The sequence below is a fragment of the Zalophus californianus genome, chromosome 5 (genome assembly GCF_009762305.2).
Source record: "Zalophus californianus isolate mZalCal1 chromosome 5, mZalCal1.pri.v2, whole genome shotgun sequence".
Taxonomy (NCBI): domain Eukaryota; kingdom Metazoa; phylum Chordata; class Mammalia; order Carnivora; family Otariidae; genus Zalophus; species Zalophus californianus.
Window position 1 is genome coordinate 365,337 of NC_045599.1, and position 105,849 is coordinate 471,185.

The following is a 105,849-nucleotide window of genomic DNA, read 5'->3' on the forward strand; positions in this document are numbered from 1 at the left end:
CTCCCTCCTCCTGCCCTGGAGCCCCTCCCTCTTCTACCACCTCCAGGGACCGGCCGGGCACCCCTCCTCTCGGCAGCCAGCAGGCATGTGGCCACACGGGACCCCAGCTGGGCCCCAGGCTCATACAGAGGGTGCACCCACACCCTGACGCAAACCCCACACACACAGCCACCCCCACCAGGACAGCAGTGCCTGAGGGCAGGGCCAGGGAAGCCTCCTCTGCAAGTCCCCAGAACCCCTGACCAGGCCCCTAGACCAGACCCCAGCAAACAGATGGTCACCTGCACCACACAGTCATGCCGGGGGCCAAGCAGTAGCCTGTGAAGGCCCACGCGAGTAGCCTCTGCACGCACGCGTGAGAGACAGTCTGCGGCTCACGGTTCAGCTTGTCCTCTGTCCAAGAACAGATCCACACATATAAAGAGCTCTTACAAATCAACAACAAAGACCCACAACCCAGCCAAGGGCTGGGCAGCGAAACTGAGTAGAGATTTCTCCAAAGACGACGTACAGATGAGTAAGATCCCCACGAAGGAGGCCCAACATCGCTAGTAACCAGGGAAGTGCAAATCAAACCAGGATGAGATACCAACCCACACCCCCTAGGAAGGCTAGACTAAAAAGCAGAACAAAACAAAAAGCCAGAAACAATTAGAACTAGCGACTATGTGGAGGTGCGTGGCCGGTGGGAGCGTTCTTCCAAAGCAGAAACAGAGTTACCACGGGATCCAGAGATTCCACCTCCAGGGATTACCCAGCAGAACGGAAAACACAGAGAAGCTTGTACACCAGTGCTCACTGCAGCATGACAAGAGCCAAACGGCGGAACCCACCCAGGTGTCCGCCAGCAGATGCACGGAAGAAAAACTAGTCCGTGTCCGCACAATCGAATATCATTCGGTCACAGAGGGAAAGGCGCATGGATTCACGCTACAGCGTGGATGAATCTTGAAAATGTTATCCTTGCTGAAATAAGCCAGGCACAAAGGCCCCATGCTGTATGATTCCACTTACGTAAAATGTCCAGAACAGGCAAATCCACAGAGACAGAAATTGGATTAGCGGTTGCCAGGGGCTGGGGGGGAGGGGGAGACAGGATGTGAGGTTTCTGGGGTGATGGAACACTCTGGAATTAGATAGTGGTGCTGGCCACACCGCCTTGTAGATGTACCAAATCCCACTGCACTGCATGCTCTACCAGGGTGAGTTTACGGGATGGGAGTTATATTTCCATCACAGAAAGAACGTGGGCCCTAACCAGCCCCATTCGCAGTGGCCCAGAGCACCTTAGCTGCCTTTCACGCCGCTCGGAGCGCCTCCTGCACTGACGTGTGGCCTGGCGGAGGGAGCCCTCTGGTACCACACCCACCACAGCCAGACCGGCTTCCCCAAGCCAGCCTGCAAAGGTTTCCCGTAGAATGTGGGGTGCTGGGACCAATCCCAAGAAAGGGCCTCAGGGCCCACGATAGCCTGCCCTAGTTCTCGGAAGAGGGCCTACGTTGGAAGCCTGAGGCCTCTGCTCCCCTGGCAGCCCCTGGAGGCAAGTCTAGTAGCCGCCCTGGGAGCCTCCGCTGGGGTCAGCTTGACACACGTGGGGAGGAAAAGGGCACTGAGGTACCCACTCTGCTGGACCCAGCCCCTGGCTCCATGCTCAGGGGGGCAGCAGGGCCCCTCACCCTGGGTTTAGGGGCAGCCCTTCCTGAACAGATTTTCAGCATACACAGAACACCCCTCAGCTCCCTCTTCTCCCCTCTAAGGCCCGAGGCAGGGCCGGACGCAGGCAAACTTTCAGCCCACCCAGGTGCACGGGGCATGGGGAGGTGGGGGTCTGAGTCTGTTTCCCAAACTCGCCCGGAGACCTCGAGTCGGCCCCTTTCTGCTGGGAGCCAGGCACCCCCTCCTTCCAGGAGGGCATCAGGCCAAGCTGTCTAGGCCCCTGGAGAACCAGATGGAAACGCCACCTGCTAATCACACTGCCAAGAAGCAGGGCCAGGCCACAGAGGAAGAGGGAAGAGCCCCTTCCCCACGGCCAGGCGGCGGCCTGGAGGGTCTTGCCTAGTGGCCATAGACAGAGAGGGCAACCGGAGCAGGGCGGGTTGGGTTGCAGCCCAGGGGAGGGGGGCAGGGAGGGCTCTGCCGACCACGTGACACGCCCCCCCCACCCAGGCCAGCCTCTCTGGGTTTCTGGGCTGTAACTGGAGCTACCCTGCCTGCCTGTGAGCCTCCGTGCCAGGCAGAGCTTTTGGAGAGGGGGGAAGGGAGAAGGCGGGCCTCAATCCCCGCTCCGTCCTCCTACTCCTTTGGCACTGCAGGTTGGGTTGGGAGGGAAGCCCCCGGTCTCAGCCCTGCCCTGCCCACCTTGGGCCATCTCCTCCCTCCAGCCCTCCAGCTTCTGCCACTTTGCTGGGCCGGGAGAAAGGGCCCCAGAGCAGAAGGGCTGGGCCTCCACACACAGACCACCAGCTCAGAGCACATCTTGCCCCCTCCGCTCCTTCTGCATCTGGCTCCACCTTGGGAATCACCTCCCCGAGGAGCTTGCTGGGTAAGGACCCCTCCAGCGCCGGGTCCCTACCCTCCCCTGCCCGTCCAGCTGGCACCAGGCCTGCCCCCGCCCCAGGACCTCTGTCCATCATGCAGAACCCAGCTCTCCTGCCCGGTGCCGGAGGTGGCAGGGGCCCCAGCGGAGCCAGCTATCCCTAGGGCAGCACGTCTGCCCCCTATGCTCCCCACAGGACAGCCTTTGGGGCCAAAGTGCTGGGCAAGAGAGTTGGCCAGAGGGGTGACAGGGGCACCAAGGCCTCCCTGCATCCCACCCACTCGCCCACTGGCTAAATGGCAGAGCTCAGAGACTCCCCCAGGGGTGCAAAGTGCCCGATGCTGCCGGGGGTAGGGGTGGGGGGTGGGAGCCAGGAGCCAGGACCCCCACCTCCCCTCTGTGGGCCGGCAGCAGGGAGACTCGCAGAGCAGACAAGCCTAGGGTGTGTCTGAAGCCTGGTGAGCAGACGGAGCGGGAAGGCACAGCTGGCTGACTCACCGAGGACCTGCGGCCAGACGGCCATCCTCTGACCCTCCCTCTGCGCGCGAGGGCGAGGCGAGGCTGCACAGATGGCGCGCAGGGGCGTGCGAGGCTCTGCACAGCCCAGGCCCCAGGCAGGGCCGGGCCCACAGCCGGAGCCAGGAGAGCCTGCCGGGTGGGGTCTCCAGGGGAAGGAGACACGGAGCTGACCCTGGAAGACGACCCAGGAGAGAGGAACAGAAGGAGAAAGGGGGGAAAGAAAAACACAAAGGGAAAGTTTCCCATGAAAATATTTTATTTTCTTTGAGAACAGGATACACCTGCAGGGCTCCTCGCCCAGTGGCCTCTCCCCGCCCTGGCCGTGGCACATTTCTGGACCAACGGGGCCCTCTGCCGGCCAGCTGCCGCGCGACTGCGCCCGGGCCCAGGGCGAGGGAACAGGTGACGGGCAGAGGGCGGCGGCCAGGAGCGGCGCCGGGCGCCCAGCGCAGGGGCCAGGGCGCGAGGGTGGGCCGCGGCTCCAGGGGCGGTGCCTGGGCGGCAGGAGCTGACGCTGAGGGGCCCAGAGGGCTGTTCGCGCCGTGCCACCCCGGACCTCAGGGTCCCGTCTGCGTGGCACAGCGACGGAGGGTCCCCAAAGGTCTCTGGGCTGGACATCCCAGATCTGGGAGACAGGGACGAGGAAGGGCAGGAATGAACGACGGAGAGCGACGCGCCGAAACCACGCAGACTGCTACTACGGAGAAGCGCGCGGGGGCAGCGACCCCTGAGACAGCAGCGGGGGGCCGCGTTCACGCCCGGGTCGGGCCCTGTGCAGCCGGCCGGGTCCCACAGAAGCGCTCCTGCCGGGGCCCGAGCGGGCGTAAGAAGCAAAGCGCAAGAAAAATAAATTCCTCCAGCTTGGAGTTATTTTTTTTTTCCCTTTGGGGCTCAGTGCAGGGAACATCTGGATTTTGTACGTATTTTTTTGTTGTTGTTAAATTAACTTCTCGAGGAGAGAAAGGAGGGGGAAGCAGCAAGGGGGGTGGGTGGGTAGGGGCCAGGAGAGGCTCCAGCCGTTCCGCCAGAACTCGGCGGCCTAACAGAGCGCCAGGACCAGACTTGGTCCCCGAGCTCCAGGGAGCCCCGCGCACGGGCGCGTGTCAGCGACGACGACTTCGGGGTCACCGAGGACCACTGCCCCGTGCCAGCCCGTCGGGTATGCCGGCCCCTCTCCCCACGCAGCGCCGCGAGGACACTGACCCGCTGACGGAGCGACGCGCACGCCGCAAACAGTGCCCGGCAACCCGTTGGCCCGCGCCAGCGGGCCCGGGCCCGCGCACCTGGGCCGCCCGCCCCGCGCCCCGTCCCCGCGCCGCCCGCCCGCCCGCCTGCCGGCCGGGCCGCCGAGGCACCTACCCGAAGTAGGCGGCCGAGGGGCGCAGCGCGGCGAGCAGCAGCGTCAGCGCGAAGGCCGCGGCCAGCCAGCGCGCCAGCAGGGGCCCATCCAGCATCTTGCCGCGCCTCGGCGGCTGACCATCGCGCTCCCGGCCCCGTGCAGGGCGCCCCGCGGCCGCTGCCCTCTTATAGCGCCCGGAGCTCCGGGCCGGGGGCGGGGCGCCGGCCAGCTGGGCCCGGCCCGCCCGCGCCCAAGGAGGGGTCACGCCGGCGCCGGGGGCGGGCCGAAACCCGAGCCGAGCGCGCGGCCCCGCCGCGCCGCCGCCCGGCCCCTCGGGTGTCGGGGCGCGCCCCGCGCGTGGAGGCGGGGCGCGTGGGGGGCGGGAGGAGTGGGGAGCAGGTGGGGGGGCCAGGGGCGGGGCTGGAGCGGAGCGTTGGCATTGAGCCGGGGCGGCCGGGGTGGGAGGGACGCGGGGCGGACGCGGGGGCGGGGCTGGGGGCGGGCTGGGGGCGCGCGGAGGGCTGGGGCGGGGCCGGGGCGGAGCGTTGGCTCTGAGCGGCCAGCCCGGTTGGGGGGACTCGGGGCGGTCGCGGGGGCGGGCCAGGGGCGCGTGGGGCCCGGGGGCGGAGTCGGGGCGGAGCTCGAGGCCGAGACGCGCGGGGAAGGGCCCTGGAGGACCCAGGGTTAGCCCGGAGCTGAAGCGCTCGCGCCCGCTCCCCTGAAAGTTGGCGTGGAAAGGGAGGCCGGTGCAACAGGTGATGCCCCCGCTCTTTGAGAAGCCAGATCGCTCGGGACGCGAGGCCGGAGGGGCGCTGCTCCCTGGGAATGAGGCGACCTGGCCAGAGGAGGGCAAAGGCTGAGTCGCTTAACCTTTTGGGACCTCTGTCTCCCCATCCGTATTAAATCGAGGGAGGTGAGCCGATGCTCGGGCGACCCCCCCGTTCTCAGGGCCTCTTTACAGCGGGGGCTGGGGGAGGGGAGCTCGGGGGACCAAAGGCGGCTCTCGCGGCCGGAGGCCAGAGGAGCCGCAGGGGACGCGGATGAGAGCAGGCATGGAGCCACTGCTGAGACAAGGTGGTGTCGGAGAACCCAAAATCGAATTAAGCAGACACAAGACCGGGTTCGAGGAGAAGCGGCTAGAAGGCCCCTGGGTCAGCAGGCACATACACCCGCACAGCTCCAGGGCCGAGGCTGCGGTGTAGGTTCCCGCGAAGTGCCTGTCTCCAGATAGTATCAAAGACCCCTGGGACTAGCCAGGCCCTGTTGCCAGGGGCCACTAGCCTTGGGCCTGCAAGGGAGAGCCCAGCTCCCTACCAGTTTGTCTGGACTTGGAGGAGCTGCTTCTGGGCACAATGAGCCTGGATTGGGGGTTCTGGGCACCTCCAAAGGCTGGGCCGGTGGGCTCCGAGAATCTACCACTCAGTGACCCGTCTTGGAACGGTGCTCAGAGGCAAAGCAGGGGGCAGAAAAGGCACTGCAGAGTGGCCCTTTGGAGCAGGACAGCTTCGGGGCTCCTGCATGTCTGGGAAGGCCACCCAGGCGAGCATGCCGCGTCTTGCCTGGGGAGCTCCTGGTGCATGACCGAGTGAGGTGGGGTGCAGATGGGGCAGGGACAAACCACTTCCTCTCAGGGACTCAGTTTCCCCATCTGAGATCCATCTAACTCCAGGTCGCTGTGGCTTTTTCTACGTTGTGATGTCATGTTGTAGAAACCCCCACGCATGGTTAGCCCTCTCTGCGAGTGCGACTGGCCTCACGTCATTCCCCTCTTCCGGAACCCCTGCTGCGGGTGGGGGCTCTCCGTTGCCCTCATCTGCTCACACCCTGCTTGACCAGCTCAGCAGAGGAGCTGGCTCCGCAAAAGAAGGCTGACCAGAGGCAGCCCCAGCCCACCCAGGCTGCGGGGTCCGGGGAGGGGGGGGCACCCTGCTCCGCCCCCCATGACCACGGCTTTGTGCAGCCTGCCTCCCACACCCGGGAAGTGCTGGGGGTGGGGGGGAGACACAGAGTGATGACATGTTTAAAGGCACGGAGATTGCGTCCAAGAAAAATGAAGTGTGAGATTGTAAACGTGTGTCTGGAAGGCGCTGCAGGCATTACAGACCTCTCTTCCGCGGGGAGTGGAGGGTTCTCATGTCGGCCGCCCAGTGAGTCCTGAGGAAGGAGGCGGCCGTGGAGGTCCCAGCCCAGGACCTGGTGGGGCCACAGCTGCAAGGGGGAGTTGGAAAGGATGAGCGCCATCTGTGGGCTCTGAAAGGGGAAGACCATCTGGCGGCGGATGGTGCCCAGGCCAGTCCTGAGCCCACCCGCCACACCCCGCCTGAAGTCGTCACTAAGCCACCCCAGATATCAGCAAGGATGGGGTTCCGAGAGACCCCTCCAGTCTGAGGAGTGCGAACCAGGGCCCGTGGGACCCCAGGCTTTGCCAGCCACGAAGTGGGAGGGCCCAGCGCCTGGTGCAGTATGAGCATACCTAAGGGTCTGGGCTGTGCCAGCCCCCATTCCCTGCACCTTGGGGAGACACCCCCACCCCAGCTAGACCCTGGAGTCAGGCTCCCTCTCCCCAGCCTCAGACTGCACCCTGCCTCTGCCTACATGCCCACCTCCCCAGTGAGTGATGGGCCTTCACAAACCTTGCTCCCAGGCCCTCGGAGCTCTGCAGAGAGGCCTGCCTCCACCCACGCTCAGCCCCAGCCCACCCCGGCAGCCCCCTGTCCACCTGGAACACCTACCCTGGCTTGTCCCCAGTAAGCCAGCCGCGCTGCCAACAGACTGGCTCATTTGACCCCGATGGTAAACCGAGGCCCAGAGAACCACAGTGAAGGCTAGGGATATGCATGCCTGGTCCTGGCCTCCCAGCAGATCATCTCACGTGTCTTGGCGTGAGGAGGGGATGCTGTCCAGGGAGGGCAGACGTTTCTCATCAGCATTCTTGGGCGTGGCCAGTGGCGTCTGGCCAATTGCAAAGGGACCCCCTGTCTCTGTTGAAGAAGTCTGGGCTTGGGGCTTCCCTGGCTGGAAGCACTTTGTCCCCCACCAGGGCCGACCTCGGACTGCCTGGGCACAGGTCAGCTTGCCGGGGCAGGATATCCAGAGCCAGCGGCAGGACAAGCTTCCACCGCTGGTCCAGGGGCTGCAGCTGCCCTGTGTGGCTTGAGGGAGACCGAAGAATGGTCCAGACCAGGCTGGATAGTCTCTGCCCTGCACACATCCCTAACACAGGTCGGGATTGGGAAACGCGGCGGTGCCGTCTATGGGGCTAGGGGTCCAGGCCCAAGAGGGCTATGTCAGGGCCCCAGAGGGGCTTGTGCTCTGAAAAGAAGCCTACTTGGGAAGGGAAGATCCAAGGCGATGGGCCTCGGTGCTCACTGGATCCTGATGCTTTCGCAAATGTCTAGCTTCGTGGGGAGCCCAGCTCCGTGAACTGCTGTAATCCCACACAGCCATGGACCCCGAGTGGGTCCCCAGCCATGCGGAGAGGGCTGCCCAGGACTCAGCAGAACAGCAGACTCCTGCAAAGTCAGGGTGTCACCAAGACCCCCGGCTGGGCGAGGGCAGGCCCGCTCAGCGTCTCCAAGGCCCCGTCTGGATGCGGTGGCAGAGTCTCAACTGTCTATCAATGACAACCTCCGTCCCCTCCTCTCTTGGAGGAGATCAGAGACAGAGACCGAGAGATAGCAGGAGGAAGCCTGCCTTCCCCACTGGCACCCACCCAGTCTTTACGCCCTCTGTGAGCCTCAGTTTCCCAGTAAACAGCCACGAGGGTGGAGTTCTGGGAGATTCTGGGAGGGCCAGCCTGGGGAGGTATCGCCAGCCACTGCCAGGATGGGGAGGGGGTGTAGTTCTCCGGGTGGTCTGGAAGGAGCGGACAAGCAGCCGCTTATCAGGAAACATTGCCTAATTGGGAAGGTTTATGGGGCCAAGCAGGGGGTCTCCCTGGGGGAGACGGTGAAAGCCACTCATGAGTCATTTGAAACTGAGCTGGACAAAGAGCTCAAGGAGAAATGATCCCACCCAGCCTGCCAGCCGTGGGCAGAATGAGCTCATGGGCTGTGGGGCACGTGTATGTGTGCTCATGTTCGTGTGTGTGTGTGTGTGTGTGTGTGTGTGTGTGTACGCTCATGAGGGAGAGAAGAAGGAAGAGAAGACTGGTGCTCTTGCAGCTGGGACTGGGAAGCTGAGCCCAGTGGAGCCTCCACCATAGCCCATCCCTACGTGGCCAGGCTGCCCCCTGCAGGTCAGCTTTCCCAATATCCCAGCCAGCACCCAGTCCAGCATCCCGGTCAGCATCCAGTTCAGCATCCCAGCCAGCGCCCAGTTCAGCATCCCAGCCAGTGCCCAGTTCAGCATCCTGGCCAAGCATCCTGGTCCAGCACCCCAGCCAGCATCCGGTTCAGCATCCCAGCCAGCGCCCAGTTCAGCGTCCCAACTAGCATCCTGGTCCAGCATCCTGGTCCAGCATCCGAGGCAGCATCTCGGCCAGTGCACACACCCTCTGGGCAGTACCCAGTACAGGACCTGTCCTGAGAAAGATGCCAATGGACATGGCGCTTTTTCCTCATAGTAGGACACCATCTGTTCACACCACCTTGCCCTCTGTGAGATGTGTGTTGGGGAACTTGGGAGCATAATAAACATTTCTTACCATGTTTCAAAGTTTTTAAAATTTGTTGTTTTGAGAAAACTGTAGATTCACATATAATTGCAAGAAATAATAAAGGTGGCCTTGTACCCTTCACCTGGCTTCCCCTGGTGGAAAAACGGTTGCAAAACTCCAGGACAACATGACTCCAAGGAAACTGCCATCGACCCTAGTGCATGCACACATCGTGTGCTGTGTTCAGTCCATGCAATGTCATCACACATGCAGGTTGATGTGTCCACCACCACAGTCGGGTACTGAGCATCTCCATCACCATGAGGTCCCCCCCTGCTTCCCTTTTATGGCCACACCCACCCTACCCCCTACCCCCGGCATCCACTAACCTGTTCTCCATCCATCACTTTGTCAGTGCAGGAATGCTACACACTTAGAATCATACAGTCTGTGACCTCTGGGGACTGGCTTTTGCACTGAGCCTCATTCCCTGGAGACCATCCAGGTCATACATTCCTTTCCTTTTTATGCTGCATAGGATTCCACTCTACAGATGGACCATGGTCTGTTAGGCACTCACCCATTGAAGGACACCTGGGCTGCATCCACTTTCTGGCTATTATGAGTAAAAACTGCTGTAAACATTCATGTAAAGGTTTTGTGTGAACAAAAGTTTTATTTCTCTGGGGTGCCATGACTAGGTCATATGGTGGTTGCATATTTAGTTTTGTGAGAAACTGCCAAACTGTTTTCCAGCGTGCTGCACCATTGAGCACTCCCACCAGCAGCACACAAGAGATCCAGTTTCTCCACATCGCTGCCAGTATTTGGGATTGTCACTGTGTTTTTATTCTAGATGTTTTTATAGGCATGTGGTTGTGTCTCATTGTGGTTTCAATTTGCATTTCCCTAATGGCTAATGATGTTGAACATTAAAGATTTGTATTTGCATCTGTATTTCCTCTTTGGTGAAAGATCTGTTCATCTTTTGCCCATTTTCTAACTGGGGAGGCTTTTTTGCTGTTGAGTTTTGAAAGCTCGTGATATATTGTAGGTATGACCGTTTTGTCAGATGCCTGGTTTGCAGATGTTTCGTCCCAGGGTCTGCAGGGTGCCTCCGCAGATACCACACCATCTTCATTTCTGAAGCTATATAGCAAGCGTTAACTTTGAGAAGACTGGTTCTTCCACTTCATTCTTCTTTTTCAAGATTTTTGAGGTAGTTCAGGATCTGTGCCTTTCCGTATAAATTTTAGAATAAGCTTGTCTGTGCCTGGGGGGGGGAGGGAGCTTGCTGAGATTTTATAGAGATTACATTAAACCTATAGATCAATTTGGGGAGAACTGGAATCTTTGCTATGTTGAGTCTTCCAACTCATGAACATGGACATTTCTTTATTGAGGTTTTCTTTGAATTCTTTTATCATTGTTTTGTAATTTCAGCACATACATCCAGTATGTGTTCTGTTAAGTTTATCAATGAGCATCTCCTTTCTTGGAGGAAATTGTATTTCTTTTTTTTTTTTTTTTTAGATTTTATTTACTTATTTGACAGAGAGCAGAAGAGAGAGCAAGAGCAGTAGAAAGAGGCAGAGGGAGAGGGAGAAGCAGACTCCCCACTGAGGAGGGAGCCTGATGCGGGACTCGATCCCAGGACCCCAGGATCATGATCTGAGCTGAAGGCAGACGCTTAACCACTGAGCCACCCAGGCGCCCCTAAAACTGTATTTCAGTTTCCACATGTTCGTTGTAAGTATACAGATGTAAGATCGATTTTGTGTGTTGATCTTGTATCCTGCAAACTCACAGAACTCATTCAGTTCTAGGTTTTATGAGTTGTTGTTGTTGTTTTTAAGATTCATTGGGATGTCCTATGTAGATAATCATGTCATCTGCCAATATTGTTTTTCCTGTCTTACTACACTGACTAGAACTTCCAATTCTATGTTGAATAAGAGACCAGATATCCTTGCCATGTACTCCTTCTCAGGGGGAAAACTTATTTTTCACCATTAAGTATATTACCTACAGGGTTTGGTTTATGTTTTTTTTTTTTAATGGTCTATATCAGTAAAAGAAGTTCTCCTAAATTCCTAGTTTTCTGAGACTTTTTGTCATGAATGAGTGTTGGAATTTTTCAAATGTTTTTTCTTCAGCAATCAATACAATCATATAATTCTTCTCCTTTGGCCTGTGTATGTGGTTTGCAGTGGTTGGTTTTCAAATGTGGACCCAGACTTGCACATCTGAAGTGAATCCCACTTGGTATGGTATATAATTCTTTTTACACATTGCTAAATTCAATTTGCTAATATTCTGATGAGATTTTTTCTTCTAAGGTCATAAGGAATATTAGTCTGTCACTTTCTCTCTCTCTCTCTCTCTCTCTCTCTCTCTCTCTCTGTCTGTACTGTCTTTGCCTGGGTTGGGCGTCAGGAGGGTAATGCTAGCTTCCTAACATGAGTTGGAGTCTATTTCCATCTCTTCTATTTCCTAGAAAAAATTGTATAAAGTTGGTGTTATTTTTTCCTTAAATGTTTGATAGAAGTCTTCAGTGAAACCACCGGGCTTGGAAATTTCTTTTTTTTTTTTTTTTTTTTGGAGCTTTTTATATACACAAAATTTTTAAATGGTTGTAGGACTACCCAGGTGGTTTCTTTCATCTTGGTTGAATTTCAGTAATCTATAGTTTGAAAGGAATTGGTCTGTTTCTTCTAACTTGTTGAATTTTTGAGCATAAAGTTGTTCATAGCATTACCTCATGATCCTAGTGGTGTCCCGGGATCTGTACTGATGCCTCCTATTTCATACTGATCTTGGCGGCTTGTGTCTTCTCCCATTTTAATTTCTTCAGACTCGCTGGAGATTTATAAACATGATTGAGTTTTTTGAAGAGCCAGCTTTTATTTAATTGATTTCTCTATTTTCTGCTTCTAATTTCATCCATTTCTGCTTTTAACTTTATTTCCTTCCTTCCTCTTGCTTTGGTTTTATTTTGCTCTTCCTTTTCTAGTTTCTTAAAGCAAGAACTGAGAATATTGCCTCCTTTCTAATGTAAGTACCCAGTGCTATAAATCCACCCCACCTGTGTCCCTCCCACGCGCAGTCTCGCAGTCAGCCAGTTGGAGGAGGAGAGGACCCACAAACGCCCAGCAGGGCAGTGCCGAATGAAACCCAATTAAAAGGGAATGAATGAACTATTTGACAATGAGAAAGAAAGTTGCAGCCCTAGTTCTGCCATAAACAATGTTCATAGGGTGTCAGAAACTTAAACAAAATGAGAATGAAATACAGAACTTTCTGTTGGTTTCAGGATGAGAAAGCCTTCCTTAAGAAGGAAATGTAGGTGGTGGCAGGGCAAAATGCTGCACATTTTTTGTAGGGCATCTGGCAATGTACCTCAGAAGTTTCAGCCTTGTCAAAGCACTGGCCCGGTTTCTAGACATATATGCTAGAAAAATAACAGAGATGCACAAACATTCTGGACAGGGATCGTGACCAAAGCATCATTTGTAATAGTACAAAATTACAAGCATTATAAATGTCCCCCAGAGGAAATCTGTTTTCAAATAATGTTTCCAGGAAAATTTAACTGTTTGAAGATGCAATAAAACTTCTGGTTGAAATGGCTGTGGAGCTCACACACTGACTTCTTCCTCTTCCCCAGGCCTCACGAAAATGGTCATAAATGAATGAGAAGATATAAGGCCCACAGGACAGAGTGATCAGAACAAGCTGGACAGAGATTATAGCAGACTTTTGGAAGAGAGAAAACAGATGGGTGAGCTGGGGGTTCCAGAGAGTAGTGCAGGGCAGGGCTCAGCAGACCCCCAGCTGAGGAGACAGCTGGAGTCCACAGAGGTGTTTGTGAGCTCCCAAAATCCATAGCCTGCAGGACCTCAGACTGTGATCGTGTTTGGAGACACAGCCGAGAAAGAGGTGATTTGGGTAAACTGAAGCCACTGGAGGGCCCTGATCCAAGGGAGGAAGGAGGCACGGCCCAGGCCACGCACTCTGCTGCATCTATCAAGCCTCGAGGCCTCAACTGCCCACCCGCAAGGCGTGAAGCCCAGGCGTCTGAGCTGACATTCCGTGGTTCTCTATTCCATAGCATGCCCAGGAGGGTAAGACCCTGCCAAGATGTAGCATTGGCATCTGTGTTCCCTGCCATGCCCCAGCAGCATCGACAGTGGGTGGATGTCAGAAATGTCCTCGAGCCCAGGGTCCTGCCGAGCATCTCTCTGCTATGTGCTGTGCACCTCAACCAGACTCGTGAGGCCCACAGCCTGAGCACAGGTGAGCTCCCTGCGGTGGCGTTCTCATCTGACCGAAGCCAGCTGAGGGTGCCTGTGCTTGGATCAGGGACCTGGGGCCTCAGACCTCAGGGAGAGACATCCCAGGGCAGGGCACACTTCCCAGAAGAAGAGCTGGACCTGGCAGAGGCTCGACAACCCCACACATGGCAGCTCCTTGTGCCCCCATCACAAACCACACACGGGTCCCAGCAAGCTGACATGTGCTTTTGTGCCCGGCACCCACAAAGCTGGGGGTTTCTCTCAGGCATGTATGGGAGAACACAGTAGACAAAGGGCCCCCCTGCGGGACTGGGGAGCAGCCTTGGCAGCCCGTGGGTAGGTTCCTTCCAGGACTGAATCTCAAGGGGTTACTGCAAACAAAGCACTGGCCGACTCCTTCATGGTGGGACAGTGGACCTTCAGCAGATGCTGCTGGCATGCCAGGCCCCTGCCAAGCACCGTAGAGCTACAGCCGCCTGCTGCATGTGGCTACTTAAATGTAAGTTAAAATTCATTAAAATTGGCTAAAGCTAAACGCTGAGGTCCTCAGCAGCACTGGCCACATGCTGGGTGCCTGGAAGCGACTGTGGCCGGCAGCTTCCGGAGTGAGCAGCCCAGGTTCAGAGTATGCAGCAGGGGGTCCTGCTGGTCAGTGCTCCTTTGCGTGCATTTGCTCACTCGATTAACAAGTATTTATCATATGCGAAGGGCTGCAGCCTGTGGCAGGAACTGGTGATCCAGCAGGGAACAGGCAAGCCAAATATTGCCCTCTTCTGCTCTACTGTGGGGAGACAGTAAGTCAGATGGATAGAGAGACAGGAGTTCGGTAGATTGATTGATAGATGATAGGTCATGATAGATGATACATGGTACATGATAGATAATAAATAGATTGATAGATCAGTGGTAGGTAGAGAGGCCCATAGATGATTAGATAGATAATATAGATTGATGGATGAATAGATAAATCGATAGATGGATGACAGGCAGCTACGTAGATGACAGGGAGAACCCACGTGGTGCCACTCGGCACAGGGAGCTTAGACCCGGGAAGAGCTGTCGGGGGTCAGAGAGAGCTTCCCTGGGACAGCAACCCCTGCTCCAGCCCAGAAGGCAGTGAGGGACGAGCTCTGAGCAGCTTTGGGGTGCGGCACGTGGGGTGCTGGAGGTCAGCAGGGTGGTGAGCGAGGCCCGGGCGAGGGGTCCGTCAGACACTAGGGAAGCAGAGGACACACACGCGTCGGGGGGCCCACAGCGGGGTCACTCAGGCTCAGCACTAAGATCAGACTGCAGAGCGAGCACGGAAGCAGGAAGCCAGAGAGGCTCCCGCCCGCCCTGCAGGTATTGCAGGCAGGCCTTCTGACACTCATGGGCATGCGAGGCTGGGAGCCAGGTGACCTCAAGGCTGGGCTGCCTTTGCTTGGCTCAGACAGGAGCACCAGCAACGTGACACGTGAGGTGTTGCATTGGTCATCAATATCAAGGTTGGAGTGGAGGAAAGACAGCCATCAGCATGGCAAATCAAAACAAGGTGCAGCCTCCATCTCACAAAGTCAGCCCTGGATTCCAGAGACTAAGGACACCTACAACAAGACAGACAGTGCACCACACCACAGCCACAGAACCCAGCTAGCACCCAAGATGCCTGGACACAGCAGCCCCAAGGTGCAAGGAGAGGCCACGTGAGCCTGTGGCCTTGCATGTCCATCTGCAGAAGCACCTGCTCTGAGAAGCCTTGCCCCCAAACTCTTAGAACCAGGGACCTTGTTGTCAGAAACCACCCCAGTGAAAATGCACAACCCACTCTTGCCTGGAAGATCCAAGCTCCGTGCATTACTCTGACATAGACAAGCAGCATCGGTTTCCAAGGCCAGCGTGGTGAGCAGTGTTCCAGGGTGTCCCCAAGGTTCCCAATCCCAGGTGTGCACACCTTAGAGAGGCCTCAATCCTTGAGTGGAGGTGAACCTGTGAGTGTAATGGGGCCAGGTTACTGACCAGGTGACTTTGAAAAGAGCTGAGTGTCCAAGTAGGTCTCGCTTCATCAGGTGATCCTGTAGCTGGGACCAGTCCTCCTAGAGGTCACAGAGAGTGGAAATGTGTGAGTGGCCAGGACAGGAGGATAGTTCTTAGCTGCTGAGAGCACTGAGACAACAGGGACCTCAGCCGTAGAACCACAAGGACACCGGTTCTGCCAGTGTTGCAGGGGGATTCGGGGCAGCTCCTTCTGCAGCCCAGCCCCCAGATGAGGACACAGCCTGCCTGCCCCCTTGGTTTTGCCTGGTGGGACCCAGGGCAGGGGACCCAGCCACACTGTGCCCAGACTCCATCTACAGACTGGTGTAATGCATGAGTTTTGTTGTGCTGATTTGTTACATGTCAACAGAACACTGACACACCTGTGCTGAGCTTTGGTCAAGGGGCTCCACACCTGACTTTCCATGTTGATTTTCACTTAGGGTTCCAGCAAGCAGAGGCGATGGGAGCGGCATTTCTCCCCAGGCTGCACTGACCACTCCCTCCCTCCAGCCCCCACTCTGCCCCACCTCCACAAAGACGGCCAGGGCCCCAGTTACTGACGGCACATGACCCAGACCTGACCCCTATCTCGCAGGTGCTCTCAGGATCACCCCGCACAGCACCAGGCCTCCCTGTTCCCTTGGGTGCCCTGCAGCAGTGACCTCAAGGAGGTTTTGCTATGAGGGTGCCCTTGGCAGTCTTCTCCACTTCACCATCAGGTAGGAATACCTGCAGTGTCTCACCTCTGCTTTTTCCATTGTCTACATCTGCCCCTTGAGCACAGACACCGGTGTGGATCTTGACCCCTGCGTCTCGTGTACCTAGATGGACTAATCCCAGGGCCGTCTGAGGGCTCTGGGTGGGGTGGATACAAACAGGTGTGGGCCACCTGGGGCCCTCTGCAGGTGGAGACATTGGTCTTGTGTTTCCCTGAGTGTCAGTTTCTACCACACCAGAGTGTGGAGAGAGAGTGGGCACTGTGACTGCCTTGGGCCTGTTGCTCTGGAGCTCAACCTGGGCCATCCTCTTAGACTCACGGATTGACCCAGACCAGGGCTGGCTCTGGCCTTCACAGCTCACACTACCTGACGGGGGGCTGGAGCCCTCAGACCTGAAATGCCAGCCATCTCTGACCAGAGGCCCCTGGACACCATCGCCATCTGATGCAGAAGGAGCATGACACACTGCTTAAGGAGGTGATATGGAACATGAACAAGAGAGCAGTGCCCAGAGGTTATGAGCCCCCACCTCATCCTTTTGGCACAGGCAGAGGCCATGTGGGGAGCAGGGGGGTGTGGTGAGGAGCCACATCTCCCCCCTGGCCGCAGTGAGCAGCGCCTCCCTGTTCCTACTGGCTGGTGTCACAATGGGCCAACAGACTTGAACGTAGCACACTACACTCAGGCTGCCAAGAACCAGGAAATCCTCAACCTGAATGGCAATCAGGAGATGCCAAAATGAACTTACCTGACAAGGAATTTAACAAAGCCATCAGAAAAGTGCTTCAAAGCAATTACAAATGTACTAGAAATAAATGGGGGGAAATTTGTCAGCCAAGAAATAGGAGATATAAACAAGAACCAAACAGAAATTGTAGAACTGAAAAAAAAATGCTACTAAATAAAAATCTCAAAGCATGGGCTTGACAGCTGAACAGAGAGAGGACAGAAAAAAGAATCAGGGAATGTGAAGACAGAACAATGGAAAGCATCCAATCTGAACAGCAGAAAGAAAACAGACAGAAAAAAGCAGAGCCCCCAAGGGACCCGTGGACAACAGAAGGTCTCCTGTGTCACTGGGATTCTGCAAAGACAGGAGAAAGAGGGCCAGGCTGAGAAAGTTGGCAAAAGACATAAACCTACAGATTTGAGAAGCTGAGCAAATCCTGACCAGATCAGTGGGAAGAATGCCCACCAGGACCCATCAAAGTCAAACTTGGAAAGCTAAAGGCAAAGAAAAAATCTTTAAAGCATCAAGAGGAAAGAGACACCTTACCAACCAGGGAAAACCATTCAAATTGTGGTGTATTTCTCATTAGAAACCACAGAAGCCAAAGGAAGTGGCATATTTTTCAAGCACTAAGAGAAAAGAATTGTCAACCTAGAATTCTATAGTCAGCCAAAAAAATCCTTCTGTAATGAAGAGGAAATGAAGGTATTGCTAGGGAAGGAAAATGAAAAGAATGGGTCCCCAGTTGACCCACTCGGAAAAGATGGTTAAAAGAAGGTCATGGAACACAAAGGAAATGATGGACGGAATCAAGGAATATTATGAAAGAAGAATGAGTAAAAATTTGGTAAATACAATAGGATTTCCTCCCCCTCTTGAGTTTTCTAAATTGTGTTTGATGGTTTGAGCAAAAGTTAAAAGATTGTGTGGTACGGTTCTCAAAGTTTGAAGAGGAAACAATTAAGACAATTATATCATAAATGAGGGATGGCAAAAGGATGTTCTTGAACCAGTACAATGTTTGGGAAAGGAAAAGGAATGTAAATTTTCTACACTGTACTCAAATTGGCAAGATGTCTACTCCAGCAGACTGTGATGTTATATATACAAAATGAGATACCTAGACCAACCAGTAAAAAAGCTTTACAAAGTCAAGCACTAAAAAGCACAGTAGATAAACTAAAATGGAATTTTAAAAAGCGTTCAAGTAACCCACAGCAATGTATGAAGAAGAAAACAGAAACAGAGGGAACAAACAGAAAAGAAAATAATGTGGCAAACATAAGCCAAAACATATCAACAATTACATTAAAAGTAAATGGCCTACTTTATCTGTTATAACTAAAACAACACAAACAACCAAAATATCCCTAAGTAAGTGAATGGTTAATCCAACTCTAGTATACCCATTCAATGTAGTACTTACCAATATAAAAAAATAACTATTGATTCACACGACAGCTTAAATGGATCTCAAGAACATTATGCTGAGTGCAAAAGCCGATCTGAACTAGCCATATGCTGTATGATTCCATGCATACAACCTTTGTGAAATGATGAAATTATAGAGATGAAAAACAGATTTGTGGTGCCAGGGTAGGGATTTGAGGGGAGGGGCGGGTGGGTCTATAAATGAGGAATCCGAAGGGGAGCTGTGTGGTGATGGAAGAGGTCCATATCTTGGCTGTGGTGGTGGTGATGAAATGCAGGTGAAATGAGAAAAGCTAACAGACATCATACCAATGCCAATTCCCTGATTTTGACACTGTACTATAATTACATAAAATGTAGCCACGGAGGGAAAGTAAATGAAGGGCACCTGGAAACTTTATGTACTATTTTTTGTGGATCTATGGTCATTTTATTTATTTACTTTTAAAAAGGTGTTTATATATTTGAGAGAGAGAGAGAGAATGTGTGTGTGTGTGTGTGTGTGTGTGTGTGTGTGTGTGTGTGTGTGTGTATGACGGGGGAAGGGGCAGAGGGAGAGGGAGAGCAGAAGCCAACTCCCCACCGAGTGCGGAGCCTGATGCTGGGCTAGATCCCAAGACCCTGAGATCAGGACCTGAGCTGAAACCAAGTGTTGAAATTTTAACTGAGTGAGCCACCCAGGTACCCCAGAAACTATGGTTATTTTTAAATAAAAAGTGTTTTTTAGTGCGTAAGAGATTTGAAAAGATGCATCACCAAGCAGGATACCCAGAAGGCAGATTGGTCCATGCAGAGATGCTCACCAGCAGTAGCCATTGGGAAATGTACGTGAAGACCACAACAAGCAATGAGTACACACCTCTTGAAACAATGAAGATAAAACCAAAAACCCTGACAATAAAATGCAAAGTGTTACCAAGAATGTGGAGCAACTGGAACTTGTCTGTGCTGGTGGGAATGCAAAATGGTGCGGCCACTCTGGAAAACAGATTGGCAGAGTCTCGTATAAAGTTAAATACACACTTACCATGTGACCCATCAATCCCACTGCTAGGTATTTATTCCTGGAGAAATAGAGCTTTTGTTCACACAAAAAACATGTACACTAAAGTTTGTAGCAGCTCTATTCATGGTTGCCAAACACTGGCAAAAACCCAAATGTCCTTCAATGGGCAAATAAACATGGTGTCTCCATATAGTGGAATACTCCCCAGCAACAAAAAGGAATGAAGGATTCATAAATACAATAATGCGAATGAAGATCAAAGGCCTTATGCTGTGGGAAAGAAGGCAGCCTCAAAGGGTCACATGCGGTATCATGACATTCTTAAAAGGACAGTACTGAGAATGGAGAACACATCGGTGGTAGAGCCACAGAGGGAGGTTTTCGAGGTGATGGAGTAGTTTCATAAGATTGCAGTGGTGGTTCTACACACGTGGTAAAATTTCATGAAACCACACACACACACACACACACACACACACACACACACACAAAGGACTTGCATCCAGGATGTATGAAGAATTCCTACAAATAAAAAATAGACAAAAATCTCAAAAAAAACAATATGTAAAACATTCAAACAGATTCTTCAAAGTAAGAAAATACACAAATGTCATTACAAAAAAATGCAAATGGGGGCACCTGGGTGGCTCAGTCGTTAAGCATCTGCCTTCGGCTCAGGTCATGATCCCGGGGTCCCGGGATCGAGCCCCGCATTGGTCTCCCTGCTCAGCAGGAAGCCTGCTTCTCCCTCTCCCACTCCCCCTGCTTGTGTTCCCTCTCTCGCTGTGTCTCTCTCTGTCAAATAAATAAATAAAATCTTTTAAAAAAAGAAAAAATGAAAATGAAAACCACGATGAGCTACCACTTCACATCCACTAGCAGAACTAAAATCAATGCTTCCATCCGAGGCAGAGTAATAGGGAATGGATTTACCTTCTTATATCAAAAAACAACAAAGAAATAAAACTAATGGGGAAAATATATGAAACCACAGAAAGTGAGTGTCAAACAATGCAGGACAGTGATCCCTAAAAGAGGTAAGCCTTACAATTGCCAGGCCAACCGGGGACAGTGCCCGCTGCAACAGGGAGGAGGACCCAGTGGGAGCTGCAGCCTTCCTGGAGCTAAGGAGACCAAGCTGGGAGCCCAGGAATCCAGGCTGGCTGGAGCTCACAAGACTGAGCACCGGAGAAGACAGAACTGCATGGACAGCGCTCCTGAGATCTGCAGAGTGCTCCCTCAAGTCCTCCCTGGGTGCTGATCAGCACATGTTCTACTAATCATTCAGGAAAAATGTTAACAATTCTCCACAAACTCTTCCAGAACATTAAAGTGGTTGTAATATTCCTAAGTAGTCCATGTGGCCAGAATTATCCTGATGCCTAAATCAGACATATATTACAAGAAAAGAGAATACCAGAACAATATCTCTCATGAATACAGATGCAGAAATTCTTAACTAAGTTTTAGCATATCCAATTGAACAATATATAAAGAGTACAGTAGGGCGCCTGGGTGGCTCAGTTGGTTAAACGTCTGCCTTCGGCTCGGGTCATGATCCTGGAGTCCCGGGATCGAGTCCCGCATCGGGCTCCCTGCTCGGCGGGGAGTCTGCTTCTCCCTCTGACCCTCCCCCCTCTCATGCTCTCTCTCTCTCTCTCTCTCAAATAAATAAATAAAATCTTTAATAAAAAAAAAAAAAGGACAGTGCATCATGACCAAATGGGATTTATCCCCGGAATGCAAGGTTGGTTTGATATTTGAACATCAGTTAATACAAGTAGATATATTAACAGACTAAAAAAATAAAAACCATCAATTGTCTCAATACATGAAGAAAATCAGTGGACAAACTCTGACATTTGGATAAAAACTCAGCTCATTAGGAATACAAGAGAACTTCCGCAACCTGATAAAGGGCATCTATAAAAAACCTGCCACTGACATCATACTAAATGAAACAGTGCATACTTGTGCCTCCAAATCGAGAAGAGAACCAGGTTATTGACCCTCACCACTTTTATTCAGCACTGTCCTGGCATTTCTAGCCAGTGTAATAAGGCAAGAAAAAGAAATGAAAGGTATCCAGAATTGAAAGTGAAACGTACAACTGTCTTTACTCACAGTTGACACCATGTCTGTGTAGAAAATCATACAGAATCTATGAAAAAAGACCACTAGAACTAACAAGTGAGTTTAGGAAGGATACACATTCAATGTACTAAAATCAGTGGTATTTCTACATAGTAGCAACAAGTAATGGAACTGGAAATGAGAAGAAATAATACCATTTAAAGTAGCATCTGGCTTCTAGACTAAGAGGAAGGAGCTCGACTATAGAGCAGGTGGAAGATTCAGAGACAGGGGATGGCTGCTGAGTTGGGACATGGGAACACATGCTTTCCTGAGTCTTCTGGACCAGCTGGAAACACTCTCCTCTTGGGCAGGAGAGAAGCTGATGGGGAAGCTGGGCAGGAGGTGTGGGGAGGTGACACCCCACTTCCTCAGCCTGGGGAGGGGTGGTCGAGGGATGCATACTTCCTCTGCTTTTGCTTATGGGGCCCAGAGGTGGCCCTGGGGTGCACAGAAGGAGTGAGAATCTTGGTGTGGAGGGAGTCGGAGATTGTGGGCAGGTCATGGGCAGCGCAGGAAGAATGCCACCACCCAGGCCATGTCCTACTTGGACGCTCTGAACCGCTACCCCATGAACCTCAATCTTGGCCCCCAGGGGGCCTGAGCTGTGATTCATGCCCTGAGGGTAGTGACACCACCGTCTCGACTCATCTCAGGATCAAGCAGGTTGCCCTCTGCACCTAATGCAGACCGGCCGGGGCTGTGGGCACCACTGTAACCAGGAGGAGAGACATCCACATATGGGGGTCAGGCACGCCGAGGGCTGAGGAGGGGCTGGGCCTGCTCCACCCACAGCTGAGCCCAGACACCTGCAGGTGGGGGACCTAGAAGTGACCCTGGCTCCTGGTCCGCAACACCTCACTCAGCATCTCCACGTGGTGGCGCCGTCGGCCCAGAAGTGCAGCTGCGACAAACAGCCCGTGGGACAAAAAGGCTGCCGTCATTTTGCAGGTGAGCGAGGCCCCAGTGGCTCCCCACGGGAAGCCAAGACTCCAGGACAGCAAACTCACAGTGCCCGCGGCGGTGATGACCGGATGGCAACTCCACTGTGCTGATTTTTACCCCCACATTCTGCTCTTTACGGTTCTAAGACTCTCCATCCGTGGCTTCCTGCATTGGGAATCAGAGGATGCAGAGATCCAATGATCTTCTTCCCAGCTGCTTTGGGTCCCATGACTCTGTGGCTGGGTGACACCAGCTCGCTCCTTCAAGGACAACGCACAGCATGGTTACTAGGGGAGCTAGAACCTGGTGCCCCCTCTGTGACTCTGGGGTTCCACCCTTCTCCCCCAAATTCCCACATCACCAGGCCACTTCCGCCCATCCGACTGACTCAAGAATAATGCAAGCTGCGAGCGGCATGGGGTCTGCCACACCTGCTAGGTGACCATGTCTTAATTGGAGCCAGGGGGCAGGAGGTTGGGGTGCCCAGGCAGTGAGACACATGAGCAAGGGCTGCACACCGCAGAATGCACACAGGAGTCTGGGTCGTGGGGGACATTCCCTCTCCAGATCTTTGATGGCAGCCTCCCACAGGACACCCCAAGGTGCAGGCTGCACGGCTGGTGATCCCCCAGTGGAAAGGCATGGAGGTCCCTGGAGGAGGGGTCCAGATGCTCCTGACTCCCTGTCACCACCCTGCACCCGGTTCCTCTGTGCAGAGGGCTTCAGTCTCGGCCAGAGGTGGGGGGAGCACCCACCGTGGAGGATAACTTGCGGTGGGTAGGTTGGTTCCCTGAAGGACTGCCCCAAACTTGGGCAAACTCCCTCTCTCAGAGAAGCCCAGCACACAGAGGCAAACCACATGACCACGCGTGCTCCCCGTGGGAACACCCCCCACGCACCCCCTCTCTGCCCCACCTCGAGGCCCCGAAGCCCCCCACTCAGATCTGGAGGGACTTACTTTTGTGGCGCATGTAACCCACAGAGACCCCCATCCTGCCTGGAGTCCCCCTGGGGCATGGGGAAAGTTGGCCGTGAGCCGCTCTGAGCTTCCTTGCATGTGGCCCTGGGGCGCTGGGTGGGACCAGGGCTCCAGAGCGCGGGGCATCGTCACTACACCCAACGGGCCTCAGAGACGGCGTCCGAGGGGGTAGCCTAAGTTTACATGGAGAATCTTTCGGAAACCAAGAAGGGATGAAAATTTGATGCAGATCTGGGCTGGAGAGGAGGTGCTTAGAGCACAACACGAGAGGGAAACTGCGAGTCAGTGGTGATGGCAGACCTCAACCTCCCCCAGCCCCCACCACCGTCCTTAGAGCCATGGTTCCCACTGTGTGTGCCACGGCACCCTGGCGTGCCCCAGCAGATCCCCAGGGTGCCGGGGGATATTTCCGGTGCTCAGGACACACAGCAGTAGTGTCACCTGCTGGAGAGACACCGATGGTCCCCGCTGGGCTCCCGGCTGCCGCAGTAACGGGAGAATGAATTCTGAACCCACTTTCTCCAAAGACCTCCCGATGATTGCTCAGTGTTCGGACCGAGTCGCTTGCTAAGCCCAGCAATGAGGCGTTTCTTTGGGCCTGGGTTCTGTGAAGGCTGATGAGGGACAGAAGGTCCAGCTCTGAGTGCAAACGGCTGTCCTTGGGTGACCCCTGGGTGGATCCTGGCCCACCTGCAGGCCCTCTGCGTTCACAGCCTCAGGGCTCCAGGCCTCCAGCCCTCCGGCTGCCCAGACCCTCCCCTGCCAGGAAGCAAGCGTGTAGACAGGGAGGGTCTGACGTCCTGGCTCCCCCTCCCCAGGACAGTAAAGACTGACCCCTGATACCTGACGCAGACAGGGAGCTCACTACCTCACAAAGCAAACTGCCCTCCCATCTGGCCTCCAGGAGCTCCTGGGCCTGTGCCTTCTTCCCCCAGGGGCCTACTCCGGGGCCTTTGGGAGCCCACTGTGGGACCCTTCCACCCAGGTCATCCATAAAGGGGGAGTACTTTGGCAGATCTGTGGCGCAGTCCACCAAGGAAGCGCCCCCTGTGCGACAGCAGGAGGCGCAGCCAAGAGCCAGGGAGCCAGGCCCAGGCCCCGTGGCAGGCACCGACCCGAGCAGCGGCACCCGAGCAGACTTGCCAGACTGCCCTCTACCCTCATGCCAGGCTGCAGAATTTCCGGCTGAAGATCAGGGAGCTGGAAAGAACACCACCCCACCCCCATGCTTCTGGGGTCTTGGGAAACAGACTCCCCGAGCCCCCACTGCCCCTCTATGTGAGCCTCCCAGGATCCCTGGAGGGCTGGTGGTCCCTGCCATCTGGACCCAGGATGCCCCACCAGGCCAGCCTTCCCTCCAAGGTCCTGCTCCCCTCGTCTCTGCATTCAAAGAGAGAGGCCAAGACTCTCACCAAGACCGCGGTGGGGGGAGGAAGGGCCGCCACCGAACACATGCCAAGATGCACATCCTCAGGGAGCTCTTCACTCTCTCCCCTGCACCACAGGGGGCTGCCCAGCTCACTCTCCCCTCCCCATCACCTGCGCAGCAGAGGCAGGGGCACGGGAAGCCCAGAGGGGCCTGGCAGGTGAGGAGACTGTGCCCACCAGCTCCATTCTGCATAGAGCCTGCCCTGGCTGGGTTTCTAACCCCTTTGTGTGCACAGAGCCAGCAGCCTCTGGGAGCTCCCCATAAAGGCTCTAATCCCCTGGCCCCATAGCTGGGGAGGTGAGGGCGGGAGCCTGCTGCCTCAGCTTGGGCCCCCACCCCACTCACACAGCCCAGGTCCCCGGTAATGCGATAATTGGGTGGGATTTTCGCTGAGAGAGAGGGGAAGTCCAGAGGAGGGTGAGCCAGCTCCCCTCCCGCCCACCCCACTTCATTCCAGAATCTTCCCTCCTTCCCGCTGCAGGTGGGGGGCTTGCAGTGACTGGGGGAGGGGGGCGGGTAGAGGGTCCGGGCATGCATAGACTTAACTGGATCCCAAAGGCGGTGTGGAGGAAAGTTTCCTTGAAAGAGAAGGGCTCTCGTTCCCTACCCGGGAAGAGACTCCTGACCGGTCACCCGGGTGACCCTCCCCCGAGGCTAGCCTACCTCGCAGATGCGGAAACCACGGCGGGTGGGGGCAGCATGCCTCTGGTTCTCAGCACCAAACCTGGAGGCTCGCATAGCCACCCCTGCCCAGAGAAGGGGCCACATGCCTACCCCACCACCTCTCCATGGGGCCCCCACACTCAGACCAGGTAGCGAGGCACGGCCTGAGGGCACTCGTGAGAGGAGCGGGTGGTCCACAAGAAAAGACACATCAGGGAAGAGCCGGGAGTTGGGATTTCTAGCTGCAGTTCTGCTCCCCTCACCTCCGAAGCAGGGACAGGAATTCCTGCTGTGTTTACCACACAGCGGATTGAGACGGACTGGTCTCCCACCCGGCAGGGCGCGAAGACCCTCTCCCCTGTTACCATGTGCCCAGAGGAAGCTGCGGAGAGTTCAGGATTTGGTCTTCCGTTCCCCAGGAAAACTCCCCTGGTGTCCCTCTCGCCTACCCCAGAAGGCGCAAGCGGGGCTTCGAGGTGGCGCGCAGGGTGGGTACTGGCTAGCTGCTCCTTGAGACGTTGGATAATTCACCTTCCTTCTCTGGTCTGCCCTTCCGCCACCAACTAAATCATAAGGCTTACCTAAATTGTTAGACACCCCTTCTGGCTGAAGAGACTAGCAGAGCGCTGGGCAGACCCCGAGGGTGGAGGTCCCAGAGTGAGGAAGGCTGGGCTGCACTGCCTCGGCTGGGAAGCGCCAGGGACTGGGCGTCCTCTTTCCTGGTGGGGTGTGGGGGAGAACGCGGAGGCGTCCACACCTGCGCTCCCGACCGCCCGTGTCCCGATCTTGACCCTCTGCTGAGGGGCCGCAGCCCGGCCGCCCACCCAGCCACGGTCCCCACGGCAGGCCGCCTTCGCCGCCGCCGCGGTCCGCAGAGGAGCCGAGCGGGCAGCTCCGTTCCCAGAGCACCAGCGAGGAGCGGCTCGAGGTGCTGGCCTCGGACGAACGGACGCCCCTGGCAAGGGGATGGAAGAAAGGCAGGGCAGCCCCGCCACCTTGAGAGCAAGAGACGGAGCGCACGACAGAGCCGCCGCAGGAGCGAGAGCCGGGCATTGCGTCCCATGGCGAGCGCAGGGCGCGCGGGGCTCCACACCACCGCGCCGCCCAGGAGTTCCGAGCAGGCGCGGCCCCGGAACTCGGAGGGGGCGCCGGAGGACCGCGCTGTCCCGAGCCCCAGGCTGCCGCCCGACCAGCGGCCCACCTGGCCCAGCGCGGCTCTTGGAGCTGGCGCATCCCCGCGCACCCCGCAGCCACGGGAGGGGCCGGCCGCCGCCGCCCCAGCTCCAGGGCCCCGCCCGCCCCCTGCCCGCCCCCTGCCCGCCCCGCCCCGGCCCTGGCCCCGGCCCCGGCGGGCGCCCCCCGCGGCGCTGCCCCGCCCCCGCCGTCCCGCGCCGCCCCGGGCCCCGGCCCGCCGCCCGGCAGCCGGCCCACCTGGCGCAGCGCCGCCCTCGGAGCCCGCGCACCGGCGCACACCCGCGCACCCCGCGCACCTCGCGGCCGCAGGAGGGCCCAGCGCCGCCGCCCGCCAGCTCCCAGGGCCCGGCCCGCCCCGGCGCCCGTGCTCTCGGGGCGGACTCCCGGCCCTCCGCGCTCTCCCGCCCGGCGATGGCCCTGCTCGGATACTTCTTATTCCTCTACGGCCTGAAGCAGGCGCTGGGCAGCTACCCGATCTGGTGGTGAGTCTTCCTCGCGTCCGCCTTGGTCTCCCTCGGAGCGGCCCCGAGCCGCCGTCCCCTCGGGCAGGGCCCCGCGGTGGCCCGGAGCCCGCGCCCTGCCCCTCCGGCTCCGCGGGCGAGGGCGGGTTGTTTTCCTTGGCGGCCACTTTCGACCTGTTCGGGCCGGGGCTGGGACGCGGGTGTCGGAGCTTCCGGGGACATTGGTGTCCCGGGCCTAGAGGGGCCCCCGGCGTCGGAAGGGGCGCAGCGGCTGGGGAGAGGCGGGAACACGGTCCGCACAGATGGCACCAAGAGCCAGGCAGCCTGCGGCCAGGGGAAGCCGGGAGGGCGAGCGGGTGCAGCGCGGGGGAGAGGGAGACGTTCCTTAAGGACCGTGTCTTACACACACGCACACCTTAAAACAAAGTCGATGAGACAAGACCGAACAGCTTGGAGCAGCGCAGTTACGTAAAGACAGCGGGACCCGCCGGGAGTCCCGGCCGCCTCTCGGGCCGGCTCCGAGTGTGTGTGTGTGTGTGTGTGTGTGTGTGTGTGTGTGTGTGTGTGTGTGTGTGTGTGTGTGTGTAGGGGGGTGTCCGACGGCCCTCTCCGTCAGCCCCGGTCTGGAGCAGGAGGGAAAGGGGGCTGCCGTGGGAGAGCGAGAAGGCATCCAGTTTGGAGGCTCTTGAGTGAGGCCCCACGTTTGAGAAGGCTGGGGGTTGCATCCTCCACCCAGAGGAGGAGCATTTCAGGGAGAACCTCAGAAATCTGACGATGGGAATGCAGATAAACCAAAGAAAGGGTCCTGAGGGTCCACCGCACATGTATCGGAGCCTGGGGGGAGTGGGGGGGAGTCAGGGTTACCCTCCCTCTGGGTATCTAATTTGGCAGAGCCCCCACCCGCGAAGGTCACCCAGCTCGGGGGCAGGGGAAGGGGAGGAGGTGGTGTGCGGAGTTGCGCTCTGAGAAGCCCAAGATCTGACCAACATAGTTGGGGGGATGCGGCCAGAAGACCCAGAGTTGGAGAGAAGGCGCCCCACACACATGCTTGTGGCCGCGTGCGCGCGCACACACACGCACATGCACACACAGGAACCTTCTCCGACGGCTTGCCTGGAATTATAATAATTACGCCGAGGGGAAGGGGGGGAACCGAGCGAGCCGAAGTACATCTAATCCGATAATAATTTTTCTCTTCGAGATGGTTCAGTAGCAGGGGCTCTCGGGTGGGGACGCGGGTCCAGGCGCAGCCAGGCGGGGCGGGTGGGAGGGAGGGGAGGCCCCGGGCCGGTTCAACGACCTGGGAGATGTGGCTGGGCCGCAATTCGGGGACCCGGGCAGCCCGCTCCGGCGCGCGCGGCACCTGCAGCGCCCTGTCGCCTTGGAGCGTGGGCTGGGGCCGCAGTGCCTGCGGCTGCGGGGACACTGACGCCTGCCCCGCCGACCGCAGGGAGCGGGGGGGGGGGGGGGAGCACGTTCGAGAGAGCCCCGCGGCCCGCGGCCCCCCGCAGGCTTCTAATTAGAACCCGCCGCCGCCGCAGTCCTGGGCGCAGGAGGAAGCTCCCTTCGCCCCCGCGCTACTCCCGAAAGGAAGGGCCCTGCCCCCAGCCTCCCGGCTGCCCCACACCTTGGGATCTCCGCCCTGTCGGCCCTGAGGCTCCCTGGCCTTGACCTACCCCCCCCCCACAGACACACACAGGTATGCCCCCCCGTTTGCACCTGGGCCACATGTGTTGCGTCTGAATGGACCCGCACATGCTCCAATGCAACCCTGCACTTTCCAGGTCCGTGGGGAGGAGCCCTACAGCTCGGCAATCCAGCCAAGAAGAGTCTAGAGCAGCCCTTTGGCGGCAGAGAGAAGGGGTGCCATGGAACCCCCACTCCGTGATTCTGTTTCCTGAGGAGAAGTGCCTCTGGCAGACACAAGCTCAGGGCCCTCTGGGGACGGCTGGTGTGCCCGCAGCCCAGCTGGACAGGGAAGGGAGCCAGGTGCCCACAGGCGGAGCAGAGAGGAGGGCTCACAGAGAGACTCTGGGCTTCCTAGCCGGGGAGAGCCTTTCCGTGTTCACGCCCCACCTGGCGGGGCCTCCCCGGCGGCCCCTCCTTTCCCTGCCCTCCCTGCCCCCCGTGGGGCTGAGGGACCCTCTCTTTATACCTTCTCCCCTCACGCCCAGCCTCCCTAATTGGTCGTTCTGTTTCACCCTAACCCTCCCCCAGATGAAGCTGCTGCCGCCCCTCTCCCCACCCCGCGCATATAAAAGTGAAAGTAAGGAGTCTTTCTCACCTGTGGGAAGACGGGAACGCGAGGAAACAGCCCAAATCGGCAGTAATCAGGCTTTTGAAGTTGGTGTGGCTCCCGGTGGGAGGGGGGAGGGAGAGGAGAGCGGGCGGCAGCAGGAATTCCAAGGGCCACCCGCTCCCCTGTGCCTGTGGGAACGTCCCTCACCCGGGGCGCCAGGGCAGGTCCCAGCCGAGCCGCAGAGAGACACACACGGTCCCGAGACCCACATGTTGAGAGTGCGCCTTGGGGGCCCCTCCTGTGGCGGCAGGCCCCTCCCCTGTCCCCTGGGGAGGCAAGGACTCTCAGGGAGCTCCAGCAACGCAGGAGGGCCCCTGTGAACACAGGATGGCAGCAGGCTCAAGAAGACACACAGAACCCTGGGACCAGAACCCAGGAGGCTCCGGCGCTCCCTGGCGCGCTCTGGGCCCCCTCCTCCTGTGTGTGAGGCTGGGCTGAGGGCATCTTGTAAGCCCGTAGGCCTCGCCTGGTCCCTGCAGGCCAGCCTGGGTGCTGTCCTGCCCCCTCCAGGAGGAGGCCAGGCCCCTTGCCCCCCCCCCCCCCACCAGGCAGCTCTGCCCCATTCCCAGCTGTTCCTGCCCGTTCTGGGCAGCCTGCCCACAGCCATCCGCCCCACACCCTCACTGCCCTGCAGTTACAGCCCCAGTGGCCGGCAGCTGCCTGGCCCTTCACCAGTGGCCGCCGGACCCGGGCTCCCCAGCCCAGAGGCTGTGCCCTGGCGCAGACGGTACCTGGGCTGGCCCAGGACATACCCCTGCGAGGCCACCCCTGGGTCCGGTGCACAGCCTGGAACCTGCTCCCAGTGTAGTGCTCCCTGGTTCTGGCCCTCCCCAGCCACCGCCCCACACACATCCTCGCTGCCGGGGGACTCCCAGCTAAGAGCCCCTAAGCCCTGCTTGCCCCCATGAAGGCCAGGTCAGCCACAAGTGCCCCCCCCTTCCAGAGCCTCCTCTCTGCATGGCCCTCCCCCGGCTGCCCCTCCGGCCCCCACCTGGGTCCCCCCACGTGGCCACTGCTTGTGGGGTGCAGGTGCACCTCGAGTTCAGAGGGGGTGGCCGGCCAGGAGCATTCCCGGGAGGGGGTGCCCTTGTGGGGTGAGGAGGAGGGGAGAGCTGCAGGGGTTCCGTGTCACATGACTCTGACCTGAGGGCTGAGCTTCTCAGCGAGCAGGGCTCCCGCACAAGACTTCCCTCCTGAGTTGCCCTGCCCCTGGTGAGTCTGCACCCCTGCGCCCCTCCCCAGGGTGGCCCTGCCCCTCACTGCTCCAATCTCCCTGCTGCCTCTGCCTGTCCGTGTCTGTCTGTCTGTCTCTCCGTTTCTCTGCCTCTCTGCCAGAGGCTGGTGAGGACAGTCGCTAGGCCATAGGATCGGAGGAATCCAGACCGCAGGTGGACCCCTCTGGTGTCGTAGGACCTCAGGGTGCTGGAAGCAGGGCCCCCCCCCCAACAGAGCCACCAGTGACCATCCTGGTGTCAAGGACATGGTCAGAGACCTGTTGTATGGAACCACCAGGCAGGCAGCCTTCCTCTCTGTCCCTCCAGAGCACAATGCACCTGCCTCCCCCCACCTCCGCTCCCCCTGCCTGGCTGCCCACACACTCAAGACTGTCTCTCCCAGGCCCCAGGTGTCCCTGCATCTCACTGGGCTCGCTCTTCTGTAAGACGATTTTCTGCGGCATTTGCGTAAACCTGCTAGAATGCTTTGTGGCGGAGGACCAGCTGGGGAGCACAATTAGGGAGGAAATGGTCTCGTCAGGGAAGAGCTGTAAAGCCACACCTCCCGCAGTGGGTCCTCGATCAGATCTCCGGCTGCAGGGCAGGAGGGGCCCTGTCCCCCAGGGGCTCTGCCATCGTCCCAGCATGGGAAAGCAGGGCCTGGAAACCCCACTGGCAATGACAGTACCCATCACACTGGAAGTGGCCCCCAGGCCAGAGCCGTCCTGGCACGGTTGTCCACGAAGAAACAGGAAAGAAGCTGAAGACAGGGGTCGCTTGGGGATGACATGGTGTCATGTACTTTTTTCACGCAGCATCTTTATGTACTTCGTAATAAGGGATTAGAAATGTAAAAAAAACCCCAAGCCCAAGTTGTTAGGTCGGGAAGCACCTTCACGTCGGCTGGCAAGCCTGAGTGGGGGCTCCTCCCCGTGGACCACCGTCCCTCCACGCGCGCCCACCCAGCACTGGCCACATGGAGACTTCGCATCTGCCCCTTCGAAGCCTGGTTGAAGGATCGAGAAGCCTCAGGAAGCGGATGTGGGCTCTGGGTCGGATTCCTGAGGATGGCAGTCATGCCCGTACGATGCCGAGAGGTGGTGAGCTGCCCGTCACGGAGGGCAGGAGAAGAGGCCCAAGAAGGCACAGCCTGCAGAGGCCCCGGCGCCCTGACCGCGCCTTTGCAGAGCTAGCTGCGTCCCCAGCTGTGAAATCCCACGAGGGGTCTGTCCTTCCCCTTCTCCACCCTTCAGCCCTGCAGCTTCTCCGCGAGACCCTGTGGACCCAGGGGATGAATGATGGCGCCTCTCCTGTGAAACACAGAAAGCTACTGGGTGGCTGTGCCCAGGACAGGAGGACATGGCTGAGCGTTCCCGCACCCCTGGCGGAGTTCCCAGCTCTGGGGCCGGGTCCCCGTGACACACTGGGCAGTGCTGCCTCAGTCTCCCTCCCGGCTTCCCCAGATGACACCCGGGAGGTGCCTCGCGCTTTGGTGCTTCCACATTCCTTCCCCGAGAAACGTGCCGCTGCCGCCCAGGGAAGCGGGCAAATGCATGGCCGCGGGCACAGGAGCCTCTGCCCGCCTGCCAGGACTTGCTCAAAGTATGTGTCAGTAATCCCGGCTCAGCTGGCGGGACCGCGGGGGTGCTGGGGGGCTGCAGGCAGGGAGGGGTGGCCCAGCATGACCAGGGTCCTGCAGCTCCCCGCCGACGTGCCCTCCCAGGGCCCAGGGAGCACCAGCTCCGAGAGGGATCTTCTGGGCAGCAGGGGCAGGAGCATGGAGGCACCGGGGCCCCCCCGCACCCCACCCCTCAGAGGGTGGAGAGAGAAACAGCCCCGGGGGGGGACCCAAGCAGGTCAGCACCCTTGGAGCCCTCGGCACTGTGGGGTTCCCACACGGCCAGCTCCGTCCAGAGAGGACAGAGCCCGCCCATCCTCCTGGGCAGCCCTGAGTCCACAGGGCCACCGACCAGCCCCACACTCAGAGCTCTGGTCTGGGGACGGGAACCCCATGTCTCTGTGAGACCTCACACATTGTCCCCAAAAGGACCAGCCTGGGGCCCTTGTCTGCAGAGACACCCAGGGTGAGCGTGGGCCCCAACCTCCCTGCTGCCCCGGGGCCTGCGTGGAGTTCTGTGCCCTCGAAGGACAAGATGGGGGAGCAGCACCTCGCGGCCTAGGAGTAAAAGGCCACGCAAGAAGAGGTGGCAGGCTTCCGTGGGGCCTAGAGAGGGCGGTTAGCGGGGCTGGGGGCACAGAGCCTTTCTTGGAGAAGTGGCCCAGCCGACACCAAGGTGCAGATGGACCCGCCATGCCACGGCCCAGCTCCCCTCAGGGAGAGCCTCGGGTAGAATGTGGCCCACCACCTCCCTGGAGAGCAGGGGAGACTGAGGCCCGGAGGGGAAGCGAGTGACCCACGAGCTGGGGCCCACGTCCTGCCCACAGCGCCCCTCTGTCCTTGAGAACCGCCTGAAGCCACCACTGGCCCCGGGACACTCACGGCCACAGGCAAGGGCACCGCGGTGACCACAGCCCACGGGTGCCCCATGCCTGCTGCGATGTGCTGCCCAAGGAAACCGAACAGGTCCAAAGACACCCAAGAGCTGGCTCCCCTGCTGAGACCTGGGGGGGCCAGCGCATAGGTGTCTCCTCCATCTGGGGCTCTGTGCCCAGAGGGGCTGGGAGGGGCCGCCCCAGCCCCTGGCCCTGGCTGCTGCGCCGTCACGGCAGAACCCCGGCGGGTGACGGCCACCAGCCCAGGCTGGGTCCTGGGCGCCTCCTTCCCCTGCGTGTTCCAGCCAGCACCTCTGCTCCACCCTGAGCAAGACGGCCTGGCAAGGCGCCCGGCCTTCCGACGCGCTGCCCTCCGCGGGAGGGAGAAAACCATTAGCGCTGGCGGGCGGTGGGTGTGGCTCACATGGCCCCAGCCACAGGCTGGGACTGCAGTCGAGGGGCCACTCTCCAGATTGCACGCGTGCGTGCTCCGGGTGGAAGGTGACACCCCCTTCCCGGGAAACAGTAGTGTTCACCGGCACCTGGAAGCCACACCGAGCCCGCCATCTTCCCAGGACTCACATCACCCACACCTTTCCTGGGATGATAGCAGCGCCGTGCAGAGGTGTCAGGTCCTGCTTGCGCTTCGCCTCTCCGCTGCACGTGGTCTGCATGTCGGGGACCTCCTCCCAGGCCCCGGGGAGACCGCTGACACCGGCTCTCAGTCGTCGGCCCCTCTGCTGTGTGGACGGCCCTGCAGAAGGTCTCTTGGGGCTGGACTCCGGGGCTCAGGGTCAGAGGGGGAAGGAGTGCCATGTCTGGGGGGTGGGTGCCTTCAGTGTGGGACGCTCTGGTTTTGAGGGGCCTTCGGGTATCGGGCGAGACGTCCAGCCGGGCAGCCGGGTGTTGGCGGCCGGTGCGGGTGTGGGTGCCTTCCGGGACGGCACCCTGCTCTGCAGGGAAGTGCAGTGAATTCCTCACGGGCTGAATCACAGCACCAGGTGCAGGGTGAAGGAAGTGGGTGCAGCAAGGGTGGGGCAGCCCCTGCCCCCCCCAGACCCGCAGGACCACTGCTCAGGGGACTACCGCACCCCCCCCCCCCGCCTGCTGCCCATGAGAAGGGTTGGGACCTCACCATGACCTAGACAGAGGGACAATGGGCTACAAGCCCCAGTCGCGCGTCACCTGGACACCACCACCCCTCGAGGGAGCGGCCCTAAGTTAGGTGCCTCCCTTCCCTATCTGGAACCATTTGCACACCTGCAAACCCTGTGAGGCTGAGGGGGCAATTGGGGGATTAACCCAAAGCTCAGTGTGGGCTCCTGAGGGTTTGTGAGGCCTGGTCCATGCTGTGAACTGTCCAGTGGCCCCCCTCACAGTACGGGGCAAGAAACCCCGGTTCGCCTCCGCAGGGCCTGGGAGCGGGCAGCATCACCCTTCCGGCCACCTCCTCAGAGACACCTGGGGTGTGAGCGGACGAAACCAGGGCACAGAGTGTTCTATCGCGGCCGGGCGGGGGCAGGCACAGGCCGTCACTCACGCTGACCCTCAATGACCAGTCAGCAGTGGACATGGGGCTACACGGGGCCCGGGAGGCTCGTGGTGCTCAGGGTCGTTAGCACTGGCCACGTGAGTTTTGTTTATAGATATGACACATATCGGACTTGTCACAGTCTGGTGTTTGTTCCCCCAGACTGCGTATGGAGCCCTGACCCCCACAGTGACAGTGTTAGGAGGGGGGCCCCCACAATGGGAGTGGTGTCCCATCAGAAGAACAGGAGACCAGGGGTGACCCCGATACGTGAGGATCTCGAGGAGGCACTGTCTGCAAGCCAGGAAGACTCCCCACTGGACCCCAAATCTGCCGGCACCTCGATCCTGGACGTCCAACATCCAGATCAGGAGAACTAAATGCCGCCCGGCCTGTGGCATTTGCTGAGGCAGCCCACGCTTCTGAGACATCTGCCCTAAGTGCTATTTGGTCTGCAGGGTATGCGGTACATCCTAAGGGCGGCAGAGTATACAGAGAAGGGGGCCCTGGGGAGGCCGTCCTGCCACGTGAACACATGGACATGGGCCAAGATTCCTGGCCCAGGAGGTCCCGGGGCGCCATCCACAAGGTCGTGTGGGTCAGAGGGAGTCAGGTAGCGGGCCATCTGAGCCCGCGGCCACACAGGTGACCCGACGGGGCAGGTGGGGCAGCTGGGAGGCTGCTAGTGGCTAATGGTAGGCAGAGGCAGGAGGGATGCCAGGAGCCTAGATGGGAGAAGTAGCCAGCCTGCACCAGGGATAGGCAGCAGACAGGGGAGGGGTGGCACGGGGGACAGGGGAGGGGTGGTATGGGGGCAGGGGAGGGGCGGTAGGGGGACAGAGGAGGGGCGGCATGGGGGCAGGGGAGGGGTGGTATGAGGGAAGGACGGTAAGGGGGGGCAGGGGAAGGGTGGCACGGCAGGGGACAGGGGAGGAGTGGTACAGGGGCAGGGGAGGGGCGGCACGTGGGAGCAGGGGAGGGGTGGCATGGGGGCAGGGGAGGGGTGGCAGGGGCTGCAGGGGAAGGACGGCAGGGGAGGGGCAGCACGTAGGGGGGGCAGGGGAGGGGCGGCAAGGGCAGCAGGGGAGGGACGGCAGCGGGGGCGGCACGTAGCGGGGGCAGGGGAGGGGAGGCACGGGGGCAGGGGAGGGGTGGTATGGGGGGGACAGGGGAGGGGCGGCGGGGGGGCAGGAGAGGGGCGGCACGGGCCGCAGGAGGAGCTCGGGAGTCAAGCACAAAGGCCAAGGCGGCGGGCGGCGGGGGGCGCCGTGTTCACCGCTGGAGCTGCACAGCGGGGTCGGTCCCGGGTCTAAGCCGCTCGCAGGGCGCGGAGCGGACGGGACGCGGGTCTCCGCGGCGCACCCAGGGGCCACACTGCAGGGCTTCCAGCGGCTCACGCTCACACCCGCAGGCTCGCGCTCTGCAGGTGGCACGTCTGGCTGGCTCATCTGGGGTCCCCACTCGGGTCTCCAAGTGTCAGCCAGCCTGGGGAAGAGCGTGCTCCCGGCCTCACCCACTGTCACCCTTGGCTGCTTGCACTGGGGGGCCTTGTGGCTGCGCGCTCCGGGGCGCGCTCTCTGGTCCGGGGACGCGGCCTCCCCGTCACAGGGCCGGCGGCCGCTCTGGATGCCCCAGGTCTCCGACTTCTGCTCCCAGCAGAGGCTGTGCTTGGAGAGCGCACGGGGGGCTTAGGGAGACCCTGATTCACGTCTGCCACACCGCGAGCAAGCGTGGCCTGTCATCCTGTGCCGGCGGTCGGGTGGGGCCTCCCGCGGCCAGTCGGAGTCTGGGCCTGGCGGGGCTGCCTGCTTCCCCGGGTTCAGAGCCCTGGGTCCCCTCCGGAAAGCTCCCGAGCAGCCTCGGGGCTCCAGGGGTGGGGCGTGCGCCCAGGACCGGGAGATGCCATCGTAGTTTGCCGGTGCGGAGGGACCGAGGGCGGGCGGGCAGCAGAGAGCGCAGAACGGCCGTCTCAGGAGACAGCGGGGACACTGATCAGCCACAGCGTGGCCTCCCGCGTTCGCGCTTTGCTGCAACCCTGCGTCAGCCCTGTGACTTTCTTCCCCGCTTGGTTGGGGAGGGCTTGTCCCTGGTCCCACCTGCACCCACCCCATCACGCTCACATCTTGGGGTGGAGAGACCACCCCGGTGCCTTGCTGTAGGCCATAGGCCGTCTTTCCGCGGATGTCCTTTGTTCCCGGATAAGACTTGGGGGCCCAGCAAGCGCTCGGTGCTGTTGCATGTTACAGGCTCGGGCTCGGAGAACTTGGGGAGACATAACGCACAGGGACAATGGCGCCCCTCTCCTACTCGGTGCCTCCAGTCCCTGGCGAGACCCCTGGACAGGCCAGTGCATCACCATTCCCCAGAGGTGGCCACAGGCCCCTTGCAGCCCCTGATCTTCCGCTTGGAGCCTCTCCCCACCCTCCTGTCCTGCCCCTGGCCTTACCCAGAGCGCCCCCACTTCCTCCCAGAAGGGTGTGAGAGGAGGGAGTTACAGATTGTGGTTTTCCCAGCGCTGATGGATCGGGGTATCTACCTTCTCTTTAGGAATTTGGATCCTGGGTGTGTGGGGGCATAGTGCACGTCCAGTTTGGGTTTTTTCCCTCACTTTATTGAGATATAACTGACACGTATCACGGAGAGAGGTTAAGGTGTACATGGTGATGATTTGATATGTGTATATATTATGAAATGATCACCACGTTAAGAGTAGGGAGCAGCAGTTGAACCTTTAATGTTTTCTTTAATGGCTCCATCTTGCCTTTGAGGCCAATCCAAATCCGGTGACCTCTCCCCGCCCACGACACTGGCCCCCTCGTCTGCAGCTCTCCACCCTCCTCAGGCAGGGTCTGCAGTGCCCAGGCCCCCTTGGCCACCTGGCTCTGGGACACCAGCTCCTCTCTGGAAGAATTCAAGGAGGATCGGGCGTCGGGTCCAGAGTGGGTGGGAGAAGAACCCGGCCAGGGTTGGTGGAGTCTGGAACAGCTGGGGCAGCATCTGGGCTGGCACCCTGGCCTCGCTCCCCGGCTCCAAGAGGTGGCGAGCCGGGGCCTGCCCAGGAGGAGGGCCGGCCAGGTGGAGGTGCTGGGGGTGGGGCGGGCAGGAGCTGACTCAGCACCCCGGAACAGGGCCGCTGCCAGCAGTGGGGAGCTTGGAAGTCCCCGCTCTGCTTCCCCTGGAGGGTGGCTGGGGGCGTGAAGGAGGCCTGATGGCAGGCAGCAGGAGATGCTCTTCCCTGCTCCGACCTGGGAGGTGGGGGGCCCCAGGAGGCAGGCTCTGTGCTCTGTGCTGCAGGTGTGGGGCTCCGGGGTGCACCTTGCCCCCCTCCCAGCCCCCACCCAGAATGAGTCGTGGCTCTGGCATCTGGCCAGGGAGCCAGCACCTCAGGACTGACAAAGTTGGTCTTTTTCCCCACTCCTTCTGAGTCTCCAAGCAAACCAGCACATGCAAGCAAGAGAGAAAGGATCCAGTGCATGGGTTTCCCTCTGGGCAGACTCTCCGCCCCCTCCTGGGCTGGGGCAAGGCCGGGACAACAGAAGAGCAGGCCCCAGGGAAGCATTCTGCCACCACGGAGCCACGACAACCGGAGACCCCCCCAGCGCTCCATCCGAGAGTGTCCTGAGGTCAGACCAGATGTAGGGCCCGGCAGGAGCACCCGTGTGCCCACAGCTCCTCTGCCTGGTTACCCCACAGCTGAGCACCCCCTCCAGCCACCCATCTGTTCATCTCCCAGGCTTATGCCCCTGAGCACTGGGGCCGGCTTGTCAGTGTTACGTGATCCAAGTGCCAGGGAGGCCTCCCGGTTCACGGAGTGGAGGAGCCAGAGTGGCCGGGGCAGCCTCACCTGCAGTGACCAGCTCATCCAGCTTACGGTCCTGCACAAACTGCGACAGTTGGTCCCCAGCCTCGCCCCACCAGCTGGCCTCCAAGGCACCGCTCCTGGGGCTCCTGGATGCTCGGAGGTGCACAGATTGAAAACCATCAGCCTGGTCCCGTGGTCACCTCCCGGGCCTGCTGTGGCCTCCAGGATTGGCTGTAGCAGCCCCTTCTCAGTCGGAGGCAGAAAGGAGCCTGGCGAGGGAGCAGCCAGGCCACCGGGAGGGAGGCAAGGGTGGACTCCTGTATGGGAAGGCCGCAGAGGCTGCAGGAGGATCCTGAACCAGAGTCCACCCACCCCACCCCAGCACCTGCCCTCACAAGGCCACCTGGCCACTTGCTTCTCGGGGACCCTCCCCCCGGGTCCCTCCACTCATGGGCGGGGGTGTGTGCTGACAGTGGGTGAGAGCGGGGAATGCAGAGCGGGGAGGGGGCACGCGGCCTGGGGGCCCGGGACAGCGTGCGCTCCCAGAGCCCTTGGCGAGGAGCCCGCAGAATTGCTTTGTGCTGGGCGGATGTGGGAGGTGGGGTTACCAGGGTTACCACCAGAGATAGCTCACGGTGGAGCAGACACCTGATGTGAGCCTGCTGCGGGCAGGCCGTGCACGGGCTCGGCCGTGGCCCCTGGGGCCATGACAGGGGCAGCTTGGTGGGTGGGGGCATCGGACCTGGCAGCACACAGGTGAGGGTGCTCTGAGGGAGAATGGGGCTGTGGACAGGCTCTGTGTGGGAGCTCCAGCCAGAGCCACAGCGGGTCACACAGAGCAGGTGCGGCCTGTCTCCCCATACCACCCCACTGCCTCCCCCGTCCTCCCTGCCCCCACCCTGTGCTCTGGCCCAGCCAGGCCCATCTTCTCAGGCTGGATGCCTCACTTCCGCCCCCTGGCCCCCGAGGTCAGAGAACCCTGGTGTCGGCCGGCACCTCTCGACCCTTGCGTAGCCCACGTGCCCAGCTCCCCTCCCATCCCGCCACCCACCTGCTCGGCTGCTCCCCTGGGAAGTGCGGGGTTCCCTGCGGTCCTCACTCGGAGCTGTCCCTGCAGGCCAGGGTAGGAGAGCAAGGCCCAGACCACAGCACAATTTCTAGAGAAGCAAGACCACACCAGCCGGTGAGGCAGAGAGCTGGTCTTTCTGGAAATTGCGGGGTTCACGGGACTGTGGGGGCAGTGTGGGGGCAGTGTGGGGAGGGTCAGGTCTGGCCCGTCACTCGGCACTCAGCATGGTCTGCAAGTAGTGAAGGAACCAGCCAGGGAACAAGCCCATCAGGGATGAGCCAGACCCCCCATCCCAGGCCATACTGGGCGGCACACTCAGGAGCCGGGAGGCCTGCGATGTCTGACACGGGGTCATGTCTGGTTTGTGTGGCTCATCAAGGCACTGGAGTCGGGACAGACGGGACCTGTGGGGACTGTGCCAGGGGAGGGGGGGTCAGATATTGGGGCTTGAATGTGGGAGAGACGCACGCTGCCAGGAGCGTCATCTGAAGGTGTGGACGATCAGAGACATGGGCCCACTGCCCACGGGAAGGAGGCTTGACTCAGGCACCCCGCGGCAAGACGCTGTGCTCTCCTGGGGAGAGCCAGGTTTGAACTGTTAGGTGGATGTTCTTGAGCAAGGGAAGGCGAGGACACGGTGGCCGTGAGGGCATGCCCAGGAATGTGGGGGACACACGCCCTCGGGGGGCTTGGCCAGGAGAGCACCGGCAGAGGTGGGAAAACTGCCCACTCCCCAGCTGGCTTCCTAAGTAAGGCAGAGCGGCCGCAGAGGGAAGGCCAGGAGGGTGGCCTGCACGGGAGCAGGGGAGCACGGCACTAGGCCTGGCTGCAGGGACCAGGGGGACACAGCCTGGGTCGGGGGAGGGACCGCCGGAAGTGGACGACCGCGCAGGGCCTGCAGGGCGAGCGGGGAGAGCCCACAGAGCGGACTCCAGCAGGACCGCGGTGAGGCAGCTCCGGGTGCTGACGGGCGTGGGCTTCGAGCCTCAAGGCAAAGCGGCCTTGAAGATTTGGAAGGAGGAGGAGCGAAGGGTCAAAGCATCGCCTGTGTATCTCCCGAGGGCAGGTTTGTTTCTCTGACAGACAGGGCCCCCGCTTGTGGCTCTGACCACATCTGGATGGAAATGGGTTAAAGTCAAGGTAGGACTTAGCTGCGGTCACGGCCATAGGCAGCTGTGTGGGCTGCTAAGGGACCCAGAAGCCTCTGTCCCTCCTTCTGTCTGGGTGCTCAACCTCCCAGGGCACGAGAAGAGCCTCTGGGGTTCAGCTGAGGCTAATGAGGCCGTCATTGACTCGGCTTCTCCCCCAAAGGAGACCCAGGCCCTCCCGCCTGGAGACCCCCAGACCAAGCTACCAAATAAGCAGGGACCTTCCTGCCAGGCTGGGGGGCTTCTCTGCATCTCCGCTCCGGGCCTGGGACGCAGCGCACCCAGCAGCCCAGGGGAAGGAGAGCGATGGGAGAGCGCGTGCGAGACCGACCCCAGGTGGCACTGGGCGGAGGCGTGCAGGGGCGGCGGGATCCGGGGTCACCCGGGGGGGGCGGGCGGGGGTGTGCCGGGGCGGCGGGATCTGGGGTCACCCGGGGGAGCTGGCGGGGGCGTGCACGGGCGGCGGGATCTGGGGTCACCCGGGGGGGCGGGCGGGGGTGTGCACGGGCGGCGGGATCTGGGGTCACCCGGGGGGGCGGGCGGGGGTGTGCAGGGGCGGCGGGATCCGGGGCCACCCGGGGAGCTGGCGGGGGCGTGCAGGGGCGGCGGGATCTGGGGTCACCCGGGGGGCGGGCGGGGGTGTGCAGGGGCGGCGGGATCCGGGGCCACCCGGGGGAGCTGGCGGGTCGTCCACGGGCGGCGGGATCCGGGGTCACCCGGGGGAGCTGGCGGGGCGTGCAGGGGCGGCGGGATCCGGGGTCACCCGGGGGGGCGGGCGGGGGCGTGCAGGGGCGGCGGGATCCGGGGTCACCCGGGGGAGCTGGCGGGTCGTCCACGGGCGGCGGGATCCGGGGCCACCCGGGGGAGCTGGCGGGGGCGTGCAGGGGCGGCGGGATCCGGGGTCACCCGGGGGAGCTGGCGGGGGCGTGCAGGGGCGGCGGGATCTGGGGTCACCTGGGGGGGCGGGCGGGTGCGTGCAGGGGCGGCGGGATCCGGGGTCACCCCGGGGAGCGGGCAGATGTTACAACTTGTCACCCATCTGATTGTAGAAGCTCTTTCCTATATGTCCGCAAAAGGACCTCACACTTTTTCTTTGAAATCAAGGTGTAATTACATACAGTAAAATGGACACAGTGTGGTGGGTCTTGACACACAAACACGTGTGTAACCAACACCCCCATCCATCACAGAGTGCTCCCATCACCCGGCCCGGTGCGGTCCGGTAGAACTTTCCACAGGGACCGGAAGGTCCCATTTCTCACCAACCACCTTGGTAGCCACAGCCACGTTGGTTGGTGGGACTGAGAAACCAAACCTCTCTCTTCGTTTGTGGTTTCACTTAATTTAGGTGTCACAGGTGCGTGCGGTGCGTGGGAGGCGTGAGGGGCAATGTTCCCTCAGGCGCCCTCCACTTGGGCTGGTTCTCCAACCTGAACTCAGGAGGACCCCGCGCCCTGGTTTCTGCCCCCGTCCGCGACTGCGCCAGCCCCCGTCAGCAGCGCACTGCGCTCCGTTTCTGGCCGGGCCCGGGGAGACAGTAGCTGTCCACCCGTGCTTCTGTGGGTGCGGACCTGGCTGGCTCTGGGCTGGTGCCGGTGTTGCGAATGTCCCCGGGGTTTTGGCCGCTGCTGCGCCCCGTCTGGCCGGGCTCACTCCCTCCTCTGAGCACCCTCCCCCCAGCTGACCGGTCTCCTCCTCCCCAGGTCCCTGGCCTTGGGGCCCCAGTACTCACCCCTGGGCACTCAGCCCATCCTGTGCGCCAGCATCCCCGGCCTGGTCCCCAAGCAGCTGCGCTTCTGCCGAAACTACGTGGAGATCATGCCCAGTGTGGCAGAGGGCATCAAGATCAGCGTCCAGGAGTGCCAGCATCAGTTCCGCGGGCGCCGCTGGAACTGTACCACCGTGAACAACAGCCTGGCCATCTTCGGCCCTGTGCTGGACAAAGGTACGTGGGGCGCCCTTCACGGCCTTCGGGTGGAGGCGGCAAGCCAGGCGGCTGGCGCCGCAGGTCCAAGCAGCCCTCTTCATGGGCAGGAGCCGCCCTGTCTTGATCCGCCTCAGTGTCTCCCCTGTGCTCCTCCTGGGAACGGCATCTCCAGCAGGTTGACCTGCTGCGCAGACCTCATTCTCTGCGCATCTCCCATGCTCACCTGTTCCGGGGGTTTCCTGGAGCTTGGAGTGAGGTAGTTTCATGCAGAGGTTCCTCCTGTTTCCCCTTCCCCAAGGAGAAGGCTTCCCACAGGAACCAGGCCTTCAGGGCGGTCTTGGAGAGAAAACACAATCTTTTTTTTTTTTTAATGGGGGTAGGGGGAGGGACAACAGAGGCACACTTCAGGAGTTATCCAGTGTGCCAAGGCCAGGGAGTTATTTTAGGAAGAGGTAAAAGACAAAGGTTGGGTATTGGTTAACTTTTGGTGAAGAGCAAATTTTCACCAAAGATAGTGGTTTGCACAGTAATAACCATGTGATGAGCGTCCCAACATCTGCCAATCAGAGGGCAGCCGGTGCTGCACTCAGCAGGAGCCCCTGAAAGTGGCCTCTGCGATATGGTGGCTGGGGAGGGAGAAAGGCTCCTTTCCCTCAGCATGATGTTTTCAGGATCGGTCCACATGCCCCATGGGTCAGCACTTCCTTCCTTCCCATGGATGAATAGTATTCCCCTGTGTGGATCGCTGCATTTTATTATGCATTCATCGTTGATGGTCATTTGGGTTATTTCCACCTTGTGGCTGTTGTGAACAGAGCTGCTATGGACATTTTTGTACAAGTATCTGTTGGAATACCGGTTTTCAAATCTTTGGGATATATTCCTAGGAGTGGAGTTGTTCTGTATAAGACTTGGAGGAAACACCACGCTGTTTTCCACAGGGGCTGCACCATCTGACGTTCCCATGAGCAGTGCGCGAGGGTTCCAGTTTCTCCCCATCCTCACCACCACGTTATTTCTGCCTCTTTCCTTATCCAGCCCAGTGGGTGCGAAGGGTTATCACATTATGGTTTTTATTTGTGTGTCTCTGATGGCTGATGATGTTGAGCATCTTTTCATGGGCTTGTTGGTCATCTGTATGTCTTCTTTGGAGGAGTGTCTATTCAAATTCTTTGCCCAATTTTTAAAAAGATTTCTTTACTTATTTGAGAGAGAGCACACATGGAGGGGAGAGGCAGAGGGAGAGAAAGAATCTCAAGCGCTGAGCACAGAGCCGAACTTGGGCTTGATCCCACGACCCTGAGATCATGTCCTGAGCCAAAACCAAGAGTCGGATGCCCAGTTTACTGTGCTACCCAGGCGCCCCTGCGCAGTTTTTTAATTGGGGTGCTTGCTTGTCTTTTTGTTGTTGAGTTGTCCGAGCTCTTTATATATTCTAGACACTGAATTTTTATCAGATCCATGATCTGCAAATAAGTTCTCCCATTGTATAGGTGGTCTTTTCATTGTTGTGACAGTGTCCTGGAATGCACAAAAGTTTTAAATTTTGGTGAAGTCCAATTTATATATTGAAATGTCATATCAAAGTAAGCATTGCCTAATCTAAGGTTACAGAGACTTACACTTATGTTTTCTTCTAAGAGTTTTATAGCTTGATCTTTTACATTTAATCTTTGATTTATAGGGAGTAAATTTTTGTGTATGGTGTGAGGTCAGGGTCCAACTTTATTCTTTTGCATGTGGAAATCCAGTTATTCCAGCACCATCTGTTGTTGAAGAGATTATTTTTTCCCCATTGAATGGTCCTGGTCCCATTTTCAAAAATCAATTGGCCATGGATGTATGGATTTATTTCTTGACTCAATTCCATTCCTTTGGTCTATATGACTATAGACCAATTCCATACTATTTTGATGGCTGTAGCTCTGTAGTATGTTTTGAAGTCAGGAAGTGCCAATCAAATCCTCCATTCTGTTTTTCTTTTACAAGATTGTTTTAACAATTTGGGTCCCTTGTAATTCCATATGAATTTAGGATCAACTTCTCCATGCCTGTGAAAAAGGCTTTTGGGATTTTCATGGGCATTACATTCAGTCTGTAGATTATTTAGGGGAGTATTGCCATATTAACAATAATAAGCCTTCTAATCTATGAACATGGGATGACTTTCTGTTTATTTAGGTCCTCCCTGGTTCCCTCTAGCAACGTTTTGTAGTTTTCAGTGTATAAGTCTTGTACCTCCTTCGGTAATGCATTTCTAAGTATTTTTTTTTCCTTTTTGATGTTATTGTAAATGGAATTGTTCTCTTATTTTCCTTTCTGAACTATTCATTGCTACTATATAAAATACAAATAATTTTTGTTTTGATCCTGTATCCTGCAACTTTGCTTAATTTTTTGGTAGCTTTGAGAAGTTTTTTGTAGGTTCCCTAGGATTTTTCTACATGTAGGATCATGTCACCTCTGAATGGTAACATTTTAATTCTTCCTGTCCAATTTGTATACCGTTGATATCTTCTTCTTGCCTAATTGCTCTATGTTGAGTAGCAGTGGTGAGAGTGGGCACCCTTGTCTTTTTCCCGATCTTAAGGAGAAACATTTCAGTCTTTCACCATCAAGTAAGAGGTTTGCTGTGGGTTATCCATAACGGCCTTTTATCCGGTTGAGGAAATTCATTTCTATTCCTCATCTGTTGAATTTTGTATCATGAGAGGATGTTGGATTATATCAAATGCTTTTTCTGCTCCAATTAAGATGCCCACATTGTTTTATTCCTTCATTCTCTTAACGTGATGTGTTATTATTGGTTGATTTTCCTACACTGAAGCATCCTTGCATTCTTGGAATAAATCCCCATTGGTCATGGTCAATAATCCCTTTAACATGCTGGAGGATTTGGTTTGCAAGCATTTTGTTGAGGATTTCTGCATCAATATTTACAAGGGACATTGTTCTGTAGTTCTCTTTCCCTTTAGTGTCTTTGTCTGACTTTGATATCAGGGCAACACTGGCCTCAGAGAATGAGTTAGCAAATGTTTCCTGCTCTTCTGCATTTTGTAAGAGCTTGAGGAGCATCGAAGTTGATTCTTCTTTAATTGTTTGGTAGGATCCACCAGTGAAGCTTTGCTTTCTTGGGAGGTTTTAAATTACTGGTTCAATCTCATTACTTGTTATAGGTCTGTTCAGATGTTCTATTTCTTCTTAAGTCAGTTCTGGTATTTGTGTGTGTCTAGGAATGTATCCATTTCATCTCGGTCAATGTTTCATTTGGAAGGATAGTCTTGCCAAATGTAGAATTCTTAGTTGACAGTGTTTTCCTTCAGTACCTGATATATATCACCACTGCCTTCTGACTCTGGTTTCTGATGAGAAATTGTGTGTTAGTCTCATGCAGAACCCTTTGTACCTGACACGATGCCTCTTGCTGTTTTAAAGATTCTCTTTGGCTCTGTCTTTTGATGGTTAATTAAAATATGTCTCAGTGTGGATCTCTCTATATTTATACAACTTGAAGTTTATTGAGCTGCCTGGAAATATTAATTCAAGTCCTTTATCAAATTTGAAACTTTTGGGCCATTATTTCTTCAAATATTCTTTCTGCCTATTTCTCTCTATCCTCTCCTGCAATGTGGTGTTTGTTGCTACATTTGATGGTGTCCCACAGGTCTGTTCATTTTTCTTCATTCTTTTTTCTTTCTGCTCCTCACTGCATAATTGCAGTTTCACTATCTTCAGGGTCACTGATTCTTTCTTCCGCTGCTCAGCTGTGCTGTTGAAAACCTCTAACAAATATTCTGTTTCAGGTACCATACTTGTCAGCACCACAATTTCTATTTGGTTGCTTTTTGTCATTTCTATTTCTTCACTGATATTCTGTCTTTGTTGAGACTTTGTTCTCTTGGTTTCTTTTATCCCTTTGAGCATATTTAGGACAGTTGATTCAGAGTCTTTGCCTGGTACATCCAATATTTGTGCTTCCTTGGGATACTTTCTGGTAATGTCCATTTTCTGTGAATGGCTTGTACTTCCTTGTGTCTTTGCATGCCTTGTAATTTTTTGTTGGAATCTATGCCTTTTGATCATTATGAGATGGTCACTCAGGAAATCAAATTCTTTCCCCTCCTAAGTCTGGTGTGCTTGCTGTGGTTGTAGTTGCTTGTTTGTTTAATGGCTTGTCTTTAGCTTGTGGTCAGCTAGTGGTTTGGCAAAAATTTCCTTAATGTGTTGGAGGGGAAAAAAAAGAAAAGAAAACCAAGCAAAGAAAGAAGACTTCTCTGGTCTTTGCAGATTTTATGTGTTGTGCAGGCTGTCAACATTAGCTTGTCTGCTCACAGCCCTGCCTTAGCCTTTGCTTCCTGCCTGCACTGAGCCTGAAGATCAGCTGTGGATAGAAGTCCACAATCTCTCCTGAGCATGCTCTCTGCCCTTGGTGTGCACATGGCTTTAACTCTCCTGGTACACACAGCAGCTTTTCAAACCCTTCATTCCCCAAAGCAACTGTCCCCAAACTTTTTCCCCCAGATGGTTACTATGTCTATTGTTGGCCCCAACTATAATTTTTTGCCCCACACGGCAGCACTTGTTCATTTGATTTTCAGTGTTTTCCAGGATTATCCTCTGCTTAGCCACTGTTCTACCCTGAGAGAGCTCTGAGGTAGGCATGTTTTTCAGGTCAAAACACACAAATTCTTGAGGAGCAGCCTCCACTCTGCTCCTTATGGAACCATCCACCCACATGGGAACAATTCACATTACCACATCAAGACTTCACTGTGCCAGGCAGGGTGGTGCTGTGACCAAATAAAAATGCCTCAAAGCTCTTCTAACTTGTCAGAGACACCTTTTCCTTGATTCAGCATTTGCTTGGTTGCTGAAAACCTTGACTCCCTTCCAGGGCTCTGATAGCTTTGGCTCTGACAGTTTCTGCCCCATTCTTTCCATGTTTCTGTGGAGGGATGGGCCCTTGGAGCTCCTCACTCTGCCAGTTTGCTGGTGCCACTCCATACCACCTTTCCCAAACTGGCCTTAGAGGACAGACAGTGCCACGTTCTGTTAGTGGAGGCAGTTACAAAGGCCTACTTGGGTTCTAGGGTAGGGGACCCAGGCCACACCCTTCAGTGGCATATCGAGGTCCCCAAGGGAGACAAGCATGAAGGATGGAACATGCACCGGTGCAGCTACCTCTGGAATGCAGAGGAAGGAAGGACAAGAGATGTCTGGGAGGAAGATACACTGGGCCCTGGGACCGCTGGTGTGCATGGAGGAGAAGACAGCTGAGGAGGGGTCCCGAGAGTGCAACCAAGCATTGCATGGAGGGTTGGTGGTGCCAGATTGCATTTGTTCAAGGGCCTGAGGCTCCCCTACTTCAGCCCCACAGGCCATGTAGGGAAGGGAGGGGGAGCACACCATGTGACCTTGACTGGTGAGTCAGTTGGCTTCCTGGGGTGTCAGCGTCCCTGTCTATAAAATGGGAGATTAATTGCCACTCAGCTGACTTCACAGAGCTGCTGGTAGGGCTAATTACATGGTAGTCCCCACAGGGACAGCTGCTGCCAAGTGTGGGAGGAGTTAGGGTCACAGGTTGCTGTGGTACATCAGCCGTGTGAGGGCCTGTGTGTGTGTGTGTGTATTTGTAAGTGTGTGTGGTGTGGTGTGGTGTGCATGCATGTTGTGTGCATTTGTGTGGTGGGTGAGTGTACACGTATGGTATATGCACATGTGTGCATGAGTGTGTGCATGCATGTGTATGGTATGCATCTGTGAGCACACATGTGTGTGAACGAATGTACACATTCATGTGCATGCAGGTGTGTGCAGATGTGTGCGCACATGTGAACACACCCGTGTGGCATGGTTGCTACCCACACAGGTCCTCCGCTGTACCAGTGGTGTTGTGGCCTGAGGAGGTATATTCAGCTGGCCCCTAGTCACCCCTGAATGCTTCCTACTCCCCCCGGGTGAGAAGAAATGTCAGGGATTTCAGGAAGGAGATGGGAGCCTGACCTACCTGAAGAAGCTGCTAACTGGGTGGTGGAGGAAGGCAATGTCAGGCAGGGTCAGACCCCACCTGGAAGCCAGGAAAGGAAGCATGGGCTTACTTCTGGGCTCTATTCTACCCCATGGTCCACATGTCGGTTCTCTGCCTGTTCTGCAGGACAGTTGGAAATCAGGAAGTGTGAATCCTCCAGCTTTGTTCTGCTTTTTCAAGACTGTCTTCACTATCCAGGACCCCTTGGCATTCTGTATGGATTTTAGGATCAGCTTGTCAGTTTCTGCAAAAACAAAAGCTCACATTTTTAAGGAGTGTGTTGAATCTGCAGATCACCTTGGGGAATATTGCCATCTTGATATTAAGCCACCCAATCCATGAACATGGGATGTCTTTCCATGAATTTAGGCTTTCTTCAGTTTCTTTCAATGACACGGGCACTTTTCAGCATACAAACCTTGCGCTTCATTTGCTAAATCAGTTCCAAAGTATTTCACTCTTCCTGATGCTTTTGTAAGTGGAATTGTTTCCTTAATCTCACTTTTGGATTGTTCATTGCTGGTGCATAGAAAAGCATGATTGGTTTCTAATATCGAGCTCATGCTCTGTAATGTTGCTGAAGGTTTATCAGTTCTGAGAGATGTTTTGTGCGTTCCGTAGGATTTTCATATCATTGGCTAACAGGAACAGTTTTCCTTCTTCCCTCAAATCTGGATACCCTTTCTTTTTCTTGCTCCTTGCCCTGGCTGGAGCCTCTGGGACAATGTTGGGTGGCAGTGAGCAGAATGAGCACCCCTGACTTCCTCCTAATCTCAAAAGTGGCTTTCAGTCTTTTACCACTGAGTATACAGTTCTTAAGTTTTAAAGATCCAGGTGTGAGGATCTTCACTCATATCAATCGACCGGTGACATGAGAGAATTTTGATATAATGTGGCTCTCAATTCTTTGAGTTTTTTTCTGAGTGATATGTGACAAAAATCGCATAATGATCTATTAGCAAAAAGTTTTTAAAATCTGTCAGCTTGTGGCCCAGCTGGGTCCTCCTTTCACTCTGTGGAAAACAAGTTGGATGATGGCCTGATTTGCACGGAGCTCCACGGCCCAAATGTTACCAGCATGGCCCGGAAGCCTGCAAGTCCCCTCCTGGGACAAGTGGGAGATGGTGGTTGTAGGGTGCAGGCAGAGAGGAAGGGAGGGTGCCTTGGAACCACCCATGCTGTCCGAGGATCCTGGCCTATTTCCATGCACCCCGCTGGGACACACAGACCTGCCCTGGAGTCCCCTGGGGTCAGCCATCATTCCCACTGGGATGCGGCATCACCCCGCCCCCCCGCCGGCCGCAAGCTCCATCCTTGCCCCATATGTTCATATATTGGGCTGCATCATCTCAGAGCCAAACCCACAACTCTCCAGTTATGCTCAGACATGCCTGCAAGCTCCTCAGTCGGGGTAGCCTCCGAGGGCCCTTGGCCTCTTCACCCACTCTCTGCCACTCTGCCCTTCTGCATTACCACCCCCCCTCCCCGGGCCCTCTCCCGGGGTCTTATCCACTCCCCACCTGCTTTAGACATCGCTGCTGCGCACAGACTTCCCTGCCCATCCAGAGCGACCTGTCTCTGCACCCTGTCCTCACTGCTCCCCACAGTCTGAAACTGGCTCCATCCCCGCAATCCCCATTCTCTCCAGCTCCATCTCAGCTTTCAGCCCTCTGCCCAGGCCCCCAGAGCTGCCCCACGTTTCCTGACTCCGTCCCCACCACCAGTCTCCCGGGACAAGCACCAGGCCCTGCAGCGTACCCTCAGGTCTGCTGGGGTACCCTGTCACACACAGCAGGTGTTCATGCAGCACAAATGGAAGGCAGCTGCTAGGGGGGTGCCAAGGAGTGCTTGGCACAGAGCTGGTGCTTCAGAAGGAGGTGCTGAGCGGATGGGAGGTGGGCTTCCCAGGGGAGGTGGCACCTGAGCTGGATCTCAAAAGTTTTTCTCTCTCTCTTTAAAACGTATTTACAGTGCTTTCTGGGGGCTGTGCTAAGTGTTTTCACACAGCAGGAACTTGAGTCCTAACCCCATCCAACCAACTGCTGCTAGGGTTGCAAGTGAGGACGCCGAGGAGCGGTGCAGGGGTCGGGCCGGGACTCCTGTGTGGGGGTCTGTGGGGAGCTGGGAATACTTGGCAGGGCTCTGGGAGGAGAGCGGAGCTCTCTGCTGGGACAGCAGGCCCTCCTGGGCCCAGGGGGTGGGCACCCAAGGAGCAGACAAGCCTCTGGCTTCTGGGCTGTGGTCCTAGAGAGCTCCCACCCTCCCCTGCACCCCCTTGTTCCTTGAAAGCCTGTGTCCTGGCCCCTCTCCTGCAAAATGTCCACTTACACCAATGTCCATGTCCCCTCCCAGGACCCCCCCATGTCCACTCCCCTCCCCCAAGTCCAACTCCCCACATCCACCCCCCATGACCCCCAGGTCGCCCCCCCCATGTCCACACTCCTTTCTCTGCCCTCCACTCCCTCTGCCCCCTCTTGTCTGTTCCCTCTCCCCCGACCCTTCTCCCATTTCTGCTGGATGAAAATGGCCTCAGCCCCCAGGCCCTCACCGCTTGGCTTTAATGGAAGGAGAAAGGCCCCTTTCCCCCTTGCCTGCTGCAGGGCTGAGAAATGGCAGAATTCATTGTGGCCAAAGAGCTGAATGGCCCTCGAGGAAGGAGCCGCCAGGTACCCCAGAGAGAAGCCAGCTCTGGGAGGCCATTGTGGAGGCCCCAGCCTGCCCGCCTGGCCGCGCCTGTGGTAATCAATCTGATTGGATTAGGGTCAGGGCAACCCTAATCGTGTCAGAGGTCACCCAGGCTTTGTGGCAGGGTCCACGGGGCGCCTGGCCACCCCTGCTGAGGCGGCCTCTTGAACAGAGCTTAATGCCGCCCAGCCAGCTGAGGAGAGGGGCCCAGCCCTGTGTGGACGTGTGCGAGCGTGTGCATGTGTGTGTGAGCACGTGTGTGGGGGGCTGGCTGTCTAGCCTGGGGCTGGGGGCTGGGTCGTGCAGCCGGACCTCTGGAAGCCGCCGGAGCAGAACGTGGGGTTGGGCGCTAGAAGTGAGCCCAGGCTGGGAAGAACTGCCCTTTGCCCTTGCTCCAGAAGGCAGCAGACCCTGTGTAACTTGCGTTGTGGGGCGGAAAGCATTTGAAGAATTTTGAGTGTGTGGCAGCTATCTGTCCCTCCAGGCAGGCCCCCAGGCACCTGAAGGGCCTGCTTTCCCCGAGAGCTGGCCAACACCTCCTCTTGACCGCCAGGGAGGTGAGGGAGGGGGTGGGGAAGACACAGGGCAGGCAACACTGGTCCCAGGGCTCAGTGCCCCAGCAGACAGGCCCACTGAGGCCCACTGCCAGTCTGGAGGAGGTCCGGCGAGGACGTGCCCCCGAGGGAGCTCAGTGGCCACCGTGGCATAGGTCCAGGCCAGCGGGCTTTTGGGGAGCACATAACTGCAGGAAGAGGGGAACGGGACCCTTGGTGCCTGTCCCCCCAGCACCCCAGCCTGCATTGTCCACTCACTCAGAGTGGCTACCCTGGGGTCTCAGGGCCAGGGGGACGCTGGGCCTGCCCCTCTGCATCAGGGAGCAGGAGTCCCCAGCAGTATCCGGGGAGGGGGCTTCACTGCCCATGCGGAGAGATCAGCTGGCCCTCACCTGGGGGTCTACACCTGGACCTCACCCACTAGGCAGCTGAGATGGGGGCTTAAGGACGATACCAGTCAGTCCTGGTCCATACTGCAGGACTCCGTGAGCCTCTGGGGAGGGGTCCACAGGTGTCAATCACGTTTTCAGCAAGGGTGTGCGCTCCCCCAGATGGTGACCTTCCTTCGCAGCCCCCTGCCGCTGTCCTTGGTCAGTCTCCTTGAGGCCCTGCGCTGGGGAGGAGGTGGTGGGCACATCTCCCCCCGGGGAACTCCCAGAGGAGCCCCTCCCCGCGGTCGAGCTCCAGGGGGTGGTCTGCCGGCCGCCCTGCGTGTCTGGGGCCAGCTCACAGGCTCGGGGCTGGGGCAGGCCGGCCAGGACGGCCCAAGCCTCAAGCCGCAGGGCTCAGGAGGGGCCGGGGAGGAGACGCAGGCCCTGGGGGGAAGCGGCGTCCCGAATCCAGGTTGCGACCCCTGACCCCCATCGGAAAGTGTTTCGGTTCGCGGTGGCTGGGGGGCTCGGCCGGTCTCCACGGCCTCCCCTGTATATCATTAACTCTGCCCAGCGGGGGGGTGTAGAGGGGCCAGGAGAGACCCCGGCGACACCCCGCCGCGCCCGGCTCGGAACACAATGTCCCCACGACGAGGACAAGATTAAGCACAAGGGAAAGTGAAATGCTGGGGGCGATTCACACGCCCTCGGGAGAGCTGCGCTGCGGCGTGTGAATAGCGCGCCCCTCTCGCGCCGACGGCCCCTGGGCCGCGCATACCTCCCGGTTGCTATGACGGGCTTGCTATGGCCTAATCGCCGACGAGGGGGAAATTCATATAAAATATCGCGGGCCATTGTGGGCCTAACGCGGCGTGACAGTGCCTCACAAAGCCAGATTCATTAGCCCCAGCAGGTAATCAGGACGCCGGCCGCGCCGCCGGCCGGGCGGTGTCAGGGGCCGCGGCCGCAGTGGGGCGCGGGCCGCATTCCGCTCTCAGGTGGCTCCTCCTTTGTGCGGGACGCGGCCGGGGGTTAACGAATGCCGCCGCCTCGGCCCCTCCCGGACGCTGCCCGCTGCAGGACCGAGGAAGGTGGGCATCGGCGGAGGGGCCGAACCAGCTGGCCCAGGGCTCTGGCCGTCCTCCTGGCGGTCTGGCCGCTGCGTCTTGGGGCCTCGGTGGGTGGAGGAGGAGCCAACTTACCGCATGTTCTTACTGGCCAGAGGGAGGGAGGTGGGAGCATCTGCTGGCCTCTGCACCTGCCCAGGTGGTGCAGGACCTGCTCGTCTGTGTCCCCCACCCTCCGCCCCTCACCAGCCAGGCGGGCAGTGCCCTGGGAGGCCCCAGAGGGCGATGCCACCTTGTCGTCTGGGTCTGGGGTATGCTGGGGGTGCCAGACGCTGAGAGCTGGTAACGATGCTCCAGGAGCAGTGGCTGGGAGCAGAGAGAAGCCTGGGCGCTTGGCACCTCCAGGAGGGAGCCCAGGCTCCGGGAAGGCCCATCCAGCGGTGAGCACTGCAGCTGCCGAAAGGAGCACGCCGTCTGCTCAGAGCGCCAGGAGGACTTGGCGAGGGTCCAGGCTGACAGGGCTGGCCTGTAGGATGGGGGATGCACCCCCGCACACCTGGTGGAAGGGAAGCCGCATCAGGGCATGCTCAGCGAGCCTCCTTGCAAGGTGCTGGGGTGGTGGGGCAGCTGGGCTGAGACTGAGAACCCCTGCCCTGGCCAGGGCACTGTGGTTGCAGGCAATGCCACGGGGGGCTCCATGAGGCAGGAGAGCATGCCCTCCACCCCCTGCACTCCCTTCTGCAGACCTGTGGACTGCACCAACCTCAGTGCCATGGAGGTCTTGCCCCAAGGTCAGCACTGCCCAGAGGTGAGACAGAGCCTGGGGTCGCAGGGCGCCTCAGCTGAGGGAGAGCCCTTCCTCTGCCACTGGTCAGCCAAGAAAAGGTTCTGATAGGCAGGACCTGCAACTCTCAGGGGAGCTCACCCCCTACCCTGCCCTGGGCCTAAGTCTCTGCCTCCCACTTGCCGACTGGAGACAGGCCCCTAAGTCCCACACGCTGGTGACCAGGGGCCAGCCGTTGTGTAGAGGCCAGACAGAAGGTCTGCAGCCCATTGCAGGAAGGAGGGGATGTCAGAGATCCCCCGAGATAGCCCCCCATGTCCCTCTGATGTGGAGATTTCAGAGCCCCCCATATTAGCCTCTCTGTGTCCTCCTGATGGGGAGAGGAAACTGAGCCCCCATATTAGCTCCTCGGAGTACCTCTGAAGGAAGTGGTGTCAGGGCCCCCCATATTAATCCCCTGATGTCCCTCTGATGGGGGATTTATCAGAGCCCTCCATGCTACCACCCCCATACATCCATCTTAAGGACGTGGTATCGGAGACTCCCTTCCCCCTCCCCATGCTCCCTACTCTCTCCTGCCCAGGTACCATTTGGGGGCTTCCTTCCACAGGCCTGCTGGGTCTGGCCACCATCTGGAGGAGGGGTGGTGGGTCTGTGAGTCATGGTGCCCTGGGCTATAATAGAGCCTGGGGGTTTAGCCCAGGGTTGCATCAGAATCACCTGGGGACCCTTTAAAGAACTAGGTGTCCCTCCAAGAACCATGGCCCCGGGGCCCAATGTGTGTATGTCGTGATACGCTGCCCGGGGAGGCTGTTGCTGGGGCAGCCCTTAGCCCTCCTCCCTGCAGGGCGTCCAGAGGGGTCCACCCAGGCGGGCAGAATGTCCCAGGAACTCCATTTCATTGATCAGGGGTCACATCTGAACCACAGCCCCCTTCCGGGAACCTCTGCTGCCAGAGATCACATGTGTTTCTCAGAAAGGCCCCTCCAGCACCCCCTTAGTCTCATCCCAGGAGCATATGTCCCTCTCCTTCTCATCAGTGTGCGCCCCCACAGTCTTCCCCCAGGAGAGGACAGGTGGGCCCAGCTAGCTCAAGGATGCAGCCACCAAAAATACCTGGTGGAGTCTCTGGACCCCTTGTTGGGAGTGCAGGAGCCTCTCCCCGGGTCCTGTCTGGGCTCAGCATTCGCTGCTGTGGGTGAGTAGTGGGTCAGCCACTGACCTGCCCTGAGCATGCTGGGGCTGAGGGGGCCTGCAGGACCCATGGCAGTTGTAGGCAGAGAGGAGTGGCCCTCTTCCTGTCTGGGCCAGTTCTCTCAACAGTGATACAAGGATCTGCCAGACCCAAGGCAGGATGCCCTGTTGGTCCCTGCTGAAACGGCCTCCTGGGTGACCTCTCTGCAGGAAGGTTAGCTCCAGAACAGAGACTGCAGCCTCCTTGTCCGCTAAGAACACAGTCAGTGCTCAATTAACCGTTGCCAGTTGCCAACTTCATGGTGAAATATGAAAGATGAACTTTCTTCAGCACAAAGTACCCTAGAAACATAACCTTTTTGTGTGTTAAAAGGCTTTTTCCGGAAATTATGATGGTTATTTTTTATGTCTTATTCTCCCACAAAAGAAGTAAAAGTAACACTTGGCGATCCTAATTCGGTCCTCAAATGATCTCTGGTACTTGACAAGCCTGTGAAATTCGAATCTGGAAAGAAGAATTTGTTAAGAGTCCTCTAATTTTAAAGTTCTGAAACCCAAGGGGGCAAAGCTACTGCCGAAGCCCATCTCATGGGTGACAGATAAGGTTCCACTAGCCTGGCTCTGATGGAACACTGTGGGGCTGCTCTCCCTGCCCTATGCCAGACACCCAGCTCTCACCACACAGGACTCCCTCAGCTGCCCCAGACTTTACTCATCCATCCATCTACCACCCATCCACCCATCCATCCATCCACCCATCCATCCATCCACCCATCCATCCGTCCACCCATCCATCCATCCACCCACCCATCCGTCTACCCATCCATCCATCCACCCACCCATCCATCCGTCCATCCGTCCACCCATCCATCCATCCACCCATCCATCCGTCCACCCATCCATCCATCCATCCGTCCACCCATCCGTCCACCCATCCATCCATCCATCCATCCATCCATCCATCCATCATCCATCCATCCATCCATCCATCCATCCATCCACCCATCCATCCGTCTACCCATCCATCCGTCCACCCATCCATCCATCCGTCCATCCATCCATCCACCCACCCATCCATCCGTCCATCCGTCCACCCATCCATCCATCCATCCGTCCACCCATCCATCCACCCATCCATCCATCCATCCGTCCACCCATCCATCCACCCATCCGTCCATCCACCCGTCCACCCATCCATCCATCCACCCATCCATCCGTCCATCCATCCACCCATCCATCCGTCCATCCATCCACCCATCCATCCGTCCATCCATCCATCCACCCATCCATCCGTCCACCCATCCATCCATCCATCCGTCCACCCATCCATCCATCCACCCATCCATCCGTCCACCCATCCACAGAGCCATCCATCTACCCACCCACCCAATCAGCCAGTCAGCCACTCACCCACCCATTCATCTACCCATCCCTCCATCCCAATCCTGCCCCAGAGTTCAACTTGCCAAGCCTCACTGTGTGTCACTATTTCCCCTATTCCGTCTCTCATGAACTGTAAGGCAGGTGACTTAGCACAGCTCAAAGCCAAGAACCCGATCCACAACAGCAGAGCCTCTCACTGAAGGCAGGATTCCCCTAGTTCACCCTCCTCCTCTCCAGTGCAGGGATTCTTTCCACTGGAGAGTGGGTCATCCGGCTTCTCCTTAATTAACAATTGGATGGGTGGTTCATGCAACTTTTGAAAACCTGGATTGTTAGAAATTTCACCAGATAGAGCAGCAATCCATTTTCTTGCAGATTTCTTACCTTGGTTCTTGAGAATGGACACCTTACATTTTACCCACTTCATAGTCCTAGTTCTGAGCCTAGGATGTAGCTCTTCATAGACTCTCAGATCCTGGATGGATGGATAGATGGACCCTGAGTGGATAAAAGGGTGGTTGGTGGATGGATGCATGGGTAGACGGATAAATGGATGGTGGACAGACAAATGGATGGTGGATGGATGAATAGATGGGTAGGTGGGGACATGGATGCATAGATGGGTAAATAGATCTGGATGGATAAATGGTTGGTGGATGGACAGACAGAAGGATAAATGGAAAGATGGTAGATGAATGGAAGGGGGGATAGATCACTGATACTTTGCAAGAACTCAACAAATAATTGCTCATGAAACAACGTCAAGTTTCTAGCAAAGATGACCTTCCCCAGGGAGGATGCTTAACTCACAGAACAACTTTGTCGCTACATTCCCTCTCTTCTTCCTTTTTCCCACCCCGACCTCAATTCTGAAATGGTGACACTCATTTTCCGTATGTCTTACCCTCTCACGGAAAAGTGACAACACCTGGCGGTCCTAGTTCTGTCCTCAAATGATCTCTGGTAGTTGACAGGCCTGTGACATCCAAGTCTGGAAACAAGATCAGTCCAGTTCTGGAGTGCTGAGGCCCAGGGAGGCAAAGCCCACCTCACAGGTGTGAAGAAGCACCCCGGGGCCAGCAGGGCAGGCCTGAGCAGCTCCAAAGGCTCGGGCCAACTCTATCCCAGGGGCCCGTGTGCCCTCTTCCTCTCTTGACCTGCCGGAGCCCATTGCCGGTGACAGTGACAGAGGTGTTTCCAATCTCGTTCCAAAAATGTGATTCCCTTCCCACGGTGGGATGGCTCGCCTCCCGCGCCCTAGCTGCCTCTGTTGTGTAAACAGAAGCAGAAACCTCTGACAAAGCTGCTGTGGGCGGCTAAGAACTTTGCTGTGACCGGGGCAGCTGCCAGGGCTCCAGACCCTGGTCCGGGTGCTTACTGTGCCCTCCTCACCCACGGCCTCAGGGGAGCCCTGTCCCACCTCCTGCAAAGCCTGAGGCTGCCCCAGCCAGTCAGACCGTGACCTTCCTGTTTCAAACCCCTGTGGAAATCTGGTAAAAGCAATGGGTTCTCTATCCAAACACACACACACACACACACACACACACACACACACAAGTTTTCCGGCATGCCCTTGATTCCTGCTCATGGTGAAACCTGCCCAGAGACCCCTGGATCAGAAGCCCCACTACTGTGGGGTGTCACCTGGACACACTGCAGGTCTTCCTTCTGCACGGCCTCAGCATGTATTTTCGTGTCTTCTTTAGAAAGAATTGTAGACATACAGAAGAATCGCAGGAATGGTGCCCAGAGTCCATACCCCCTCCCAGACCTCCCCCCGCCAGGGCTGACAACCCACAAATCCAGCTGCATCCATCAGAACAAAGATCCATCAGTGTTACCTTAACTCCAGACTTTACCCAGATTTCACCTGCTTTTCTGCCTGTCCAGGATCCCATCCTAGGTCCGCCTGGCCCTTGCCCTCCGTGCCCTCAAGAATAGTTGGAGCTTGGGCAGGCCTTTTGGGTTTGTCTGATGTTTCCTGATTCTTTGGTGAGAAGGCCTCCATGGGTGTCCCCCGCCTGCCCCCTGGGGTGCCCCCAGCCCTGACCGCTCGGGCAACGTGGGGCGGGACAGGTGTCTGCAACTGCGTGGAGGCCGCGTCTTCCATTTTAAGCAGGCTGTCTTTGCCAGAGCAAACCACCTCACGCTTTTCTGGCCATGGGTCTCGTGGCCTCTCCTCAGAGGCGTCTTTTCCTTTGGAGCAAGTTGAAGGCAGGCTACAAAGGCGTCCTCAGCCTTCGGGACTTCATGTGTGATGAGCCCTTTCCTCGCGGGGCAGAAAGGGAGATTGAGGCCCTCAGGGTGGAAGGCCTGGGCAGGGTCACACAGCCAGCTGGTGACAGACCAGGGCAGGACTGAGTTCTTCCTCCAAGTTCAAGGGGGAGCCCCCCTCCCCGCCCCGAGCACGTCCTTCCCCTGGAGTGTGTCTGGTGGCCTGGCCTGTCTGCCTGAGCCTGATAAGCAGCCAAGCCCTTGTTCGGGGAAGAGACAAGGCCCTAGGCTCACCGGCTCTCCCCTTATCTCAGTCTCCTCCAAAATGAATGGTTCTGGCCCTCTGGGCCGGGGTTGGGCACTCAGGGCCTGGAGAAGGGCCACCAGGGGCCTCGGCCCACTGGGAGCAGCCAGAGGGTGCAGCGGGGAAAGGCCCCGGGTGTGTGCACTGGGTTCCTGGAGTGCCCAGGACATAGAGGCAGGCCCCCGTACAGCGTGCAGGGGAGGCTGCAGGCCGGGGCTCTGGCAGGGCAAGCAAGCAAGGAGCCAAGCCCACCCTCAGAGAAGAACATTCTCTCGGGAAGACAAAGTAAAGGCGTGGCTCTGCTGGAGGGTGGACAGAAGAAGAGCAAGTGGTCCATGTTCGGGTCACACTGGTATTTATTCACGGAGGCCTTTGACCCCTCGGAAGGCAGCTCCATGCCTGCCTGATGGGTCGTGTTACAGAAGCAAAGCGAGGCAAGGGCGTCCAGCATCTGGGGGAGCGGTTGACTGGCTGGCCTTTGGGAAAGGGGACAGTGAAGGTTGCTGAGTGGGGAGGGATGGAGAACCAGCCCCCGGGCTCAGATCCTGCTGGGCCTCCCTGTCCCAGCCCAGGGCCCCTGGAAATGAAAGATGAACACGACATAGTCCCTGCCTCAGGGAGCTTCCAGGCTGGGGAGGGGATGAATCAGGAGTGGATTCAGGAGTGGTCAGGAGTGGCCAGGCACTGACCACACCCAGACAGTGTGGCCTGGACCCTGGCCTGAAGAGCAGACAGGGGAAATGGCAGGTGCACATGCCAGGGGAACAGCAGAAATCGCTCTAGGGGAGGACGGGGCTGAGTGTGGCTGGAGGCCAGGGAGCAGCTCCAAAGCTGGGAGGGCAGCAGGTGGGGCAGGCCTGTGTGCAGGTCAAGCAAGGACATAACCCCAAGAACTCAGACGGGACCAGGCAGGGCTAGGTGGGCATGAGACAAAGGGCTGTGCCTTCAGCCTGTGTGTGCATGTATCTGTGCGTGTGTTTGTGTGCGCGCACATGCACACGTGTTCATGCATGTTTGCATGTGTGCGCATGTCTGTACGTGTGTTTGTGTGTGTGCGCACAAGTGTATTCTTTGTGTGTGCATGTGTGTTTGCATACGTGCGCATCTGCACATGTGTTTGTGTACACATTCCGTGCATGTGTGCATGTGTGTTTCTGTGTGCACGTTTGTGTGTGCATGTTTGTGTGCATGCATGTTTGTGTGTGCACATGTGTGCATGTGTTTGCATATGTGCACGTCTGTGCATGTGTGCATGTGTGCATGTGTTTGTGTGCATGTTTGTGTGTGTGCATGTGTTTGCATATGTGCACGTCTGTGTGTGCATGTGTGCATGTTTGTGTGCATGTTTGTGTGTGCACATGTGTGCATGTGTTTGCGTGTGTGCATGTGTGTGCGTGCGTGTTTGTGTGTGCACATGCATGTGTGTTTGTGAGTATGTGTGTGTGCACAGACGTGTGACACACACGTGGATGGGGGGAGGCTGGAGGCTGGGGGTGTGGGTTCCCTCCAGGAGCCTCTGATGGTGCAGGTGACAGATGCTGAGGGCTGGACTCACGGGAAGGCCAGGGGGGTCGGGGAGAGGCACGAGATGGTCAATGTGCGTTTTTCAGTGACAGGTGTGTCGGGTGTTGAGTGAGTCTGAGTGTGTGCATGCTGCTGGCTGGAACCTGTCTCGCCATTCGCTTGCCTCTGCCTGCCTGGGCTTTGGGGCGTGCAAGCTTGGGGAAGCGTCAGGAGCAGCCCACAGCCTCTGCCTGTCGCCTCTGCTCGCCCCCCAGGATGAAGCCCACCTGCTCATCACCCTCCCAAGACAAAAGCCCCCCGGGCACTGATGTGGGTGGGAAGGCAGCCGCACCCCATGATGGGAGCCATTGGGAGCCCCGGCACCGTGCAGGCCTGCTGCCCAGGAGGACCATGGGGACACGCAGGGCACCCACCCCACGCCTGGCATGGGAGGCCTGGTCGGGCCCATCATCACGTCTCTCCTGCTCCCTTCTCCCTTCTGCCAGCCCAGCAAAGGTGGGCTGCCGGGACCACCTCGCAACCGCAGCAGACACCAAGCCTAGGTTCAGCCCCAGGCCCACCGAGCTCCAAAGCCCATGGTTTTCACCTCGGTTTTTAAATCCCTGTTAATCAGCCCATTAGCTCCAGGAGGCCATCATGCTCCCTCCTGCAGAACCTGGCAAAGAGCAGGTGCTCCATACGCACTTGTGGGGGAATGAGGGAGTTCCACCCGCTCACACAGAGTAGGCCCCTGCCCTTGCCGTCCACTGCAGGGGATCACTGCTGCGAACCCTCGCCGCAGGGCTGCACAGACCCAGGAGGCACGGTGCCCTCATGTAGTCTGAGGAAGCCTGGCTGGGGATCGAGCCTCTGCAAAGCCCCCACACAACCTGTGCTTCTGGGCCTCCCTCAACGCCTCCCACATGCCTCTGTCCACTCCTGGTCAGCCTCACCAGCTCCTTCCCAAGCTCCAGCCCTCCTCCTCTGCCCTTCTGCAAAACCACTTCCCCAGACTCAGTTTCCCCCCCCCCCCCCGCCTTTGGAGGCCTGGGCAGCCTCCGAACCAGCCCCCGGGGTCAGCAGCAACCTGAATGCTGGAGGCCCTCAGAGTCTCCAGGCCCGAGAGCAGGGTTCATCACAGGGCAAAGTGTGCACTGGTCTTGAGCACGACCCAGAAGGGGTAACCCTTCCTGGAGTTGGGGGGGGAGGGGAAAGTGTGCAGGCAGAATGAGAGGCGCAGGTGGACGGTGTGTGGGCCAGGAGCTGCCACCCAAACAGGCCATTAGGCTGCCAGAAGCTTTCGGCGCAGACATCTGGGTAGGGGGGGTCTCTACCCTGGGCTGTTGGGGCCCAAGAAGGAGGTTTTGTTTTCTATCTGCCTTTTCTTGGCAGATGATGTGAGATTCACCCATGTCATTTATTCTGTTACTGCTAGACAGAATTCCATTTTCCTTTGTCCGTGAGCTGTAGCTGACATATAATATTTAGTTTCAGGTGTACGACATGCTGAATCGATATATGTACGCATTGCAAAATGATCACCACAGTCAGTCTGGTTAATACCCATCACAGCACATGGCTACGGTTGTTTTTCCTGTGAAGACCCATTCTCTTAGCAACCTTTCAAACACAGAGAACAGATTTGTTAGCAGCATCACATCCCCAGGACTGACTTATTTCAGGCCGCAGATTTTTATCCGTTGACCTGTTCGTGGACGTTTGGGAGCCTCCAGACTGGGGCTGTTACAGATAAAGTAGCCGTGACATTTGCTTCCTGGTCCGTGCGAGCACCTGAGTTTCCTCCCGGGCACATACCTAGCTGAATGGCCTGGTCACATGGTAGGTGTCTGGTTTTAAGAAGCTGTCAAACCACTTTGCAAGGGGCAGCACCAATTTCCTTGCCCCCAGCAGCGCTTGGGGTTCCGATTCTGCCCATCCTGGCCAGCACTGGCTAGGAGCTGACCCTCGGATTGCAGGGGTCCCTGCGGCTCCTCATGGGGAGTGACGTCCAGAGCCGCTCCTTGGGCTGGTTGGCCCTCCAAGTATTTTCTCCTGATACTCGCCCTCCTCCTTCGGTCTTCTGCGTGGGGGGCACCCCTCTCCTCCACAGCCCTGCCTGGCCACTTCGGGGACTGAGTCCGGGACCCACGCCCACCCCCAGGGGTGCAGGCCCAGCCCAGCCAGGGGCCGCGATGCACCGGGCCAGGCTCCACCACCCCAGCCCCTGCCAGGTCCTGCCAACCCAGTCGCCTCTCTCCACAGCCACCCGGGAGTCCGCCTTTGTGCACGCCATTGCCTCTGCCGGCGTGGCCTTCGCCGTGACACGCTCGTGTGCCGAGGGCTCCGCGGCTATCTGTGGCTGCAGCAGCCGCCACCAGGGCTCCCCGGGCGAGGGCTGGAAGTGGGGTGGCTGCAGTGAGGACATCGAGTTTGGCGGCATGGTGTCTCGAGAGTTTGCAGATGCGCGGGAGAACCGGCCAGACGCCCGCTCCGCGATGAACCGCCACAACAATGAGGCCGGTCGCCAGGTATGTCGGTGGCTCTTGGCTGGCCCTGGGGGTGCGTGCAGTGGGGAGTGTCCTCGGGGTGCACGGCCCTGCGTGTTCTCAGGTGCACAGGGAGCTGTCCACCCAGGCCCCGTGCATCCTGAGGGTGCAGTGGGGGGCCATCTCACCGCGGCCCTGTGGGGTCTGGGGGGTGCACCCTCTGACCACATTCCTGAGCGTCCTGGGCAAATAGGAGCTTTCTGAACAGGATGTGAGCCCTGGTTCCCTGAAGGGTGTGGCTTGGCGGAAGTACCATGGGAGGGCTGTCTCTGGTGGCCAGGCCGGGCATGTGCTCACCTACTGCCCAGGGCTGTCTGAAACAGCCCAGCCCAGTGGCTGCACAAGGGTCGAGGGCATCCCCACAGGGTGGCAGGATGGCAGGAAGGCCTGCCTTGTAGGAGGGCCTGCATGTCCAGGGAGGAGGACAGTGAGGCCCCTACAGCACAGCGTGGGACATTCTGTGATAAGGAAAAGCACACACAAGGTGATGTGGGCACCTCGGAGAAGCCACACCCTCGGCTGGCATCTCAAAAAAAAGCCTTCTGCCAGCAGCAGTGCTGAAAGGAGTGCATGCAAAGTAACACGGTTATCTGGGTGGAGGGAAGCCGGGAGCCTTGGAGCAGCCCAAAGCGTACGACAGCCGGTGAGGTCAGCCGGTAGAATAGCATAGGGAGGGCAGAGGAAGAAGGGACACGGGGCCCACGCCGGAAGGACTGGGTCTGAAGGTCGTGGGGAGCCAATGGAGCACAGACCACTCGTGGGACCCAGAGAGCTCCCGTAGATCCGGCAGCACAGAGGTGGTGCTGGCCTTGGAGCCAGGGGATCACAGGGGGCTGAGGCGTTGGGCGGCCAATGACAGAAGACAAGGTAACTGACTCATCTTCTTGCCCAAGACAAGTACAAACGCAGGACAAAATGTGAGAAGTGTCCTGTAACACGTTAGGAAAAAAACATAGGAGAACATTTCTGTGACCCTGGACTAGGCAAAGTTTTCCTAAACAGGACCAAAAAGCACTTACAATGAAAGAAACACGTAGCCATAATGTGGACTGCATTAAAGTAAATAACTTCTGTTCATAAAAAGACACCGATAAAGAGTATAAGGAGGCCGAACAGGAGACTCTGCACGGCTGGAAGAGAACACGATGGGAGTTTCTGGGGAGCTGGTGTTCAGTGGCTGGCAATTTGTGACATTTTGTCAGGTTTTGCATTTATAACATATATACTATTTGTATGTATATTATGCTCCCATAAAGTTATTTTAAATGTAAAAGAAGTAACCTCCTCTGGTGAGGAGTTAGCCGCTCAAGGGCCAGGAGAAGGCAGAGTCCTGAGCCCAGTACCCAAGGCAGCTTTTGTCCTGATCTGGACAGCGTGCATACACTGAGCTGCACTTCCGGCGGTCTCCCAGAGCTGAGGGGCCCACCAAGGGTGCTGTCTCTAGAAAACCGCTCCTCAGTTTAGGCTGGGACCCTGAGGAGTAAAGGAAAACCAGAAGTAGACCAGCCCTTGCTCACATGTGCAGGCTCGAAAAATCTCAAGATCTGAGAACAGATTATGGTGATCCCAAATTGCTGGTTTTCCCACACACCTGGAAAAAGCAGGCAAATCCTCTTTGGAGGATGATCACCTTATTCAAGGTCAAAAACTGTTTCTACCAATAATTTTTCAAACACAGCATCCAGCACATAATCAAAAGATAACCTGTCACATGAGCTGGTGACACAATGAGTGATCATCGGCAAAAACCACAGAAACAAGTCCGCAGGGACTCCAGATACTGGAATTATGAGACACATATTGTGAAAAAAGAAATATGCTTACTCAGGTTTACAAAGCCAAAACGCGAGTCTGAATGAATGTCTCGGCGGGGAACTGGAAACTATAAAAATATAGAATATACTTGGGAAAGAATCACATAGCCGCTATAGAACTGAAGGGTCTATGAGGAATGCCAAAACATAAGCATCCCTCTGTACTCCCCGGAACCCCACTAAAATGACAGTGAATGAATGTTACAACACATAAATACACGAACACTCCTGACCATATGGAAACCAGGAGCTAACAGTGGCAGCAAAAGTTTTCAGACTACGAAGTAGATCCATGAATACTTGGGTCTTAGGGGAAAGTAGAATCTTAAACCAGTAGAGGAGAACTCTGAGAACCAGCCCAGGATTTACTAGTATTGGGTGTCTTGAAAAGTAGAGATAAATAATGGGGCTAAAAATGGGAAGATGGGTTGATAATCTACTTTGTTGTTTTTTTTTTAAGATTTTATTTATTTATTTGACAGAGAGACAGAGAGACAGCAAGAGCAGGAACACAAGCAGGGGGAGTGGGAGAGGGAGAAGCAGGCTTCCCGCTGAGCAGGGAGCCCGATGCGGGGCCCGATCCCAGGACCCTGGGATCATGACCCGAGCCAAAGGCAGATGCTTAATGACTAAGCCACCCAGGTGCCCCCATAATCTACTTTAAAAGCAGTTTATAACCCACCAGGTCTTCTGTCCAACCCCTTCCATCCAGGCAAAGCCCCACCCCCACCCCTTTACCATGGCAGAAGTCAGGAGGTGTGTTCTCCAGGAAGGGCAAAGCACAGTGTGTCTGGACTGAGGGACACAGTGTGTCAAGGACAGTCTGGGTGAAGGTGAGGCTTCCCAAGTGAAAGGAGTCTCCATGTACACATGCCTTTCTCTTCCTAGTCTCTGTATCCCACAGTGAATCTTGATGAGCCTCCAGGCAGGAGAATGGAAGATTCTCCCCTGGGGATTGGATCAACCCAAGAAGAGACTCAAACATACTGACTGGGGTTCCCCCATGAAATAATGGAGCCAGGTCACTGTATAGCAAGGGCCCATGCCGGTAAGCCCCCGCCAAGCACATGAGCTTCCAACACGATGTGTAGTGTCCTCCTTTTAAATATGAGCAGACAGCCAAGGGATCACAGGTCATCTGAGGAAGGCCTCTCACAACCACAAAGGTGAAGACCAAAACAAACAAAAACAAAACTGGTGGGAGAGAGACATTGTAAAGAGAGATGAAAACTTCAAAAACTACCGCTATTCCAGGCACCTGGCTGGCTCAGTTGGTAGAGTGCGTGACTGAGGGTCATGAGTTTGAGCCCCACATTGGGTGTAGAGATTACTTAAAAAATTTTTTAAATGATTGAAAACAGTTAAAGGAAAAAAAAAAAATCTGCCACTATCCCCATAGAGATAAAGTACTCTTTCCATAAAAGGGGAATAGGATGTTAAATTAAAAGAACATTCAGAGAGGGGGAAAAAGCTGCTAGATACTAAAAGTAGAATAGCAGAAACCAAACTCCCAGCACAAAGGTTGGCAGATACTTGAGACACCCTTCTACAAAGTAGAAGAAAAAAGACAAAGAGATGGAAAATAGGAAAAGAATGGAGAACCTGGAGGGTCTGTCCAAGAGAGACAATGATGAACTTGAAGAAGAGGAATCGCAAAGAAGGCAGGAGGGTTCCCAGGACTGAGGATCACAAGTTTCAGACCAAACAGACCCAGAAAGTGACTCTAGCACATGAGAGAGGAGACCCATATCAAGACCTATCACCATGAAATTCACAGCCTAGGACACAGAGGAGCCCTCCACGCGGTGGGTTTCATGCAAAGGATCAGGAATCACAATGGCATCAGAGTTCCCAAGAAGAACAATGGGAGCTGGAATAAAAATGGAGAGGTGCTATCAGAGTTCTGAAAGGAAATAAGATTCTAAACCAAGCATTTTATACCCAGCTAAACCATCTTGTCCACTTTCTAAGTAGAGAAGATATGATTTTGGGCAGGCACATTTCACGAAATCTACCAGACACCCTCTGAAAAAGATATCTCCAAGAAGCTGAAATCTTAGAATACGAGGTGTGTTTGAACATCTCACATAGGATATTTAGACAATTCAGGGAAAGTTTGAGTCTGAATCTGTAATAAGTACACTAAAAATAGCAACAACAAAGTTTTATAGGAAAGGAAAAGGAACCATATCCTATCACAGGGCTCGGCTGGGTATGACATTTAACATAGTTCCAATACGGCCAGTGCTGAATATTGATCTGACCGGATTATGCTTCAGTTTTTAGGGTGGAGGGCGCTGGGCAGGTGTGTATTGCAGTGGTGGGGTGATGATAAAAAGCTGATTTCCCACCCTCCGTGGTGAGAGGGGAGACATTGCTGGAGCCCCCAACACTCAAGAAGCAGTAAGACAAACATTCTGTTAGAGATTGAAGAGGCACAGGTGTTGCCTTGGCTGGTCAGGAAGGTGCTGTGTGGGTGTGGGAGTGAGTCTCAGGAACTCTCGGACTCTAAAGTATATGCAGATATAACTCTGATAAAAGTAAACCGAAAGACACTGAAGAGGTCTCTCCTCTGGGAAAGAGAAGAACATGGAGATTAACTGGGGGGAGGGATGCAGTCATTACTGATACCCCGGGAAAGGGCGAGTGTGAGAGGGAAGTGTAGAAGACGCAGCATCCGGACACAGAGCCCACCTCACACTGACCAATAGGGGTGTAATGGGACTCGCGTCGGTAGCTGAAAATGTTCTTGTAGCCACATTTAAAAAGGAAACAGGTGACATTGGTTTTACCATTAAGTGTTATTAAGGTAGATATGTCACCCAACATGTTATCATTGCAATAATGGTCACCATCAGTCCTAAACTAGTGAAGGAGATAGTTTACACCCTCTTCTTGCATGAAGTCTGGGGACTCTGTGAGAGCCAGCATTCAGCACAGTGCACTTTGGACCAGCCACATCTCCAGGGCTCGTGGTGGTAGGTGTCCACCATAGACAGTCGGATTGAGTCACACGCCCCTTCGCCCCCAACCCCATCCCTTCCCTCAAAGAGGGAAGGGAAAAAACCCATTCCTCAGCCAGGCCCTGTGGCTGTTGGCCTTCAGGACCCCAAAGTCCCCCAAAGTCCCCCAGCCTTGTCCCCCCACACTCCCTCCCTCCTCTTGGAATTCCCTTACAGCCCCATAAACCCAGATTCCTGGGCCCTAAAGGTGCTCTGCTCAAGCCACCCCCATTACGTGCGCTCAGGTCAGCCCCCAGACTTGCCGCCACGTACATGTCCTCTGGGCTGCGTCTTAGGCTCTCCAGGTCAGCATCATGTCCTCTCTCCCGCATGCCCCGACCAGACCGTCAGTTACTGTTACTGTGCCTTCCTTCCCTCACTCAGTCGTAAAGGCTGTAGAAATTGACCCAGCCTGGAGAGAGGTGAGGCTCCCAGCCCTGCTCTCCAGGGATCTTGGGTCTGCCAGGGCGCGGACCTGCACAGGCACCTGCCCCGCACCGAAGAGGCGGCGCCGGGAACCCGGAGAAGGGCCTCTATGGAGGAGACAGGTTGCGTTGGGCTTGCCAGGAGCTCATGGGGCGGGGGGCCGCAGGCAAGGAGCACGCCCCGGGGTGGGGGGGGGAAGACGGACCCCCGCGCAGACGAACCGAACCGGGGAGGGGGGTGCTTAGGGCCCGCCCTGACGCCCCTCGGCGCGCTCCTGCAGGCCATCGCCAGCCACATGCATCTCAAGTGCAAGTGCCACGGGCTGTCGGGCAGCTGCGAGGTGAAGACGTGCTGGTGGTCGCAGCCCGACTTCCGCGCCATCGGTGACTTGCTCAAGGACAAGTACGACAGCGCCTCGGAGATGGTGGTGGAGAAGCACCGCGAGTCGCGCGGCTGGGTGGAGACCCTGCGGCCGCGCTACACCTACTTCAAGGTGCCCACGGAGCGCGACCTGGTGTACTACGAGGCCTCGCCCAATTTCTGCGAGCCCAACGCCGAGACCGGCTCGTTCGGCACCCGCGACCGCACGTGCAACGTGAGTTCGCACGGCATCGACGGCTGCGACCTGCTGTGCTGTGGCCGCGGCCACAACGCGCGCACCGAGCGGCGCCGCGAGAAGTGCCACTGCGTCTTCCACTGGTGCTGCTACGTGAGCTGTCAAGAGTGCGCGCGCGTCTACGACGTGCACACCTGCAAGTAGCGCCAGCGGCCGCGGGCCGGGCCGGGGCTCCTCCCTGGACGGGGGCGGGGCGGGGCTCCTCCCTGGACGGGGGCGGGGCGGGGGCTCCTCCCAGGTCGGGGCCGGGGCTCCTCCCAGGACGGGGCCGGGGCTCCTCCCTGGACGGGGGCGGGGCGGGGCCCCTCCCAGGACGGGGCCGGGGCCCCTCCCTGGACGGGGGCGGGGCCGGGGCTCCTCCCTGGACGGGGGCGGGGCTCCTCTCTGGACGGGGGCGGGGCTCCTCCCAGGACGGGGGCGGGGCTCCTCCCAGGACGGGGGCGGGGCTCCTCCCTGGACGGGGGCGGGGCTCCTCCCTGGACGGGGGCGGGGCTCCTCTCTGGACGGGGGCGGGGCTCCTCCCAGGACGGGGGCGGGGCTATTCCCGGCAGGGGCGGGCCCCCAAGTGGGGCTTCCGGATGGGGGCGGGGCTCTTCCCGACGGGGGCGGGGCCCCAACTGGGGCTCCCAGATGGGGGCGGAGTCCGCCCGACAAGCGCTGATTTCCTGCCTGAATGGGGCGGGGCTCCTCTCTGGGGGCGGGCCTCCGAGTGGGCCTCCTGGATGGGGCGGGACTTCTCCCTAGAAAGGCGGGGGCGGGGCTCCCTGCACGGGGCGGGGCTCCAGGACGGGGACCCCTGGATGGGGTTCCTCCCTGGATGGGCGGGGTTCCGTGGGTGGGGCTTCCGGGTGGGGAGAAGGCGGGGCTCCCTGGGGGCGGGGCTCCCTGCTGCCGTCCTCCTCCCCGCAGCCCATCTGTAAGGGCCCCCCCTACCCCGCTTGGCCTGTGTGGAGCGCAGGTCGTGGGGGAACTGGCCGTGGAGACCCCGCGGGCTGGCATCTCCTCCCACCCCTTCCCCTGGGCCCTGCGGTCCAGCCGCCAAGTCCGGTGCTCCGGAACAGTTCAGGGGCCTGGAGGCCTGGGGGCACCCCCCTCCCTCAGCCTGGCATCTGCCAGAGCCCCAACGCGGAACGCTACCGCACAGCCGGTCCTCACCCTGCCGAACCCCAGGAACCAGTTCTGCCTGGGGAGAGGACGTGGAGCCCAGCAGCAGAGGGGCCCGGACCCTGAGGACTGGCTCTGCCCTGGGCCTCAGACCCCCTGGGCCATCTTCCCAGGGACCAGTCCTACTGTCGCCCAGGCCCCAGCCAGGCGCCACGCTTGGCTTGACCAGCAGGGACCTCTGCTGGCCCCTGGCCTGCCCTCCTCCCTGGCCTCATCTCCCATCCACAGGAGAGGAGCAGAGTCTCCTCCAGTCCCTGCCCCAGCCTGTCCCCCTCTGGGCCACAGTCCCTCCCAAGGGGAAGGCGGGAAGGGGGCTCAGACCCCAAGGCTGCCCAAGCAACTGGCCTGAGCTGCCGCCCGGGCCCTGCCCAGCACCATACCCTGCCCCGGAGGCTCCCTTTGATCTGGGTGGTTTTGTTGGGGAGGCTTGGGGAGGGGGAGTCCCCACCGCCGCGGGCGGAGGCCCCACAACCCCCAGAGGGCTGGCCTCCCTGCCAGCCCCCATGGCCAGGACTGACCCCAGGCCCGGCGGCTGCGCGCTCTGTGCATCCTGGAGCCTCTGGCTGGCGGCTCCTCGTCTCCGCCTGACTCGTCCACCCCGCCGTGGAACACGAGGTTGCTGCAGGACCCGGGCCAGTGCCCACAGGGACTTCCCACCGGCTGCTGCCATGCGGAGACCTCTCCTCGCCCAGCCTCTGCCACTGTGAAATGTCCCCCAGCCCCTGGCCCCGAGGGCCCACACCCAGGCAGGGGGAGGGCACGGTGTGGCACGATGACCTGCACGCCTCTGGGGACGTGACCTCCCTCTGCCTTGATTTTTGTGTTTGTGGTTTTAATTTTATTTCCAATGCTGCTATATCCACCATACACTGGAGCTAGACCAACAATGTGCTGTTGTTGTTTTCCTTTTCTTTCTAGGAAAGAAATTATTTTAGTTATAGCTTGTGAGTTTCAAACAATTAGGGGAAAGTAAAGAACAAACAAACAAAAAAGAAACAAAAAGAAGAAACCATGACACGAGACTGCATTATACTGGATTTTTGGCAGTGGGTTGGTAAGGCGCAGGGGCTGGATTGGTGGTGGCCCTCTGGGAGGGAAGAGGTCCACAGGCCAAGACGAGAGGGCCCCCGGGGCCTCTGCTGGGGCCTCCAGGGGCTGGAAGTCCAGGGGGAGAGGGAGGGTCACCAAAGGAAAGAGATGGGGTCCCCATCGTGGCCCAGCACAGGGCTTTCCAAGAGTCTGGCCTGGCTGGGAGGCAAGACACACCCCCTCAACCGAAGGCTCACCAGCCCAGACAGGGCCAGGAAATCAGGGTGCTTTTCTCCTCCTGCCTCCGGCCAAGCCAACCTAGAAGTCACGGCGCATGTGGGGGGAATCCAGCATGAAGGCCACGGGGACGACCCTTGCTGGTGGAGCGCCACCGCACAAGGCCAAGATCTCCCAGGGGCTCCTACCTGTTCTTGTCCCCCTCAGGCCAGGGGCCAGAGGCGACCCTGGTTGCCTGGCCTCCCCTCTGTGGCAGCACATCACTCCAGTGTGCAAGGCTTGGCAGGGTCGGCAGCCTCTAAGCCTAGGGTGGGCTGCATCCCAGCACCGTGCTCAGGACCTCGGGCTGGGGATGGGCTGGCCCTGCCTTTGGGGGCAGGGCATCCTGCTGGCTGGAGCCTCCCATGGCCCCTCCATGGCTAGCGCCCATGTCCACCCTAACTCGGGGTATGTGGGGCGTACAGGGTCGAGTGGAGCCTCTGGAAACTGAGGCCGCCAAGGCCACACCTTCACCCCTCCAAGACAGGTGCGGGGTCCCTGTCCTCTCTGCCTTTCCTCTGTGCCCCTGACATCCAGCCAGACCAACCTACAGGGAGGGAAGAAGCTGAGGAGTCAGGGGTGGGGACACAGGCTAGGGTACATGGGGGATGGGAGGGAGATAACCAGGAAGCTGACAGCTGAAGGTCCAGCCCCCACCCTGCAGGGGCCATTTGCTGGAAGGGAGGGGGCCAGGGACCGGCAGGAGGAGGCCTCGGCAGGGAGAGAAGCCCGGTGCGGCCCCTCAGCAGTGGGCGTCAGGGCCCTGTGGGCTGGGGATGGGCTAGGAGCACAGGGAGGAAGAATCACCCTCTGCGGACAGGAAAGCCGCAGCTGCCTGGACGGGGGGCCTGGACGGGGAGCGCAGACCCAGGGCAGGACGGGGGTCCCGGACAAGGGGGCGCAGACCCAGGGCAGGACGGGGGTCCCGGACAAGGGGGCGCGGACCCCGGGCAGGACGGGGGTCCCGGACAAGGGGGCGCAGACCCAGGGCAGGAAGGGTACCCCTCCCAGCACACCCCAAGTCATGGCTGACTCTCCCACATCCCCCCCCCACAAGGCCATGGCCTCTTGCTGGTTGCTCTCCCACCAGGCCCATTCCAGGCTGGGTCACCCCCTGCTCTGGTGCTGTAGCTGACCCCTGGGGATTCCCGGCTGGGGCCCCCGGGGGTCAGCTAAACCAGGTGGGCTGTGGGCAGATGCGCTATAAAGAAGGAGCCTGTGATTAAGTGCACAGAGCCAAGGCCAAGGCAGGAGCGTGGGCAGCCAATCTCCTCCAGGGGGTGAGTCTGGTTGGGGAGCTCGGAACGCAGCCCTCAGGCCATCCTGGGCTGCAAAGCTGGACCAGACACGCTGCACAGGCTCAGGCCCTGGAGGTAGGGGTGACAGGCGCCCTACTCCAGCCACCACCGGGCTCGGTCCACAGCACACAGCACAGCCTATAGCAAGTCTGAGTCAGGGCCCAGGCAGGAGCCACCCTAATTGGCACCTGCTGAGAACCAGGTGCTGGGGGCTCCACAGATGAAAGGGTTGGAGAGGTGGGTGGGGTGGGAGGTCATGAGGGAGGACGCAGGGGCAGAGCCTGCAAGGGGAGCAGATGGGTCACCCTGGGGGGTCCACCAGAGGTGGGTTCAGCACGCCTGGCCCCCATACCTCTGTGTCACAGGGCTGCAAACCCCCAGCATCCAGGCTCTGTCCCCCAGGGGCCCAGAGAGGGCCAGGTGCTGGCCTGAGGACACACAGCATGTCAGGCTCTGGCTTCTGGGTGCTGGGCATGAGGGCCCCTGGGCGCTTGGGAGCAAGACCACTGTGGCGATGGTCTCAGCTCTCCGTGGCTACAGGACCGACGGAGGCAGAACCCCACCAGAACGGGGCCAGGGTGGGGCCACGGGCAGGCCTGGCATATGGGCCAGGGGGGCTGGAAAGAGCCTGAGTGAATGAGGGGCCAAAACCCTCAACTCAGCTGGCCGGTCTCAGTCTCCCCCCAGTGCAAGAGTGGGGTCTCCCCAGGGCCTCTCTGCTCCCGGCTTTTGGTGCCACAGGATATTCCCTCCAGAGCCCCCTCTGCAGCCCGTCCCAGCCCCCCACTCAGAAGGCAGAGCAGGGCAGCCTGGCCTGGCCCCTCCGCCTCTCCAGGGAGTTTACAGCCCCTCCCGCTGCCCTGGAGGGGGAGGAAATGGGCCTGGTGGGCCTGTTCGCAGGTAGTTGAGACAGGAGAGGAATAACCATATTAAAGGCCCGGAGGTCGTGGGGCCTCACCCCACCAGGCCCCCCTTGGCTCAGCCCCCTGCAGATCTCACACGCCCAGGCCAGCAGCTTTGAAGTCCTGGAAGGGGTGTGGCCGGACCCCTCCTCTGAGTCCCACCGGCTCTCCTGCCCCCAGACTCCCACTTTCTGGGTCCTGGGGCCTCGGTCTCCCCCCTTCAGGGACGTTCCAGCCAGCTCCTCATCCTGTGCTGGCCCAGGACCTCCCAGGGCTGGGCCCCCCAGGGCAGCAGCTGCCGGGCCAGCTCTGGGTCCCCAAGCCTGGCACCAAGGGCTAAGCCCACCCCCCAACCCACATGCCCTGTCCCCAGGCCCTGCATGGTGATGACCCCCGGCCCGGCATCAGAACCTGGGCTGGATGAGCTTCGGGGCCCTACTGGCTGGGTCTTTGCCCCTTGCCTGGGGGGCATGGCCCTGCCCTGGGGTCTGGTCTCCGGATCATCACCCTCTCCTGGGGTCTGGTGTGGGGATCATGACCCTGCCCTGGGGTCTGGTCTGGGGATCGTGACCCTGCCCTGGGGTCTGGTCTGGGAAGCACAGCTCTGCCCTGGGGTCTGGTCTGGGAAGCACAGCTCTGCCCTGGGGTCTGGTCTGGGAAGCACAGCTCTGCCCTGGGGTCTGGATGGGGGATCGTGACCCTGCCCTAGGGTCTGGTCTGGGGATCGTGACCCTGCCCTGGGATCTAGTCTGGGAAGCACAGCTCTGCCCTGGGGTCTGGATGGGGGATCGTGACCCTGCCCTGGGGTCTGGTCTGGGGACCGTGACCCTGCCCTGGGGTCTGGACAGGGGATCGTGACCCTGCCCTGGGGTCTGGTCTGGGAAGCACAGCTCTGCCCTGGGGTCTGGATGGGGGATCGTGACCCTGCCCTGGGGTCTGGTCTGGGAAGCACAGCTCTGCCCTGGGGTCTGGACTAGGTATCATGATTCTGTCCTGGGGTCTGGACAGGGGACCCTGGCCCTGCCCTGGGGTCTGGTCTGGGGACCCTGGCCCTGCCCTGGGGTCTGGTCTGGGGGGCACGGCCCTGCCCTGAGGTTTTGTCTGGGGACAGGGCTCTGCCTTGGGGTCTGGAATGAAAAACAGTCCATTTTAGGGTCTGGCCGGTTGGCCTGGAGTGGCCCCACTCCCTCTGCCCTCCCCTACACCTTCCCCCCCACCCCAAGCCCGAGGTCCTCCCTGACCTGCTCAGCCCTCTTGCCATCTGTCTCACTACTGAAACCCCATTTCCCTTCATGAAACCCTCATGCCACCCCAAGGACAGGGCAATGTGAGGTCTCGGCCTGACGGTCAGCACTTTCCTCTCTGCAAGCTCCGTGGCCTCTGCCCACCCAGGGTGCTGTCCCCTGACCGGGTACGCTCAGTGTGGACTGCACCTGACCTCCGAGGGCACTGTCCATGGCTGGGGGGGCACGGGATGGTGTCCCTCCCATCCCAGCCCTGTGTTCACAGGCAGCAAGGGGTAAACTGAGGCGCGCTGGGCGAGGCCGCTCTCCCCAGTGTCAGTTTATGAAGGCGAGGCCACCCCATTTCCTTCCTCCCTCTCCCCCCCAAGGTGGGGGGATGGGGAGCAGATGACAGATGACACTCCTACCTGCCCTGCCCCTCACCTCGCCTGGTGACCTTGGCCCTGGAGGGCTGAGCGGTGCTGGCCCCTTCCCTGCTTTCTGGGTCACCTGGGAGGCCTTCCAGGAGGAGGTGACCGTGGGCCGCGGTTTCTATGGCTCCGGCTTCCTGTTCCAGGCCCCTGAGCGTCCGTCCCGGCAGCACCAGGACCAGGCGGGGCGGCCAGGGCACCGGGGCAGCCCTGGGAGGGCCCCCGCCGGGGAGCCGCCACCGCCCGCCTGGCAGCTAGAACAGGAGGTGCTAATTGACGTTTAGCTCTAGGCCAGCACCTCGATCACGTCTCCCTCTCTCTCCCTTTTTTATTTGAGTCTCTGGAGCACAGAGTAAACAGTCATTTGCCTCTCAGGGCCCTGCAAATTGGTGTTTACGGTGCGAGGGCCAGGACTCGTCCACCCAAACACGCCGGCTGGAGGGAGGCACTGGCTGGTGGGGACGGCATGCCCCCCCCCCGCCCCAGGGAGGCCCAGCTCTGGCGGTGCCTTGCTCCCCCACTCTAAAGGAGGAGGCGGCCCTGCTCCCTGCAGCCCATCCAAGCGGGCGGCTGGCATGCCTCCTGCCAGCTGCATCCCTGGGTGCTTGGAGGTCCTGACACTTGGCACATCGCCGGTAACCCTGGGGGGCTTCTAGGAGGAGGCGAGACTTCCACAATGGAGCGGCACCTCCAAAGAGGAGCTCGGAAGTCTTGCCCTGACCCTCCAGCTCCCCCAGGGCTGCTCTGCTTCCAGCCCCAGGTCCTGTCGCCTCCCAGGCCAGGCCTCCACCCCGTTCAGCCTCCTCCAAGCCCCACTCTCCACACACACACGGCCCTGCCCTGCCCAGCAGCCATTGGCACCAGGGAAGACAGGAAAGAGGTGAATAGTGGAATCCGAGGCCTGCAAGGGACGGCACCTCTGCTCCTGTCTGTCCCTCGCCTGACAACCGGGCACGGAGGCGGGCAGGCCCACGCACAACCTGCAGACAGGCAAGGCAGGGAGTGGGTAAGGCCGCCTGAGACCTGCAGCCCCCTAAACCACTCTGCCCTGGGTGTCCTTTTAATTCCCAGGCCTGGGCCAGAACCTCCGGACCCGAGGACGTGGGCCAGGCAGCCTTCCTGGTCACACAGCCCAGAGCTAGCCCCTCCTGTGCTCAAGAGCGTCCCATAGCTCCCCAGTGCCCACAGGGTGGAGCTCGTGTCTCAGCCTGCGGCTGCTGCAGTCTAGCCCCCTCTGAGCTGAAGGGGGTCCTCGGACCCATGGTGGAGAAACTGACCCCAGGCAGGGCATGACACCAGCAGCCCTCGGCCGAGTCCTAAAGAAAGCTGAGCCCGTAAGTCACGGCCTTGGGTCCCGCCTGCAGTGCGGCCCCCCCATGCCTTCCTTCACTCTTGCCTCCAACCCTGCAGCCACGGGGGCCGTGGCTTGGTGGCTCCCACCTCACTCCTACCTGGGAGGGGCCCACGTGAGGCCCCTGGGCTGTGGGACAGCTCTGCACGTGTGCATGTGCGTGCGTGGGGTGGGGAAGGGATGCCTCCGCTGCCGAGCCCCCTGCCCGGCCTGTCCCAGCACGTCCACACTCCCCAGCCCCAGGCAAGCCAGGCGGAATGGACCACAGTAAGGCCCCCGGAGCCTTTCAGAGGGACACCGCCTTGCCTGGGGACTGGCAACGTGTGGCTCCCCCATCAGCATCCCCGGGCGGTGGTCCTGAGGAAGGATGCCCTGGTCTCAGAACAGCAGCTGGGCTGCCAACAGGGAAACAGGCCTCGTCCCAGCCTCAGAGTCAACAGCAAACTAAGGACGGGCCATGCGCTGGGTCCCTCCTGCCCTAGGAGCCCACCAGCAAAGGGCCGTGTCCAGGGCAGGCGGCTCCAGGCCCGGGAGCCCCCGGGGAGGGCAGGGTTAGGGTCAGCCTGAGGTCCGAGGTCAGGGGTAGGTCTGGGGCAGGATGGGGGGTCAGTCTACATCCTGCAGGGTAGGGATGGGGAGCCCGCCCAGGCTCCCAGACACCCCCGCACAGGCCGTAGCAGGTGCCTGGGCCCTGACCAGCCCCCTGCCCCAGCAGAGTGCTGCTTGGAGAGGGGCCCACAGTTCTTTCAGCACTTGCTTGCCCACTAGTCCTGGAGTGGGGTGGGGTTAGGGAAGCGGGCAAGCAGCTTGGACCGGCGGGGAGTGTGACCTCCGCTAGCAGAGAGCTCAGCCCACCCAGGCCTCAGCTTCCCCTCTGAGCCATGGGGATGCAGCCCAGCTGCAGACAGCCGTGAGGGTAACAGGCGTGGTGGAGGGACGCAGGTGCCACGCACGGGGGCATACTGGGGGCGCTGCACAGAGCGCAGCTGGGAGGCCTCGGGCCTGGACGTACTCACTGGAGGCTCAGACCCGCCCCTGCCTCTGCCGTCATGCAGCCCGTCACAGCTGGGCCGAAGGAGCTGCATTTTGTTCCCAACTCTAGGGCAAGCCGCTCCCCGGGCCCGACCCTCGACGGTGAGCTGAGCCCGGCCCAGGCCCACAGGGGAGGTGCCTGCATCCTCAGAAGGAGAAGGGACGTGTTGACTCCCCGTGTCCCCTCCCACGGCGGTTCGGGGGCCCTGAGCAGGCCCCTGGGTTGAGGGAGTGGGGCCACGCCTGGGCTCAGGAAACCCGCAGGACCCCCCCTGCCGTCTGGCGGCAGCCCCCACAAGACCTCAGCACGGCTGTGGCCTCCAGCTCTGCATCTGTTTCACTGAGGTGTTCTTTCTAGATTTTTCTCACTCAGTTAATGAGGGGCAATTTCTCTCCAGCCGCACTAGGACTCCTAACATATCCTGGATGCCCACTTGGGCTCCCCCAGGCCCAGCCCAGCGCCGCTGGGGCCTCCGGGCCTGGACCCTGCACGTTGCCTGGAGGCCCAGGCTCTGGGGGTGCAGGCACGCAAGCAGGCGGCCATCCTGCGGGCAGCGGCATGATGCTCTGACCTTCTGTCCCCCCGCCAGTGGCCTAACAAGGCTAGCTTTTGTCGGGGACTTGGCCTTTCTTGGCCGGCCTGTAGTCTCCCTCTCTGCAGCCAGGCCTTTGAAGGTTCGGCTCCCAGATGCCCATGTCACTGGCTTCTCCCCTGGCGGGCCTCAGAGCCCCCCGTCTCCCCACTGCCCGCATCCTTCCCCTGAACACACTGGGGAAGCCAAGAGCCTCCTGGGAAAGGGGCTCCCCAGGCTCAGTGCATAGCTGAGCCCACAGGGGGAGGGCTGGGGCCTGAGAAGACAGGCCAGCCCGTCATGGCCTGGGAGCCAGAGGCAGTGTCTAGACCCCTGGGCTGGAGTCGTGAGCTGGCACAGGCCGGCCGGTGCCCCCAGCAGCCCTGCCCTCTTGCTGGGGTCAGAAACTCGGGGTCTCTGAGCAATAGTCACCCCCTTGGAGGGCTGAGCTGTGAGGAGGTGGACCCAGGGGCCCAGGTGGGGCGACAGGCGAGGGGGACAGACCTCCGGGGCACGGGGCGGGGTGCGCGCAGGCAGGCGCTGCCGCAGATGCCCAGACACCATGATGCCTTCAGCTGGGCTTTTTAATTAACCTCGGCCGCTCTGAAGGGCCCCAATTAAGTGGAGAATGTGGTGGCAGAGTGGGGTCAGGCGGAGGGGCGGGTTTTAATTAAAGCGTGGAGAGTTCCCAGCCCGAACGGGGCGGCAGTGGCCTGGGCAGGAGCGCCCCCGCCTGACCGCTGCCGCCTGCATCTGGCTCTGAAGGGCCCGGGCTTGCCTTAGCCAGCCCCCTGACAGGGAGCCCCGCCTGCCTTCCGCCCAGCCGGCCCCCGGGGCCAGAGGCGTTGTCTGGTCTGCGCGGGCCCCTCTCTGAGCCTGCCGGCTGCTCTGGAGACCCGCCCTGCTCTCCGGTCATCTGCCCTAGGACGACGGACAAGCGCTTAGCGAGCGTCTATAGTGTGCCTGTCAGCAGGAGGCAAGCAGTAAAACAAATAAATGCATCCGATGTGTCGTGTGCAGTGGAAGAGAGCGGAGTTAGGGGCAGAGACAGGCAGGAGGCGGAGGGCACAGGCCCACGAAGGGAGGCAGGGAGCTCACCTGGAGGCGGGCAGCCAGTGCAAAGGTCCTGGGGCAGGAGCCGGGGCGGAGCTGAGGGGCTCTGGGGGCTGGAGTGCTGAGGTCTGGGAACTGCAATGAGTGTGTGTGGGGGGGGGTGTCGGGTGGCAGAGGACCATGGGCACAGGGAGGGACGGGCTGTCAGCTTCACTTGGGGCTTGCTAGGGACCTGGCGCCTGTGGCCCCCACTCTGCTTGCTGTCCAGGCGCCCTGGCTTTGACATGCGTGGGTCCTCGAGAGAGTCCGTGCATCCTGGCAGGTGCTCCTGAGGCTGGTGCAGCCCTGGGACGGGGCCTGCGGCCGGGGCGGGGGCCAGCTGTACCAGTCACCCCCAGTGCGGGGGCTGAGGGCAGCAGGCTTTGTCCTCTCCCGGGTCTGGAGGCCAGGAGCCTGCGGTTGAGGTGTCCCAGGGCCGTGCTCCCTCTGGAGGCTCCGGGAGGGTCCCTCCTGCCTCTCCCAGCTGGAGGGGGCGCCCAGGCGTTCTGGGCTCGTGGCCATGGATTTCGGAACCCTGAGTGCATTCAGGGCCTCCCAGTAGGCAGAGCGCCCTGCCCCCATTGCCCTCTGCCTGGGGCTTGAAGGAGGGAGAAGGGCCGGAGAGCCCGGGACACAGGCAGCAGCCCCCCTCCAACCTGGGAGGTGGACCTCAAGAGAACAGCTTCACCCAGGTGGAGCCTGGGGCTCTACCCCTCACACGCTGTGTCCCCTGCCAGACCTGTGGGGCCCCAACCCCTTCCTCCCTCCCCTATCCACCGCCTCAGTGGGTACCAGGCCCTCCCCAGCCACCCCTCAGGGCTCCCACCCCGACTGACTGCGTCCCGACGAGACCCCTACCAAGCGGGGTCTGCCCAGATGTTCTCCAAGGACAAAAGGAAGGTCCTGCACTCAACACATGCCTCTCTCCGTTCTGACTTCCCTCTGCACCAGAGATAATGGAACCGTGGCTCTAGCTCACTTTGAGCAAGCCGTACCTGATGCCAGGATCCCATGTTGAAAACCCATTCAGCCTCCTCTTGCATGCCTCCAGCGACAGGAGCTCACTCACACTGTCCCAACCTGTGGATCTGCTCCCTGCCCCGTGCTGGCCCCCTGGCCTGGCTGCACCCCCAGCCCCTGGGCATTCCCAGGGAGCTCAGACTGGAGCAGGCTCCCGTGCCCACCCCACCGGTGGAGCGGGTCCACACCCCTCCGCCATGTGCCCGGATGGGACACTGCAAGGTTGGTTCCCAGAGCACTGAGCTCAGATGCGGGCCCTGATGGTGGCCACGGGACCACACCCTGGTGTCCCAGACAGACCCCAGCTGCGGGATCCAAGGGAGGATTCTTTCAAAGATGGGAGAGGCCCCCCTCTCCTCCCGGGCCCGCAAGAAGAGGGGCAGGCTCAGGACCGTATTGAAGGTGAGAGGGCAGAGGGCAGGGGTGCCACAGGGGAGGGCCAGAAGCCTCTGCCCCTGACAAGGTAAGTACGGGGCAAGAAGGGGAGCTGGCCCATGGACGGTGGGGCCCAAGGAAGACCCCGGTCTGAGGGTGGGGCTCAACTCCGAGGCCCCCAGGAGGGGAGCCCGGCCTGCCAGGCCAGTGTGAGCACTCAGCCCATCCCTGAGGCCCAGCTGCTCCTTTCCAAAGTGGGTGTGTGTGGAGCAGCTGAGGCAGAGACCCTCCGCTAGGGGGGTGTCAGCTGTGCCCGCCCAGTAAATGGCACCTCCACTCCAGGCGGAAGGGAATGGATTTCCCACAAATGCTTCCCGCAGCTTCATTCACAGCTCCCCAGACCAGAAAGAGCAGCCCTTGGGCGGGGGGTGGGGGTGGGGCCGCAGCAGCAACTGGGGGGGCGGGGGCCACACGAGTGTGCAGGGCAGCCCAGAAACCCTGCTGGGGCGGAGATGCTCGTACCTCTGTTGGGGTGTGGGTTTTCCTGGGGTATGCACAGAGGTATCCGTGTCCCCAAGCTCACTGAATCGATGTGCATGACAATTTAAACACTCAGGAGAGGGGCGCGTGGGGGCTCCGTTGGTGAAGCGCCTGCCTTCGGCTCAGGTCGTGACCACGGGGTCCTGGGATCGAGCCCCACATGGGGCTCCCTGCTCGGCCTCTGCATCTGCCCTTCCCTCGGCTTGTGCTCGCTCTCTGAAAAATAAGTAAAATCTTTTAAAACAATAAAAAAACGCAAAAGCTCGGGAGAGTGCCAGGACAGCTGCCCCCTGGCCATGGCTGGTCGGGGAGAAGCCACTGGTCACCAGGGCAGCCTGTCCTGCCCGCAGGCCCTGGCTTCCTCCTCTGTGGAGGAGGGGCTGGGTGGCGCCCTCGCCACTCTCCACGGCTGAGGCTGGAGGCTGGGGGCAGGACGTGCTCCGGAACCGGGTGCAGTACCAAGCCCACATCTCTGGGCTGGGTACCGCAGAGCTGGGCCCAGCATGGATGGGGCTGGGGGTGCAGGGGGCCTCTTCCCAGAGTCCACCCAGCCCTGTAGCAACGGTCAACTTCGTGTCATCTTGACCAGGCTGAGGGACGCCCGGATGGCCAGTAGAGTGGCATTCCTGGGTGTGTTTGGTGAGGGTGTTCCAGAGAGAGGGGCATTGGGATCCGTAAGCTGAGAGGCCCACCCCTTGAAGCAGGTGGGCCTCGTCCAGCCCCCTGGGGTTTGAATAGCACCAAAGGCAAAGGAAGGGTGAATTCGTTCTCCCGCGCTCTGGGTTCCTGGCTGTTGGAAGGACACCAGGCCTTCCTGGGGTCCAGCCTGCGGACAGCAGATCCTGGGACTTCTGTCTCCAGAGCCGTGCGAGCCAATCCCCGTGATAATCCTGTCTGCACGTTTCCGTGTCCTCTGGGGAGCCCAGACTAATACAGCTAGAGGGAGCCACTGTAGGTGTGGGGCCTGGAGGCTGGCCACTGTCCAGGTGCCATGGAGGAGCCACATCCTGGGGCCCCCTTGTCCACACAGCCTGGCCGGCAGAACCGACCCCCTGCTAGTTCCTGGCCTCCTCCGTGCGTTTATCCGGTGTATCTAAATCCCTCTGGCTGCAGACTTGGCCCCTTCCCACTAGCCGGTGGGATTAGCTGTTCAATCCAGCAGACACGCCCATTGCTGGCTGGGGTGGGGGCCAGCCGGGGCCAGATCGGCCCAGAGACCCCGTTCTGACCACCATGGGGAAGTGGGTCAGGCAGCAGGGCTGAGACAGGGGCAGGCCAACTAAGGGCATGGTGTCAAGTGTGGAAGGGGCCACCGTCGTTCTAGAGTGGGGAGGCTGTGTGTGCATCAGGGACCCCCTAACACGCTGGTGAAATGGGCCCTGTCTCAGAATGAGGTTGGATTAGTGCCTCAGATAAATGACGCACAATTTGAAGAGGAACAGATCCCGTTACCGAAAGCTGAAAACCACCCTGGGCACGTGAGCTCAGGGGTGACAGGTTTCTAGTCGAACTCCCGGACCGAGCACCTACAGGGCGTCCCGCTGACTGCATTCCAGCTGCACCCCCGTGACGGGAGGAGTCACGGACGGACGGACAGGAAGCGCCTCGCAGAGGGAGCACGGGAGGCGGCACCACTGTGCCTGTCAGCTCCAGGGTGGTGGGGCGGTGGCAGGTGGACGCCCACCTGAGCGCTCTTGTGTGGGGAGCAGAAACAGCCCACCAGCCCCTGCAGCAGCTGCAACGGGACGTGAAAGGGAGGTTACTGTTGCCCGCAAAACCATAGGTCCCACACATACTGCTGTCTGGGCATGAGGCCTACTACATCCAGCATGCAGGCAATGCCACACGTCAGGCAAAGATGTGCACCCCCATGCAGTGCCTCCTGAGCGGGGCGCCCTGTTGGCGCCTCGCCTGCTGCCTCCCCAGGGGTGAGGCCAGGATGAGAACCAGATCCCGTGGAGCTGGCCTGCCAGGGAGGACCACCGTGCCCAGGGTCGGGGGGGAGTCGAGCTAGGTGTGCAGGGGCCACCCACCCCAGGACTGAGGGAGCAAAGCCCCAGGTCAGGAACGCGTCAGCCTGTCTCAGCAACGAGAAGAGCCCGTGAGCCGGGCTGGGGTGCAGGGAAAGGAGAGGCTGGGATGAGATGGGGAAACTGAGGCAGGAGCAGGCATGAGGAGAACGGGGATGTCCAAAGAGCCTGGAGGCAACAAGGCCTCACCCAAGCGTGACGTGAGGCTGTGGCCCACATGCTGCCCCTCGGCTGCCTTGTGGACATGGCTGAGCCCATCCCCTGCCAGCCATGGGATTCTGGCATGACCGAAGGGGCAAGAGGCAAGGCCTGGTCAGCTCCAGCCCCTGGCCCAGGCCCAGGACAAGGGGCAGGGCAGCCCTGGGGTGGGGCGGGGAACGAGGTGTGAGTGTGGGGGCTGGGCCCCTGTCATCAAAGGGCACAATTCCTGCCACCAGCGCTAGGAGGAACATGCAGAAGGGTGGGCTTTGCGGGTAGGCCTGCAAGAGACGTGAGCAGAGCAGACGGAGATGTGGGTCCCCAGCGGTACCCACCTATCTGGACAGAAACTTGTCTCGGGGTCCCCTCTGGGAACCAGAGGCCCCCTCTCCCCACACTGCCCAAGGAAGGCTGAAAGGGGACAGAACTTCCTGCAACCAGGTGCTGGAGTTGAGGGCCTTAGCTAAATGGTGACCTGGAGGAGCCCAAGAGAGCGAGACAGATGCTAGAGGCGAGGAAGTGCCCCTGTCCTGGGGGCGGGGTGGGGCTGGTGGAAGAGCAAAGGTTCTGGCAACGGCTAGCTGGAGGTCAAGTTCCAAGGGCCTCCACCCCAGCCTCACAGCCTCCTGACCTTCTGTGGGCTCGCAGCCTCGCCCAGCCCGCTTACCGCCATGAGCAATGCCCACCTCACAGGTGCCACGCGCAGAGCTGCATGAGGGGCCTGCCAGGCTGGGGGACCCGCGGGGAGTGAGCATCTCCACCCCCCAACCCCCCCACGCCCCCTCTCCTGCCTCTAGCCCTTTGCTGCAGCTAGTCCTTCAGTTCCTTTGGCGGGGGGTGGGGGGGTTCCTGTTCAGCATCCTTGCGTCTGACCTGGTCCTCAGCCTGCAAACCCCCAGAGGTGAGGAGCTTGACCCCAAGCCCCCGCCAGGCCCCCACCGGGAGTCAGGCTGGAGGTGAGAATCTGGGCTGGGGGCCTCAAGTTCCACAGTAGGCTGCAGGGCCCTCTAGCTGGCTCACCTCGCCCCCTCCTGGCAGACGCTGGGCAGGCGCCCCCTTCATCGACCGACCCCAGGGTGTCCCATTCCGGAACTCCAGGGAAGAGGGGCGGGGAGGCCCTCGGTCCCTAGGTAACCTCAGGTGAGCACCTGGGCCTCAGTTTCCCCAGGTAACCGCCTGGCACGTCGTTGCTCCCTGACAACGGATCCTTCCCCTGATGTGCCCCAAACCTGTCTGGCCTGGGCTGAAGATGCCCCCTTTCCCCAAGAATCAAGAGGAAGGTAAATTCCTTTACCTAGGGGCGGGTACACAGGAATTACTCTTTTTTCAGCTGTGTGTGTTATCTTCCATACACTCCTTCCTGCCTCTATTTTTTCACGATTTTTTAAATTTCAAAGAAAGCTTCCGAAGACACAGTGACCACTTGCAGACATCTGGCCGGGGATTGGCTCTCTGGGAGTGGGGAGCCAGCACCACTGGAAGGTTCTGCGCCTCTCCCTGGAGATACAGACCCCTGAGGGCACTTTGCATGAGCATTTGTGGCACATTCAGGGCAGGAGAGACCCCCAAACACGTCCATGGAGGGCCAAGGAGGGATGAGGGCCTTGGGGGCAGTTGTTGAGGTGCAGACCACCAGCTGGTTCATTCATAAGTGGTGAGATCTGGGGGAGGCTGGGACTGCCAGGTGCATCGGCAGGGCCTGGCTCACAAGGTCAAGGGGCCATCAGCCTCTCAGAAGATGACGGCGTCACTGTTTGGGGCTGGAGGAGGGCCTGAGGAGGACCGGGCACCCTACCAGCTGCCCCAGTCCAGGGAGGGGGCCCTGCCCAAGGGGAGCAGGTGGGCGAGGGGGGCAGGCGGGCGCAGGAGGCTGCTGGGCAGGCCTTCTCTGCCAGGCAGGCCCCTGGGCCCAGGTGATGGCCTTGGGCTTTGTGCCCTCTACAACACACGGGTTTGGGGAGCCCCTCCAGCAATCTCAACAAGCCCTCTCGGATGTGGGACCCCCCCCCTCAAAGCAGCACGAAGGTGGGGGGAGGGAGCCTCAGGCGGCAGAAAGGAGGCGGGCCCGGGGTTGGCAGGAGGCCGGAGTAAGGTCCTACGTGGAGTCCACAGCCAAGCCCTTCGGCTGGACACCGTGGAGAGGGGCCCCGACTGTCCGCGTCTCCCTTCTGATCAGGCCAGGGAGGTTTCCCCGGAGGAGGGGGTTCCTCCTTCCAGTTTGCCAGGATCTGGGCTCTTGGCGACCCCGGGGGTAGCGCTGTCCCCTGCCCGGCTGGGCTCCTGTTCGGCCTGTGCTACTGGATGGCAGCCTGCTCCCCCGGGTGGGCTCCTCGGGCGCGCAAGGGGCTGCGTGGGTCACGCCGGTACTCGGGCCACGATTTCCACACCTGGGGCTGGCGCCCGGGGAGAGCGAGCGCGGCCCACTGGTCCGCCGGGACCTGCCGGGTCTCGCGGCGACCGCCTGGCCAGGGCGGGGACAAGCACCCTCTCGTGCACCCTGCCGCCGCCTCCCCCTGGCCACCGAGTCCACCGCCGCCTCAGTCTCTGCATCTGCAAAACGGGCAGGTGGGCCCAACAGCGCGCGGTCCGGCAGAAGCGCGGCGCAGGCGCAGGCGGACTCCGTCCGGAAGAGCGCAAGCGGGTGCGCACGCGCAGCCGCGGGAGGGGCGCGGCCCAGGGCGGGGCGGAGTCCCAGTCCCCGCGCGCCCGCCCCCAGCCCGGAGTCTGCGCGTGCGCGCTGTGGCGGGGAGCGGACGGGGCCGCAGGCGGGCCCGCCCCGTTCCCCAGCGTTCCCCGCGGCAGCAGGCACTGACGTGGCCGCCGTCAGAGCCGCCATCTTGTGGGAGCGAAACCAACGCCTGGCTCGGAGCAGTAGCCTCGCCGCGGCCGCCGAGGGTGAGGCGGCGGGCCGGGAGCCAGGGGCCGGGCGGCGGGCGGCGGGGACAGGCCTGGGCCGCGGGCGGCCCTGCCCACCGCGGCGGCGGGGCGGTGAGGGCCGTGGTGAGGCTGGGCCGGGCCGGGCGGGGGCCGAGGTGAGACTGGGGCAGTGAGGCCCGAGGCCCGGCCGGGGGCCGCGGCGGGGCGGGCGCGGCGAGCTGGGCCGGGGGTCGAGACTGGGGAGGGCGTGGAGTCGAGGCGGAGGTCGAGTCTGGGAGGAGGATCGGGGCGGGGAGGGTGCAGAGGGCTGGGCCGGGGGTCAAGTGGAGGCCGCGTCGAGGCGGGGGAAGGGGACCGCGGCCGGGCCCGGGGTCGAGGCGGCGGGGTGGCGGTCGGGGCCGGGGCGGGGGGGCTAGGAGCCGAGACCCGGCCGGGAGCGGGGGCGGGGGGCCGGGGGCGGGGGCCCGGGCCCGGGTCGGTCGCGCCGCCGGCGCCCCGAGCCTCCCGCCGCGGTCTCGCGCCCCCCGGAGCCGCCGGGGTGGGCGCCCGGAACTCCGGCCCAGGCCGCGGGCTCCCCAGGAAGCTCCGCTTCCTGCTCCGCCTGCGAAGCCTCCCGCTTCGGGGTCTCGAGGACCAGGAAACTGAAGCTCGCGGCCCGGGACGCCGCCAAGGTCACGCGAGGGCCAGGGTTTGAGCCCAGTTCCTGTTGGCTCGGGGGACGGGGGTGGGGCGGGGCCCGCGTTCCCGGACCGGTGCGGTGGGGCGGGGTCCTGGGGTCCGACCGGGAGCGCCCGTGGCCCCAGGAGGCCTCGCCTGCCCGCCGGGCGCGCCAGCGGCGGCGCAGGGCCCCTTCGTCCAAACTTGCTGCGGCCCGGCAGTGCTTCCTGGCTGCCGTCGGCAGGGAGGAGAGCACCCTTCCTTCCCCGCCGGGGGATCGCTAATCTACCTGCGGAACGACTCGTCGGGGTCGAGGCTGCCGCCCCGGCCCCGGGCCCTGACGCTGACTTGTTGCACAATCGGGGTGGAGGCGGGGCGTGTGAAATCGTAGCTGTGCTAATAGGGCTTGCGGGTTCATGCCCAGGGCTCGGCAGTACCGGGTGGTCCGTTCAGACTGCCCTCCGAGCTGGGCGGCACCCTCCCGTTTCCTCAAGACCGAGTGGCCGCCTTCAGCGCCCGAGCAGACCGGCACACGAAGTCGTTGGCCGGGGGGAGCGCGGGGCCCGGGGGTGGCCCCGGCAGTCGGGAAGTTCCCCTTCCAGAGCTCGGGAGTGAGCGGTCAGCACTTTCCCCCGCCCGCGGTTTGCACGACTGGGTCTGCGTTTCCGGCTGCGTGCGTCCGCGGAGCGCGCGATGCCCGGCTGTGTGTGCCGCCCTGCCGGGACCCCCCGTTCCCGGCGTGTTGGCTGTGGGGCTGCTGTCACGCCGGGTTGGCCCAGCCACACCAGCTGGGTCCAGCATTCAAGGGAATTGTGTGTGCGTTCGTCACAAATCTGGCCGTTTCGTGGGAGCGTCCTGTGCTCCTGTCAAGGTTGCGTCCTGTTACCAGGGGCTGAACGTGGATGGGCTCCTCCAGGGCGTCTTCGGGAGTGCCTTGTTGAAGGTAATCGGTGTCCCTGGGTCCTTACGGTCTGTCTTCACGGGCAGGTGTTCGGAATTACTACCTCAGAAGGCGTGAAGTAGTCGGTTTGGGTAACGGCTGACTCACACGTTGTCTGATCCCCTTCGAAAGAAAGTTACCGTGGAGAGCAGAAGCGGGTTGTGTGCCCCTCACAGTTCTGGCCTTTCAGTGCTGCGGTCGAGCTGTCGGCCGTGTCTCTTCCACAAGGGGAGGAGGGCATTGTGGCTTGCCGAGCCGCCGCTCCCAGGGCCTGCGCGGGCTTGCAGGCACAGGAGGGTGCACTGGCCCTCCGGCTTGCTTCAGGAGCCCTTGGTGTGGGCCCTCTGCGGCTGAGACCGCCTCCACTCTGGACTCCGCTCGTGCAGGCTCGTAGACAGTGTAGGAACTTGGGTGGAGGCCTGATAACGTGAACTTCGGGCTGCTCCTCAGATCTGCTGGTCCTTGCTCGGCTCCCTAAAATTGGGTAAGAACTTAGATCTGGTGCTCGAGCGGCTCCTCATGGGCGTGGAGGGTGTTCAGTCTCTTAGAAACGACTTTGACACAGTAGTGGTTCCTACGTAACTCTGCCTAGTGGCAAGGAAAGGACAGCTTTGGGAATGTGTGTGGGGGTCCAGAGTGAGTGTGTGAGGAGGGGGGGAGTCCAGAGTGTGAGTGTGTGTGTGTGGGGGGGAGTCCAGAGTATGAGTGTGTCTGTGTGTGTGGAGGGGGGGAGTCCAGAGTGTGTGGGGGGGAGTCCAGAGTATGAGTGTGTCTGTGTGTGGAGGGGGGGAGTCCAGAGTGTGTGTGTGTGTGAGTGTGTGTGTGTGGAGGGGGGGAGTCCAGAGTGTGGGGGGGGAGTCCAGAGTGTGTGTGTGTGTGTGGGGGGGGAGTCCAGAGTGTGAGTGTGTGAGGAGGGGGTGAGTCCAGAGTGTGAGTGTGGGGGGGGGAGTCCAGAGTGTGAGTGTGTGTGGGGGGGAGTGTGTGTGTGAGGGGGGAGTCCAGAGTGTGTGTGTGAGTGTGTGTGGAGGGGGTGAGTCCAGAGTGTGTGTGTGTGAGTGTGTGTGTGGGGGGTCCAGAGTGAATGTGTGAGGAGGGGGGGAGTCCAGAGTCTGAGAGTGTGTGTGTGTGTGAGTGTGTGTGGAGGGGGGGTCCAGAGTGTGAGAGTGTGTGTGGGGGGGGGAGTCCAGAGTGAGTGAGTGTGTGTGTGAGTGTGTGTGTGTGAGTCCAGAGTGTGACTGAGTGAGTGTGTGTGTGTGAGTGTGTGTGGAGGGGGAGTCCAGAGTGTGAGAGTGTGTGTGTGAGTGTGTGTGTGTGTGGAGGGGGTGAGTCCAGAGTGTGTGTGTGTGAGTGTGTGGGGGGGTCCAGAGTGAGTGAGGAGGGGGGAGTCCAGAGTGTGAGTGAGTGTGTGAGTGTGTGTGTGTGGAGTCCAGAATGTGAGTGTGTGAGTGTGAGGAGGGGGGAGTCCAGAGTGTGAGTGAGTGTGTGTGTGGGGGGGAGTCCAGAGTGTGAGAGTGTGTGTGTGTGTGAGTGTGTGTGGAGGGGGGTGAGTCCAGAGTGTGAGTGTGTGAGGAGGGGGGGAGTCCAAAGTGTGTGTAGGGGGGAGTCTAGAGTAGTGTGTGTTTTGGGTGGGGGAGCAGTGGTGAGTTCAGAGTGAGTGTGTGTGTGGGGTGGGGAGTGAGTCCAGAGAGTGTGTGTTTGGCGGCAGGGAGCGGTGGTGAGTCCAGAGTGTGAGTGTGTGTGCGGGGAGGGGATGATTTGGGGGGTGGAACTTTGCTGAAAATAATCACAGCGTTTAGCATTTGTCTCCATCAAAGCGATGGAAGGTGTGCAGGTCCTGAGGAGGGAAGGAAATGTATTTCGTCCAGAGTGTGTGTGTGTGAGGAGGGGGGGAGTCCACAGTGTGTGTGTGGGGAGGGAAGGAAATGTGTTTCGTCCCCAGTCGCCTGTACCTGAGCGCAGGCCCCGAGCCTCGGGACGTTGCTGAGATGCACGCGCTTGCCCAGAGCAGCTGACCGGGTCTCTGCCGGCCTGGCTGCCTCCCTGGAATGTCAGAGGCTTGTCCTACTGCCCGGCATGGAGTTCATTGTTGACTTGATGGGTTCTTCCTGACAAACTCGGTTTTTAGGAAAAGCCTGTTTGCAGATGTGTGTGATTCATGCCTACGGGCTGTGGCAGATGTGCTCTTAGGGCTTTTCTTCTGCTCCCTGATGGTTGGCGTCGTGGGTGCCCAGGCACTGGCAGAGCGCGAGGCTGAGGCTGGGTGGGCGTGCGGTTCCCTGGCCGTGGGCAGAGCAGGAGTGTGGCTGGGGAGGGGCGTGGGGACAGCGGCATAGGGGTCTGTGGGAGAGACAGCAGGCACCCCCCAGGCAGGGGGCAGTAGGTGCAGGGGCCCTGTGGCGGGAGCACACCTGGTGGTCTGGAGGCCTGCTGCGAGCCAGTGGGCCCAGCCCCGCAGAAAGGGGATGTCAGGGATTTCTGGGGACTGGGAAGAACGCATTCTCTGTGACTTCACGTAATTGAAAAATCTCGATTACCTAAACGGCCTAAACGTAAATGTGTTTTGTGAACGGAAGCAGCACTTTTTTTTTTTACTGTGGTTTCAGTAGATGTTCTGCATTTTCCAGGAATGCAGCTACCTTGTAAATCAAGGGAGGTTGTACTTTGTCCTTTGTAGAACCTTCCCAAGAGCTGCTCTCGATTTCCAGGAGAAACTGCACTGCTCCACGGACACAGCCACCCTCAGTACCTGCGGCCCCGCCACGTGCTGTAATGGTGTGCATGTGCAGCATCTCTGGCAGGTGGTCAGAGTTGGCAGTGGTCGTGCCCAGTATGGGAGCGCACGCTTGACAGTGCGTTCCCGCCCTGTAGTTCCCTGTTTCGTGAGAGATGGAGCAACATGCTGGGTTTTTGGCAGTCCGGGGTGTATGCTGGTTGTGGTGGCTGCTAGCATGGCGCTATGAAACCATGGGGGTGTCGGCCCTGACCTTTGTGAAGACCCTAGCTTGGCATGTGGTGCGCAGGCATCTGACTTGACCAACGGGCCACAGGCTCGGGGACCTCCTGGCCCCTCTGGGTGGTTTGCAGGAGGCTCAGGGACCTCCTGGCCCCTCTGGGTGGTTTGCAGGAGGCTCGGGGACCTCCTGGCCGCTCTGGGTGGTTTGCAGGAGGCTCGGGGACCTCCTGGCCCCTCTGGGTGGTTTGCAGGAGGCTCGGGGACCTCCTGGCCCCTCTGGGTGGTTTGCAGGAGGCTCGGGGACCTCCTGGCTGCTCTGGGTGAATTTGCAAGAGGCTCAGGGACCTCCTGGCCACTCTGTGTGGTTTGCAGGAGGCTGGGGACCTCCTGGCCACTCTGGGTGGTTTGCAGGAGGCTGGGGACCTCCTGGCCGCTCTGCGTGGTTTGCAAGAGGCTCTGGGACCTCCTGGCCACTCTGGGTGGTTTGCAGGAGGCTGGGGACCTCCTGGCCGCTCTGCGTGGTTTGCAGGAGGCTCTGGGACCTCCTGGCCACTCTGGGTGGTTTGCAGGAGGCTCTGGGACCTCCTGGCCGCTCTGCGTGGTTTGCACTCCCAGAGCTTACAGTTGTAGTTCGCTTTGTTTGGAGGGTATGGAGGGGCTCTCAGGGCCTGGGCCCCCAGAGCTCTGCCCCCGTGCCTGTGTGGCCCCCGAACTTCAGTGGCCGCTCTGAGGAGGCACAAGACCGGGTGCAGCAGCTGCAGCACGTTTGTGGGGACCCCACTATGAGAGACACCCCTGAGAATCGGCTGACTGTGGAGGTGGGGTTAAAGGGCATGTGCTGGACACTCTCGCACTCCCATTTCATGGTTGAGCTTTTGTGCCCAGCACTCTTCTTCTCTTGCAGCCGCCCTTTTGTGAGCGTGGTGACCTTCAGCCCCACTGTGTGGCGAGGGTGCACCCAGAAGGGTGGCGTGGAGAGGACCGTTTCCTTTGGAAGGTGACGTCCCAGCCTGAGTGGGCACCTCATGGAGAAGGCACTGGCAGTGTCGTTGGCGTGGGCTCTTGGGGTCCTCTGGATGGGGTTGAGCTACAACTGTAGCCAGCTTGAGAAGGGCCAGTCACTAACCCCGTGCAGATTGGTAAGGGTCAGTGGTAGGATGCTTCTCGGGATGATGGGTGGTTTAGAGCTGCCTGTGGCTTCCCAGATGCTGCTTTGCCTTGTGATCACAAAGTACCTGAATTCGCCCGTTTTCGGTTTAATTTGTTGTGCATTTCAGTGTTGCGGTTGATGCAAGGTCTTTGTTTTTTTTTTTTTTTTCAGTGACGCGTCCTTCAGACTTGACTGCATTTGGGGTCAGAGGGAAGGTATCTCTGCCCCTAACGTGTGAGCCAGAGGGGAGGGGCTTACATGGGAGGGCACATTAGGAGGGGGCCAGAAATGTCCGTGTCTTCTGGAAGGCCTCGAGCCCAGGGACCGATCAGGCATGAGAAAATACCAACAGCACAAATGCAGGGAGCTGAGGGAGGCTCCTGACACAGCATCGTGGCGAGGCCTCATCTTTGGTCAGTGCAGTTGGGGACCGTGGGACGTGTGTGTTCAGTGTCCCACACGGACCGTCCCGTCCATCCTTGCTCTGCAGCTGGAGGCCGTGTGACCCTGTTCAGAGGCCTCCTGTGCATGTCGTGTATGTTGGCTGGAGCCTGTCTGGTTATTTGCTCCCATCTGTAGAGTTCACAAGAACACGAGTTCGGTGAGGTGTTTGGAAGATAGTTAAGTTAAAAAGTAGCAGGTAAAACCTCAAGACTGAGTAAGGGGGACGTACAAACCATAAGTGGGTTCTTCAGTGAAGTGCTTTGATTTCTGTAGCTGGTGGTGAGTAGGATTAGTAGCAGTTGGGCTGTTCCCACCTGTGCCTGTTCCGTTAGACAGTGGACAGTGGCTCTTGGGCATGCGTGTTCCCGCAGACGAGCTACACTGATAATGAAACCCACTTCTCGCTGTTGCATTTAACTCTGAATCTGAAGCTGACAAGGAGCACACGACATTGCTTCTCACTGGTTGTGCCTTCTGAGTCAGACCTGCCAGGTGATGCCCCCACCTTCAGCTCTCGGAGGCAGTGTGCAGAGTGAGGGCGGTTAGAGAGCATTAGGGTGAGGCCTCCCAGGTCTGGGGCTCGTTCTCCTTCCTCATGGCGGCATGTGTGGGGTCATGCCTTGTTGGGAAAACACTGTGGGCCTCCCCCAACATGCCCTCCTCAGAACTGGCCTGAGGGTGCAGATCAGAACACTCAGGTTCTGCAGTGGTGTGCCTGCTCTTCTGTTTCCTACGGAAAGTTCGTAGTGGGGGTGGGGGAAATGGGTGACAGTGGCCCAGAGGCTGTCCTGGGACGTAGGGTACAGCGTGGCCGTAGCTGACAGGACTGGATCGTGTATTAGATTCTAAGAGAGGAGACTGTGAAAGTTCTCTTCACAAGAAAATAACCTTTAGCTGTGGGACGTGAGGAATGTGATGATCGTTTCACAATATACACGTACCCGAGGAGTCACTGTGTGCCCGTCATGTATTAGCACTGGGTGGGGAAAAAGTTCAGTTGGTTTACTTACGTCCGTTGATTGTGCCCGGCTGAATATTCTCCCCTGTGAGTATGTTGATTCCCATCTTTGTCACAGTTGTGTTAGGACAGTGAGGTATATCTGCTTAGCACGTGCGATTTCTGCAAAACAGGGACATGTCATGTGCCGCTCGGCCACGGAAGGAGCCTGAGCCACAGGATGGACTGTTGGGCTTGCGGGGTGGGGGGGATGGCTTGAGGCTGTGTTCCGCTGGTGCCGTGGAGGCCCACGCTGGCATGCAGAAAGCAGGGTGCGGCACATTATGTGTGATCATATCCGCCAACACACGTAGAGGACCCCTTTTACAGTTAAGTTCTACATGTCGGGGGTGGGTTGGGCTTTTGAGTGACTGACAGTCTCTGTGCACAGAGGTGGCGGCTAGAAGGCATCTTAAAAAGTAGTCCCTAATGCATATCAGCTCCTTGGGAAAGACTTCGCCGTGTTAATTTTTCTCACATAGATGTCAAAACTGACAGTGTGGACTGCAGAGCCGCACGTTTCACTCTATGTAATTTAGGCCCAATGAACTTGACTTTTACAAAGGCGGAAAGACTTAAAGCTCTGATGGGCCCCAGCTTTTCATTCGAGTAGGAGATTCATCCCTCGGAGCTCCCCATGTACAGCACAGAATGGTTCTGTCTCCTGGGTCACATTTTCGTTTCCCATGTCGAACTCCAGCTTGGTGGTTTCTTCGCGCTGGTGACTGCAAGCAGTTCAGGTCCTGTCGGTAATCGCTGCTAGAGATTCTGTCGAGTCATCCGCCTCCGGTGCCTTGGCTTACCTGAAAGCTCACAGGCCTGTAGGAGGGGACACCGAGGGTGCAGGTCAAGACCACAGCACCACTTGCCCTCAGCAGCTGAACTGGTCACGTGGTACTCGTTTAGGGGAGTGGAATGGGTGTAAACTCACAAAGCTACCTTTTTATCTCACTGGACTGTCTTCCCCAGGGAGGCCCCATTGTTGGCCTTGGCCTGTGGCCAGACAGACCTTTGCATCCCAAGAACGTAGGTCGTCACGTTCTTTGCTTTACGTTGTTGCTGGTCCTTCCCACAGAGCTGAGGGGCTGGTGCTAACTCCCAGGCAGGAGGGAGCTCTTGTGAAGAAAGTCCACGTTTTCATTGCTCACCAATGCAGAGGGTCATCACAGTAAACCTGAAAGACAGGTTTTGACTTGAGCTCCAGGGATTCTGGTAGCAGAAGGTATGACAGAGAGTGTCCTGCACATTAGAACCTGTGCCGAGAGGCCACAGGACAGCTGTGGCCGTCGATGTCGACCTTTTTCCTGTGGCAGATGCTGTGTTAGGTCTGGACCTCTTGGAAAACAGTAAATGGTACTGGGGACAGACAGGAGCCCCCAGGGTCCTGGACCAGGTGCATGGCAGGTATAGATTCTTCTAGAGTACTTGGAGAGACCAACTGCTATGTCTGGTAGCATCTCAAACCCAAGACTCCATCCCCAGCCCCCATGGGGCTCTAGGATTTTTTTTTTAAGATTTTATTTATTTATTTGAGAGAGAATGAGAGACAGAGAGCATGAGAGGGAAGAGGGTCAGAGGGAGAAGCAGACTCCCCCCTGAGCAGGGAGCGCGACGCGGGACTCGATCCTGGGACTCCAGGATCATGACCTGAGCGGACTCCAGGATCACGACCCGAGCCGAAGGCCGTCGCCCCACCGACTGAGCCACCCAGGCGCGCTGGGCTCTAGGATTTTGATCTGCTGAGAAAGCACGTGGGAAGGACAGGGACCAAGCACATTGGTATTGAAGGCTCAGCCCAGCCCAGCAGACCAGAGACATTGTGTGGGCAAACGGGGTTTTGGGGGGCTGGCCAGGACCCATTGGGAGGAGCAGGCCGCCGGGCAGACTTGTTCCGAGATGGTTCTTCTACCCACATGATGGCTTGGGAGAGTGCTAGGGTTTAGTGTCGATTTGTGAGAAGATACGTTAACGCTAAAACAAGTCGAAGTCGCAGTCCGCCCTCCTGCCTCCTCTGTGAGGGCTGTGTTTGTACATGAGTGTGCTGGTAACATTCCTCAGTCTGTCTGCTCTGGGCAGTGAGGGTCGGCCCTGACCCTGCGGTTGTGGCCTCAGCTTCTGGGTTCCCAGCGGTAACAGCAGTGGTACCATGATGGAGCCCGGTGGTACTGGCTGGTGTTTTCCCACAGGAAACATTAAAATGCTCTCTCCATTTGTTGGTAACTGTCCTCCGTTTTTCCCAAGTGCCCTGGGGCTGCCAAGCCCCAGGTTTTAGCCATGCACGTAGCGTGTTCACTTTCTTGGAACTCTGCCTGGATGCCTCCTTCCTTCTGGGGGCGGGGGCTCCCCTTACCTGTGGCCACCTTGCAAGGAAGGCTTGCATCTGACCTTCTTTGTTCTGCCCCCTCCTGCCTTGGCTGGGTATAGAATTACAGGTGGAAAGTACCGCTGTGTCACTTCCATAAAGCGCTCTGACCCTTGGTGTCCTCACAGTGCATCTGTTTCGGTGTTTGTAACCCAGGTTCCCTCAGTCTGGAGGGTTCTGTTCTGAGCTGGAGCATTGAAGAATTTCTGGCCCATAATTTTTTGTGTTCTTTGTTTTTTTGGAGTTTCTGTCCATCAGATTTTAATTATGTTCAAGAATGTCTATCCTCCCCACCCAAAAGACTTTGGAGCAGTTTCTGGCTCCGCAGAATTGAGGGGAAGGGGGCACCTGGGTGGCTCAGTTGGTTAAGCGACTGCCTTCGGCTCAGGTCATGATCCTGGAGTCCCGGGATCGAGTCCCACATCGGGTTCCCTGCTCAGCGGGGAGTCTGCTTCTCCCTCTGACCCTCTTCCCTCTCATGTTCTCTATCTCTCACTCTCTCTCTCTCAAATAAATAAATAAAATCTTAAAAAAAAAAAAGAATTGAGGGGAAGGAACGGGAGCTCCTGCAGGCACGTAGCCGCCCTCAGGGCAGCATCCCCAGCCGCTCATGGACCCGCACTGACGCTGCGTCAGTCGGAGCCCCTCCTTTGTGGTGTGTGTGCTGTGGGCTCGGACAGGTGTGGAAAGATGCGTGCCCATGCCCACAGGCTCACACAGAGTGATGGTTTCACGGCCCTGGAGCCCCGCTGGGCCCCCCCGAGTCCCCCAGCGCCCCCCGAGGGGCTCTGTGTCCTGTCTCCACGGTCCCGCCTTCTCCAGAAGGCCGCCGTCCACTTGGAAGCACAGGCGAGTAGCCTGCTCGGATGGGCTTCTTCCGCCGCGTCTTCTCGTGGTGGGAGCTCGCTTCTTCCCAGCGCTGACCCCTGTTCGTCGTCTGGGGGGGCCGCAGGCTACGTAGACTCTCTCCTCCATAGGAGCCGGGGGCTTCCGACTTGTGGCAGTTGTGGGTAAACAGGATTTGGTGCAGACGTAGCTTCGGCTCCTGTGGGGTGTGAGAGAGGATTTCGTTTTGTGAGAAGCCACCGGGCCGTGTCCAGCGCGGTGTCCCGTCCGTCCGTGATCCCACCAGCCGAGCGTGGGAGCTCCTGTTGCCCCACATCCTCACCAGCTGGTAGTGTTGTGGGTTCTTGCCTTTCTAACAGGTGCATAGTGAGCAGCTCGTATGGTTTGTGTTTCTCTTGAGATCTTCTCATGTGCTCATCTGCCGTCTGTAGATCTTCCTCAGGGAGGTGTCTGGTCTTTGGCCCATTTTACAGTTTTTTTTTTTTTTTTAAGAGGAGAGGGAGGGAGAGAGATAATCCTCACAGCCTCCATGCCCAGATGCCCGGCTCCGAGCTCAGTCCCGTAACTGAGATCCAAGACCCGAGCTGAAACCAAGAATCGGATGCTTAACTGACTGAGCCAGCCAGGCGTCGCTCCCCCCCATTTTACAATTCTTAAATACAGTTGAAATTTGCTTGTCAGAGTTTTAAGTGGCCTTTGGGATATTTCTTAGATGACAGCCCTTAATCTCGCACATATTTCTTGCAGTCTGCTTTATCTTCTCATTCTCTTGACGTGGTCTTGCCCAGATTGGAAGTTTGCAGCTCTGATGAAGTCCAGCACTTGTTTCTTCCCAGGGTCATGCCTCTGGTGTCGTATCTAAGAAGACATCGTCACACCCAAGACGGATGCAAACCCTTGAAATTGCTCCTCACCGTCCTTTTTTACCCATCCTGTGTGTTGTGTGTGTGTTACTCTGGTTGTCAGGTCGGCCCCGAGCCTGTCCTTGTTCTGTGGGCACCAGATCCCTGCCTTGTGACCTGGGGCTGTGTGTAGCTTGGGGGTTTTTTCCTTTTAGTCTTCTGTCTTCCTTCCTCCCTGTTGGTGACTTTTTACTTTTTTTTTTTTAAGATTTTATTTACCCATTTTGACAGAGACACAGCGAGAGAGGGAACACAAGCAGGGGGAGGGGGACCACGACCCAAGCCGAAGGCAGACGCCCAATGACTAAGCCACCCAGGCGCCCCTGTTGGTGACTTTTTCAAGGGAGCTAGGACAGATGTTCTAGGTCCTCCAGATGCCAGCAGCCACACCGTGCCACCTGCATGCGGGTGGCAGAGCCAGTTCCCTTGCTCTAGAAAGGTCCCTTCCCTGCAGAGCTGAGGAAGAACATGAGGTCCGACTCCACCCACACTTGCGTTGGCTTCCAGGACTCATCGCCCCTTTTTTCTTTTTGTCTTTGTGGGTCGGGCATCTCTTCATGAGTGACTTGGCAGAACTGACATTGAAAGTGTGTGTTCCCCAGAGAATTTTTCATCCTCTGTATGTATAAAGAAAATTGGCTGTCTGCACAAAAAGGAAATGTTACAGTAAGGATTGTTTTACGTTTTAATTTTTTGAATAGGTAATATTGCTCAGAACCAAAAGAATAAAAACGTGTCAAAGATGCACTGAAGCAGGGTGCCCAGCTGGTTCAGTCGGTGGAGCGTGCGACTCTTGATCTGAGGGTTGTGAGTTCGGGCCCCATGTTGGGCGTAGCGATGACTTAAGATCTTTAACGACATCCTGAAACAAGTGCCCTGAAGCCAGTATGAAGGCCTCGGCTGGGCATGCCTGGGGCTGCTGGAGCATCAAAGCCACCAAGTAAAACAGGAGTGCCACGCCTCGTCCATACCTGGGGACGGTGCTGACTGACCGCTGTCAGAATGACCAGGCAGACAGTGATCTGGCCAGGGTGTGTTGGCTGCTGAAACCAGAGGGGGTGGGAGTGTGTGTGTGCTCACTGGTAGTGAGAGCCAAAGCAGTGGAGACCTGGTGACAGCACCAGAGCCTGTCCTCAGAGGTGAAGTGGGGCGGGCCTGCGTCTTGTCCATGCTCCAAAGCCTAGGGAGCTCCTGACCGCTCCCGGGGGACAGGTGTGTGGGCAGCAGGGCTCAGGAGCGCTCGGTCTGTGCCTGCGTGGAACACGCTGCTGGGGACGCAGGCCAGCCTCTTTTCCTGAAGGCTGCCCCACACCCTGCTGCTTGGCCTTCGCTCAGTGCTGAAAACCCAGATTCCTGGGCAGTCTGCTTTTGAGAAAGGGACCATTTCTCCCAAGTCCCTGTTGGGAAAGGAAACTTGGAAGAATGAAAATACTCCTGTGCCCTGGGGGGTGGGGGGCAGGGAGCTGTGGATGGCACACGGCTCTCCCTGTGGCAGGGCCCCCTGACGTGGGCCCGGGTGTCTGCTCTGAACGAGGGGACCTTGTGTGGCCTAGGGGCTGCCCCCTCGCTGGGGTGGAAGTGCCCACCTCATGGGCACCCCCTCGGACTTCATGGCTGGTGTGCTGCCCAAGGGCCCCGGTGAGGTCTAGCTCCAGGTCCTGCCTGGGGGTGAGTGCTAAGCTCAGCACATCGCTGAAGGTCGGTCTGGCCTGTGTCACTGGGGGGGTTGGGTGTTCCTAGAGACCTTGCATTCATGCAAAGCCACGGCTGTCGGGTGCTCAGCATTCCATCCGCACGGGTCGCGTGTCGTACATCATGGCCAGGGCAGGTCGAGCAGACGTGGGCATCACTTCCTCAGGTGACCGCAGCCCCCGACTCCAGTCACCCCTGTCCTGAGATTCCCAGACGCTCCTTCTAAGGGCAAGACTGCGTTTCCGCTGCGTGGGAACCAGGTTTCATCCGCTTCTGCCCTGTGAGCTCTCAGGAGTCAGGCCTGTCCATCCGCCGGAGCTGGAGGGAGGGCCCCAAGCTGCTGCTGCGCTGCTGGCCCTGGCAGCCCAGGCAGAGACTTGCGGACTGCTGTCTCTACAGGTTTCTCTGGCCAGTGTTGCTCCCACCCGTCTACAGCATGGGAAATATCTTCGCAAACCTCTTCAAGGGCCTTTTTGGCAAAAAAGAAATGCGCATTCTCATGGTGGGCCTGGATGCTGCGGGGAAGACCACCATCCTGTACAAACTGAAGCTGGGTGAGATCGTGACCACCATTCCCACCATAGGTGAGGAGCGTGGGCTGCAGGGGTGGGCCGGGGGCCGGAGGGGGCTCTGGGCCAGGCTCACCCGGGTCGCGCTGTCACAGGCTTCAACGTGGAGACCGTGGAGTACAAGAACATCAGCTTCACTGTGTGGGACGTGGGCGGCCAGGACAAGATCCGACCTCTGTGGCGTCACTACTTCCAGAACACACAAGGTGAGCGGCGGGGCGGTGGCCCGCGGCAGAGGTCGGGGAGCCCGCAGCACCTGTCCTAATGCCCGCGGCTCCGCAGGTCTCATCTTCGTGGTGGACAGCAACGACAGAGAGCGTGTGAACGAGGCCCGTGAGGAGCTCATGAGGATGCTGGCGGAGGACGAGCTCAGGGATGCTGTCCTGCTGGTGTTCGCCAACAAGCAGGTACACGTGCCCACGGGACCCAGCCGCCCGGTGCTGGCGGGCGGGGGGCGCGGGGGCCACAGGTGGGCGCGGGTGGGCCTTGCAGTGTGCTGACCTGAGGCCGCCGGGCCTGTCCCCCCAGGACCTCCCCAACGCCATGAACGCGGCTGAGATCACGGACAAGCTGGGTCTGCACTCCCTGCGCCACAGGAACTGGTACATTCAGGCCACCTGTGCCACCAGCGGGGACGGGCTGTATGAGGGACTGGACTGGCTGTCCAATCAGCTGCGGAACCAGAAGTGAGCCGCGTCCCCCCCTCCCCCCTCCTTCCACCCTGCTTTACTCTCATGTGGTGTGAGTGCCAGAAGCTGTCTCCATGGTCGGTCACAGTGTGCTTCACCATGCTGTAAATGTGCAGACGCAGCCTGCAGCCGGGTTTTTATTTAATGTAAATAGTTTTTGTTCCCAACGAGGCAGTTTCTGGTACTCCTATGCAATATTACTCAGCTTTTTTTATTGTAAAAAGAGAATCAACCCACTGTTCAATACTGAGAAGGGATGTTAGGCACGCGGGGCCTCCGGGAGTCGCTGTGTCCATCCAGCCTGGCGCGCCTCCTCTGGGCCTTAGATCTGTGTTGAGATCCATTTTGGTGGTTGGTTTTTAACCTGAACTCAGTGCATTTTTAAAATTGTTGCAAACACAAGATAAGGAGAACACGTGAACACACAGAAGGGAGAAGCGTGCCTAGTGTCGGTTCTGCAGCGGCGGCCAGGGTCTAGTCCACCGGTGGTCCGTTTCCCGTCGGGAACGTGAGACGGGGCAGAACCAGCCACGGTCCATTCTGCATGGTCACGATAGGGCCCCTGTGACTCGCTCTGTCGCGGGTCATCCCGCATCCCCTTTGTGCTTGTACTTGTACTCACACGGCCGCCCAGGAGACAGGCCGGGGGCTGCGGCCACCGCTCACGGACCCCTCGGAGGGACCCCGGCCTTCCCTTGGGTCCGCGTGGGCGCTCTGGCCTGCTCCGGGCTGCCTGGGGTCTCACCAGCAGGAGTGCGGGCGGGCGGGCCAGTCACCCTAGAGCCTCAGCCCCCGGAGCCCCTGTCTACATGTGCTTTCACTCCCTCAGCCTGCAAGGGTCGGATTTGCCATCGAAACGACGACCTCTACTGTTTTCTTTTGTATTTTGATAAACACTGAAGAAGCTGGAGCTGTTAAACTTTACCTTGGGGAAATCCTCAGAACTGGTTTATTTGGTGTCGTGGAACCTCTTACTGCTTTCAATACACGATTAGTAATCAACTGTTTTGTATACTCGTTTTCAGTTTTCATTTCGACAAACAAGCACTGTAATTATAGCTACTAGAATAAAATCTCTTAACTATTTCACGGCTTTCCAGTGCTTGGGTGCCAGCGACCCATGGTTTGCCTCTGGGCACGGAAGGCCCCCGCCTAGGGTAGGGGCCTGGACCATGCGGCTAGCAGGTGTGGCTGTGGCCCAGGGCCCCGTCTGGGTCCATCCTGGCAGGGCCAGCCTCAGGGCTCCCCGCACGCACACGCACGCACCCAGCCGGCCAACGCCCGCGCAGCAGGAACCCCCCCGGCCAAGCTCCGTGTGGTGCCACAGGCCCCTTCCTGCCCCTTGGAGGCCAGCCCTCCAGCCCCGTATGGCTGTTGGGAGCTGGAGATGCGCCCGGCAGAGGCCTCGCCCACCTCCGCTAAGAGGATGAAAAACCAGGGTCGGAGTCGGGAAGACAGAATCGTCCTGGTAATTAGGTGTCCAGCCTGGGCCTCGTTCTCACTGCAGTTGGTGAGAAGACGTCAGTGTGCTGGCTGGCTCGGTGCACATCTCCCTGCAGAGGCGGAGGGAGGCCGGGTGGGAGGAGCTGTGCCCCCAGCCCACCCTCCCCCACCCTCCCCCACCCGGGAGAAGCAGAGGCAGCGCAGGGACAAGTTTGTGTCCCCTGTGCTCTGGGAAAGTCCCCGCCCAACAGTCTCGGGCGGTGGTGCTGGAACACGTGGCCACCCCCCTCCCTGGAGTAGGAAATACTTGCCCTTTAAAATAAGTTTATTTAAGTACAAAGAGAGAGAGAAAAATAGCGGCTGTGCGGGGCCTTCCCGGGTCGGTGCGTCTTCCCCGGCGCGGGGCGGGCCCGGCAGGTGGGACGCCCTCCGGGAGCTGGCGGAGGGGCCGGTGTCAGTCACTGTGGTGCGGGCGCTGCCTCTTGGAGCAGGGCCGGGAGTCGCCGTCCGAGTCCGAGCCGTGCCTGCGGCGCCCGGACCTGGGGGGACCGGGGACACGACGTCCGTGGGAGGCTGCCCTGCCCCACCCCCCGACCGCCCACGGCAGAGGCCCACCTACCCCGCAGAGGCGGGGGGCAGCGGCGAGGTCCCCCTGCTCCGGTGCGCCTTGTCTTTCCTCTTCTCTTTCTTGTGCTTCTGCTTCTTCTTCTTCTTCTTCTTCTTCTCCTTCCTGCTCCTCCTGTGGCTCTCGGGGCTGTGGGACAGGGTCTCCCCATGTACCGAGCGCACGTGCCCGTGGTCGGCACGCACAGCCTGCCTGCCGCTCCCAGGCCTCCGGCCACCTTGCGGCCAGCGGGCGACCCCGGCACCCATCTGCTGCGGGCTGTCAGAAGCCGGGGGGGGGGGGGGGGGGGGCCAGCAGGCAGGCGGGGCGCCGGGAGGCCCGGGCGGGGGGGGGGGGCAGCCCTTACCCGGACTCCGCCTTCTCCTCCTCCGACCGAGGCTTCTTCCGGGCCGAGGCTGCGGAGGGGCCCGGCCGACCGCCCTCCGCGCTCTCCACCCGATGGTGCTGCGGGGGGAAGGCACGCTGGGCTGGGCTGGCTGGGCTGGGCGCGCCCCGGGACGCCCGCGGGAAGGGCCCGGAAGCCGGGAAAACGCACTGGGGGCCCGGCGCGGGCGTGCTAAGGGCACTTACCGTGAACACCGACAGCCCCAGCTTGGCGGCCTCCTTGTCTTCTCGGGACAAGGCCACTCGGCCTGCGGAGCCGCTGCGGGAAGGCGGGTGAGAAGCCCCACGATGAGAACGCCGCGGCCGCCTCCCCTGCCGAGTGCCGCTGCCACGCGCGGTACGGGCACCACCCACCGCGTCGCCACGCACCTGGAGCTCCCCAGGCCCAGCAGCCGGTCCACTCCCTTCTCCTCGTGGTCTCCTCCTTCCCGCTTACACACCTCCACGAAGTCCTGTGCGGGAGGCACGCGGGCGCTCGCAGCCGCTGCACCCCCGCCTCGCCCTCGCCGCCCCCCGGAAGGGCCCCCTCACCTCCTTGCTCAGGCCGGTGGGCTGCTTCCTCACGTTCTTGTAGCCTCTGCGGGGGCCGCGTGCGCGCTTCAGGGAGCGGCCGGCCTGGCCCGGGCCCCCGCCCCTCCGTCCCCTCCGCGCCCCCCACCCAGCGCGCCCCCGACCCCGCGGGGCGCACTCACAGCGCCGCCATGAGCGCCTCCTGCTCCGCCTGCCGCACGGCCGCCAGCTCCTCTTCCCGGCTCAGGCCCGCGCCGTCCGCCCGGCCCTTGGCGTACCAGGTGAGGTCGCGGCCCTTCTGCCAGCGGCCCACCGGGGCCATCAGCGAGTTGCCTGCGGGGGTGCAGCGCCCGGCGCTCGGCCCGCGAGGTCGGCGGACTCCCGCGTCCGCCCGGGTCCCGCACCTGCGATACCCCGCACCCCCGGACCCCGCAGCTCCCGCGCCCCCGTTACCCGCACCCGCGGATCTGCCGCGCCCCCGATCCCCACACCTGCGATACCCCGCACCCCCGGCTCCCGCAGCTGTCGCGCCCCCGGTCCCCGCACCTGCGGCTCCCGAGACTCCTAGTGCCCCGCTCCCGCGGCCCCGGCGCCCCCGTTCTCCGCATCTGCGACGCCAGCGTCCTCTCATTCCCCGCACCTGGGCCACCCTGCTCCCGCGTCCCCTCGTCCCGTGCACCCGCAGCTCCCCCGTCCCCATTGTCCGCACCTGCTAGAGCCGGCGCCCGCGACCCCCTCGCCCCTCGTTCCCCACCCCCGACGCGCGGGCCCGGCGCCGCGCTGACCCAGGTAGTTCTCTCTCTGCTTGTCGGTCTTCACGTCCTCCCAGTTAAACTGGTCCTGCCCGCCGCGCACGCCGCCCCGACTGGAGCCGAACATGGTGCCAGGCCGTCCGCCACCCCCCGGGCTTTCCGAAGCCCTGGCCTCGCCGCCCCGGGCGGCGCCGGCGCCGGCACCCGCTCCCGCGTCGCGCGCCTTGACGTCACCCCCGCGCAGGCCCGGCAGAGCCTCGCGCGCCTGCGCACTGCTCCCTCACCGCCGCGCGCCCCTACGCCCCGCCCCTCCCCATCGGCGCGCCTGCGCACTGCCCGGGGCGGGGGAAGGCGTGGGCGTCGGCTGAAGCGGGACCTGAGCGTCGGGCCGGCACGACACCTGTCGTTAGAAGCCACTTTGTGTGGGTGACGCCGGGGTGCAGGGGCAGGGCCCCGAGGTCGCGCTGCGCGCGTGCCGGGGCTGTGCTGGGAGAGGGGAGGCTCCCGGCGAGTCCCGGGAGCGGCCGGCGGCGGGGCCCCGTCGTGCCCTCGGTCATCTTGGGGCCTCGGCTTCCCCGCGTGTGGTCCCTGGGTCGGGGCTGTCCCGCGGGGGCCCCAGCGTGGGAGGGCAGGGGGCAGCCACGGGCGCGCCCCTCCTCTGCAGAGCTGGGGAAGACCACCAGTGTCGCCCCTCCCGCAGGAGCTGCGGGCATGGCGCCCCGGGGGGCGGCCGTGGTGGGCAAAGCAGGGTCAGCTCGGAGCTTGCTGCCCCTCCCGCCATCAGCCCCCGCCACGGGCCTGGACACGGGGAGGCATCAGCGTAGACAGCGTCTGAAGTCCCCCAACCGGGTGGGGGCCAGGGATTGGGGTCCAGGGACAGGAAGTCTCAGGGACCTGGAAGGGCCGAGCGCAGATGGGCCCCTCCGCTCGACCAGACCGCCCAGACTCCCGGCGCTCTGCAGACAGACCGTGGGCCTCTGGTGCCTCTCGGCATCACCCAGTTATGGCCAGACCCCTCCCGCAGACCCCCACCCTCAGCAGGGCTGCACAGCTGGGGGCGTTGCCAGGCCTGCTTTCAGCACCAACCCCACTGCGTGGCTTCTGCCAGAGCCCCACTATGTGCATGAATCTCCTACCACCAGCACCCACCCTGCCTTGTGGCTGCCAATCCCCACGTGTCCGTGCTGTGCCCAATCTGTGCCCTGCTTCTAGACCCCTGCATCTGTGGCCGTGACCCCCCTTCGAGGAAACCCCAAGCGTGAGGACTAACTTGGTTCTGAAGAGCAAGTGCGTCTCCCCCAACGGGCTGGTGGCCGTGTGCTCGGCAGACCATCGGGGCCTGAGAGCCCAGCATGCGTCCCCGGGAACGACAGACACAGCCACCGCCCTCTCCTCGGTCACCGCCGTAGTGCCGGCCCTCCGGTTTCCCAGAGACAGCCTGACAGCCAGGGCCCCGCCATCAACAGGACACCCGGCAGCCCCAGGCCCTTGCAAAGGTGGGGACTTGCCCCCTTGGTCTTGCAGAAGCCTGGCCAGGGGGAAACCCACCTCCGAAGCA

General features: G+C 59.5%; 4 protein-coding genes across 4 annotated transcripts in view; 2 read left to right on the plus strand and 2 right to left on the minus strand.

Annotated features, from left to right (window-relative positions):
- WNT9A (Wnt family member 9A) overlaps positions 1–4,593 on the minus strand; it is a 20,794-nt gene extending 16,201 nt beyond the window's left edge. Inside the window, exon 1 of the mRNA XM_027624381.1 lies at positions 4,415–4,593. Coding sequence (XP_027480182.1) covers positions 4,415–4,509 — 95 coding nt within the window. The 5' untranslated portion in view covers positions 4,510–4,593. The remainder of the gene's footprint in view (positions 1–4,414) is intronic.
- A 22,233-nt stretch (positions 4,594–26,826) lies between these two features.
- On the plus strand, positions 26,827–69,110 carry WNT3A (Wnt family member 3A). The gene is made up of 4 exons (XM_027624394.2): positions 26,827–27,013; positions 42,252–42,493; positions 62,825–63,090; positions 68,631–69,110. Exons 1-4 carry the CDS (start codon positions 26,943–26,945, stop codon positions 69,108–69,110), a joined length of 1,059 nt encoding a protein of 352 aa, XP_027480195.1. The 5' UTR covers positions 26,827–26,942.
- Positions 69,111–86,244: 17,134 nt separating this feature from the next.
- Positions 86,245–101,666, plus strand: ARF1 (ADP ribosylation factor 1). The gene is made up of 5 exons (XM_027624395.2): positions 86,245–86,394; positions 99,719–99,903; positions 99,984–100,094; positions 100,171–100,295; positions 100,417–101,666. Exons 2-5 carry the CDS (start codon positions 99,756–99,758, stop codon positions 100,576–100,578), a joined length of 546 nt encoding a protein of 181 aa, XP_027480196.1. The 5' UTR covers positions 86,245–86,394; positions 99,719–99,755; the 3' UTR covers positions 100,579–101,666.
- Positions 101,667–102,340: 674 nt separating this feature from the next.
- C5H1orf35 (chromosome 5 C1orf35 homolog) lies at positions 102,341–104,526 on the minus strand. Its single transcript, XM_027624382.2, has 8 exons — positions 104,325–104,526; positions 103,722–103,872; positions 103,561–103,606; positions 103,399–103,481; positions 103,216–103,288; positions 102,992–103,089; positions 102,640–102,774; positions 102,341–102,559 (listed from the first exon to the last, which is right to left on the minus strand). The coding sequence occupies exons 1-8, from the start codon at positions 104,416–104,418 to the stop codon at positions 102,475–102,477; spliced, it is 765 nt and encodes a 254-aa protein (XP_027480183.1). The 5' UTR covers positions 104,419–104,526; the 3' UTR covers positions 102,341–102,474.
- Positions 104,527–105,849: the final 1,323 nt, after the last annotated feature.

Coding starts and splice junctions, on each gene's coding strand:
- C5H1orf35 (XM_027624382.2), bottom strand. CDS start 104,418: ATGTTCGGCTCCAGTCGGGGCGGCGTGCGCGGCGGGCAGGACCAGTTT. Junction 102,775..102,991: donor GAGGAGAAGGCGGAGTCCGG/GTAAGGGCTGCC, acceptor CCTGTCCCACAG/CCCCGAGAGCCACAGGAGGA. Junction 102,560..102,639: donor CTGCCCCCCGCCTCTGCGGG/GTAGGTGGGCCT, acceptor CGGTCCCCCCAG/GTCCGGGCGCCGCAGGCACG.
- WNT3A (XM_027624394.2), top strand. CDS start 26,943: ATGGCCCTGCTCGGATACTTCTTATTCCTCTACGGCCTGAAGCAGGCG. Junction 27,014..42,251: donor GGCAGCTACCCGATCTGGTG/GTGAGTCTTCCT, acceptor CCTCCTCCCCAG/GTCCCTGGCCTTGGGGCCCC. Junction 42,494..62,824: donor CGGCCCTGTGCTGGACAAAG/GTACGTGGGGCG, acceptor CTCTCTCCACAG/CCACCCGGGAGTCCGCCTTT.
- ARF1 (XM_027624395.2), top strand. CDS start 99,756: ATGGGAAATATCTTCGCAAACCTCTTCAAGGGCCTTTTTGGCAAAAAA. Junction 99,904..99,983: donor GACCACCATTCCCACCATAG/GTGAGGAGCGTG, acceptor GCGCTGTCACAG/GCTTCAACGTGGAGACCGTG. Junction 100,095..100,170: donor CTACTTCCAGAACACACAAG/GTGAGCGGCGGG, acceptor GCGGCTCCGCAG/GTCTCATCTTCGTGGTGGAC.